Below are 144,179 nucleotides of genomic sequence, written 5' to 3' on the forward strand. Positions count from 1 at the left end.
AGAGGAGTTTGATCGTATCACAATTTGTACTTTTGTTTTTGTCTGGTTTGGGATGCTCACCTGGGGATGTTCAAGGCTTCCTCCTGACTGTGTACTCAGGATTCACCTCTGCTGGTGCTCAAGGACCACATAGAATGCCAAGAATAGAACCCATGTCCACTGTTTGCAAGACAATCACCATACCCACTGAACTGGCACTCTAGTCCCAGCACCACCTGGTATGTTATCAGCACACTTGAAGTGATGCCTGAGTGCAGTAAACCCAAAAGCTTAACAAATCCAAAAATGGACAAAGTTGGCCAAAGCCTCCAATTGTTTATAAAAGTAAACAGAAAAGGATCCAGACAGACAGCACAGCATGTGGGGCACTGGCCTTGCTCACACCCAACAGACGTTTGATTCCAATATTCCATTGGGTCCCTCAAAATAAGGTGTACTTATTTTTTTCTCTGATATTATTGAACTGATGGGTGGGATGCATGACTGTGACCAAACTTGCAAGTAATCACAGGTAAACAGAGCAGCCTTCTGGAATGTGGGGTGCTTGGGAAGTGCTGGGATGTGGGGAGCTTGGAGAACTAACCTATATTCACAACACTGTCAGACCTTTGATACAAGGGGTCCCTTCCATCCTTTCAAATGTCTATCTACGCACAATAAATTTCATTTAAACTGTTTCCAATAGGTGCCAACGAGATAGGACAGCAGGTAGGATATTTGTCTTCCACAAGGTTTAACAGGGCCTCAGAGCACCACCAGGAGTAATCTCTTAGCATGTCTTGGTGTGACCCAAAATGATGAAAAAAAGTTTAAAAATTAAAATAACTCTTCATTTCATGCCAATAAAGAACCTTGCCAGTGCCATTTTGCTAAGATGAGTCAAAAAATTACTTATCCTTTATACTTCCACAACGCTAATCAGTACGTGGAACATGGGAGGGAGAGATGACACAGGAGGGAAGGAGCTGCTCACACACGACAGACCTGGATTCTATAAGGTACCCCATAAGGATCCTGAGGTACAGATATCTAAACTCCTTAGAGCTAGGAGTGGGCTCAGCTGGTTGTGGTTCCCCAGACAGAACATGATTAAGGATGAATTAAAAAAGATGGTATGTCTGTTTCTGTGCCATAATCCCCCCAAAGCCCAGGGCCTCTAAGCCAAGCCACAGAGATAGTCCAGCAGGGATGGTTTTTGCCTTGTACGAGGTCTGGCCTGGGTTCAAACCCACCTTCTCGTATGGTCCCCAATGTAGGAGTAATTCCTGGGGAGGTGGGAGTAACACCTAAGCATGTCTGGGTGTGACCGAAAAGAAAAAAAAATGCTTGTTTCATATGTATTAGGACACCCATACACTGCCCAGGTAGACAGGTAAGATCCTAAGTCAAGTCCGAGTCAGCAAACAATGGGGCAGTGGACAGCCTTGACAGCTCTGAGCGAGCAGCATCTCTTTTGCCTTTTTATTTATACACATTATTCCTGGCTTTCACCAGAAGATCCAGAAACTACAAGTTAACATACGCGTAAAATTCAAATATCTGGACACTCACATAGACTTTCCCTTACTGACTGACATCACATGAACTTGTCACACACTACCAGGATCATTTCCTTCCTGACTGTACTTCTGAAGCACACCTAAAACTCTGGTACAAACAAAACAGGCTTTAAGGGTGGCCTGTATTGACATTGTAAAGTCTTATTAGGGAATCGAGTTATGTAGTATGAATGTTATGATATTTCCAAGGCTTAAGACTTGGGATATAACTAAGGTTGCAACAGTGGACAGGGGGCAGGTTGGAGGAGGGATCAGGGAGGAATCCGAGCGAAGAACAGGGGAGAATACGGGAGGAAGAATCAAGAGGAGGAGGCTGGAAGAGTGGGCGAGGGGAAAGAACCAAGGATAATGTTAGAAGGAGAATACAAGGGGAGAATAAGAGAGAATGGAGAAGAGTATCATGGAAAGTAGGGAACAAAGAATCCAGGAGGAATCCAGGAGAATCAGGAGAGGAGTATAAAGGAGAAAAGAGAGAGAAGAGTGGAAAATCAAAAGTGAATGGAGAGGGATTGGGATAAACTGTAACTGATACCAACCAGCCAGGCCCTTGTTTTCTCCTTTGTGAACCCATGGCCAGTGGCCATTCAGGGTGGAGAAAGCAGTGTGTGACCAGTGAACACAGGTGGCGAGAGGTGCCGTGGAATTCGTATTTATTTTTTGAATACATACTAAAGGTCCTCTAGCCCAAAGAATTGGAATCTGGATTTCTTACTGGCCATGGCCAGCCTGCACCTTAAAAATAATATGCTGTTCCACTGAACTTCTTCATTGGAACAATACTATTGATTTCAGGGGGCTGGAGAGATAGCACAGCGGATAGGGCATTTGCCTTGCACGCGGCCAACCCGGGTTCGATTCCCAGCATCCCATATTGTCCCCTGAGCACCGCCAGGAGTAACCCCCGAGTGCAGATCCAGGAGAAACCCCTGTGCATTGCCAGGCGTGAACCAAAAAGGAAAAAAAATAATAATATTGATTTCAAATTTGCAAATCTTACCAGCTCACTCATACTCAGTAACTGTGTCCCTAAAACAAATTGCTGAAAGGTCAAATCTTGAAGCCCTGTTGTGAGTTCTGAAACCAAACACAATACGTCCAATTGAACATCCTTGAATGAGGCAGTGTAGGTGGAGGACAACTCTACAGTTGTCATACCCCAAAGCATCCCAGAACAAAAGGAAATCCCTTGGGGGGATCACTGTGAGAAGCTTGGAAATTCTACAAAAGCTTTTTGGGTTTTGTTTTTTGAACAATCTCAGTGATGCTCGGGGACCAAGGAGCGTGAATGTCATGGACTGGCAAATGCAGAAAAATAATGTCAAACCAAGAAAGTAAAACACAGGATCATTCCAAGATGGAGAGTCCAGAGGTGTGAAGGGCAGTGTGAGTGCTGCAAAGACACCTAGATCCAGGAGCCCGAGGCCCCCACAATCACCAGCGTGTTTCATATGTATTAGGACACCCACACACTACCCAGGTAGACAGGTAGGGTCCTCAGACACTCACCTGCTTCCACGCCTTTAATCACTGGCCTCAGGGCTCCTCCTTCAAGCCAGGAGATGACTGGAGGCTTCAACTCAGAATGCCTTGAACCCTACAGAGACGGAGCATGGATTGGTCAGAAGGAAAAGGTGCCAAGTAAGCCCCGCGTGTCTCTACAAAAAAACAGAGTAAATTAGTGGGAAGGCATGAACAGAATCTGCACTTCTGAAATGCCACATATTTGTGGTTATCGAAGAGCTAAGATCTAGCTTTTAGTTTAAGAGTGTAATATGGGGCCTCAGAAAATACCAGCGATAGTATATTTCTGATCTTGCACACAGCCAAGAGGAGTTTGATCGTATCACAATTTGTACTTTTGTTTTTGTCTGGTTTGGGATGCTCACCTGGGGATGTTCAAGGCTTCCTCCTGACTGTGTACTCAGGATTCACCTCTGCTGGTGCTCAAGGACCACATAGAATGCCAAGAATAGAACCCATGTCCACTGTTTGCAAGACAATCACCATACCCACTGAACTGGCACTCTAGTCCCAGCACCACCTGGTATGTTATCAGCACACTTGAAGTGATGCCTGAGTGCAGTAAACCCAAAAGCTTAACAAATCCAAAAATGGACAAAGTTGGCCAAAGCCTCCAATTGTTTATAAAAGTAAACAGAAAAGGATCCAGACAGACAGCACAGCATGTGGGGCACTGGCCTTGCTCACACCCAACAGACGTTTGATTCCAATATTCCATTGGGTCCCTCAGCAGTCAGCTGTGATCCATCACTGCATAGTCCAGAGGAAAACCCTGAGATTTGATGAACCAAGAAACATTGATCCCGTGCACTCAAATAGAGCGGTGTCTGATGAGGTGAGACCCTAAGAAATAAATGAACAGTGGTAGGAGAGACATCACAGCGTTAGGACACAAACGGTGCACACACATACAGGTTCGATCCCCAGCAGCACACATGGTCCCAGATTACAGCATGAGTAACTTAATACACAGCCAGGAATAATCTGAGAACCGGAAGGTGAAACCCCAAAGCCAAATCAATGCAAAACAAAGAATTTGAACTTGACGGACAAATGCTACATTAGGAGGGGTAAGGCGGCAACCTTTTAAGCTGGCAAATGGGTCCAATACTCAGCACACCATAGGCCCCGAGCAATCCCAGGAGTGATCCATCAGCACAATTAGGAGCATTGCCGTTGTGCCTCCAAATAAAACCAAAATCAAAACCAAAACAAATACACAGAAGTAATATGTAGCATAAGAATTAAACTGAGAAGCGAACTCAGGAATGACACAAACTAATTAGAGGGACCTGAACGACAGTACTGCACAAAGGGAGCTTGCCATGCCTGGGGCCAACCTGGGTAGACCCCTAACGCTCCAGAGACTCCTGCAATCCCACAGAGAGTGATTCCTATGCACAAAACTGAGAGTAATCCCCAAACGTCAAAGGTGAGCACCAAAAACAAAACCAGGGAAGGAACTAGAGGAACAGCTACTGCACAATTGTCCAACATCCTGGCCCATCACAGTCCCAGCTACTGTTGGATACACAGCCATAGCCTGGGACAGGGAGCCCACGTGGTTCTCTCCAGACACGGTCGGCCCCACACTGCTCTCACCAACGGTTGACAGGTCCTGGTAGGTCTACAGAATCATGTGCCTGTAGCCCTTCCATTGAGAGGCACATCCACTCCTGTGGGGTGATGCTCACGGTCACATCCGGGAAGGTCACCAAGTCCTGAGCCAACACACTGGGCAGCAAGAGTCAGGGTCTATTTCTACTCTGTTCCCTGGGCTGCAAGGATAGAACACAGAGCCCTAGAGGGGCTCAGATTCTGTTCCCTTGGGAGCAGTCTCCATGTACACTCCTGGTTGACAGAACCCAACATCTCTCTAAGACAGCTGCATCTGATAAAATCTGAGTATGATCTACTACAAGGTTTCTAAAGGTGGTGGTCTTGCTCCTGACCCCAGGGCATCCCAATCACTGCTCCTACAAGCACTGCAGAGTAACAACTGCATGGAACCAGTGGGACCCAAATGAGTGACTCTGCTTTCAGCCCAATACACTAAACATACACCCCCTGCACCTCACAGCCCATGTTCGAAAGAGAAGGGGACACGCAATGTCTAGTCACTGACTATGCATGCAGATATGTGCCTGTAGGACTCTCGTCATGGTTCAGGGCCATCCCAATTGGCTTTCGAAGTGGAAAAAGTGTCTAGAGACCAAGAGCTCTGCTGCCTTAGGGCACCCACACCCTTCCCATGGCCTGAGACAGGTAGGGTCCTTAGACACTCCCCTGCATGCATGCCTTTGCTCACGGGTCTCAGGGCTCCTCCTTCCAGCTAGGCGATCACAGTAGGCTTTAACTCAGAATGCCCTGAACCCTAGAGAGATGGAGCATGGATTGGTCAGAAGGAAAAGGTGACAAGAAAACCTCGTGTGTCTACATAAAAGGTAAAGGCCCTCCCGTTGTTAATCGATTTGCGCGAGCAGGCCCAGTAACATCTCCATTAGAGACTTTGTTGTTACTGTGTCTGGCATATCGAATACGTCACGGGGAGCTTTCCAGGCTCTGCCGTGCTGGCGAGATACTCTCGGTAGCTTGCCGGTCTTTCCGAGAGGGATGGAGAAATAGTGGCCATGTGGGCCACTTCTAAGGCAAATGCCCTACCGCACAGAGTAAATTAGAGGGAAGGCATAAACAGAATCTGTACTTCTGAAAAGCCACAGATCTGTGGTTATACAAGAGCTAAGATCTAGCTTTTGGTTTAAGAGTGTAACATGGGTCCCATGAAAATACAAGAGACAGTATAGCCTCGATCATGCACACAGCCTAGAGGAGTTTGATGGCATCACATTTTGTACTTTTGTTTTTGTCTGTTTTGGGATCCTCATTTGGGATGCTCACAGGCTTACTCCTGACTCTCTACTCAGGAATCACCTCTGCTGGTGCTCAGGGACCACACAGGATGCCAGGAATAGAACCCATGTCCACTGCTTCCAAGACAATCACCCTACCCACTCTACTGGCACACTAGACCCAGCAGCACATGGTATATCATCAGCACACTTGAAGTGATACCTGACTGCAGTAAATGCAAAAATGAACAAAAATGGCCAAAGCCCACAATTGTTTTTAAAAGTAAACAAAAAAGGATCCAGACAGACAGCATAGCATGTGGGGCACTGGGCTTGCTCACAACCAATAAAGGTTTGACTCTGACATTCCATAGGGTCCCTCAAGCCGTCAGCTGTGATCCCTCACAGTCCACAGGCAATCTCTGAGACTTGATAAACCAAGAACCATTGGAAGTGATCCCGTGGACTAAAACAGAGCAGTGCCGGATGGGGTGAGACCCTAAGAAATAAATGAACTGTGGTGGGAGAGACATTACAGCAAAAGGACACTGACTCTGCACACACATCCGGGTTTGATCCCCAGTAGCACACATGGTCCCAGACTATAGCATGAATAACTGAATACACAGCCAGGGATAATCTGAGTATTTGCAAGGGTTATTTCCAAAGCCAAATCTATGTAAAACAAAGAATTTGAACTTGAGGCCAGATGCAGCAGTCGGAGGAATAAAGCATCCCAATCACTGCTCCTATGAGCACTGCAGAGTAACAACTGTGAACGGAGCCACTGGAACCCAAATGGGTGACCCTGCTTTCAGCCTAAAACACTAAACGTACGCCCCCTGCACCCCATATCCCACGTTCTAGGGAGAAAGGGTCACTCAATGTCCAGACATCTACATATGCACATATACGCCTGAAGGACTCTCATCACAGTTCAGGGCCATTCCAAGTGGCTCTCGAAGCGGCAAAAGTGTCTTGAACCCAACAGCTGTGCCCGACCCAGAGATCCATTTCTCTGGCTCTCCTAGACCAGCATATGCCCACAACTGCCAACAGAGTGGCGACTGAAAGCAGAATGTGTGACAGAGCAGGCGACTCTCTTCTGAGCGTGAAGGACAAAATAAGGAGTAATAAGCATGTCCTTGGACTTGAGTCACTGTAGCTGCCAGGGAGCAAATGACTCCAGCAGAGCCCAGGGGGCCCGTGATACACACCAGGTAGGAATCCAGAGAACAGAGTCAAGAGGAAGTCCTATGCATCTCCCCTGTGAGACAAAAGTAACTCTAAAAAGAAATAAAGCAGCAGGATTGTGTAACAGGACAGCAGGTTGCAGACAGCGAGTAGGGGTGGTGATCCTCGCCAACCCATAGGGTTCCCTAAGCACTACCAGGTACAATGCCGGAGTGCAGAGCCGAGAGTATAATCCCCAGAATCACAGAAAACAAAATACCCAGATACAAACCCACGACTCCCAGCAACCCAGGTGGTCCCTGAGATCTCTCAGGAGGGATCCTTGAGCACTGAGGTACAAGTACTCTTTGAGATGGGTGTGGTCCAAAAGCCAAATTCAACAAAACTGACACAAACATCACCTCCAACAGCAGAGATGGGCACTCCCACCAGGAGGCACATCACAGGATCCTTCCTGAAATAACTCAGACATATTTGGCCCAGGAAGCCTGAGCACTCCTGTCACTGCATCACCTTATATTGTTACTCCCCTCCTACCTGGGGTTGGTGTGACAGATGGCATGTCACCATCTTCTGCCGCCTTTTCGAGAGGTTTCTGTCTACTCATTTCTATTTTAGCGGATCGCATGGAGGGGAGGGAGTTTTTTATTTGGGAGGCGCGTGAGGAGGGGGCGTCGGTCCCGGGCAGGTGGGCTGACAAGTGAGGTGGAAGGTTCGAGAGCGAAGGTCGTTCGGAAAGTGTCAGGAACAACGGAAATCAGGACGACCAGAAGAGCAAGAGTTTCCTTCTCAGGTTTGTTTTTCATTGTGTGTCCTGCCCCAGTGATAGAGCCACATTCTGGGCTATGGTTGCCGAGGGCAGCCCTCCTGCCAGCCTGCAGGTGGTGCTGATGCCTGTGAGCTCCTGGCCTTGGAGTCACCCCATGGCTGGGCCTATGTGAACCTTCTCAGGGACCCAGGGAGGAGTCCCCAGTCCAAGGCTGGGCTGACTTCTCTCTTCTAGCCAAGCCCATACCTTCTGTTTGGAAAGGCAGCACAGATGCCAACCCATTTTGCTTCTCTTGGGGAGACGGAAGCATCAGGCATTGTCCCCAGGGCGGGTCTATCAGCTAGTGCCCAAGAGTGTGACTGGTCAGAGCTGGGGGCTTTTGTTCCTTCCAGTGCTCATAGCTCTGACTTGTCCTTCAGGTATCTGGACCTCGGGAAAAACAGAGGTGGGAGAAGATGGTGACATGCCAAATGACACACCATCCCCAGGTAGGAGGAGAGTAACAATATGAGGTGATGTAGTGACAGGAATGCTCACGCATCCTGGGCCAAAAGTCTCTGAGTCGTTTCAGGAAGGATCCTGTGATGTGCGTCCAGGTCGTAGTATCAGGCTCTCTGCTGTTTGAGATGATGTGTCAGTTTTGTTGTATTTGGTTTTTGGACCACACCCAGCTCAAAGAACACTTGTACCTCAGTGCTCAAGGAATCACTCCTGACAGATCTCAGGGACCATATGGGTTGCTGGGGTTCGTGGGCCTGTATCTGGGTATTTTGTTTCCTTTGGAGTGCTAAACCCAGTGATTCTGGTGATTATACTCTTAACTCTGCACTCCAGCATTGTACCACGCAGTGCTTAGGGGACCCTAGGGTTGGCGGGTATCACCAGCCCTACTTGCTATCTCCAACCTGTTGTCCTGTTACACAATTCTGCTGCTTTGTTTCTTTTCATATTTATTTCTGTGCCACAAGGGAGATGCACAGGTCTTCCTCTTGGCTCTGTGCAAGATCAGGGCTATACTATCCCTGGTAATTTCTGGGGCCGCATATTACACTCTTAAACTAAAAGCTAGATCATAACTCTTGGATAACCACAGATCTGTGGCATTTCAGAAGTTCAGATTCTGTTGATGCCTTCCGACTAATTCACTCTGTGAGTGGTCGTCACAGGCTGTTTGGTTTGCAAATGAAAATTTTCTGTGGGGGCTATTTTTTTGTGTGTTTTCGTGGTGGGGGAGGGGATTAGGAGGGCATCTGTGCCTTTAGATAATCAGGGCTTACTCCTGGCTCTGGTGTTATTCCTGGTGTTGCTCTGAGGGCGCCATAAGGGATGCCAAGGATCTGTGGAAGCAAGGCAAGCACCCTACCCATTTAGTGTCTGTCCAATTCCAGTGTTGGTGTTTTTGTACATCAGGAAATTCTGCTCTCTCACATCAAGTTGCAAAGTCCCCCAGACTTCTCTTTCTCATCTCTCCCTGATTAGGTGTCCTAGGCTATTAGGGTGAGTGCTGTGAGTAAATGTAGTTTTCTTTCTTTCTTTCTTTCTTTTTGAAGTATTTAAGTCCTTGGGTTTGTAGGTCCTGCCGAGTATGGAAGGTTTGGAGATCCTGACCCTCCCAACAAGGACATGCTGGTCCCTGTTCCTTTGACCTGGACATCACAAGGTTAGGGCTCCAAGCTCTGATGGGCAGGGCCCCACCGCTAAAACATGAGATTTAGTTGTCGCCTGTCCTTTCATTGGTTGTCATTTTGGGTTTGGCCACCTGGCAGGTTGGTGGGGTTTCAAAGCGAAACTCAATTTTATTATCTTATTTTCATTTCTGCACCACATTGAAAATGTTCAGCGTTCCTCCTAGCTGTGCACTCAGGAATTTCTGCGGGCTGACTTAGTGGACCCTAAAGGATGCCAGGGTTTGATCCGGGTTCACAGTGTGTAAGCAACTTCCTACCCGCTTTACTATCTCTTGCTCTATTTTTTTCCTTTTTCCAAGTCAAAAGACTCTCCTTCAGGGACCATAGTGATAGTACAGCAGGTAAGGCATTTTTCTTGCACATGGCCAACCCAGGCTCAATTGTTGGCACCCCATATGGTCACCTGAGCAACCTTAGGAGTAATTTCTGAGTGGAGAGCCAGGAGGAAACCCAGAGCATTGCCAGGTGTGGCTCAAAAAGGAAAAAAATAACATGTAGGAATACGTGTTTTTTAAAATCAAGGAGTAAAGCACCCTCCTCATTTAATCTCTCCCTTAGCAGGCTAGCCCCACTGTTGTTTTGAGTTGTGCTAGTAAAGTAAGATGCTTGAAGGAATATACTTGATTTGTAAGGGTGATTGGGGGTAAATAGGAGCTAGGGCTCACTCCTGGTGTGCTGGAACTGATTTATTTAGAAAGGGCCAGAGAACAGCAAGTAGGGTACTTGCCTTGCAAGCAGACAACCCAGGTTTTATGTGTGTCTGGCATCTCATATGCTCCCAAAACCCCACCAGGACTAATCTCTCATCCCAGAGCTAGGAATAATCCCTGAACACTGTTGATTATTGTCCCAAAACCAAACACACATATATAAACAAATACACATAAACAAACCGTATGTGAAAGCAGAGAAAAAATAAGTATTCAGGATAAATCATGGACTTCTTTAAAAAAAAAAACAAACTTAGAGGGTGGCCAGGGGATGACCCTAACAACTCTTCCCCTGGCCACCCAGGTTCTGGGTCTCGGGCCGCCCAACCCCAGTTGGGGTGGCCTGGGCCCTTGGACAGATGGCGGAGGAATCGGAGTTCCAAGCCAGTTTACTGATTAGATGCCGTTTATTCCATTCTCATCCCTGTTCACTTCTCTCTCTCTCTCGCTCTATTGCTCTCTCTCTCTATCGCTCTCTCTCTCTCTCTCTTTCTCCCCCTCTCTCTTCTCCCTCCTTCTCTCCCGAGTCGATCTGGAACCTCTTTCTCCTTCTGGCTCTGACTTGGATTTTGATCCTGATCATTTCCAACCCCCACCCCCACCCATTTTTACAGTCTAGTTAAATCCCCAAACCATGAGGGGCTGGGCTTACACATAGGTGGTCCCAATCAATAGGGTTAAAGTTCCTCCCCTCAGGGGATGCTGCTTCTAGGACAGATTCTATTTCAGGAGGACCACCCACCCAAGGGTGGAATCCCATGGGTGTGTTTCTGCTCTCCTTGACCAACAAACATATAAGCATTCATAATATTAATCATTTTGTATGGACCCAGTAAGAGATGCATTAAACTTATAGAATTGCTCTCCTGGGGTCATCTCGATCTCAGACTACAGTGCTCAGGCCAGATTGCTCTTTCCTATCCCTAGCAGGGTCCTAGTGTCGTCCTTACTTTTGGATCATGACAACATTTGTGGCATTTTGACCAGGCCCATCTCAATGCCAGGGTGGCACACAGCTTACCACTTGCCCTGGTTCCATCCCGTCCCTCGTTGAGACTGTACTTTTGGGGGCACTAGGAACTGAGGGCAACTGAGGCATAAGTTGAGAAAGCAGATGCCCGGGAATGAATACTATTTGAAGCCAATTAAATCCCAAGTTAAAAAAGCATAATATCGTCTTCTTGTGTCAATACAAAAGGGCATTGTTTTAAAGTAATAAAGAGTTTCGTGTCCCAGAAAGATCTCGGAGAGCCTGGCAAGCTACCGAGAGTATTCGATATGCCAAACACAGTAACAGAAAGATCTGTTCTTACAAATTAATAGAAACTGATATTAGGGAATAAACTGATTAACTGTTTGGGGAAGAGAGCATAGAGTAGTAGTTACAAATAAACAAAAGTATGGGGGTGACTCAGGAGCACTGGGATGGGTGTGACCCTATAAACCTAAGCTACCTGAGGAAGGACTAAACAGTGTTATCCTACAGACTTCTACAGCATAAAGTAAGTCCCAAAATGTGATTCAAGGGCCTTAAAAAAGGATTTCAATCCTTTAATTCTTTCACTGTAAAATATGTCTTTGCACATGAATTTAGTTTTGGTTTTGTTTTCTTCCTTAGTTGTCTTTTGTTGTTGCTGTATTTGGGGGACACGCCCTCCTATGTTTATGGCTGACTCCTGGCCTAGAGCTCAGGGATCATTTCTCGCAAGGGTCAGGATCCGATTTGCGGTGCTAAGATATTGAACCCGGGACAGCCAAGTTCAAGGATAGCACCTTTTCTACTAAATCAACACCTGGACCCCAAGGCATAATATTCATCTTTAAAAAGTAGAATCACTCCAGATGCTACAACTCTGAGACACAGTTCATATCCTGATGTATAGTAAACACACTGTACATTAGGATAATTTTTCTATACAGCAAAATTTTTGGACTGTTTTCAAATAGCACAGCGGTAGGGCGTTTGCCTTACACGCAGCCAACATGGCCACCCGAGTTCGATTCCTCCACCCCTCTCAGAGAGCCCGGAAATCTACCAAGAGTATCTCGCCAGCACGGCAGAGCCTGGCAAGCTCCCCGTGACGTATTTGATATGCCAGACACAGTAACAACAAAGTCTCTAATGGAGACGTTACTGGGCCCGCTCGAGCAAATCGATGATCAACGGGAAGGCCTTATAAATCTAAATAAATATAAATATATTTATAAATGACTTGGCTTAAGGCACCCGGCTGGGTCCACTGAACAAACGTCCTGGCTCAGCAACCAGCGATACAGCGAAGGGACCTCAGGGGGGCCCAGACGCGGACCAGCGGGTGCACCCACTGCCCCTCCGTTCCCGACACGCAGCCCGGACACTCCGCGCCACAGGGTCCCGGGGCACGGAACAAAGGTGCTGCCGGACACGCCTCTGCGGAGACACGGAGCCGGAGGGACGGTGAAACCAGCCCACGGGGAGGCCTCGCTGCACTGCCCCAAGCCGGGCACGACCTCGGGTTTGCAAACCGTGACCTACCCCACAGGCATCGGGCTAGCTCGGGCGGGTGATGGTGTCTGGGCTTCCGCGCCTGCTCCAGCTCGCACCCGAAGGCCGCGCTCGTGCCTTGGTCGGGCGCACGAGAAGCCAGAGGCCGCAGCGCGGGCCAACGGCAACCGGGCGCTGAACAGAAGCGGGTCGCGCGGCAGCAGTGCTCTTGCGTGAGCCCATGCCTCGGAAACTGCCCACGGGGCCGTGCAGGGAGCCGCATGCCCGGACTGCATTTCCCAGCAGGCACCGGGAAAGCCTGACCCAGGGGGCTGAGCACGAGCACCGAGGGGAAGGCGCTGGCCTTCGGCACAAGTTCCATCCCCGGCACCCCACAACGTCCCCTGAGTGCCACAGGAGTGATCCTTGCTTGCAGAGCCAAGGGTTGCAAGCCCTGAACACCAAACAAGAATGGACGGGCGAAAAAAGCCACCTAACATGTGAAGGAGAAATGAGAGCCTGGCAGGCAGCTGTCCCAATCCTGCAGGGCAGGGCGGAGAGGGGTCTAGGATGCACATGAAGAACTCAGTACACTGGTACACACGTACACACACACACATTCATTGCACCAGTGTTTTGGTGGGAGCTGCAGTACAAGGGCTGTGGGTTCTAGTCCAGAACACAATTGGGCAGAATCCTAGTCTACATTACAAAACCGGACATACACACACCAGGCCCACTGCAGAAATGCCACCTAGAGTGGACGTCTCTTATCTGTGTCACACACACATACACGGAGGCAGTGTCCCATCTCCTCGCCCCCAATCACAAGCATAGGGCCGATTTGAGAATCGTGGAGAACTAATCGTGAAATTCTGCCAATTCTCATGAGTCGGCAGCTGTCTTTGGAATCGTGTGCAGCACCATCCCAGCACCCACAGGCGGAGGCCCAGTCAGTACACAGCCCTTTGCTCTTTGTTTGTATTTGTTTTTATTCAGTTTTGTTGTTGTTTGTTTCTTTGGGGGCCATACTAGCAATGCTATTCCTGGCTCTTCATTTAGAAATTATACCTGGTGGTGTTCTGGGGAGCATACAGGATGCCAGGGATCAAACTCGGATTGGCCACCAGTATGGCAGGAACCTTACCCACTGCACTACCTCTCCAGCCCCAGAAACTATCATTTGAAGAGTCAGATAAATAGTACAGTAGTGGGTAGGATACCTTCCTTGCACAAAACTGACCCAGGTTGGATCCCTAGAACCCTGCATCCCATATGGTACCCCAAGCCCTGCCAGGAGCATCCCTGAGTGCAGTCAGGAATAAGTCCTGAGCACCACTAAGTGTGACAAAAACGAAAAAAAAATTCAAAATCCTTTTTGTAGAGGTGTATAAAATTAAAAAATTAGTATTATAAGTAACTGTGCTAGTACACTGCCAAGTTCTTTAGCGCATGTGAAACTCCTGGGTTTGATCCCCAGCACGGCCAAAAGACGAGAAACAAGGATCGCACCCAGCGTTTTTCAGGGTGTACTTCTGGTTCTCTACTTAGGAATCACTTCTGGCAGTGCTCAGAGGACTTATGGGGTGCCAGTGATCAAACCCTGATTGTGTGCAAGGCAAACACCCTATGAGCGGTATCACAGCTCCAGCTCCAAGACAAACATTTCTTTGGGAGTAAAATACGGTCTTCTGTATGAGATGGTATCATGAGACGGGGACTGGACAGACCCCAGACCTGAGACAGGCATAAAGACACACACACACACACACACACACACACACACACATACACACACATGTATTTCTGGCTCTGCACTCAGGAATTAGTCCTAGGGGTACTAAATGGGATACTGGGGCTCAAGCCGGGTCAGCCTATGGCTCAACCCCAGCAGCACGCACCTTTAAAAGCACCAACAGGGCCAAGCCTGTCTTCCCCGGGTGGGTTCTTGGGGGTTTCTGTCGTTCAACTGACTCCAAACTCCTATAACCTCCTCCCAGGCCCCTCTCATCAATGTCCCCAGGAGAGAAGTGTGGCACACAGTGTGGAAAACAGGGATGTAATCCTGCAGACTGGTTTGGGGACTGGTCCGGGGCCAGGGCCACCTATGTACTGCCCCCTGACTTCTGGAGAAGCCCCCTGGCAGTTGAGGGTTTTCTTTCAAACTCGTTGCTGGTGGGGGTGCAGGGGGGTTCTGATGACATCAGAGCTTCCGGCTGTGCTGATTGGAAGATCCCAGACCTCCAGAACCTGAAGCTCAAGTAGGCAACAGTAGCCTTTGGCTTGAGAGCCCAAAGCCTCGTCTGCTCAGCTCCTCGACGGCAGGCACTGCTGTTATTGAGGGAGAACCTGAGCTATCGGGGGAGACAGTGGACCTGGGATGGCCAGCCGTAGGCAGAGTCCTGGGTCTGAGCCCCAGAGCCCTGAGTCCAGCACCTCGGGATACCCCCTGGAGGTGGCGCCGGAGGAAATGATGCCGGGACCTTCAGGTAGGTGTTGGGGCCAGCGGGACTGGGAGCTGCGCAGACAGGAGTGTTGGAGAGACACTGAGAGGTCGGAAGGAGCGGCACAGAACAGGCTCTTGGGGTATGGACTGACAGCCAGGACAAGGAAGGGGAGCCGGGATGGGGGAAATAGGGAAATGGAGGTGCCCCTCTGTGTCCCCAGGGAGAAATTCTACCCTGAGGAAGAGACTGAAGGTCACAGGGGTGTGAACCATGATAAGATGTGTGGGAGGAGATGGATAAAGAGAAGCTTGGGGGCCTGGGAGTCCATGGGCAGGTGAGGAATTGCTGGGACTCAGTCTGGCCTCTCCGTCAGAGTCGGAGCAGGAGCCGGAGGATCCAGAGGCACTGGAGAAGGTGGAGGAGGAAGAGGAAGAAAAGGGGGACGCAGCCTCCCAGGCTCAGCACAATGGGCTTCAGGCCAGCCCGCGGCCTCAGAGTGCTGTTCTGAGGAAGAGGGATGAGTCGGAGGACGAGGAACAGCAGGAGGACGAGGAGCAGCCATGTGGGCTGCGCAGGAAGCGGCAGCGACAGGAGAGCCCCGTGCTCCCCGAGCACCACCAAGTCTTCCGCAAGCTGCTGGGTAGGAGCCCCGGGCCCAAGTCTCCCACCTGGACACAGGCGGTCGTTAGGGATTCAGTGTCCCATGGTGGGGAAGGTGGTGGCCCCTGCCCGGACAGGGGCTGCAGTGCCGGGCTGCCTGGGCTGAGCCACCCAAGGAAGGGGCTCCCGCACCCCTACTCCCACCTGGGGCTGTGAGGGGCCCAGTGTTGCCGTCCCGTCGGTAGGGAATATTGGGGGCGGACTGTGAATTTGAGGTTCACAACCCCGTCTTCCCACAGAGGACTTGCTGGGACTGAGTCTGGCCTCTCCGTCAGAGTCCTTCGGAGGCCCCTGGGCCATTGTTGGTTGCCGCAAGAGGAAGAGGGAGCAACTGCTCTATGAAGAGGAGTTGGAAGAGGAGGAGGAGGAGGAAGAGGAGGAGGAGGAGGAGGAGGAAGAAGAGGAGACCCCTGGAGTACTGGAGATGATGAGCCATGCTGCAGGTGTGCCTTCCGAGGCCGGAAGAGGAGGATGTGGTCATCGCTGGAGGTGGAGGAGGAGCAGGAGCCAGAGGAGCAAGGGGAGCCGGTGGAGGAACAGGAGGAGGCACGGGAGAAGGTGGAGGAGCCAGAGGATCCAGAGGCGCTGGAGAAGGTGGAGGAGGAAGAGGAAGAAAACGGGGACGCAGCCTCCCAGGCTCAGCACAATGGGCTTCAGGCCAGCCCGCGGCCTCAGAGTGCTGTTCTGAGGAAGAGGGATGAGTCGGAGGACGAGGAACAGCAGGAGGACGAGGAGCAGCCATGTGGGCTGCGCAGGAAGCGGCAGCGACAGGAGAGCCCCGTGCTCCCCGAGCACCACCAAGTCTTCCGCAAGCTGCTGGGTAGGAGCCCCGGGCCCAAGTCTCCCACCTGGACACAGGAGGTCGTTAGGGATGCAGTGTCCCGTGGTGGGGAAGAGGTGGCCCCTGCCCAGACAGGGGCTGCACTGCCGGGCTGCCTTGGCTGAGCCACCCAAGGAAGGGGCTCCCGCACCCCTACTCCCACCTGGGGCTGTGAGGGGCCCAGTGTTGCCGGCCCGACGGTGGGGAATATTGGGGGCGGGCTGTGACTTTGAGGTTCACAACCCCGTCTTCCCACAGAGGACTTGCTGGGACTGAGTCTGGCCTCTCCGTCAGAGTCCTACGGAGGCCCCTGGGCCATTGTTGGTTGCCGCAAGAGGAAGAGGGAGCAACTGCTCTATGAAGAGGAGTTGGAAGAGGAGGAGGAGGAAGAGGAGGAGGAGGAGGAGGAGGAGGAGGAGGAGGAGGAAGAGGAGACCCCTGGAGTACTGGAGATGATGAGCCATGCTGCAGGTGTGCCTTCCCGAGGCCGGAAAAGGAGGATGTGGTCATCGCCAGAGGTAGAGGAGGAGCAGGAGTCGGAGGATCCAGAGGCGCTGGAGAAGGTGGAGGAGGAAGAGGAAGAAAAGGGGGACGCAGCCTCCCAGGCTCAGCACAGTGGGCTTCAGGTCAGCCCCCGGCCTCAGGGTGCTGTTTGGAGGAAGAGGGATGAGTCGGCGGACGAGGAACAGCAGGAGGACGAGGAGCAGCCATGTGGGCTGAGGAGGAAGCGGCAGCGACAGGAGAGCCCCGTGCTCCCCGAGCACCACCAAGTCTTCCCCAAGCTGCTGGGTAGGAGCCTCGGGCCCGAGTCTCCCACCCGGACACAGGCGGTCGTTAGGGATGTAGTGTCCCATGGTGGGGAAGAGGTGGCCCCTGCCCGAACAGGGGCTGCAGTGCCGGGCTGCCTGGGCTGAGTCACCCAAGGAAGGGGCTCCCGCAACCCTACTCCCACCTGGGGCTGTGCGGGGCCCAGTGTGGCCGGCCCGACGGTGGGGAATATTGGGGGCGGGATGTGACTTTGAGGTTCACAACCCCGCCTTCCCACAGAGGACCCTGTGATCAAAAGATTCCTCGCCTGGGACCGGCACCTGTTGGTCTCTGATAAGGTACCTGCTGGGGGTCACTAAGCGACTGTCCCAGGGACCCACCAAGCTCAACCTGCCTGGGTACCTTTGCTCTTTTTGCTCTTTCGGGGGGGGGTGAGTGTAAAACTTGGGGGCCACTGGATAGGGGCGGTGCGGTCACTGATGCAGCTCTTCGCTGCCCACTCCTGGGGCACAGGCACCCCAGTCTCTCTGGGTCGTGTCTGTGGGGTCCCTCTCCTCTTGATTCAGCAAACACCCACAAAGTCCTCCCCTTCGTCCTGCTTCCCGAGTTCTTGGATCTCCTTCCCCTCCGCCCAGCCCTGGTGACCTGTCCCCGTGTCTCCCCAGTACCTGCTGGCCATGGTCATCGCCTACTTCAGCCGCTCTGGCCTCTTCAGCTGGCAGATCCGACGCATTCACTTCTTTCTGGCACTGTGAGTACTGATCCCAGGGAGCCCCAACACAGCCACGCTGTGATGCCATCAGCCTCCATCAATCCCTGGGGGCCCTCCGCCGCAGTTCCCTGAAGGAAGGAGGTAGGTGTGAACACAGGCGGTGTGCTGTCCACAGCTACCTGGCCAACGATATGGAGGAGGACTACCAGGCACCCAAGCAGAACATCTTCGCCTTCCTGTATGGCCACAGCCGCCTGCAGCGGCCCCTGTTCTACCGGCTCCGTCTCCAACTGCTGCGCTCCATGGGCTGGAGAGCCTGGGTGACCCGGGAGGAGTGCGAACAGGTAGGGCTGCTGGGGGGCATGGAGGGGGCTGTCCGCAGGCTGGAGAGGCCGAGCGAGTCAGCAACATGGGCCCCATCTGTCTTCGCAGATCCAGGCCTACGACCCTGAGCTGTGGGTGTGGGGCCGAGACCGTGCCAATCTGCTGTAGATCCAGGCCAGGAGGCGGGGCACGGAATGAGGGGGTAAGTGGTGCTCTGGGGTGCAGACCACAGCCAATCTGTCAGGGAAGCCCAAGGAAGTGCTCTGCCTAGACCTCATCTCCTGCCTTAGCCACCAGAGCCCAGTGCTGGCCCCCAGCACACTCACGTCTGCTTCCCTGGGGTGATGGAGAGTTGGAGGGGGGTTCCAGCCGGACCCCCAGAGGTCCTGTTCCTGGCACTGGGATCACCCTCGGGTCAAGGCCAAGAGGCTTTAGGAGCAGAGATGGGAGCTGGGTTCAGGGTGAGGGAAGTTCCACATGCCCTCAGACTGTCAATGATCCTTTCCATCCGTCCAGGGCCTGCCCGTGCCCAGAGCATCGCCACCAGGACTGTCATCGGATGCCCAAGACACCAGAAACTGGCCCAAGGGAGAGAGGAATTCACCTAGAAGCAGCCTACAGGCACTTGGGTTACAGGTGAAGACCCACACACCTGTCCCCCAACCCCTTCAGACCACCTGCTACAAGGTACCAAGGAGGAAAAAGTCCGGACTCTGCCCAATTTCAGCCTCCTATGTGGACAATCTAGAAAAATCCAGAATATCCTGGAATATTACGTTAAGACTTGGGCGCACTTCAGGAGTCTGGCAAAAGGCAACAAAAAAATCCACTTTCTTTTATGTTCCATGATCTGGAAAGTTTCCCCAATTTCAGATCAAATGCCTGAGTCCACTGTCCTGGAAGGTGAGAACCTTAGCCCCAGCTTGAAGAAAAGGGGCTGCGAGGGGCAGGAACAGTTAGGTCTGGCTAGACCTGCTGGGGGACACTGAGCCCTGTGTGCTGACCGGGCAGGACTGGGCAGCGGGGAAAGTGCTGCTTGCACCCACCCAGCTGACCTGAACTTGACTCCCAACACTACCCTTGGTTCCCAAAGGAGAGACTCTGAGCACAGACAGAGTCAGGATGTCAGCCCTAAGCACCACCAGAGGTGGCGCCCGAAAAACAAAACACAAAGGAAAAAAAGAACCACCTAATAGGAGGCCAGAGCAACAGTACAAGTAAGGCCAGGCAGAGACCCAAAACCAAGAAAAAATAAAAACAAAATATAAATGCAGCACAATCCACATAACCTATTCTGCATCACGGAACCAAGGGGCAGGTACACCGCTGGGTCTGGCAGAAATCCCAAATCCCCTACCCTTCCTACACACAAATAAAAGCAAAGAGGCAGTTACGTGGCAACAGCAAAGGTTAGGAATCCAGCAGTATATTCTCGAGAGTCAGTTCTTTACTTTGTCTTTGCTTGGGGGCCACACCAGGCAGGACTCAGAGCTTACAGGCAAGGCTTTAACAGACTATATGATTTTACGCCCTTGGTATGTGATTTTGTGTAAAGAAAAGGAGAAGAAATATTACACTTGGCCCAAAAGAAATCTCAATGGTGAAAAGTCTGTAATTTTTCTCAGAACCTCCAACTACTTCCCTACAGTCAGTGTTTTGCTGTGGAAGGGGAAAACTGACACCTGTTATGGCGGCAGAACTCAGCACAATCAGTGAGGCCCCAAGTTCCTGGAATTGAAACAGTCTCGGCTTCCTAGAAATGGAACAATGTGCAACTAGCTAACCTGAACCCACCTGGGAAAGTTCCTGTGCCCTGCCAGTGGGCTCAATCAATCATTATGCCCCTAGTCAAAATGTCCCAGAAATTGTCTTTTGTTAACCCTAAAAGAAAGAGCTTATGTAACCATGAATGATTATGGAAAACAAATTTTTAACTACTGCCTCACCACTGTTAGCCTAGACACATCCCAATACAACTTTGTTTGGTAACTAGCTAAGTTTTTTCTGAAACTATACAAAATGCACTGCTTATGTAATCAAACCCTATATAAACTGCTACCTGACGTCGGTGTCCCTATCAAGAGGCCAAGATAGTTGGCTCCAGTATACTGGATTACAACTCCTACTGCCTTCGCATTATCAAGTTCATGTCTCTTTCTATCTTGCTGCTTGGAAACCGATAGCTTCGGGCTTAATAGTTAAAATATTCCAGAATGTTCACAACCAAGAACTTACAATGAACATATCAACTGAGGGCAGGAGAAAGCACACCAGGCTGGGGTGGATTGTCAGCCAGCTGAAAGCCCAGGGGGGCCTTTCCTGGTACCCAATGTCCACCAGTACTATGAACAGAGAGCAGGCTGCAGCCCTCTTGGCACTGTCAGATGTGGCCCCAAATCCCACCTCATCTGCTCCACTTGTAGTGAGATAGACCCGGAAAGAGGAGCTCAAACGGTGTATCATGTGGTTTAAGGTGGGGTACATGGAATCTCAAGGACATCTGGACAGAGGGGCAGAGTCCCTGACCATCGTCAAGTTTGTAGCAAAAAGGGAGCTGGAGTGATAGCACAGCAGGTAGTGTTTGCCTTACAAGTGGACAATCCGGGTTCAATTCCCAGTATCCCATATGGTCACCGAGCACCAACAGGACTAATTTGTGAGTACAGAGTCAGGAGTAACCCCTGTGCATCGCTGGGTCTAATCAAAAAATCAAAAAGAAGCAAAAAAAAAAAGAGAACAGACAGGAGTGATATTCACAAAGCCCAAAAAGATGTTCAAAGAATGCTCCATTGTCATGACAAATTCTGGAGTGAGACTTTTTTCTGCGGGGGGCTTTGCGCCACACCTGGCTGTGTTCATTGGACCCTATGAAATGATGGGGATTGAAATCAGGCAAACTACGTGCAAGGCAAGTGCCCTACCCGCACCTTGTCTGGGAGAGATGGTCAATGGGTAGGGCTCTGCTAAGAAACTTGGCAGATAAAAAAATATTTTTTTCTGTAGAAAAATTAAATAGGGTAAGCAGAGACAGTACATAGGATGCTTTTCTTTCTAGCTGCTAAAACACATTCAGTTCTCCAAAGCAGTTAGGGTACCCAAGCAGTGCCAGCAACAATGTTGAGCTCAGATGCTAAACTTAGCACAGAGCACTGAGTGTTGTGAGTCAAAATTGACAATTCAAAAAGACAATAATAAATCAAATTTTTTCTGTGCAATGGGGCTGGAGACATAGTACAGCGGGAGAAGTGCTTGTCTTGCAAGCAGAAAAAACAGATTTGACTACTGGCATCCCATATCCCTGAGCACCATCACGTGTAACCAAGTATAGCAAGGTGTATCCCCCACTAAAAAAATAAATAAAACAACTAAAACGGAATTAACTGAAATAAATCGATCAAGTTGAGGGAGCCAATGGTTCAGTCTAAGGAATGAAAGGTGGCCAGCAACAAGCTATTCTGGAGATAATCCCCCCAAAATCCCCTGCCTCCACCTCTAAGCAGCCAAAATGGGAAAATCCTGCACTGTGTGCACTGTGACTGAAAACAGGGGTCGGGGGTGGGGGGGCATCTTATACTATGTCTATAAATAGTAACCAGGTCTTTGAGAAGCTAAGTTGGAACATTCTAGCTAAAATTTTCTTATGCCCATTGAAGTCATTGACATTAATAGCCCAGTATTTTCATCATTAAAAGAATGATTTACAGTGCGTATTCACTAACTCTCATTTAACACACGGTCGAGAATTCAAATTTGAGCCCACTATTTCCTTAATTCCTTCTTGCTAAGAAATAACAATGATTTTAAAAGAAATTACTTTCTCGTTTGTTCCATTGTTTCAGGAACTTTCCCAGCACACCTTTCCTCTTCAAGCTCATTTTCTTCCCTAACTCCATGCTTTTCTGACCACTCGGGGTTTCCTTTTCAGGTTCTGCGGTGATCACATCTGGCCGTGCTCCTGGTATCCTATGTGGTCATGACGTTCGAACCAAGGTTGGCTACATGCAAGGCCACTGTCCTCCTTACACAAAAAAAAAAGCTAACTTCAGAAAAATCTCCTCTGATCAATAGCACAGCGGGTAGGACATTTGACTTGTTTGCAGCCAACCCAGGTTCGATTCCTACACCATGCTTAGTGAACCCAGTAAGCTACTAAGAGTATCTCACCTGAAAATCAAAGCCCGGCAAGTTACCAGTGACATATTTCATATGCCAAACACAGTAACAAGTGTCACAATGGAGATGTTACTGGGCCCGCTCAAGCAAATCAATAACAATGGGAGGACAGTGACAGTGACAGTTTCCTAAAAATCAATTAATAAGTAAGATACAGCTTTCGTCAGGAGCACTCGGTGTGTCCCGGGTGAGGGGCCGCCATTCCTGTACACTATCATCGAGTTACCCCACCACTCACAATGCAGAGACCACAGCGGTTTAGGGCAGTCAGAGCGACCACAGGGTGGCTGGTGAAACAAAAGGGACGTTTCCCATGCATGCAACAGACTCAGCATACTTCTTTCTCTGCTGTCAGATATTTCGTGTGTGTGTGTTTGTGTGTGTGTGTGTCTGAGCCAAAACCAACAGTGTCAGGAGAACTCCTAGCTCTGCATTCAGGGATCTGTCCTGGAATATTTAAGGTTTACTGGGATGCTGCTGGTCAAATCTCTGTTAGCTGAATGCAAGGCAATCACCCTACTTGCTGTATGATACCTCTGGCCCTTTCAACGTAAATTTCTTCCCAGCAAGCCAGGAGTGACCCCTGAGCAAAGCTCCTCCCCCCCCCGCCGTCACAATAAGAACATATTCCTTCAAAAAAAAAAAAGAAAAATTAAACCCTTGACCTGCTGTACTCACCCCAAGAGCCAGTATCCAGAAATCGCCCAGTCAGGGAGAGATGAAGCATAGAGGAATTTACGTAACTGAACATGAGTCTAAATTCCTCATCTGGAAAAAACATCAATGTTGGGATAAGACCGACAGTAAAGCAGATAAGATGCTTACCCTCCTCACCCAAATCAAGCCTAAGCATCCCAGATCCCAGAGCACCACCAGGAATGATTCCTGAGCACTGAGCCAGGCGTGAACATCGTAGGGTGGGTCCTCTCTAACATTCCCCCCAAAAACATAAAAAACTAAAACAAACCCCCAAATTAAAATTCCATTGGCCGAAACTGCCCACCTGCGTGAACCACACTTCCAAAAAGGCCCCGCCCCATCACAACCGCCAATGAATAGGACGGTCTGCAACAGAGTCTCTTGCCTTTAGGGGGCTGCAGCCCCGACCCTGAACATGAATCTGCAGATTCTATAGCATCTACGTCAAGGCTAAAGGCTTCAGGATTTGTACCGGCAAGTCCCATGTTGGGAGTGTTGGCCACTCAAGCCCCTAGCCCTTGGTGGGTTCCGCAACCCCAAGGCCTATAGCCCCAGTGCTCAGCCCCATGCCAAAATGCCACAAGGACACACTCATTCCCACAAGCCCTGCACTGTGTACAGACCCCACTGCACCGCCCTAAGCTCCGCATCACTCTGAAGCCTCTACTGCACCCCAGGAACTGCCTGGATGTCAGGAACCCAGTGAGAGAGCAAGCACGAAAGCGCTTCCCAGGTCCGAATGGTCCCGCTACGAACAACGTGGAGACTGAGAGTTCTGGGATGCTAACGGGAGGATGCTTGTGTCCTGCCACAAAATTGGTCCTCAGAGTACCCCTTCTACGAGGGGCAGCCACTTTTTACTTTATCAACGAGACTAAAGGAGGCCTGAGCCACTGACCTTGTCCCTCGTAAATAATGCACTACAAAAGCCCCATATGTTCAGTGTTTTTTTTTAACTCAAACAGACACATGTGGAAATAACTCCCTTTGCAGAAGGCGGTAGAGAGAGAGAGAGCACAGCGGTAGGGCGTTTGCCTTGCACGCAGCCAACATGGCCGACCTGAGTTCGATTCTTCCTCCCCTCTCGGAGAGCCCGGCAAGATCCCGAGAGTATCTCGCCCGCACGGCAAAGTCTGGCAAGCTCCCCATGATGTATTCGACATGCCACACACAATAACAACCAAGTCTCCAATGGGGGACCTTACTGGGCCCGCTCGAGCAAATCGATGAACCATGGGAGGACAGCGACAGTGACAGCAGAAAGCTGACACACCATACCAAGAAAAAATAAAATAGATTCCAGTCAGGGTTCAGTTCAAACTCAGCGTGGAGCTCAGTGTTGAGCGCCTGATGCACGGAGTGAAGGCAACCCTGCATCCCTGGAGACACGACGAGCCACAGGGGCCATTGAAAACATCTCACCAAAATGGATGGCTCTCAGGATCAATCCGTTTTTTGGTCCTTTTATTTTGAAGTTCGTCTTCTTTAGAGACACACCAAGCAATCCTCAGGGATCACTCCTGGAGGGTCTGTAGGGGAGCAAATGGATGCAAACCTTTCTCCTTCTCACTGCGCTGACACTAGTGCCCTCAAACTGGTTTTCTTTTTCAGTTTTGGCTTTTTGGGTCACACCTGGTGAAGCACAGGGGTTACTGCTGTCTCTGCACTGAGGAATTACTCATGGTGGTCCCCAGGGGACCAAAACGGACGCCAGGAATAAAACCCGGGCCGGTCGCGTAAAAACCAAGTCTACACCAACTGATCTATGGCTCCCTCCCCCAAACCCCAAACTAGTTGTTTTGAAGCAATTACCAGTTTCGATCAAATGGAAGAAATAGAAATAAACATTTTGTTCAAAGGAAAAAATAGAAATTTCTTTCGGTTTTGAGCAGTGATTTCACCACCCAGGGAAGCGAAGCAAGGGCCTCTACGCCAAGCATTAGGCTCTAGATTTCCTCTCTGCAGTGCCCTGTCATCCACCATCAAAATCACATCCTTGATCCCCTCCAGCATAATATCTGTCCCCAATGTGTAAATTTTACCAGCTGACTCACATCCAGTGACTCCACTCTCAAATCAAATTGCTGCAATGCCAAAACCTGAATCTGCAGTTTCAGTTATGCAATGAAACGCAACAGAAGACTAAGAATTTGTGGAAAGAAATGAATGAGGCAGTGTGTTCTCAGGGCAGGACAACATCGCGATGGTTCTCACAATCCAAACAGGCCCAGAGCAAACAGAAGATCTGATTGGACCATGGGTGTGAGTACCATGGCAATGCACACAAGATGGTCAGGTTTTGCTTTCTGACCAGACTCGGTGACGTTTGGGACACGTGACTGAACCAGGTCGGCCGAGTGCACATTAAGAAAGTCCACACCATACTAGTAGTCAGGCCCCAACTAGCTTTGTTGTAGGTTCACTCATTCACTACTTACTGAAAAAGGCAAAAGCAATTTTGCAGGCACCGCCATACCACAGGCAGTGCAGCCAGGCTGGTAACACAGGCGTCAGGGCCAAGGGTATTCCTGGGGGCCTGAGTGAAGAGGCAGGAGGAGTAACCCATGAACTCTGCCAGCTGTACCTCCAAACTGCAGAATTCAATAAAATAAATAAAGGTGCGGTGGCCGATGGGGATCCTAGAATGCAGTATGAGGCCTTGGGACACAGCCTCCAAGTACCTCGGCTACTTCCTGCTAAGGCTGCACTTTTGTTTGAAGGACCCTCTCTGGCCCAGGCCTGATGCTCCCCCACCCCGCCTCCTGCCAGCCCTCAGCCCTGACTCCTCTGCAAACTCTACACACTGGGGTAGGAGAAATGGCACCAGAAGCGTCCGACATGCGGGCACACAACCTGGATTTATTGCCCAGCATCTCATAAGATGGGTCTCATTCTCCTAACCCTGAAAGATCCTTTAATCAATTTTTAAAAACATCTCAGGGCTAGGACGAAGGGGCCTGCTCGAGGCAATCGACGAACCACAGGATGGTCGTGATCGTGATCCTGATCTCATAGGGTCCCCTGGACAGCACCCAGAGTGGTCAGAGTGCAGAGCCAGAAATAACCCCATGAGCATCACAGGGCGTGGACCTAAAAGCAAACAAATTACAAAGGGGAAAAAAGAAATGAAAAGAAAAAGCCCTTCGAGCCTCATGACTGAACCAGCAACAAGTGACAAGCAAACGCTGGGCCCAATGTTCTTGAGCCCCAAGCCCAGGAGAAATGCACCCAGCGCCTTCGTCCCCCCACCAGGCAGCGGGGTGCTGCTGCTGCGCCTTCACGCTGCTCACCAGGGTACGGGGTACACCGAACACTGCCAGGGCCGATTCCTGAGGGAAGGTTCAGGAGACCCCCCTGAACACGCCAGGTGAGGCCCCAGCCCTCTCCCACAAAAGGCCAAAGAATGAGCCCCCGGGTCCCCTTGCCGAGGGAAACCCCTTATCTCTGACTCCTTTTCAACCCGCCTAGACACGAAAGTCGGCCTGGAAGGTGGGGGATGTGGGTAGGCAGCCGGGGGCCATTCTCGAGAAGTCCCCACGCCCCACCCCTGGTGAAGCCCCCAGGCTTTGAGGGTCCCTGTCGCAGAGCCAAAGCTGTGGTGGTCCCGCAAGGGCCATGAGACTTGCGGGCAAGCTGGGGCTCCCTGGGGCTCTGGCACGTTCCTCTCCGGTTGGGGGCCGGAGCGATGGGTTGGGGGGGAGGGCGAGGGTCTCGTGCCCCCGACCCCATGGGGCCGCCCAGGCCAGGGCGACCAGGACGCACAATGAAAAACAAACCTGAGAAGGAAACTCTTGCTCTTCTGGTCGTCCTGATTTCCGTTGTTCCTGACACTTTCCGAATGACTTTCGCTCTCGAACCTTCCACCTTACTTGGCAGCCCACCTGCCCGGGACCGACGCCCCCTCCTCCCTCCCCTCGATGCGATGCGCTAAAATAGAAATGAGTAGACAGACAAACCTTTCGAAAGGGCGGGCGCTGGGGGCGTCCAGCGGTGGGGAGATGGTGGAGGCTCCGGGCTGCTCCCAGATCGACCACTCTCTCTCAGTCTGAGGCCAGGGAGGAAAGTGGCCCTATCCGACGCCCCTGTGCCCTGGCCGCCCCCTTCCCGCCCCACCCCCGCTCCTCACCAGGCAACAAACAGGGTGGAGATTGCTCCGCCCACAAAGACCCCCGGGAAAGGCGGGGCTCTGTGACCTCACCTACACTTCAGGTCAGAGTCTTAAAGGGCCAGACACCACATAGGGTCGGGAAAGTTCATTGTTTCCCCATTTCTGATAATGTTGCCAGGAATCCCTCACAGGGAGCCAGATCTGCTACAACAGCATTATTTTAGAAAGTTCCTGCAGGTTCTGGTCGGGTTCGAGACAGGTTCTGGACTTGCATGCAGCCATTCCAGGGATAAATCCAATGAGCACGGCACAGGGTAACACCTGAGCAGGAACCCATCAGGACCACAAAAAGCAACACTGGGTTGGAACAAAACACCAGACGCCCCCTCTCCCCCAATGCCATATCCCACATTCCCTGTTCCATGTTCTACGGATGAGATGGAGACAATGTCAGCGAGTGACTCCAAGCTATGTGAGGGCATAAGTGCCTGTAGTTCCAGTATTGAAGCCTCCCCAAATTACCTCTGGGCAGGAAAAGTGACCCCAATGGCACTGACTGCCCCAGGCATCCTTTTCTCCCACGGACAGACACATGCTCTGAACCACACACACTGCAGTAACTGAACATGAAACTGTATTACTGAGCAGGCAACACTCTTCAGAGCGGGAAGGACAAAACAGGAGAAACACATGTCCTGGGGACAGAGTCACAGAGACATATGCCAGGGCCCATACAGAGTCTACATACCCTGGGTCCTGATGACCGTCAGGGGTGAATCTAGAGAACAGAGCCAAGAGGAAGCCATGAGCATCTACACTGTGGCAGAGAAACAAAAATGAAAAATAACAAAGTAGCAGGATGGAGTAACAGTACCATGGGTCCAGGAAACCGGGTAGGGCTGGCGATCCCTGCTGTCCATATGGTGCACCAAGAACTCTGAGGTGCAATGTTGGAGTGCAGAGCCAGGAATAATCCCAAGAATCATGGGGTGTGGCTACCTATCAGCTCCTAAAACAAAACAAAACAAAACCCAAGAGGTTATTCTTGAATCACCAGCATCGCATGCAATCTCCGAGATCCCCAAGTCGATCCCCAAGGTCAAACCGGTGTGACCCTGAGCACTGAGTTGGGAGTACTTCTTGAGCACCATCCAACGTAAATAGAACAAAAGAAACAGGGACGGAAGTGGCCTGAGCACAATCTCCCAACCTTGACCAGAAGTTTCAACACTGGAGCAGAAAATGCTCTGATCGGTGGAAATTATCCAGCACCAGAACCCTGACCCATCTGGGAAAGACACTGCCAGAAGATCCTTCCTCTCCTGCAGATGCAAAATGAGTTGGGATCTGGGCTGTCTGACCAGACTGGAGTAATGGGCTCGGGCTACAGGAGAGGAAACTGAGCCCTGGAACACTTCCCAACAGGAAGTTTCCTACAAGGCTGGCCAGGGACTGACCCTGAGCCCATGCGTGTAGGAGTATTAGTGCCCCCTGCAGGCCTCAACCAGGGCTGCCCCCACCACACCCAGTGAACAAACCCCTGTAAGTGGCTATGCCATGGGGGCAGAAAAAGGAACTCATCATGGACAAACCTTCAGCCACCCTCTCGCAGGGTGGATAGGGACACGAGCATGAGAGATATCTCCTGGAGACCAGGGTCACTTCTGGGTCAAGGGAAGCACAAGGCAGAGCCTCAGGTCTGTCGACCTAGCCCCCGACTCTTCTGTGTGCTCTTTTACTCAAATCCCCAGTCAGCACATCTGTATGAGCTTCATCCAGCACTCGATCTTGTCTTGCGTGTTGTATAGTATAATAATCCTATACCCACGCTGTTTACAGGACCACGATATGAACTGTTTCTATTTTTCAACTATAAATATTCTATTTGGGGGGACAGAGTGATAGTACAGCATGTTATTAGCTTACCCAAGGCATATCTTAATGTCCTCTGACCTTGGCAGCAGTGATTCCTGAATTCAGAGTCTGGAGTAAGGCCAGAGCACTGTAGGTTGTAGCCCAGGCAATCACAGGAAGTCCTGAAGAAACGTTTGCCTGATTTTGAATTTAAAATGATTCTCGGCAACTTTATGGTTTGTCTCTGCCATAAACCCCTTCAAAACAGGGCCACTGGACCAAGACAGAATCAGAGCAATGACTGTAACAATGGCGAAACTTGGCTGTCCAGAGGAATGGGTGGTTTTGTATGTATGCATTTAATTTAACAAAGAGAAAAATCCCCAACTGCTAATAAAATTCTAGGATTAAAATTGATGAGACGACAAACTTGCAATATCAATAGATGTAGATAATTTGAGTGATCACTGTTATATTTGATTGCAGGATTTTTAAAACTCTAAGAAATTTTGAAGCTTTTTGTTGCTTCAAGAACTTTTAACCTATTTATGTTTATTTATTTATTTATTTTTTTAAGTCACCTTCCTCCTGACTTCCATCACCAAGACCCATTATTTACAAGTTAACGTACAGGTGAAGTTCAAATGCTGAGACACTGCTAAAGCCTAAGCCCAGGTTATAAACAGGAAGTACTTTCCCTTATAGTACTGATGTCACTGGAAGCTTGTCCCATGCTACGTGGATTGCTTCCTTCTTGTCTGCACTTCTGCGGCCCCCAAAACTACTGGTGCAAAAAAAAAACACCTTGTTTTCCCGAGGGGCACTCCTCTGAACGTGGGGATACTTTGTAGGGATCAACTCATCTAGTGTGCATTTTAGGATGTCTAAAAGGCTTGAGAGGTATGCAAAGGACTTGCCACATTTACAAACATAAGATTCTCTCAAGTATGCATTTTCATATGGCTAATAAGGGTTATGGATTGAGTGAATGTCTTGCACACTATTTACATATATAAGATTTTTCTCCACTTTGACTTTTCAAATGCATAATAAGGCTACAGGGTAGAGTGAAGACCTTCCCGCATGTCAGACATCTACGTGGTATCTTTAGGGTATGATTTTTTTCTGTGGTTTGTAAAACACCAAGCTTGAGTGAAGGCCTTCCTACAGATCTTATATATGTAGTCTGTCTCTAAGATCAATGTTCCTGGGATTCTAAGGCTTGAGGCCATAATGTAGGGCTTCCTTCATTGCACACATATATGTTTTCCTTCCATTATGAATATTACTATGTGTAATAAGGAGGAGTAAGTGAACGCGTCCCCGCAGTCCTTACATTTATAAGGGACAGCCCAAATTCATCTCAAGGATGGTAAAAGTGATTCGATCCTAAGGTTCTCTTCTCCAACTCCCTGGAACAGGCTCATGCCCACAACTGGTCACACATCTTGTGAACATGTGACTATGTGACTGAGAAGGTGAGGCTCTCAGAGTGGGAAGGACAAAAAAGGAGAAACACAGGTCCTGGGGCCTGAGATATTTGTAGCCATCAGGGTACATACATAACCAGCACACCTGGGTTCCCCTGAAGTCTATCAGGGGTGAATCTGGAGCACAGAGCCAAGAGGAAGCCCAAGGCAACTCTGCTGTGGCACAAAAATAAACGTGAAAGAAAACAAAGCAGCAGGGTGGAGTAAGAGGACAGCGGGTCCGTACACAGCAGGTAGGTCTGGTGATCCCGCCGTCCATTATGGTTCCCCAAGCACCGCCAGATGCGTCCAGAGCCAGAAATAACCTGAGAATCACTGGGTATGTGCCCTCCCCTTCCACACCTTCAAAAAAATTCTAATCAGCATTGGACCCCTGGCACCCCATATGGTCCCCCAGTCCCGAGAGCAGTGATACTTCAATACCACTAATATGGCCCATTCAAATCAACAAAATAAACAAAACAGTGGCCTCAAACATAGAGTCATTTAATCAGCCCAGGAGTCACATCCCCTTCTCCCTCCTGAAACAATCAGAAACTATCTGCCTGGGAAGCTTGTGCTTCCTGTCACTGCACTTGAGTCATTTTTCACTCTCCTGCCTGAGGATGGTGTGTGGCAGAGGTCATGTCACTATCTCCTGCTTTTGTTTTTCTTGAAGATCTGCAGGCGGCTCCATGCAAAGGCCTGAGCCATGAGCACTGGAGAGGAGTACAACCAGCCCTAACCCCACCTCGCCAGAAGTCCCTGTATTAGAGGGACTTCTAATACAATCCCAGCTGTGACCCACTGGACCTGGACACATCCTGGTCATGATTTACTGTAACCCAAAATCAGCACATGAGTCTCATCCAGTACAGTACACTACAGTACAGTACAGTACAGTACAGTCAGAACAGTAGTTCCTGACTGCAAAGCCACGAGTAACTCCTGTGCATTGTGAGGTGTGACCCGAAAAGCCAAAAAACAAGAACAACAACACATGTAAACAATGTTGTATCACAAAATTATCCAAATATCCAGGGTGTTTACTATGAACCATATAATGTGTGTCTGACATCTGGAATTTCTAGAGTGAGTCTCCTTTTAAACCATGGATAATGAATAATATTGAGTTGGTAGGTCCCATGGTACATTGCGTTTGGTGCTCTGTCTCTCCAGAGAAACAAAGACATAGCGAACACAACAATTAATGGCCAATGGACAGTGAACTGTGGACCTTTAATTCAGAACTGATTAGCAAAATTATAGAACATCTGAGGGGGTTCGAGGTCCAGGGCTGAATGTATTCTGATTTATCATTTACAGAGGTCAAGCATTTCAACAGAGGCATTTCTTTTGGGGGAATTATCTCAAGGAGACGTACTGCCTGAGACTATACTGAGAAATTCTCTCAGGGCGAATTCGCACAAGCATCCATGTGGTTTGCTCTTTCCCTGCTTGCACATATAAACAAGAAAATTTACTTTTTATTAATATTTGCAGTTATTTCGACATACACAGTAAGAAATAATCATTCCAAAACTTAGTTCTCTGGGGTTCAGGAGCTAAGGTTAAAAGCTGGCTGGGATTTTATCAAAAATTCCACATGGAGTGCTCAGGCCAGTTTCGCTTCCCACACCCCACAGCGTCAGGTCATTTCGGTCCTGGTGGCTTGGAAAAAAGATGGTGCTTTATGACTTCTAGGCCGTCCCATCTTGAAACCAGGGTAGCTTTGCTTCTTGCCCCAGGTCCATCCAGAGATTCTCAATAGGATCCAGCTTTCTGGAGTTAGAAACTATGGCAACTGAAGCCTGAGTCAAATAATTATGATGAATGCCCAGCAGTAAATATATCTCAGAGTCAAATAACTCACAAAAATTAAGAGTTTACCATTAACTTTTTTGTTGTTTTGAACCAAATAACATTGCTCTATAATGATAGATTATAGATTATATAGGTTATAGGGGAAATAGAAATGCAAATAAATGACTACATAAAGTCCTGAATCACCAGAAGACTTGACTTTTTGAGTTAAATATAAACTCAGGGGATCGGAAGTGCTCATAAAACCACTTCTTGGGGCGGGGGTAGGGAGAGGAAAATTCGCAATTCATTGATCAAGCCTAAAACACTTAAGGTAAATATCCAACACTCATGTAAAGACATATTCTAGAGTGAAATATTTAACGAGGATCCTTAAGTCCCCTTTTCCTGTTTTTTTTTCTTGTTTGTATGCAGCAGAAATCCGTGTTTTCTCCTGAATACAATGACTCTTTCATTGCCCTCACATCCTCTATGTGTGTTTATGTCCATGTGTGTGTGTCTGTGTGCATGTGTTTCAATTTTGGACCACAACTGTCAGTGCTCAGTGAATATTGCAGCTCTGGTATCAGGGTTCAGTCCTAGGGGGGCTCAGAGACAATATGGAATAGCAGACGTAGATCGAACCTGGGTTGTCCGCTTGCAAGGCAAGCACCCGACTTGCTCTAGTATTGATCTGACCCTTTCTAAGTCAATTATTTCCTCCACATCAGCAAAGCTTCCCCAACACCATCACCCATCCCGGAAACCAACTATTCTCTTCAAAATAAAAACCCCAAAACTTTAGCCCCAGTACTCACCACAACAGCTGACGTTCGCCAAGTGAGGGTGGGATTCCATGTGTGGGGTGCTTTGCAGCTAGTCCTTAGGAAGCAGAAATACTTGATCTGGGAAAAAAACACAAAATTTGGGGCTAGAGACAGCAAAACAGGTAGGGAACTTTCCTTGCATGCAGCCAACCTATATCAATCCCCGGCATCCCATTTGGCCCCCGAGTACCACCAGCAGGAATCCCTGAGTGCAGGGCCAAAAGTAAACCCTGAGCATCTCCATACATGGTACACAGCCCAACCAAAACAATAATAATGAAAAAGTTTCATTTGTAAACCCCACCTACCCGCAGGTCCCAAGCCAATGGTGGACCCGCTCCATCAAAGAACAGAGGACAACTTGGTCTCCTCTGTAGGGAGGCTGGGAACTTCCCTTCGAAGTGAATCTGAAGGTCTACATAAGTGATGCCAGGGCCAAAGGCTCCCGGGTAGTGTGTAGTGACGTCTTTGCTGACAAGTTCTGGAGGGCTAAGCCCCACCCTCGACAGGTCCTGCAGTGCTTCAGAAACCAGCCTCTGACCCTTTCCGCCTCTGACCCTTTCCAGAGTTGGACGCGATCTTGGCCAAGGTAACTCACTCACACCTGTGACCCCAGCACCACCGCACAGCCCCCACTGCACCGCCCAAAGTCTCTGGGTCCCCCGATGGTCTTTGCTGCACCTCAGAAACGGCCTGGGTATGGGGAATGAGGAAAAAACTAGTGTGAAACCGACCGGAAAGATGGTGTGCCCCACTGCTCACAATGTGAATATATGGAGGTGCGAGGAGCTCCAGGGACGCAGCGCTTGTCATGTCACAAAATCAGCCTTCACAGCCCCTCTGTCATGCCGTCATGGAGGGGCTCCAATTCCTCCTCTAGGCACAAGACCAATGGCAACGGGCAACCACAACTAGAATAGAAAGGGTTTCTGAAGGGCCCATCTATGACATAACTTGTGCTTATGCCCGGAGACTTAAAGGGCCACGGTCTAGATGCGGAGAGACGCTTTTTGCCCACCCACGTGAATCCATGCTGCAAGGGGGATGGACTGATCAAGGACTAGAGAGGCAGCTGCTTGAGTGGTTGCTCAACAGTGGGGGGCTGGGGATAAAGAGAAGACCCCTGATCCTGTACTGGTCAGTCAAACATTGAACCGATGCCCTCACACAGTTCATCAGGCAAAGCACATGTGGGTAAATTCAAGGTAAATCAGGCAGGTTGGTTCAGAGCACCTGACCTTACGATTCCCAGCGAATTAATCAAGATGGGGCAAAAGCAGTGACTCCAAAGCCAGCCCTGGAAATGCAGAGTGGAAATGTCCTAGCAGAAGCTCAGAGAGCTGGACAGACACTGGAAAAGAGAAAAGTCTGGTTAGAACATCAGAGAGCACTGTCCAATAATACTGTCCAACCAGCCGACACACTACCTCCTGAAAACGCACGACCAGTGTAAACTTGCCTACTAGGAAAACCACAGAAGGCAGTTTCAGAAACACAATTCCAAAGCCAGAGTATGGAACAAGAGCAGGTGGATGCTTGCCTTGCATATGGTATATCTGGGTTCAATCCTCAGAATTCCAAATATACCCCTGAGCACCAAAGAAGTGAAAATCCATGAGTAAGCCCTCAGAAGTGCAGGTGTGCACCAACAACAAAGATATATAGAGTATTTGTGTGTTATACATAATATATAATATATCATATAAATTACACATATATAAAATTTACTTACATTTATGTACATTTACTTATATTTATTATCTTATTCTTACTTTGGACAAACTGGAAGGCTACCATATATAACCTGCCCACACGGAAGAGTACGGCAAACTCCCCGTGGTGTACCCAATATGCCAAATACCAGTAACAATGATGGGTCTCATTCTCCTAACACTGAAAGAGCCTTGAATGTGGCACTTTTTAAAAAAATTATCTGGGCTAAGACGAAGGAGACGTTACTGGGGCTAGCTCGAGGCAATCGATGAACAACAGGATGGTTGTGATCATGATGTACACGGACATACATATAAAAATCTAGAGTATATTCCAACACTAAGCATGGAGATTAATGGGCAACAAAGCATTCCGGTCACCATGAAGCATTTTTTGGCCTTCAAAAGACCTGAATCCTATTCATCATTCTAGTGAAAACTAGATTAATTGGACTTGGCTAATTCCAATTATAATACTTATTTTTTCCTCTGATATTATTGAACTGATGGGTGGGATGCATGACTGTGACCAAACTTGCAAGTAATCACAGGTAAACAGAGCAGCCTGCTGGAATGTGGGGAGCTTGAGGAACTAACCTATATTCCCAACACTGTCAGACCTTTGATACAAGGGGTCCATTCCATCCTTTCAAATGTCTTTCTACGCACAATAAATTTCATTTAAACTGTTTCCAATAGGTGTCAAAGAGATAGGACAGCAGGTAGGATATTTGTTTTCCACAAGGTTTAACAGGGCCTCAGAGCACCACCAGGAGTAATCTCTTAGCATGTCTTAGTGTGACCCAAAATGATGAAAAAAAGTTTAAAAATTAAAATAACTCTTCATTTCACGCCAATAAAGAACCTTGCCAGTGCGATTTTGCTAAGATGAGTCAAAAAATTACTTATTCTTTATACTTCCACAACGCTAATCAGTACTGAAACAAGGGAGGCAGAGATGACACAGGAGGGAAGGAGCTGGTCACACACGACAGACCTGGATTCTATAAGGTACCCCATAAGGATCCTGAGGTATAGATATCTAAACTCCTTAGAGCTAGGAGTGGGCTCAGCAGGTTGTGGTTCCCCAGACAGAACATGATTCAGGGTGAATTAAAAAAGATGGTATGTCTGTTTCTGTGCCATAATCCCCCAAAGCCCAGGGCCTCTAAGCCAAGCCACAGGGGCTGGAGAGATAGTCCAGCAAGGACGGTTTTTGCCTTGTACGAGGTCTGGTCTGGGTTCAATCCCACCTTCTCCTATGGTCCCCAAGGTAGGAGTAATTCCTGAGGAGGTGAGAGTAACACCTAAGCATGTCTGGGTGTGACCGAAAAGAAAAAAAAAATGCTTGTTGCATATGTATTAGGACACCCACACACTGCCCAGGTAGACAGGTAGGATCCTCAGTCAAGTCCGAGTCAGAGCAAACAATGGGACAGTGGAGAGCCTTGACAGCCTTGAGCGAGCAGCATCTCTTTTGCCTTTTTATTTATACACATTCTTCCTGGCTTTCACCAGAAGATCCAGAAACTACAAGTTAACATACGCGTAAAATCCAAATATCTGGACACTCACATAGACTTTCCCTTACTGACTGACATCACATGAACTTGTCACACACTACCAGGATCATTTCCTTCCTGACAGTACATCTGAAGCACACCTAACACTCTGGTACAAACAAAACAAGCTTTAAGGGGGGCCTGTTTTGACACTGTAAAGTCTTATTAGGGAATCGAGTTATGTAGTATGAAAGTTATGATGTTTCCAAGGTTTATGACTTGGGATATAACTAAGGCTGCAACAGTGGGCAGGGGGCAGGTTGGAGGAGGGATCAGGGAGGAATCCGAGTGAAGAACAGGGGAGAATACAGGAGGAAGAATCAAGAGGAGGAGGCTGGAAGAGTGGGCGAGGGGAAAGAACCAAGGATAATGTTAGAAGGAGAATACAAGGGGAGAATAAGAGAGAATGGAGAAGAGTATCATGGAAAGTAGGGAAGAAAGAATCCAGGAGGAATCCAGGAGAATCAGGAGAGGAGTAAAAAGGAGAAAAGAGAGAGAAGAGTGGAAAATCAAAAGTGAATGGAGAGAGATTGGGATAAACTGTAACTGATACCAACCAGCCAGGCCCTTGTTTTCTCCTTTGTGAACCCATGGCCAGTGGCCATTCAGGGTGGAAAAAGCAGTGTGTGACCAGTGAACACAGGTGGCGAGAGGTTCCGTGGTATTCGTATTTATTTTTTGAATACATAATAAAGGTCCTCTACCCCCAAGAATTGGATTCTGGATTTCTTACTGGCCATGGCTAGCCTGCACCTTAAAAATAACATGCTGTTCCACTGAACTTCTTCATTGGAACAATACTATTGATTTCAGGGGGCTGGAGAGATAGCACAGCGGATAGGGCATTTGCCTTGCACGCGGCCAACCCGGGTTCGTTTCCCAGCATCCCATATGGTCCCCTGAGCACCAACAGGAGTAACTCCTGAGTGCAAAGCCAGGAGAAAACTCTGTGCATTGCCAGGCGTAAACCAAAAAGGAAAAAAAAATAATAATATTGATATCAAATTTGCAAATCTTACCAGCTCACTCATACTCAGTAACTGTGTCCCTAAAACAAATTGTTGAAAGGTCAAACCTTGAAGCCCTGTTGTGAGTTCTGAAACCAAACACAATACGTCCAATTGAACATCCTTGAATGAGGCAGTGCAGGTGGAGGACAACTCTACAGTTGTCATACCCCAAAGCATCCCAGAACAAAAGGAAATCCCTTGGGGGGATCACTGTGAGAAGCTTGGAAATCCTACAAAAGCTTTTTGGGTTTTGTTTTTTGAACAATCTCAGTGATGCTCTGGGACCAAGGAGGGTGAATGTCATGGACTGGCAAATGCAGAAAAATAATGTCAAACCAAGAAAGTAAAACACAGGATCATTCCAAGATGGAGAGTCCAGAGGAGTGAAGGGCAATGTGAGAGTTGCACAGACACCTAGATCCAGGAGCCCGAGGCCCCCACAGTCACCAGCGTGTTTCATATGTATTAGGACACCCACACACTATCCAGGTAGACAGGTAGGGTCCTCAGACATTCACCTGCTTCCACGCCTTTAATCACTGGCCTCAGGGCTCCTCCTTCAAGCCAGGAGATGACTGGAGGCTTCAACTCAGAATGCCTTGAACCCTACAGAGACGGAGCATGGATTGGTCAGAAGGAAAAGGTGCCAAGTAAGCCCCACGTGTCCCTACAAAAACAGAGTAAATTAGTGGGAAGGCATGAACAGAATCTGCACTTCTGAAATGCCACATATTTGTGGTTATCGAAGAGCTAAGATCTAGCTTTTAGTTTAAGAGTGTAATATGGGGCCTCAGAAAATACCAGCGATAGTATAGTTCTGATCTTGCACACAGCCAAGAGGAGTTTGATCGTATCACAATTTGTACTTTTGTTTCTGTCTGGTTTGGGATCCTCACCTGGGGATGGTCAAGGCTTCCTCCTGAATTTGTACTCAGGATTCACCTCTGCTGGTGCTCAGGGACCACATAGAATGCCAAGAATAGAACCCATGTCCACTGTTTGCAAGACAATCACCGTACCCACTGAACTGGCACTCTAGTCCCAGCACCACCTGGTATGTTATCAGCACACTTGAAGTGATGCCTGAGTGCAGTAAACCCAAAAGCATCACAAATCCAAAAATGGACAAAGTTGGCCAATGTCTGCAATTTGTTTATAAAAGTAAACAGAAAAGGATCCAGGCAGACAGCACAGCATGTGGGGCACTGGCCTTGCTCACACCCAACAGAGGTTTGATTCCAACATTCCATCGGTCTCTCAGCAGTCAGCTGTGATCCCTCACTACACAGACCAGAGGAAAACCCTGAGACTTGATGAACCAAGAACCATTGATCCCGTGCACTCAAACAGAACGGTGTCTGATGAAGTGAGACCCTAAGAAATAAATGAACAGTGGTAGGAGAGACATCACAGCGTTAGGACACAGACGGTGCACACACATACAGGTTCGATCCCCAGCAGCACACATGGTCCCAGACTACAGCATGAGTAACTTAATACACAACCAGGAATAATCTGCGAACCGGCAGGTGAAGCCCCAAAGCGAAATCAATGCCAAAGAAAGAATTTGAACTTGACGGACAAATGCAACAGTAGGAGGGGTAAGGCGGCAACCTTTTAAGCTGGCAAATGGGTCCAATACTCAGCACACCATAGGCCTCAGGCAATCCCAGGAGTGATCCTTCAGCACAATTAGTGCATTGCCGTTGTGCCCCCAAATAAAACCAAAATCAAAACCAAAACAAATACACAAAAGTAATATGTACCATAAGAATTAAACTGAGAAGCGAACTCAGGAATGACACAAAGTAATTAGCGGGACCTGAACGACAGTACAGCACAAAGGGAGCTTGCCATGCCTGGGGCCATCCTGGGTAGACCCCTAACGCTCCAGAGACTCCTGCAATCCCACAGAGAGTGATTCCTATGCACAAAACTGAGAGTAATCCCCAAACATCAAAGGTGAGCACCAAAAACAAAACCAGGGAAGGAACTAGAGGAACAGCTACTGCACAACTGTCCGACATCCTGGCCCATCACAGTCCCCGCTACTCTTGGATACACAGCCATAGCCTGGGACAGGGAGCCCACGTGGTTCTCTCCAGACACGGTCGGCCCCACACTGCTCTCACCAACGGTTGACAGGTCCTCGTAGGTCTACAGAATCATGTGCCTGTAGTCCTTCCATTGAGAGGCACATCCACTCCTGTGGGGTGAAGCTCACGGTCACATCGGGGAAGGTCACCAAGTCCTGAGCCAACACACAGGGCGGCAAGAGTCAGGGTCTATTTCTACTCTGTTCCCTGGGCTGCAAGGCTAGAACACAGAGCCCTTGAGGGGCTCAGATTCTGTTCCCTTGGAACAGTCTCCATGTACACTCCTGGTTGACAGAACCCAACATCTCTCTAAGACAGCTGCATCTGATAAAATCTGAGTATGCTCTACTACAAGGTTTCTAAAGGTGGCGGTCTTGCTCCTGACCGAGGGCTCCTACAAGCACTGCAGATTAACAACTGCATGGAACCAGTGGGAACCAAATGAGTGACTCTGCTTTCAGCCCAATACACTAAACATACACCCCCTGCACCTCACAGCCCATGTTCGAAAGAGAAGGGGACACGCAATGTCTAGTCACCGACTATGCATGCAGATATGTGCCTGTAGGACTCTCGTCATGGTTCAGGGCCATCCCAATTGGCTTTCGAAGTGGAAAAAGTGTCTAGAGACCAAGAGCTCTGCTGCCTTAGGGCACCCACACCCTGCCCATGGCCTGAGACAGGTAGGGTCATTAGACACTCCCCTGCATGCATGTCTTTGCTCACGGGTCTCAGGGCTCCTCCTTTCAGCTAGGAGATCACAGTAGGCTTTAACTCAGAATGCCCTGAACCCTAGAGAGATGGGGCATGGATTGGTCAGAAGGAAAAGGTGACAAGAAAACCTCGTGTGTCTATATAAAAGGTAAAGGCCCTCCCGTTGTTCATCGATTTGCTCGAGCAGGCCCAGTAACGTCTCCATTAGAGACTTTGTTGTTACTGTGTCTGGCATACTGAATACGTCACGGGGAGCTTGCCAGGCTCTGCCGTGCTGGTGAGATACTCTCGGTAGCTTGCCGGTCTTTCCGAGAGGGATGGAGAAATAGTGGCCATGTGGGCCACTTCTAAGGCAAATGCCCTACCGCACAGAGTAAATTAGAGGGAAGGCATAAACAGAATCTGTACTTCTGAAAAGCCACAGATCTGTGGTTATACAAGAGCTAAGATCTAGCTTTTGGTTTAAGAGTGTAATATGGGTCCCAAGAAAATACAAGAGACAGTATAGCCTCGATCATGCACACAGCCTAGAGGAGTTTGATGGCATCACATTTTGTACTTTTGTTTTTGTCTGTTTTGGGATCCTCATTTGGGATGCTCACAGGCTTACTCCTGACTCTCTACTCAGGAATCACCTCTGCTGGTGCTCAGGGACCACACAGGATGCCAGGAATAGAACCCATGTCCACTGCTTCCAAGACAATCACCCTACCCACTCTACTGGCACACTAGACCCAGCAGCACATGGTATATCATCAGCACACTTGAAGTGATACCTGACTGCAGTAAATGCAAAAATGAACAAAAATGGCCAAAGCCCACAATTGTTTTTAAAAGTAAACAAAAAAGGATCCAGACAGACAGCATAGCATGTGGGGCACTGGGCTTGCTCACAACCAATAAAGGTTTGACTCTGACATTCCATAGGGTCCCTCAAGCCGTCAGCTGTGATCCCTCACAGTCCACAGGCAATCTCTGAGACTTGATAAACCAAGAACCATTGAAAGTGATCCCGTGGACTAAAACAGAGCAGTGCCGGATGGGGTGAGACCCGAAGAAATAAATCAACTCTGGTGGGAGAGACATTACAGCAAAAGGACACTGACTCTGCACACACATCCGGGTTTGATCCCCAGTAGCACACATGGTCCCAGAATATAGCATGAATAACTGAATACACAGCCAGGGATAATCTGAGTATTTGCAAGGGTTATTTCCAAAGCCAAATCTATGTAAAACAAAGAATTTGAACTTGAGGCCAGATGCAGCAGTCGGAGGAATAAAGCATCCCAATCACTGCTCCTATGAGCACTGCAGAGTAACAACTGTGAACGGAGCCACTGGAACCCAAATGGGTGACCCTACTTTCAGCCTAAAACACTATACGTACACCCCCTGCACCCCATATCCCCCGTTCTAGGGAGAAAGGGTCAATCAATGTCCAGACATCTACATATGCACATATACGACTGCAGGACTCTCATCACAGTTCAGGGCCATTCCAAGTGGCTCTCGAAGCGGCAAAAGTGTCTTGAGCCCAACAGCTGTGCCCGACCCAGAGATCCATTTCTCTGGCTCTCCTAGACCAGCACATGCCCAGAACTGCAAACAGAGCAGCGAGTAAAAGCAGAATGTGTTCCAGAGCAGCGACTCTCTCCTGAGCGTGAAGGACAAAATAAGGAGTAATAAGCATGTCCTTGGACTTGAGTCACTGTAGCTGCCAGGGAGCAAATGACTCCAGCAGACCCCAGGGGGCCCGTGATACACACCAGGTAGGAATCCAGAGAACAGAGTCAAGAGGAAGTCCTATGCATCTCCCCTGTGAGACAAAAGTAACTCTAAAAAGAAATAAAGGAGCAGGATTGTGTAACAGGACAGCAGGTTGCAGACAGCGAGTAGGGCTGGTGATCCTCGCCAACCCATAGGGTTCCCTAAGCACTGCCAGTTACAATGCCGGAGTGCAGAGCCGAGAGTATAATCCCCAGAATCACAGAAAACAAAATACCCAGATACAAACCCAGGACTCCCAGCAACCCACGTGGTCCCTGAGATCTGTCAGGAGTGATCCTTGAGCACTGAGGTACAAGTACTCTTTGAGCTGGGTGTGATCCAAAAGCCAAATACAACAAAACTGACACAAACATCACCTCCAACAGCAGCGACTGGCACTCCCACCAGGAGGCACATCACAGGATCCTTCCTGAAATAACTCAGACATATTTGTCCCAGGAAGCCTGAGCACTCCTGTCACTGCAGCACCTCATATTGTTACTCCCCTCCTACCTGGGGTTGGTGTGACAGATGGCATGTCACCATCTTCTGCCGCCTCTGTTTCTTCCGAGGACCAGAAACCTGGAGAAGTCAGAGCTGAGAACATTGGAGAGCAGCACAACTCCCCATCTCTGACCAGCCACACCCTTGGGCACTGGCTCATGGAACCACCTTGGGAACAATGCCAGATGCTTCTGTTTCCCCAGGAGAAGAAAATGAGTGCTGACGTTCCCAACAGAAGGTCTGGGCTTGGCTATGAGAGAGAAAACTCAGCGCTGCCTTGGCCTGGGGTCTCCCCCATGGGTCCCATAGAAGGTGCTCACAGGCCCAGCCAGGAGCTGACTCCAAGGCCAGCTCACACGCATCAGCGCCACCTGCAGGCCGGCAGGAGGACTGCCCCCCGCAACCATAGCGCAGAATGTGGCTCTATAACTGGGGCCGACCCTCTCCTCTATAAAGAAAACCAAACTTTGAACACACATACACACACACACATGCACAGAACCTTTTCTCAGTGTGCTTACCTTGATAGACAGGGGTCTAGACAGAGCTCTGCAACTTGATATGAAAGCAGAAATTGCTGTACGGACAGACTGTAAACTGCTACGATGCTTGTCTTGCTGACACCAATCACTTCTCTACATTCCGGTCGCCGCCACAGCACTCCAGGAATAATACCTAAATCTAGAGCCAGATTAAACACTCGGGGTATCTCCAGGGATTTAGAGCCCCCATTCTCCACACCAAAAACTATCCGCAAAAGAAAACTAACATGAACAAACTCCAGCAGGATGCAGTCCTCAAGCACTGGCAGGTGTGGCCCCAAATCCCATCTCACCTGCTCCCCTAGTAGTGAATAGACCCCGGGAGAGTAGCTCAAAGGGTTGAGCACGTGCTTTAAGGTGGGGGACATGGACTCTCAGAGACACATAGACAGAGGGGCAGAGTCCCTGACCATCTCCAAGTTTGTAGCAAAAAGAAGCCAGAAAATAAAAGACAGACTTCCTCCTGCTCTAGGACTGCACCAGCCTCCAGAGTGAGGCATGTACGACTTAGTGTACCTGGTCCCTGGAAACCCCCTTTCCGAATGAAGTTCATTCCAACAGCAGGGCACACACCTGGTCTGGGAGAGAGGGTCAGTGGGTAGAGCGAGGCTGAAAACTTGACAGGTGAACCAAAAAATCTTTTTCTGTGGAAAACAATTACATAGGATTAGCAGAGATAGTACAGTCGATAGGGTGTGTTTCTTTCCAGCAGCTAAGCCAGATTCAATTCTCCACAGCAGTTAGGGCCCCCCTGAGCACTGCCAATCACGATACTGAGCTCAGATCCTCGACTAAGTCCTGAGCTCTGAATGCTTTGAACCAAAATCTACAATTCAAAAATAACAAATCAAAATTTTTCTGTGCAAAGAGGCTGCAGACATAGTACAGCTGCAGAGGTGCTCGTCTTACTGGAGAAAAACGATATTTCTCTACTGCCATCCCATATGGTTCCTTGAGCACCACTTGGAGCAACCCGAGTATAGTCAGGTCTGCCCCCCAAAAACCTACTAAAAGTTAATTAAAACAAACCGATAAAGGCAAGGGAGCCATGGTGATCATTTATCCTTCGTGAGAGCGCTCAGGGCATGCACTGAAAGAGCAGAGGTGACTTCCTGCTAACACTGCACACTCCATTGCAGGACCCCTGTGGCCCCAAACAGCCCTTAGGCACCACCTCCTCTGTCACCAGGCTCTGCATTCTCTCAAAGCTTCCTATGGGACCCCCAGAACCGACTGGAGTTGGGGGGATGTGAAAGTCAAAAGCTCTACCGCATACTATTGGACCCAAGCGAGTGAGGAATCGCCCCCCAACCCCACCCCACCGGGCAGGAGGCACGTACATGGAGGGGACACTTGCCTTGTATGCTGCTGACCAGGATCGAGCCAGCATCCCCGTGGGTCCCCCAGCACCGCCAGGAGAGATCCCTGAGGGCAGAGCCAGGAGTCAGCCCTGAACGAAAATTGTTTCGAAAACAAGAACGAAACAAACGCCTCCCACGGCTTACCTGGGGGAGGAGGCTGCGTGGGAGGCCAGGGACCCCTGCAAGACTAGCCCCCAGGCGTCTTCCTCAACCACTTTTCTTCAGCGCCTCCCGGACCGCCCCTTCACAGCTGCCCAGGGAGACGCCTCCAGCCCAGCCCCCTGTTCCATAAAATGCAGAATAAACGGGACAAACCTCTGGGCGGGGGCTGGGCGTCCAGGGGAGGGGCCACCGCCCGCTCGGCACAGAGCGACCCCCGCTCACAAGGCGGAGACCGCGGAGGCTCAGGGTGCCCAGAGCGAGCCTGCGGAGGAGGAGGCTCTGAGGAGCGGCTCTCTCAGGCAGCTGAGGAGGAACTGGGCGGGACCCCCTAGTCCGCCTGGTCGCCCCTTCCCGCCCCTCCCCGACTGCTCACGCTCCGACGACTCCGGTGCCTGGCGGGAGATCCTGCCGCCCCAAAGACCCCAGGGAAAGGCGGGGCTCCGTGACGTCACCGACACTTCCGGTCAGAGTCTTAAAGGGCCAGGCTCCAAATACTCCTGACTCGTCCTTTCTTTTTTTTTTATGTTAAATGTTCAGTTTATATTGACCATTTGATGCATTAAAGGAAAAATCTGAATAGAAAAGCATGGAATAGTTAATATATTAATCATTAATTTAGCACTCTGAAAATTCTTTCACTATCAAACCTGTTACCAAGAAACCATTATATCTTCCGACAGATCATTTGAGCTTCTCTGTAAATGAGAGCATGGGTTTAAATTTCATAAATGCATTGTACAAAAGAGTTATATATCAACTTAATACTGTAAAATAAAGATAAAGGATATCAAGCTAACAATTTGTTTATTTTATTTTTTAATCACTGAGTTGCCTAAACATAGCTTTCATTGAAAAATATCATTACTGCTCTTCTCAGTTCGTAAAATTAAGAATTTATGTAGTGTCTCATAACAAGTCTCAAAATGGAGACGTTACTGGGCCCACTGGAGCAAATTGATGAACAATGGCAGGACAGTGTTACGGTGTTACAATAGTATCTCATAGACACAGGCACACACATTAATGGCATTATGTCATTGTCCAAGATACAGAATAATTTAGCATGCTTCAAACCAAAGCAAGTTACCCACACTGCTGAAGTGTTTGCTATGTTTTATGGAAAAGCCTCTCCATTGACCAGAAAGAGTAGAATTCTTTTTGCTGTCATTGAATGGAATATGTCACTCGTAATAACCAGGAGACAGAAGGCAAAGGAAAGGAAAGGGAGAGGAAAAGAGGCTGGGGGTGGGGAGAGAGAGAGAGAGAGAGATAGAGAGAGAGAGAGAGAGACTGAAGGAGAAGTCAGAAAAAGGGAAAGGGAAAGAAAGATTGATTCCTAATGAATGTATAAGTGTGCTCTGTAATTTATTTTTTCCTCCAGAAATATTTTCCCTTTGAGAAACATACTTCCAGTTGAATGTTACTGATAGTACCTTTATAAACATGATTTTACTAATAAGACTTCTGTGTTTTATTTCGCCTATTTTCTTCATTTGATAAACTCCCTTTCATCCCCAAAGAATCATCTTTTTATTGACGCCTACCTTTTCTAGTCTTTTCGGTCACATGAGGGCTCCTTTTCTTTATTGTTGAGGCTCTTTGCATCTCTCTCATCTCTTTGCATCTCCCCCACTTAAATAAATGGTACTAAGACAATATCAACATCTATATCAATCTATGTATACGTATATATATATATATATGTATATATACACATATAATCAGTTCCAGATAGAGGAAGAAATTAAAAATGAAACATATAAACATAGAATTTTTTTAAAAAATGAGAAGCATTAACATTTTACATATACATAGTCATCACTTCATAAAATGAATTGGGAGTGGCTCTTTTTTTATATTCAATGAATAATTCATGTAAGATTGGAATCATCTGTTTTTGAACATTTGGTAAAACTCACCTGAAAATCCTCTAGAGCCTATTATTATTTTTTGTATGAAAAATGTATGGGCACTAATTCAACTTTATATAGGATCATTTGGATATCCTCTTTCTCTTTTAAAAAATTACAATAAATGCATTCTCTAAAAATTTTCATGTTTTACGTAAATTTTCAAAAATATTTACATTTGTGCATTATATCCCTTAGTAGATTTTAATCTCTGTTGACCATTGACCATTTCAATATGTCTCATTTATATTCTTGTTTTATTTGTACCTTTGGGGGAACCGGTGGAGCTTTCTTTTTTCAAATTTTTTTTTAGTAGTTGGAAGAAATAGCTAAGAGGACGAAGAACCTCCGGCTCCGGGCACATCTCTTTGATTCCACTGTTCTTCCTGCATTAACATATGCCTCAGAGACCTGGGCCCTACGCAAACAAGATGAGGACGCCATTCAGGTCTCCCAAAGAATAATAGAAAGAATAGAAAGAGCTATGCTTGGAATATCACGTTCCACTCAAATGAGAGAACGAATCCGGAGTTCTGACATCCGTCGACGATCAAGGATCAGGGACGCTGTCTCATTTGCCAAGGTGTCGAAAATCAGATGGGCTGGTCACGTAATGAGATTTAAAGACGACCGTTGGACTAGAGCTGTTACTGATTGGATTCCACGGGATGTCAAGAGACCGCGTGGCCGCCCACCTACCAGATGGTCAGACTTCTTCCTGAAGATCATGAACGATCGGTTTGAGGCCCTTCATGTTCCCAGAGCGAACAGATGCCATTGGGCTACACTAGCACGCAACAGGGACAAATGGAGACGTTACTGGCGCCCGCTCGAGCAAATCGACGACTAACGGGAAGTTAAGTGATTAAGTGATTTTTTAGTAGTCGGAAATGTATTACTCATGTTAAACAATTTTTTTATTTGGTTTATCCCAATTATTTGTTTTCTATATCATTAATTTATGCTTTTGCATTTATTATCACCTTTTGAAAAATTTTACTTTAGTTTATTTTACTTCTTTTCCTGATTACTTTCTTTAATTACATAAATTACTTGCTGAATTTTCAGACATTAGAAAAACAAATGTATGTACTCAAAATTATAGATTTCCCTCAAGCAGCTTATAAACTTTATCTTACCAATGTTGAAATTCAGTATTTTAAAAACTAACTTTCAGAGTCAGAGAGGTGTTTTAGGAAGTTAGGCCTTGCATGTGTTTCTAGTTTTCCCCCGGCATCAGATAGGCCCAATAACCTTCTTCCCAAATCCTAGCACACTAGAAGTGATTTCTGAGCATAAAGCCAGGAATAAGATCTGAGCATAGCTGGGTGTGGCCCAAACCACAATTCCTGGTAAAAGTGAATAAATAGAAACTAAGTACTCTCAAATTTCCATTTTAGTTTCTTTTACTCATGAGTAAATAGAAATTTATTTTTTACTTTCAGGAATTTGTGTTATCTCTATAACAATTATGTTCTATGTTTAATCAGGCTATATGATACCAGCTTTTATTTTAATTTGTTGGTACTAATATTAGTTCTGGCCAGTCATTGTAAGTATTCTCTGTGAGCTTGAGAGAATGTGCATTCTACACTGTTGGCGGACAGTGTATTGTATGTACAACTGAACTTATTTTACGAATCAAGGATATGTCTCAGTGATAAAGCATGTGTAAGGACTCAGATTTGATTCCTGGCGCTTCTAAAAATAAAATAAATAAACGAACAAGTTTATTGCTTTTTAAAATATTTTGTATCACAACTCGTTTCGTTTGGGGGGTGAGTGTGGGCTTTCCAGTAGCAACCAGAAAAACTGCTAGACAAATTCTAAAAGAGCTGTAACACTTTTAACTAATTTCTTGATTTACCTATTAGTGATGATAGAATTGCCCACAAAGACGATGGTGTTAAGTTCTTCACATAAAAAAAGTGTCTGTCTGTGGCAGAGGCAGACTTGGGGTGGGGTTGGAAAGAGGAAAATTGAGGACATTGGTGTTGAGAAGTGTACACGGGTCAAAGGACAGGTGTTTGAGCATTGTAATACTGAAACTCAATCATGGACAACTTTGTTTTTCTCACGGTGATTTAATAAAAGAATTTTAAATACTTGAAATATTTTGAAACTACTTTATTAGGTGCATTTAAGTTGGAATTGTTAAATCTTTCTGGTAAGTCTGAATTTTAAATAATATATAGCAATCATACTAATTTCATTTTGTATTTATTATCTTCACAGGGCAAAGCCTGGCAAGCCACCAGTGAGGTATTCAATATGCAAAAAACAGTAACAACAAGTCTCACAATGGAGCTGTTACTGGTGACTGCTCGAACTATTTGTTGAACAGCGGAGGACAGTGCTACAGAGCTATTTATTATCTTAAATTCTGTTTTGTGTTGTATTAATAAACTTTCATTGACGTTCTTGTGGGCTGGAGCGATACCACAGTGTGTAGGGCGTTTGCCTTGCACACAGCCAACATGGACCCGAGTTGGATTCCTCCGCCCCTCTCAGAGAGCCCGGCAAACTACCGAGAGTATCTCTCCCACATGGTAAAGCCTGGTAAGCTACCCGTGACGTATTCAATATGCCAAACACAGTGACAAGTCTCACAGTGTTACTGGGCCCTCTTGAGCAAATCGATGAACAACGGGAGGACAGTGACAGTGACAGTGACCGTTCTTGTGGATATTACTATATATCTTTAGATTTATTGCTAACATTTCCCCCTTATTGTTTTATGTGTTTTTGTACTTAAAAAACACATGCAGCTTAAATTTGTATGTTTTTATCTGCTCTGACAATTTCACATTAAATTCAAGACATATCTATCATGATTCCTCATATATTTGAATTTATTTTGCCACCCAATTTTGCTATTTGTTTTTTCTTACTCTAATTTCTTTGTTTGGTTTTGGGGCCACACCTAGCAATGTTCAGGGGTTACTCCTGGCTTTTCACTTAGGAAGTACTCCTGGTGATACTTGGGGGACCACACGGGATGCCTGGGATTGAACTCTGGTTGGCTGTGTGCAAGGCAAGCACCTTACCCACTGTACTATCTCTCAGGTCCTCTCTAATTTTAAAATAAATTCTGGCATCTTCCCCACTCCTATTCTTTTAGACAGAGATTTTCCTCCCTCATATACATTTTTTCTCCATTGATTTAGAGACTATAAGACATTTTTAAACTTTTAGTCATTACCTAAAAGTTTCCTAGAGCTTAAATACCTTACGAATTATAATTCGGATCAGTAGTTTGGTATTTGTCCCAAATAAATATAAAATTTAGGATTTTTTAATTTTCAGTCAATTCCATCCCCCATCAATACACTAATGTTGACTCAAATATTGTTTATCATTGATTTTTGCTTCTTTAATCTCTTAGAAATTATTATAGCTTTTTATATGTATTGTTAACCTATTAAATGTTCGCACAATCTCTTCTTTTTTAAAAATTTTATTAAAACACCATGAATTACAAGGTTGTTTTTTTCTTTTTGGGTCATGCCTGGCGATGCTCTCAGGTTACTCCTAGCTCTGCACTCAGGAATCACTCCTGGCCGTGTTCAGGGGACCATATGGGATACTAGGAATTGAACCTCAGTTGGAGAGTGCAAGGCAAATGCCCTACCCACTGTGCTATCGCTCCAGCCCCTACAAAGTTATTCTTAGTTGAGTCTTAGACATACAATTTTGCAGCATGCATCCAACCACCAGTGTCAATCTCTCTCCACATATCCTCTTTGCTATCCAGACTTTCTTTTTTTTTTTTTTTTTGGTAGAGAAAGTTCAATTTTTGTTTCCGTTTCTGGTCTTGGATTTCTAGCAGGACATCTGCTTGGTTGCTAGCAGGACATTGGGGGCTCACCACGTACCAGATAGATTGAGAGGGAGGGGCTGAACACATAGCCTATGGAGGCAAAATGTTTACATTTTCACTAAGGGAATAAAATTCACAAGGATTTCCATGTAAACACCCACCAGTACAGTACTCCAACCCTGACCCCCAACCAAGACCACCAAAAAATAACGCTCAGAAATTACTGCGCGTTAATATTCAGATATCATGTTTTGTGTTTATTTATTTTTGGGGGGACATATTCTGTAATGTTCTAGACTTTTGCCTGACTGCTCAGGGGAACAGGGCTCGGGGAACCCTCTGGGGTTCTAACCATGGATCCTGGGGCAGCTACTCCCAGTTCGACTAATTTTTTTTATTTTATATTTTTTATTTTTTATGTTAAGTATTTTTATTTTTTAAATTTATTTATTTATTTATTTTGAATACCCATCTCTCCACCAGTGACCGGTTCCCACCACCGTGGATCCCAGTATGCCTCCCACCCCCCACCCCCCACCCCAGACTGATATTTTTTAATTGCACAAAACTTCCAATTGCTGGAGTAGCTCCAACTGTTCATGTATTCTGTTACAACAGTTGAGCATGAAACTAAGTCAATCAAAAGCCCAGAATGGGCCTTGGGGTAACCCAGAATGATGCTCAGGAATTGAGGAATGGAAAGCATTCTATGTGTAGTCAATATTCCTGTCTATGTGTTTGTATATCTTCATATCCAGTGGTGTTCTCAAGCTACTCTTAGCTCTGTGCTCATCAACTCTTCAAACAGTGCTCAAGTCGACAATGCACTGAATTCAACTGGGATCTAAAATAGATCAGCCACATGAATTGAAAGTCCCTTCTTCGCTCTGTAGCTGAGTGGTCATTGATTAGTTTAGTAGTGGATGAATTATGCAGCAAAAATTAAATTCTTTCAAAATTTGAACCAGTGCTCAAGAAGAATTATAGAGTGGGTGTGCAGGAGAAAGTCACTTTTTCAGTTGTGTTGACCTATTGTTCAGCTATGAGTTTTAGTTTATTAGAGGAAAATATGAATAAAATGTATAGTAAAATGGAGGGCTGGAGCAATAGCACAGTGGGTAGGGCATTTGCCTTGCACGCAGCCCACCCGGGTGTGATTCCTCCATCCCTCTCAGAGAGACTAGCAAGCTACCAAGAGTATCCCACCCACATGGCAGAGCCTGGCAAGCTCCCTGGGGCGCATTCGATATGCCAAACACAGCAACAACAAGTCTCACAATGGAGACGTTACTGGTGCCTGCTGGAGCAAATCAATGAACAGTGGGACAATGGGACGACAGTGCTAAAGTAGTACAGTGTTTAATAGTAAAACACAAAACTTAGTTATTTTAGAAGTTTACTTTTTAGTTTGAAGAGTTGATATCTGTATTTATAGACTTAATTTCTTGCAATCCCTCACAAGGGCACCTGCCAATCATGGAGTGAAATAGGAACAATGGCTTAGGGTGCACAAGAATGGTGTGGTTTATGATCAATACTTGATTGCTTTGTATAATCAGTTTTATTATTTTCTATGTCAAGGCTTGCTTCACTTTATGTCGACGTAAATTTACTGGGTGTTGAAAGATAGCCCCATGACAAGTGGGCCCTAGCAAAGCAAGTCCCAGCCCATATCCCCCCTGCAGCTGCGGCAGGTTGACAACACCAGGTACCCCCATCTCCTCCTTGCCCCTGGAATTCGCCAGGTAAGGCCACAAGGCTGGAAAAGGCCTAATGAGGCATCTCCTTGCCATGGAATCCGCCTAATAAGGCCACAAGTTCAGAGAAGGCCTAATGAGGTATTTTCTTGCCCTGGAATTCACCTAATAGGGCCATAAAACCCGAAAAGGCGTAATTGACTGCCCGGTGGGATGGCCTGGTGACAGGTACAGAAGAGAGTGGCTGGTGCTGATGGCTTGTTGCAAAATGACTGGCTGCCTGCGTGCAGTATCTAATGTGATAATTCAAATGTATTGGGTGATTTGTGCGTGGGCATTTCTGAAATGCGCGGGAAGATGGCCTATAAAAAGCCCCCTTTGAAGAGGCTCGGGGCTCTCTGTCACTGATGGTTTGCGGTCATGCTGTGAGCCCAAGCATGCTCAAATAAACCTCTTGCTTTTGCATGGACTTGGTCTCTCAGAGTTCTCCTTGACAGGTGAGGCTGTCATGATCTCGGACCCTAACAGGTGTCAGGATATGGGACATATGAGTTAACTAATTTTGTGGGTGCTTATGAAAATGACACGTGTGTAGGATGTGTTTTTTCCTCGCCTGTGCTTGTGGTGGGAGGCTGATGCTCTTGCCTAGCAGGACTGCCCTCCAGATGCTGTGAATACACTCCTCCAAAATTTATTTGTTGACGTCTCCTTGTCTCCTTGGTTCATGACCTCAAAAACTTTGAGGCTCATGTGATATTTGATGTGGACTGAAGCACAACAGTACCTGTGGACAGCTGCAGAGATTTTTTGGCAAGTAAAACAGATTATATTTGGAGGGGCTTTTGAAGGTGTTGAGGGGAAGTGAGTGAGGAAGAGAAGAAAATCAGAGAGAGGGAGTAACGCGTTCAAGAAAGAACACAGGCCTCTCCGCCCTTGGGGAGAACCCCTACACACATCCCAGTATTAGACATGGAAGTATGAAAGTACACATCTCAAGAGGGCGACACATGTGCTGGGGCACTCCACGTGCTTGTGCCCCTGGGCATAAGGAGCACATAAGACCGGGCAGCATATAAGTCGCTACAGAGATTTTTTTCAAAGAACCACTTTGTATATGCTTTGTTCAAACCTTTACTCAGTTGCCCAGGGTGTCTGAAGAACTGATGTCCCCAAATCTCTCAGATTTGGGTATTAGGAGTCCTTTGTTCCTCCCAGGAAGTCACTAACGATCTTCTCTCTGGGCCTTTAAATCACTGTTCGGGACTTTGTGGAAGAATGGACGCAGTGCTAGTGACCCGAGCAGGCCTGCACACGACATGCCGAGATGGACCACAAGGGTCATGTGAAAGATCTCAGAACAAGCACATCATTTTCAGGATCAGTGAGTTTTTTATTGTTTTTGTTTTCTTCTTTGTATCAATTTGGGAAGGGGCACACGAAGAAGTGCTCTGCGATGATTCGTAGTGGGGCGCCAGGAACCACATGGGTGATGGGGATGGAACCCAGATTTCCACTTCATACAAAGCAAGTGCCCTTCCACTGCACTATCACTAGGGCCCACAAACCAGTTCTCTGACACCATTAAGACTTGTGCTAACTTTCTAGAGAAGGCACACTCACAGTATTCCACTATTATGAAAAATACTAGAATTTTTTAAGTTTTCATTTGACTCATTTCAGTGTCTAGGGAGATTAAGTTCCTGCATTCCCAGCATCAGGCTCTGGACTTCCTCCTAAGTTGTCGAGAGACCATAGATGTGGTGGTTGGGATGGAGCCTGGACCTCCACCGTTGAAGTCATATGCTTGCTCCACTGAGCTATCCCAACAGCCTAAAAATATGTCTATTCTATTATGAATCTTGCCAGCTACCTCATATTGATGACCTCATTCTCAATGAAACTGCAGCAATGCCAAATCCTGAAGCTGTGGTTTGAGTTCTGAAATTGATCACAGCAAGCCAGATAATAATTAATCCTATAGACCCTGGATGAATAGGCCAGCAGGCGGATCTCTGTGGTTCTCTCAGTAAAAACAGGCCCACAGAAAAGAGAAGATCCTCTGGGAGGAACACCGTGAGGAGCTTGACAGCCCTCATAGTAATTTGTGGGCTTTTGTATTTGTCTAGAACCAGTGATATCTGGGGGAGCATGGAGTGCTGGGGATCAAACCATGATCAGTCATGGGTAAGAACAACACCATCCCCTCTGTACTGTTGCTCCACCAAAACCAGCTTTGTCAATGGCTCAATAATTCACGTTTAAGGATTAAGGCTGAAGAAAATCTCTTAGTGAGTCAGAGTGAGAACAGCAGGTAGGCACACAGGGTGACAGGGAGAGATCGCTGAGCACCACCCAAAGGAACCCCTGATGACCATCAGGAAAAAACCCTCTGCAACACCAGGCCCCACAACAAAATAAAAGTACTTTTTCCAGTTTGCTCAAAAACCAAGCTAATGATCCGAGGCAAAGACAAGTGTAGGGACAGAGATTGGGGGGGGGGGAGGTGGTTCTGCTGCTCCTGAAAAGGGCACCCCGACGTTGCGGGCTGTGCAGCCAGGCTGGTAAGTGACAGAGGGAGATGGGACATGGAGGGTTCCGAGTCTCATGGGCACATGACAGATGAAGAAGAATGGAGCAAAGTGAAGAAACAAAGCAAGTTTTCAAGATGCACAGTTTCAGAGAAGGAAGGTCAGCGTAAGCCCGACACACTCACCTGGATCCAGGAGCCCAAGGCAGCCGGGGTCGGCAGCACAATTCACACAAGTTCAGGGCACCACACACTGCGCAGTATCCATGCCAGGGAGGGACCGGAGACACTCACCTGTGTTGGGATCGGAGATCACCCCTGAGGATTCAGACAAAGAGTCCGGCGGGAATGCAAACCACACATCGAGATTTTATTATCCAGCTAGCTGGGGCTGAAGCATCCTAACACATAGGTCAGAGCTCAACCCTGAGTGCTTATAGTCAAGGGTTTATATAGCCATCCTGGGCTCTCAGGCCCCAGAAGCAAGCTCAAAGAAAAGAAAAAAAAAACTTCCAAAAGTAGATATAACTTCAAGCATTCCAAATACAAACATGGGAGAAAAAAAAATCAATGTCATACTTCAAGAAAACATATTGTCAGTCAGATCCAGGATACATGAGACTTGTATATCAAGAAAATATTCCCATAATAAAAAAAATAAATCTTGGGGCTGGAGCGATGGCACAGTGGGTAGGGCGTTTACTTTGCACTCAGCCAACATGGCCGACACAGGTTCGATTCCCAGCATCCCATATGGTCTTCCAAGCACCGCCAGGAGCAATTACTGAGTGTATGAGCCAGGAGTAACCTCTGAGCATCGCCAGGTGTGACCCAAAATGTAAAAAGACTATCAATGTCATACTTCAAGAAAACATATTTTCAGTCAGATCCAGAATACATGAGACTTAAATATCAAGGAAATATTCTCATACATCAAGACAGCAAGAATTCCTATAGGTCAAGGCATGTTATCAGTCAGACATAGGACACAAGATACAGGTGTGTTGACTCCTAACTCTCCAGTCCTGTGTCTGTGTAAACATCAGGGGCTATTTCACGCCAATTTGCTCCGTTAAGTCATATCCTCAGGGCCAGAGTTGCTTCCCACCAAATTGTACTTTCATCCAATTAACTCGTTTATGTCATATACCCTTCATGGCCGATCGACCAGGGTGAGAAATGTTTGGCTAGGTGCTCTTTACAACCAGGGTGACAAATGAGAAATGGTGGGCAAGCTGCTTCTCACAATTCATTGTACCTACGAGGACTGTCCTCCCATTGTTCATTGATTTGCTCAAGCAGGCCGAGTAATGTCTCAATCGTGAGACTTGTTACTGTGTTTGGCATATCAAATACATCACGGGTAGCTTGCCAGGCATTGCCGTGTGGGCGAGATACACTCGGCAGCTTGTGGGGCTCTCTGAGAGGGGCTGAGGAATCAAACTTAGATCGGCCTTGTGGGTCTCATGCAAGCCAAATGGCCCCCTCTGTGTTATGGCTCCAGTCCCTCTTTGATACATTTTACGGGTTCAAGCCACATGCAAGGCACTGGACTAATACCCATTGGATTATCGTTTTTTACTTTTCTCTTTATTGTGAGGATTTTCCTTTACTGAATCACCATGAGCTATTTACAAAGCTTTCATGGCTAAGTTTCAGTCATTCAATGATTGAACATCCAGCCCTCCACCAGTGTATTTTTCCACCACCGAAGTCCCCAGTATCCCTCTCGCACCCCCACCCAACCCCACATGCTGCCTGTATGGAAGGCACTTTCTTTTTCATTCTTTCTCTACTTTGGGGCATTATGGTTTTCAATACAAATACGAAGAGGTTATCATGTTTGGTTCTTTGTCTACTTTCAGCACACATCTCCCAACTCTTGGGCAGTGCTCAGTGCTCAGTGCTCAGGGATACCATCCCTAGCAATCCCTCCAACCATCATTGATCTAGTCACTGGACTCTTTCTTAAGCTCCTTATTTCTCACTTTTCTAGAAATAAATAACAGTTTGAATTCAAACAAGTTAAAGGCTTTGTTTACCAAATCAGTTGGGGGTGTGCAAAGCAGGAAAAAGTCAGTTCATTTGTACTTGAGAATTGTAACATAAAGAATGACTAGGAGTGTTCATTATTAAGAGATTAAAGTGTTAGATCTGCAGTATTTACAATAGGGTTCCCCAACCACCACTTGGAATAATTCTTGAGTGAGTAGACCAGAATAACCCCTCAGCCTCAAAGGGGTGGGATCCAGAAATGGAAAAAAATGGCCAAAGGGCAAGCTGTGAGGATCTCAGAGATGATGGAGGCATTGTTCATCCCAAAGGCTGCCGGAGATTGAATGAATCATTCAAGGTAAATTGAAATTCCGATTTTAGGGACTGGAGGGCATTTGCCTTGCACAGGATGACTGGGATACGATCCCAGCTTCCCCTCCCAAGTCCACCCGGAGTGATCCTGCCTTCAGAGCCACTGGGCATTTCTGGCTGTACCCTTACCCTCAACTCCCCAAAAAACAAGTCTGTTTTGTGAATTGAACAGAAAGGTCGATGTCAGGGTGAGCAGGTTTATGAATGACAGATGTGTCAATTCAATCTCTGTGATCAAGGCTTTCTATGCCTGTAGATGATTTTCTGAGCTCACCTCCAGTATCACATGGTTCCTTGCTACCACCGGCAGTAATCAGCTACCTGGGCAGCACTGGGTGCTTAGTATTTCCATCTTTGGAGTGGGTGCCAAAGCCAGCAGTACTCAGGGCTTATTCCTGCCTTTGCACTCCGGAATCAATCCTGCTGGGGCCAGGCTCAGAGGGCATACACGGCAGTGCTTTGGGGACCATATGGGGTTCTGGGTCTCCAACCCATGTCAGCTGTGTCAAAGCAAATGCCTTACTTATGCTACCATCTCTCTGGCCCCCACCATTTTTTTAGCTTTTTGGGTCGCATCCAGCGATGCTCAGGAGTTATTTCTGCCTCTGCATTCAGGAATCACTCCTGGCGATGCGTGGGAGATCATGGGATGCTGAGGTTCGAACCCAGGATTGACTGGGTGCAAAGCAAGTGCTTATCTGCTGTACTATCTCTACTACCCTGATTTAAAAGACTTTTCTCAAAGTAATTGTGTCATCTTTTTCCAATGTCCAGAAAAAAATCCCATGCTTACTAAATACAATGTTATTTCTGTGGTTTTGGAGAGTGGCTGGGCCACATCCAGCGGTGCTCAGGAATTGCTACAGAAGGTGCTCAGAGCACTGTATGTAGTTATGGGGATATGAACCAGTGCCCACCATATGCCAGGCAATATCCATACTAGCTCTTCATTTAAAAATGTGATTGCAAAGAAGCTGTGTAACAGTACTCCCGGGGCTGAATTATCTGCCCTTCTCCCCTTCAACACTTCCTATGTTGAAGTCCTAACATCCAGGACCTCCTAATGGTTTGGAAGGAATTTATGTAGGCAGGCAGACAGATAGGGAAGGTTCTCTACCAAGGTAATGCCAGTAAATTTCCCGGGAATAGCTGTAAGTTTGTGAAGGCCAACCCTGCAGAAAACGGAAACTAAGGCCTGATCAGACCCTCACTTATGGCCAGAGAAGCTCCTGCAGAAATAAAAGGCCAGGGAAAAAATTTCAAAGAAGACCATCACCTCTCCCAACGTCCCTAGGCAACCTCCTTACCAACAACGGACTTTTACCTAGCTTAAAACCCCACATGAGTGCAGGCTGGAGAAACCCTATAAAGGCCACCTTGAACAAAGGAATGGCGCGCAAATGCTGCCTGAGCCCATGTGCTGCTTGTACCCACATGGGTGAGCACATGTGTCGCCCACATATCCCCTCTAGAGATGTGGACATTCATGCTTTCCTGTCTGATACTGGGGTGTCTGTAGTGCTCTCTCTGCCCTTGGAGAAGCCCAGGATGCCTCCTGATTGTGTTACTCTCCACTCTCCAACTTTCTCTCCCTCCTTCCCTTCAAAACCTCCAATTAAAATCTGTTCAACTTCACTGCTTGTCTTCATTAAACAATGAATACGACTCCTGAAATTCTTTTTTGAGAGTCGAGACAAGACCCCAGTAATCTGTAGGTGAAAACGGATGTTGGAGCTATAGGTAATAGGCTGGATATTTATTTTATTTATTTATTTATTTAAAGATTTTATTATTGAAACCCTGTGAGATAGACCCTTACAAAGATGTCCACGTTAAGATTTTCAGTCATACAGTGTTCCAACGCCCATCCCTCCACCAGTGTACATTTCCCAGCACCAGTGTGCCAGGTTACCTCCCGTCATCCCCCACCCAGCCTGCCTCTACAGAAGACACTTTTCTTCCCTCTCCCTCCCTTCTTTCCTCCCCACAGTCAGCAGATTTCTTGAAGTTTTGAGGAGACACATCCACTGGTGCTCAGGGCATCAGAACCCTCGCCTGTGTGTCCTGCACACTGACCACACACCCAGTCCATCTTTTTACTTCTCTGTCCAACAGTGCTCACTGACCACATTGAGGCATTTCTGTTCTGAAATGTAAGTAGTTCACTTGGATTTTATGGGGGTTTTGATGTCCCTTCGGAACATCTGAGTACATGTCCCCATATCTGGCCTAACCACAAGGTCATAACAGGGTGCAGGTGGGAGTTACATTATCTATTCTGAGCCAGCTTTTGCAACTCTAGCTTTTACAGCTTTTAGTGTTTTCTGGTTAACTCTTTCCTACCACTTAACTCTTTCATGACTATTAGCCTGGGTGGCCCTTACAGATCCTCTCAGAATGGGAGAAGCATGCTGAAAATAGACTATAGACCAAATATGATTGCTACTCAATGCCTCTTTTGCAAACCACAACACCCAAAAGGAGAGAGAGAAAACAAAATGGAATGCCCTGCCACAGAGGCAGGGTGGGATGGGGGGGATAGGGGGTGGGAGGGATACTGGGACCCGTAGTGGTGCAAAATGGGCACTGGTGGAGGGATGGGTACTTGATCATTGTATAACTGAAACCCAAGCACAAAAATTTTGTATGTCTACAACTGTACCTCATGGTGTTAAACTAATAAAAATTTTAAAAAAAGAAAATTCAGGATTAGCTGGTAACAGGTGTAAAGGTATAAAGTGGTGGGAGTTGAGGATGAAGAGGAGATGGGAGGATTAAAGTCACAGGAATTGGGCCGGAGTGATAGTGCAGTGAGTTGGCGATTGGCCTTGCGTGTGGCTGTCCTGGATTGGAACCCCAGCATCCCAGATGGTCTCCCAAGCATTTCTGAATGCAGAGGCTGGAGTTACCCCTGAGTATCTTTGCGCGCGGTCTAAAAGCAAATCAAAAATATTGAAAAAATAATAAAATCACAAGAATTCCTGAAACATGGACTGGGCTCAAATCAGCTTTGCCCAAAAGGTGAGAGAGAGAGAGAGAGAGAGAGAGAGACAGAGACAGAGAAACAGAAATCGACAGAAACAGAGAAGAAAAGTGCCTGCCATAGATGGGGGTGGGCAATGGGAAACTAGGGAACCGGTGGTCGAAAATGTACACTGGGGAAAGAAAGATGGCGGCTGCACGGGAGCCTTGTGGACAGCAGTTTTGAGCCGGGGGTGGGAGCGGCAGGGACCTCATGGGAAGGGGGGCGTAATGGGCCGTCCTTCACGCCTGACCGAGGTCGCCAGCTGCCCCCCACGAGCGGCTCTCCGGCACGGCCACGACTCCAGAGCACAGAAACCAATCTCTTAACTATCTAACTTTTAATAGAAATTCTTCCAGGGTTAATAAGTAAAATAGCAGAAATCAATAGCAGCCGCGCGACATCATTTTATTCTTAAACCAAGTTGTAGAAAGCAAATCATTTCACAACGCTGATTCAGGATGTCTGATTGGGGGAGGGGTCGTAAACTCTATACAATAACTGTGCATCTTCTATCAAAGCAATGTATCTAGTCAAAGTAGATAGAGTATTAACTAGAACTCATCTGCCTCACAGGAATTGGGAGGGGTGGGAGGTGGGGTTCTATTGGGGTTCGCGGTTAAAAATAAGTATTGGTAAAGGGAAATGTGTTTGATATTTACATGACTGAGACCTAAACCCGAAAGCTCTGTAACTTTTCCCACAGTGATTCAATAAAGAAAGAAATTATAAAAAAAAAAGAAAATGTACACTGGTGAAGGGGCAGGTGTTGGGACATTTTATGACCGAAATCCAATCATAAACAACTTTGTCACTGTATTTCACTGGGATTCAATTAAAACAAATTTTTAAAAATAATAACCATAAAAGGGGTTGGTCCAATTTTTTAATCCTTTCTTGTTCTCTGGTTGCACTCAGAGGCTACTTCCAGCCCTGTGCTCTAGGAGAGTCACTCCTGACAGTTAGTGGGGGACCAGGCATTGCAGGGATCCAACCTGGGTCTCTGGCATGCAGAGCACTCACTCGGCTCTTATCTAATTTCTTAACATGCAAACTGGTGGGCCTGCTCAGAGGGAAGCACGGGAGCATGTGGGTGCTGGAGGACTCTTCCGGCTGCTGGAATATCTCCAGGAATGGGGTGGTGGAGCCCCGCAGCCGCTTCCCATAGAGAGTAAACAATCTCTCAGAAACAAAGAGTGGCAAATGCACGTTCACATTTGCATGGAGGAATCTAGGAAAGAGACCCAACGTGATGAACACTAGCAGAAGCACAGAACAAGGGAGAACAAAGGACAGGAGACTACCCCAGTCTGTGTTGTCCCACTTCTACAGAGGAGGAACTTTCTGGTGAGGTCTGTACCTTAGGGAGTCCCGTTACCTCCACAGTGGACGCGTTCCTGATTCTGTAGGATTTTGACAAATGAATGAACCACTTCCACACAAAATTCTAAGGCTTAAGAAGTGAGTTTACTGTACATTCAAGTCAGTCAAGGAAAACAAAACTGTACATCGCCCACCCCAAAGTCCAAGCATCTCCTCCTGCCCATTTATGACGTCACTCGTCCTGTCCCACGATGGCGAGTCCTGAGTACAATGGCCTGGTCCTGTCCCTCGCCGTCTGCTCACCTCCAGTGTACGATGGTCTGGTCCTGTCCCTCGCCGTCTCCTCGCCTCCAGTGCATGATGACCTTGTCTTGTCTCTGCACCGTTCACTCTCCTGGGTCTGGAACCTGTGCTGGCCTGGAAGCTGTCACCTATTTCCTCCCTGTTGGACCCTGCTGCTTATCTTATTGGGCTTGTCTGGGACTGTCCCCGACAAGCTCCTGAGCTTTCCTCATCTTTATTAACAGTCGCGTGCACATGGGCATGGAACTTTGCTACCCTGTTCTCTCTGTGGCCAGGGGTGAGGAGCAAATAGAGTGTTGCCCAGCTCGAGAGATCGGGGGTGTTCCTGTTATTTGCTGCTTTGCCCCCTCCCCTCCCAGCTCTCCATGACCTGTTGTGACAGGAAGCAAGACTGAGAACAACCCATTAAAGCAATCAGTTGTCCTGGTCTCTTCAAACTTCTCCCACGGCAGCATTCCTTCCACACACACACACACACACACACACACACACACACACACACTCCCCACCCCTGTCAGCTGGTACCCACAATTCCCTTCAGGATCAAGAGCAAAGTTCTATCTTCTGTATGGACTTCCTGCTGAAAAAGGGGGCTGCTGAGTTTTCCTGGGGCCCCTGCGTTCTCTGACTAGGGCAGGACTAAGAAGTTGACCCTCAGAAGCTGAGCAAGTTTATCTGGCAGCCAATCAGATGCTCTCTGGAGTTGCAGAACTCAGGGCGACAGGCATGAAGAGGAAATCTGAGGTCACGGTCACGGTCACGATCCTCCGTTGTTCATCGATTTGCTCGAGCGGGCCCAGTAACGTCTCCATCATGAGACTCGTTACTGTGTTTGACATATCGAATATGTCATGGGTAGCTTGTCAGGCTCTGCCGTGCGGGTGAGATACTCTCGGTAGCTTGCCGGGCTCTCCGAGAGGGGCGGAGGAATCGAACTCTGGTCGGCCATTGTTAGCCATTTGTAAGGCAAATGCCCTACCACTGTGCTATCGCTCCATAATTTATGACTGGCAGGAGCACACTGGGAAACCGGAAACTAGTGTGTGGGGGAACGTAGCCAAGTTCCAGGGGTCTGGAGCAAGTGTTTCTGGACCTCTAATGAGCCAGGAGCCGGGGTGTCCTGGGGTTTTTTCGAGAGCACAGGTTTCTCAACTCTGACATGCACCCCCAACCTTAGTTCCTGGGGCCACAGTGACAGTACAGTGGATAAGGCAGTTGCCTGGCACACAGCCAACCTGAGTTGGATTCCACTCGAGCACTAAGAGACTAAGGGAAGCACTGGACATTTAAAACTTACATCTTATTAGAGAAGAACCCAAAAAGCCAATGCTTTTTGTTCAGGCACAGATCTGACACTTCGTGCTTTTCTTAAGAGAAAAAAAAAACCGTTAGCACTGGATCAGAAAAGTAAGCACTCTATCTCCTAGGGCAGAGACCCATATTAAAGTTTCCTGTGTATAGATGTAGGCAACATTCAGGATTAAAGTTTCCTGTGTATAGACGTAGGCAATATTCAGGGTTTTCTTTGAAAAAGCAAAGCCATAAGTTACTATCTTATGTATTCCTCAGTTAACGGAAAGGTAAGAATCTAAGACATTCATGAAAACAGCAAAACCCACATCAACCACTTTTTCTGTTAGAACCGAGACCCAAAGGACCACCTTTGCACTCATGCAGGAATACTGTCACTCCTTTTGAAAAGGTTAGAAACAAAGTAGCCAGTGTTCTTGTCAGAGAGATAAAACAGAAGTAACCATCTTTAAAACCTCATCTCCCATTCCTTCAACTTCTTGTTCGTGAGGTCTAGAGCTCCTCACATGTTTCAAATATTTTCTAGATACATCCCCTCAGGCCCACAGCTTGGTTGTCAATACTCCCTTCCTTGAACAAGGCCCCTTTTCACATCCTGAATCCAGTGCAGTTCTTCCCCACTCCAAGGATTTCATGAAGCCACAGAGAGATGCTAAGGCACTTGCCTGGAACATTGCTGACCCGGGTTCCATCCCCAGCACCCATAGAGGACCCTGAGCCAGCCAGGAGTGATCCCTAAGTGCAGACCCAAGTCAGCCTTGAGCATCACTGGCTGTATAGTGCAGAAACCAAACCTTGAAAAACCACAGAACTAAACAGAAAAAATCGTGATCCTTGTCCCAGTGAACTTTCCCCCATGATCCTGCAGTGGTCACTGAAGTGGGTTATTTCCCATGAGGACATTCATTCTGAGTTGTGGGTAAGAAAGATCCGATGACTCATTTTCCCATCTGTCTAGAGAGCTCAACTTTGTGTTGTTACATCGTTCAAGGTTTGACACTGGGCCTTCTGATGTGGGAACGAGATCTGAGATGGGGCTGAGGCTGGGATCAGGGCACCTGACTGAAGAGGAGAAGGTCACACCCGGCGATGCTCAGGGGTTACTCCTGGCTCATACAATCAGGAATTGGTCCTGGCAGTGCTCGGGGGGCCATATGGGATGCTGGGAATCGAACCTGTGTTGGCCATGTTTGCTGCATGCAAAGCAAACGCCCTACACACTGAGCTATCTCTCCAGCCCCGAGATTGATTTTTTTTATTATGGGAATAATTTCTTGATATACAAGTCTCATGTATCCTGGATCTGACGGACAATATATTTTCTTGAAGTATGACGTTGATTATTTTTTTTTCTCCCATGTTTGCATTTTGAATGCTTGAAGTTATATCTACTTTTGGAAGTTTTTTTTTCTTTTCTCTGAGCTTGCTTCTGGGGCCTGAGAGCCCAGGATGGCTATATAAACCCTTGACTATAAGCACTCAGTGTTGAGCTCTGACCTATGTGTTATGATGCTTCAGCCCCAGCTAGGTGGATAATAAAATCTCGATCTGTGGTTTGCATTTCCGCTGGACTCATTGTCTCTCTGAATCTTCAGGGGTGATCCCGGATCCCAACAAAGGTGAGTGTCTGCAGTCCCTCACTGGCAGGGATACTGCGCAGTGTGTGGTGCCCTGAACTTGTGTGAATTGTGCTGCCGACACCGTCTGCCTTGGGCTCCTGGATCCAGTTCAGTGTGTCAGGCTCACGCTGACTGTCATTGTCCTAAACTGTCCATCGTGAAAACTTGCTTTGTTTCTTCATTTTGCTCCATTCTTCTTCATCTGTCATGTGTCCATGAGACTCAGAACCCTCCATGTTCCATCTCCCTCTGTCGCTGGCTGCACAGCCGGCAACGTCAGGGTGCCCTTTTCAGGAGCAGCAGAACCACCTCCCACCCCACCATCTCTGTCCTACACTTGTCTTTGCCTCGGATCATTAGCTTGGTTTTTGAGCAAACTGAAAAAAAGTACTTTTATTTTGTTGTGGGGCCTGGTGTTGCTGAGGTTTTTTCCTGACGGTCATCAGGGGTTCCTTTGTGCGGTGCTCAGTGATCACTCCCTGTCACCCTGTGTACCTACCTGCTGTTCTCACCCTGACTCACTAAGAGATTTACTTCAGCCTTCATACTTAAACATGAATGAGTGAGCCATTGTCAAAGCTGGTTTGGGTGGACCAACAGTACAGCGGCGATGGTGTTGATCTTACCCATGACCGACCATGGTTTGATCCCCAGCACTCCATGCTCCCCCAGATATCACTGGTTCTAGACAAATACAAAGGCCCAAAAATTACTTTGAGGACTCTCAGGTTCCTCATGGTGTTCCTTCAAGAGGATCTTCCCCTTTCTGTGGGCCTGTTTTTACTGTGAGAACCACAGAGATCCACCTGCTGGCCTATTCATCCAGGGTCTATAGGATTAATTCTTATCTGGCTTGCTGTGTTCAATTTCAGAACTCAAACCACAGCTTCAGGAGTTGTCATTGCTGCAATTTCATTTGAGAATGAAGTCATGAAATATGTGTTAGCTGGCAAGATTCAGAATAGAAAAGGCATATTTTTAGGCTCAGTGTAGCAAGCATATGACTTCAACGGTGGAGATCCAGGCTCCATCCCAATCACCACATCTATGTCTCTCGACAACTCAGGAGGAAATCCAGAGCCTGATGCTGGAAGTGGAGGAAATTAGTCTCCCTGGGCACTGAAATGAGTCCATTTGAAACTTAAAAAAATTCTAGTATTGTTGATACTAGTGGAATACTGTGAGTTTGCCCTCTCTAGAATGATAGTACAAGCCTTCATGGTGTCAAAGTACTGGTTTTTGGGCCCTAGTGATAGTGCAGTGGAAAGTACATTTGTTTTGTATGAAGTGTTCACCTGAACTCCATCCCCATCACCCATATGGTCCCTGGTGCCCCACTACGACTCATCGCAGAACACTTCTTCGTGTGCCCCTTCCCAAATTGATACACACAAGAAAACAAAAAGAAGAAAAAACTCACTGATCCTGAAAATAATGTGCTTGTTCTGAAACGTTTCACATTGTCCTTGTGGTCCATCTCGGCATGTCGTGTCCGGGCCTGCTCAGGACACATGCACTGCATCCTTTCTTCCACAGAGTCCCGGACAGTGATTTACAGGCACAGAGAGAAGATTGTTAGCAACTTCCTGAGAGGAACAAAGGATTCCTGATACTCAAATCTGAGAGATTTGGGGACATCGGTTTTGCAGACACCCTGGGCAACTGAGTAAAGGTTTGAACAAAGAATATGCAAAGTGGTTCTTTGAAAAAAATCTCTGCAGCGATGTATATGCTGCCTGATCCCACTTGCTCCTTATCCCCAGGGGGCCAAGCACATGGAGTGCCCCAGCACATGTGTCGCCCTCTTGAGATGTGTACTTTCATACTTCCATGTCTAATACTGGGATGTGTGTAGGGGCTCTCCCCAAGGGCGGAGAGGCCTGTGTTCTTTCTTGAACGCGTTACTCCCTCTCTCTGATTTTCTTCTCTTCCTCACTCACTTCCCCTCCACACCTTCAAAAAGCTCTCCAAGTATAATCTGTTTTACTTCCAAAAAAAATATCTGCAGCTCTCCACAGGTACTGTTGTGCTTCAGTCCACATCAAATACCACATGAGCCTCAAAGGTTTTGAGGTCATGACCAAAGGAGACAAGGAGACGTCAACAAATAAATTTTGGAGGAGTGTATTCACAGCATCTGGAAGGCAGTCCTGCTAGGCAAGAGCATCAGCCTCCCACCACAAGCACAGGTGAGGAGAAAACACATCCTACACACATGTCATTTTCATAAGCACCCACAAAATTAGTTAACTCATATGTCCCATATCCTGACACCTGTTAGGGTCCGAGATCAGGACAGCTTCACCTGTCAAGGAAAATTCTGAGAGACCAAGTCCATGCAAAAGCAAGAGGTTTATTTGAGCATGCTTGGGCTCACAGCATGACCGCAAACCATCAGTGACAGAGAGCCCCGAGCCTCTTCAAAGGGGGCATATCCTTGATTCGTAAAATAAATTCAGTTGTACATACAATACATATCCTTGATTCGTAAAATAAATTCAGTTGTACATACAATACACTGTCCTCCAACAGTGTAGAATGCACATTCTCTCAAGCTCACAGAGAATACTTACAATGACTGGCCAGAACTAATATTAATACCAACAAATTACAATAAAAGCTGGTATCATATAGCCTGATTAAACATAGAACGTAATTGTTATAGAGACAACACAAATTCCTGAAAGTTAAATAATAAATTTCTATTTACTCATGAGTAAAAGAAACTAAAATGGAAATTTGAGAGTACTTAGTTTCTATTTATTCACTTTTACCAGGAATTGTGGTTTGGGCCACACACAGCTATGCTCAGATCTTATTCCTGGCTTTATGCTCAGAAATCACTTCTAGTGTGCTAGGATTTGGGAAGAAGGTTATTGGGCTTATCTGATGCCGGGGGAAAACTAGAAACACATGCAAGGCCTAACTTCCTAAAACACCTCTCTGACTCTGAAAGTTAGTTTTTTAAAATACTGCATTTCAACATTAGTAAGATAAAGTTTATAAGCTACTTGAGGGAAATCTATAATTTTGAGTACATACATTTGTTTTTCTAATGTCTGAAAATTCAGCAAGTAAATTTATGTAATTAAAGAAAGTGATCAGGAAAAGAAGTAAAATAAAGTAAAGTAAAATTTTTCAAAAGGTGATAATAAATGCAAAAGCATAAATTCATGATATAGAAAACAAATAAATAATTGGGATAAACCAAATAAAAAATTGTTTAACATGAGTAATACATTTTCAACTACTAAAAAAATTTGAACAAAGAAAGCTCCACCGGTCCCCCCAAAGGTACAAATAAAACAAGAATATAAATGAGACATGTTGGAATGGTCAATGGTCAACAGAGATTAAAATCTACTAAGGGATATAATGCACAAATGTAAATATATTTGAAAATTTAGGTAAAACATGTAAATTCTTAGAGAATGCATTTATTGTAATTTTTTAAAAGAGAAAGAGGATATCCAAATGATCCTATATAAAATTGAATTAGTGCCCATACATTTTTCATACAAAAAATAATAATAAGCTCTAGAGGATTTTCAGGTGAGTTTTACCAAATGTTCAAAAACAGATGATTCCAATCTTACATGAATTATTCATTGAATATTAAGAAAGAGCCACTCCCAATTCATTTTATGAAGTGATGACTATGTATATGTAAAATGTTAATGCTTCTCATTTTTTAAAAAAATTATGTTTATATCTTTCATTTTTAATTTCTTCCTCTATCTGGAACTGATTATATGTGTACATATACATATATACGTATACATAGATTGATATAGATGTTGATATTGTCTTAGTACCATTTATTTAAGTGGGGGAGATGCAAAGAGATGAGAGAGATGCAAAGAGCCTCAACAATAAAGAAAAGGATCCCTCATGTGCCCGAAAAGACTAGAAAAGGTAGGCTTCAATAAAAAGATGATTCTTTGGGGATGAAAGGGAGTTTATCAAATGAAGAAAGTAGGAGAAATAAAACACAGAAGTCGTATTTGTAAAATCATTTTTATAAAGGTATTATCAGTAAAATTCAACTGGAAGTATGTTTCTCAAAGGGAAAATATTGCTGGAGGAAAAAATAAATGACAGAGCACATTTATGCATTCATTAGGAATCAATCTTTCTTTCCTTTTCCCTTTCTCTGTCTTCTCCTTCAGTCTCTCTCTCTCTCTCTCTCTTTCTCTCTCTCTCTATCTCTCTACCCACCCCCAGCCTCTTTTCCTCTCCCTTTCCTTTCCTTTGCCTTCTGTCTCCTGGTTATTACGAGTGACATATTCCATTCAATGACAGCAAAATGAACTCTACTCTTTCTGGTCAATGGAGAGGCTTTTCCATAAAACATAGCAAATACTTCAGTAGTGTGGGTAACCTGCTTTGGTTTGAAGCATGCTAAATTATTCTGTATCTTAGACAATGACATAATGCCATTAATGTGTGTGCCTGTGTCTACGAGATATTATTGTAACACCGTAACACTGTCCTGCCATTGTTCATCAATTTGCTCCAGTGGGCCCAGTAACGTCTCCATTTTGAGACTTGTTATGAGACACTATATAAATTCTTAATTTTACGAACTGAGAAGAGCAGTAATGATATTTTTCAATGAAAGCTATGTTTAGGCAACTCAGTGATTAAAAAATAAAATAAACAAATTGTTAGCTTGATATCCTTTATCTTTATTTTACAGTATTAAGTTGATATATAACTCTTTTGTACAATGCATTTATGAAATTTAAACCCATGCTCTCATTTACAGAGAAGCTCAAATGATCTGTCGGAAGATATAATGGTTTCTTGGTAACAGGTTTGATAGTGAAAGAATTTTCAGAGTGCTAAATTAATGATTAATATATTAACTATTCCAAGCTTTTCTATTCAGATTTTTCCTTTAATGCATCAAATGGTCAATATAAACTGAACATTTAACATAAAAAAAAAAAGAAAGGACGAGTCAGGAGTATTTGGAGCCTGGACCTTTAAGACTCTGACCGGAAGTGTTGGTGACGTCACGGAGCCCCGCCTTTCCCTGGGGTCTTTGGGGCGGCAGGATCTCCCGCCAGGCACCGGAGTCCTCGGAGCGTGAGCAGTCGGGGAGGGGCGGGAAGGGGCGACCAGGCGGACTAGGGGGTCCCGCCCAGTTCCTCCTCAGCCGCCTGAGAGAGCCGCTCCTCAGAGCCTCCTCCTCCGCAGGCTCGCTCTGGGCACCCTGAGCCTCCGCGGTCTCCGCCTTGTGAGCGGGGTCGCTCTGTGCCAGGCGGGCGGCGGCCCCTCCCCCGGACGCCCAGCCCCCGCCCAGAGGTTTGTCCCGTTTATTCTGGATTTTATGGAACAGGGGGCTGGGCTGGAGGCGTCTCCCTGGGCAGCTGTGAAGGGGCGGTCCGGGAGGCGCTGAAGAAAAGTGGTTGAGGAAGACGCCTGGGGGCTAGTCTTGCAGGGGTCACTGGCCTCCCACGCAGCCTCCTCCCCCAGGTAAGCCGTGGGAGGCGTTTGTTTCGTTCTTGTTTTCGAAACAATTTTCGTTCAGGGCTGACTCCTGGCTCTGCCCTCAGGGATCTCTCCTGGCGGTGCTGGGGGACCCACAGGGATGCTGGCTCGATCCTGGTCAGCAGCATACAAGGCAAGTGTCCCCTCCATGTCCGTGCCTCCTGCCCGGTGGGGTGGGGGTGGGGGGGCGATTCCTCACTCGCTTGGGTCCAATAGTATGCGGTAGAGCTTTTGACTTTCACATCCCCCCAACTCCAGTCGGTTCTGGGGTCCCACAGGAAGCTGTGAGAGAATGCAGAGCCTGGTGACAGAGGAGGTGGTGCATAAGGGATGTTTGGGGCCACAGGGGTCCTGCAATGGAGTGTGCAGTGTTAGCATGAAGTCACCTCTGCTCTTTCAGTGCATGCCCTGAGCGCTCTCACGAAGGATAAATGATCACCATGGCTCCCTTGCCTTTATCGGTTTGTTTTAATTAACTTTTAGTAGGTTTTTGGGCGAATTAGCTCAAGAGTTTTCGAAGATAGGCGACTTTTTGTGGCTATCTCTCTCTTGGCGTTCCTGGCACATTCATGGAGGTGCTGAACCAGTCGATCGTATTCCTCGTCAATGTTGTCAACAATGGCATCTTCCCATGTTGCTGCAATAGTACCAAAGAGTTCCCAGTTGGTGGTCGTTCTGGGAGTTCTCTTTTTGAACTTTGCAGCCCTTTCTCCCCGCTCTGTGAAGTAGAATTTTGCACGAAGGAGACGGTGGTCTGATCCCGTTCGAAATTTTGGGACAACAGCGACATCAGTCAGGCAAAACCGTCGATTGAATATGATGTGGTCTATTTCGTTGTGCAATCGTCCACCGGGAGACTCCCATGTCCATCGTTTAGATTCTGCCTTCTGGAACTGTGAGTTACCATGAATGGTCTTGGTCGACATGATGAACTCAGACAGTCTCTCACCCTGTTCGTTCCATTCTAGGCCATGGGTTCCGATGTGAAGTTCTTCAGCTGATCTTCTCGGTCCTATCTTGGCATTAAAATCACCCACAATGATCTTGTAGAAGGTGTGGTCTTCTTTATAGAACTTCTCTAGCTCCATGTAGAACTTCTCGATTTCTCTTTCATCATAATGAGATGTTGGTGCGTAGAGCTAATTCGCCAGCGTGGTTTGGCACATGCCTCAGGCAACTGCAAGCTAACGTCTGAGCTCGCAAAGCAGTGCAGAGATGCGATCAAGGAAGACCTCAAAGAGAGAAGAGCAGAAGTACTGGTAGATGCGGCAGAAGCCGGGAAAAGTATTCGTAAGGCCCGCCTGTCCTTCGCCAACTATAAGACCAAGATGACTGCCCTCCGACGTCCTGATGGATCCATCACATCCTCCAGAACGGCAATGGAGAAGATTATCCATGACTTCTACTCAAATCTCTTCGATAGCCATGTCCACTTGCCGACATACCAAATTCCACAGGATGGGTATGTCGTTCCCAACGTTCTCCCTTCCGAAATCCGACACGCCATTTCGTCAGTAAAGAAGCAAACAGCACCCGGCCCAGACAAGGTCAGACCTGAACACCTGAAGAACCTGCCGTCAGTACTCATCAATACACTGGCTCGGCTCTTCACTCGCTACCTGTCTGAATGCAAGGTTCCATCTCAATGGAAAACCAGCAGGACCGTACTACTGTTCAAGAAGGGAGACATCCATGACATTGGCAACTATCGCCCGATCTGCCTATTGTCTGTCATCTACAAGTTGTTCACTCGAGTCATCCTGAATAGGATTGGCAGAACACTAGATGAAGGACAACCATGTGAGCAAGCAGGGTCCCGCAAAGGATTCAGCACCATCGACCATATCCACACGATAACCAAGCTCATTGAGGTTTCTCGGGAGTTCAAGATGCCGCTCTGCTTAACGTTCATTGATTTAAAGAAGGCCTTTGATTCTGTTGAGATGGAAGCGGTCATTGAAGCCCTAGCCAATCAGGGCATTCACGCCCAATACATCAGGATCCTCCGTGAGCTGTATTGCGGATTCACTACCAGGATCTCACCATTCTACAAAGAAGTGATCGTTGATGTCAAGAGAGGGGTGCGGCAGGGTGATACCATTTCACCAAAACTCTTCAGTGCCACCCTCGAGAACGTCATGCGACGACTGGAATGGGAAGGAATGGGAGTGAAGATAGATGGTCGGCAACTACACCACCTCCGCTTTGCTGATGACATTGTTTTAATAACACCAAACATCAGCCAAGCGGCACAAATGCTGGCCGACTTTGACCGTGAGTGTGGAAAGGTAGGACTACAGCTGAATCTTACGAAGACAATGTTTATGAGAAACAGCCTTGTTCCTGACGCCCCATTCGCTCTCAATGGAACGACCATCTCCGAATGCAACAGCTATGTGTACCTAGGTCGAGAGGTCAACATGACAAATGACCTGGCACCCGAGCTGCGCAGGATGAAGAGAGCGGCTTGGAACGCCTTCAAGAACGTCGAAGAAATAGCTAAGAGGACGAAGAACCTCCGGCTCCGGGCACATCTCTTTGATTCTACTGTTCTTCCTGCATTAACATATGCCTCAGAGACTGGGCCCTACGCAAACAAGATGAGAACGCCATTCAGGTCTCCCAAAGAAGAATAGAAAGAGCTATGCTTGGAATATCACGTTTCACTCAAATGAGAGAACGAATCCGGAGTTCTGACATCCGTCAACAATCAAGGATCAGGGAAGCTGTCTCGTTTGCCAAGGTGTCGAAAATCAGATGGGCTGGTCACATAATGAGATTTAAAGACGACCGTTGGACTAGAGCTGTTACTGATTGGATTCCACGGGATGTCAAAAGACCACGTGGCCACCCACCTACCAGATGGTCAGACTTCTTGGTGAAGATCATGAACGATCGGTTTGAGGCCCTTCATGTTCCCGGAGCAAACAGATGCCATTGGGCTACACTAGCACGCGACAGGGACAAATGGAGACGTTACTGGCGCCCGCTCGAGCAAATCGACGACTAACGGGAAGTTAAGTGATTTTTTTTAAGGTTTTTGGGGGGCAGACCTGACTATACTCGGGTTGCTCCAAGTGGTGCTCAAGGAACCACATGGGATGGCAGTAGTGAAATATCGTTTTTCTCCAGTAAGACGAGCACCTCTGCAGCTGTACTATGTCTGCAGCCTCTTTGCACAGAAAAATTTTGATTTGTTATTTTTGAATTGTAGATTTTGGTTCAAAGCATTCAGAGCTCAGGACTTAGTCGAGGATCTGAGCTCAGTATCGTGATTGGCAGTGCTCAGGGGGGCCCTATCTGCTGTGGAGAATTGAATCTGGCTTAGCTGCTGGAAAGAAACACACCCTATCGACTGTACTATCTCTGCTAATCCTATGTAATTGTTTTCCACAGAAAAAGATTTTTTGGTTCACCTGTCAAGTTTTCAGCCTCGCTCTACCCACTGACCCTCTCTCCCAGACCAGGTGTGTGCCCTGCTGTTGGAATGAACTTCATTCGGAAAGGGGGTTTCCAGGGACCAGGTACACTAGGTCATACATGCCTCACTCTGGAGGCTGGTGCAGTCCAAGAGCAGGAGGAAGTCTGCCTTTTATTTTCTGGCTTCTTTTTGCTACAAACTTGGAGATGGTCAGGGACTCTGCCCCTCTGTCTATGTGTCTCTGAGAGTCCATGTCCCCCACCTTAAAGCATGTGCTCAGCCCTTTGAGCTACTCTCCCGGGGTCTATTCACTACTAGGGGAGCAGGTGAGATGGGATTTGGGGCCACACCTGCCAGTGAAATCAATAGTATTGTTCCAATGAAGAAGTTCAGTGGAACAGCATGTTATTTTTAAGGTGCAGGCTGGCCATGGCCAGTAAGAAATCCAGAATCCAATTCTTGGGGGTAGAGGACCTTTATTATGTATTCAAAAAATAAATACGAATACCACGGAACCTCTCGCCACCTGTGTTCACTGGTCACACACTGCTTTTTCCACCCTGAATGGCCACTGGCCATGGGTTCATAAAGGAGAAAACAAGGGCCTGGCTGGTTGGTATCAGTTACAGTTTATCCCAATCCCTCTCCATTCACTTTTGATTTTCCACTCTTCTCTCTCTTTTCTCCTTTTTACTCCTCTCCTGATTCTCCTGGATTCCTCCTGGATTCTTTCTTCCCTACTTTCCATGATACTCTTCTCCATTCTCTCTTATTCTCCCCTTGTATTCTCCTTCTAACATTCTCCTTGGTTCTTTCCCCTCGCCCACTCTTCCAGCCTCCTCCTCTTGATTCTTCCTCCTGTATTCTCCCCTGTTCTTTGCTCGGATTCCTCCCTGATCCCTCCTCCAACCTGCCCCCTGCCCACTGTTGCAGCCTTAGTTATATCCCAAGTCATAAACCTTGGAGACATCATAACATTCATACTACATAACTCGATTCCCTAATAAGACTTTACAGTGTCAAAACAGGCCCCCCTTAAAGCCTGTTTTGTTTGTACCAGAGTGTTAGGTGTGCTTCAGAAGTACAGTCAGGAAGGAAATGATCCTGGTAGTGTGTGACAAGTTCATGTGATGTCAGTCAGTAAGGGAAAGTCTATGTGAGTGTCCAGATATTTGGATTTTACGCGTATGTTAACTTGTAGTTTCTGGATCTTCTGGTGAAAGCCAGGAAGAATGTGTATAAATAAAAAGGCAAAAGAGATGCTGCTCGCTCAGGGCTGTCAAGGCTCTCCACTGTCCCATTGTTTGCTCTGACTCGGACTTGACTGAGGATCCTACCTGTCTACCTGGGCAGTGTGTGGGTGTCCTAATACATATGAAACAATCATTTTTTTTTCGGTCACACCCAGACATGCTTAGGTGTTACTCTCACCTCCTCAGGAATTACTCCTACCTTGGGGACCATAGGAGAAGGTGGGATTGAACCCAGACCAGACCTCGTACAAGGCAAAAACCGTCCCTGCTGGACTATCTCTCCAGCCCCTGTGGCTTGGCTTAGAGGCCCTGGGCTTTGGGGGATTATGGCACAGAAACAGACATACCATCTTTTTTAATTCATCCTGAACCATGTTCTGTCTGGGGAACCACAACCAGCTGAGCCCATTCCTAGCTCTAAGGAGTTTAGATATCTGTACCTCAGGATCCTTATGGGGTACCTTATAGAATCCAGGTCTGTTGTGTGTGGCCAGCTCCTTCCCTCCTGTGTCATCTCTGCCTCCCTTGTTTCCGTACTGATTAGTGTTGTGGAAGTATAAAGGATAAGTAATTTTTTGACTCATCTTAGCAAAATGGCACTGGCAAGGTTCTTTATTGGTGTGAAATGAAGAGTTATTTTAATTTTTAAACTTTTTTTTCATCATTTTGGGTCACACTAAGACATGCTAAGAGATTACTCCTGGTGGTGCTCTGAGGCCCTGTTAAACCTTGTGGAAGACAAATATCCTACCTGCTGTCCTATCTCTTTGGCACCGATTGGAAACAGTTTAAATGAAATTTATTGTGTGTAGAAAGACATTTGAATGGATGGAATGGACCCCTTGTATCAAAGGTCTGACAGTGTTGGGAATATAGGTTAGTTCCTCAAGCTCCCCACATTCCAGCAGGCTGCTCTGTTTACCTGTGATTACTTGCAAGTTTGGTCACAGTCATGCATCCCACCCATCAGTTCAATAATATCAGAGGAAAAAAATAAGTATTATAATTGGAATTAGCCAAGTCCAATTAATCTAGTTTTCACTAGAATGATGAATAGGATTCAGGTCTTTTGAAGGCCAAAAAATGCTTCATGGTGACCGGAATGCTTTGTTGCCCATTAATCTCCATGCTTAGTATTGGAATATACTCTAGATTTTTATATGTATGTCCGTGTACATCATGATCACAGTCATCCTGTTGTTCATCGATTGCCTCGAGCTAACCCCAGTAACGTCTCCTTCGTCTTAGCCCAGATAATTTTTTTTAAAAAGTGCCATATTCAAGGCTCTTTCAGTGTTAGGAGAATGAGACCCATCATTGTTACTGGTATTTGGCATATTGGGTACACCACGGGGAGTTTGCCGTACTCTTCCGTGTGGGCAGGTTACCTTCCAGGTAACCTTCCAGTTTGTCCAAAGTAAGAATAAGATAATAAATATAAGTAAATGTACATAAATATAAGTAAATTTTATATATGTGTAATTTATATGATATATTATATATTATGTATAACACACAAATACTCTATATATCTTTGTTGTTGGTGCACACCCGCACTGCTGTGGGCTTACTCATGGATTTTCACGTCTTTGGTGCTCAGGGGTATATTTGGAATTCTGAGGATTGAACCCAGATATACCATATGCAAGGCAAGCGTCCACCTGCTCTTGTTCCATACTCTGGCTTTGGAATTGTGTTTCTGAAACTGCCTTCTGTGGTTTTCCTAGTAGGCAAGTTTACACTGGTCGTGCGTTTTCAGGAGGTAGTGTGTTGGCTGGTTGGACAGTATTATTGGACCGTGCTCTCTGATGTTCTAACCAGTCTTTTCTCTTTTCCAGTGTCTGTCCAGCTCTCTGAGCTTCGGCTAGGACATTTCCACTCTGCATTTCCAGGGCTGGCTTTGGAGTCACTGCTTTTGCCCCATCTTGATTAATTTGCCGGGAATCGTAAGGTCAGGTGCTCTGAACCAACCTGCCTGATTTACCTTGAATATACCCACATGTGCTTTGCCTGATGAAGTGTGTGAGTGCATCGGTTCAATGTTTGACTGACCAGTACAGGATCAGGGGTCTTCTCTTTATCCCCAGCCCCCCACTGTTGAGCAACCACTCCAGCAGCTGCCTCTCCAGTCCTTGATCAGTCCATCCCCCTTGCAGCATGGATTCACGTGGGTGGGCAAAAAGCGTCTCTCCGCATCTAGACCGTGGCCCTTTAAGGCTCCGGGCATAAGCACAAGTTATGTCATAGATGGGCCCTTCAGAAACCCTTTCTATTCTAGTTGTGGTTGCCCGTTGCCATTGGTCTTGTGCCTAGAGGAGGAATTGGAGCCCCTCCATGACGGCATGACAGAGGGGCTGTGAAGGCTGATTTTGTGACATGACAAGAGCTGCGTCCCTGGAGCTCCTCGCACCTCCGTATATTCACATTGTGAGCAGTGGGGCCACACCATCTTTCTGGTCGGTTTCACACTAGTTTTTTCCTCATTCCCCATACCCAGGCCGTTTCTGAGGTGCAGCAAAGACCTTCGGGGGACCCAGAGACTTTGGGCGGTGCAGTGGGGGCTGTGCGGTGGTGCTGGGGTCACAGGTGTGAGTGAGTTACCTTGGCCAAGATCGCGTCCAACTCTGGAAAGGGTCAGAGGCGGAAAGGGTCAGAGGCTGGTTTCTGAAGCACTGCAGGACCTGCCGAGGGTGGGGCTTAGCCCTCCAGAACTTGTCAGCAAAGACTTCACTACACCCTACCCGGGAGCCTTTGGCCCTGGCATCACTTATGTAGACCTTCAGATTCACTTCGAAGGGTAGTTCCCAGACTCCCTACAGAGGAGACCAAGTTGTCCTCTGTCCTTTGATGGAGCGGGTCCACCATTGGCTTGGGACCTGCGGGTAGGTGGGGTTTACAAATGAAACTTTTTCATTATTATTGTTTTGGTTGGGCTGTGTACCATGTATGGAGATGCTCAGGGTTTACTTTTGGCCCTGCACTCAGGGATTCCTGCTGGTGGTACTCGGGGGCCAAATGGGATGCCGGGGATTGATATAGGTTGGCTGCATGCAAGGAAAGTTCCCTACCTGTTTTGCTGTCTCTAGCCCCAAATTTTGTGTTTTTTTCCCAGATCAAGTATTTCTGCTTCCTAAGGACTAGCTGCAAAGCACCCCACACATGGAATCCCACCCTCACTTGCCGAACGTCAGCTGTTGTGGTGAGTACTGGGGTTAAAGTTTTGGGGTTTTTATTTTGAAGAGAATAGTTGGTTTCCGGGATGGGTGATGGTGTTGGGCAAGCTTTGCTGATGTGGAGGAAATAATTGACTTAGAAAGGGTCAGATCAATACTAGAGCAAGTCGGGTGCTTGCCTTGCAAGCGGACAACCCAGGTTCGATCTACGTCTGCTATTCCATATTGTCTCTGAGCCCACCTAGGACTGAACCCTGATACCAGAGCTGCAATATTCACTGAGCACTGACAGTTGTGGTCCAAAATTGAAACACATACACACAGACACACACACATGGACATAAACACACATAGCGGATGTGAGGGCAATGAAAGAGTCATTGTATTCAGGAGAAAACACGGATTTCTGCAGCATACAAACAAGAAAAAAACAGGAAAAGGGGACTTAAGGATCCTCGTTAAATATTTGGCTCTAGAATATGTCTTTACATGAGTGTTGGATATTTACCTTAAGTGTTTTAGGCTTGATCAATGAATTGCGAATTTTCCTCCCCCCCTCCCGCCCCAAGAAGTGGTTTTATGAGCACTTCCGATCCCTTGAGTTTATATTTAACTCAAAAAGTCAAGTCTTCTGGTGATTCAGGACTTTATGTAGTCATTTATTTGCATTTCTATTTCCCCTATAAACTATATAATCTATAATCTATCATTATAGAGCAATGTTCTTTGGTTCAAAACAACAAAAAAGTTAATGGTAAACTCTTAATTTTTGTGAGTTATTTGACTCTGAAATATATTTACTGCTGGGCATTCATCATAATTACTTGACTCAGGCTTCAGTTGCCATAGTTTCTAACTCCAGAAAGCTGGATCCTATTGAGAATCTCTGGATGGACCTGGGGCAAGGAGCAAAGCTACCCTGGTTTCAAGATGGGACGGCCTAAAAGTCATAAAGCACCATCTTTTTTCCAAGCCACCAGGACCGAAATGACCTGACGCTGTGGGGTGTGGGAAGCGAAACTGGCCTGAGCACTCCATGTGGAATTTTTGATAAAATCCCAGCCAGCTTTTAACCTTAGCTCCTGAACCCCAAAGAAGTAAGTTTTGGAATGTTTATTTCTTACTGTGTATGTCGAAATAACTGCAAATATTAATAAAAAGTAAATTTTCTTGTTTATATGTGCAAGCAGGGAAAGAGCAAACCACAAGGATGCTTGTGCGAATTCGCCCTGAGAGAATTTCTCAGTATAGTCTCAGGCAGTACGTCTCCTTGAGATAATTCCCCCAAAAGAAATGCCTCTGTTGAAATGCTTGACCTCTGTAAATGATAAATCAGAATACATTCAGTCCTGGACCTCGAATCCCCTCAGATGTTCTATAATTTTGCTAATCAGTTCTGAATTAAAGGTCCACAGTTCACTGTCCATTGGCCATTAATTGTTGTGTTCGCTATGTCTTTGTTTCTCTGGAGAGACAGAGCACCAAACACAATGTACCATGGGACCTACCAACTCAATATTATTCATTATCCATGGTTTAAAAGGAGACTCACTCTAGAAATTCCAGATGTCAGACACACATTATATGGTTCATAGTAAACACCCTGGATATTTGGATAATTTTGTGCTACAACATTGTTTACATGTGTTGTTGTTCTTGTTTTTTGGCTTTTCGGGTCACACCTCACAATGCACGGGAGTTACTCGTGGTTTTGCAGTCAGGAACTACTGTTGGCATTGCTCAGGGTACCATATGGGATGCCGGAGGATCGAACCTGGTCAGCCACATGCAAGGCACATGCCTTAGCCGCTGTGCTATTGCTCCAGCCCTTTCGATGGTTTTCAGAGCTATTCCTGCACAACAGGAAAGAGTGCTGGATGAGACTCATGTGCTGATTTGGGGTTACAGTAAATCATGACCAGGATGTGTCCAGGTCCAGTGGGTCACAGCTGGGATTGTATTAGAAGTCCCTCTAATACAGGGACTTCTGGCGAGGTGGGGTTAGGGCTGGTTGTACTCCTCTCCAGTGCTCATGGCTCAGGCCTTTGCATGGAGCCGCCTGCAGATCTTCAAGAAAAAAAAAAGCAGGAGATAGTGATATGACCTCTGCCACACACCATCCTCAGGCAGGAGAGTGAAAAATGATGCAAGTGCAGTGACAGGAAGCACAAGCTTCCCAGGCAGATAGTTTCTGATTGTTTCAGGAAGGAGAAGGGGATGTGACTCCTGGCCTGATTAAATGACTCTATGTTTGAGGCCACTGTTTTGTTTATTTTGTTGATTTGAATGGGCCATATTAGTGGTATTGAAGTATCACTGCTCTCGGGACTGGGGGACCATATGGGGTGCCAGGGGTCCAATGCTGATTAGAATTTTTTGAAGGTGTGGAAGGGGAGGGCACATACCCAGTGATTCTCAGGTTATTTCTGGCTCTGGACGCATCTGGCGGTGCTTGGGGAACCATAATGGACGGCGGGATCACCAGACCTACCTGCTGTGTACGGACCCGCTGTCCTCTTACTCCACCCTGCTGCTTTGTTTTCTTTCACGTTTATTTTTGTGCCACAGCAGAGTTGCCTTGGGCTTCCTCTTGGCTCTGTGCTCCAGATTCACCCCTGATAGACTTCAGGGGAACCCAGGTGTGCTGGTTATGTATGTACCCTGATGGCTACAAATATCTCAGGCCCCAGGACCTGTGTTTCTTTTTTTTGTCCTTCCCACTCTGAGAGCCTCACCTTCTCAGTCACATAGTCACATGTTCACAAGATGTGTGACCAGTTGTGGGCATGAGCCTGTTCCAGGGAGTTGGAGAAGAGAACCTTAGGATCGAATCACTTTTACCATCCTTGAGATGAATTTGGGCTGTCCCTTATAAATGTAAGGACTGCGGGGACGCGTTCACTTACTCCTCCTTATTACACATAGTAATATTCATAATGGAAGGAAAACATATATGTGTGCAATGAAGGAAGCCCTACATTATGGCCTCAAGCCTTAGAATCCCAGGAACATTGATCTTAGAGACAGACTACATATATAAGGTCTGTAGGAAGGCCTTCACTCAAGCTTGGTGTTTTACAAACCACAGAAAAAAATCATACCCTAAAGATACCACGTAGATGTCTGACATGCGGGAAGGTCTTCACTCTACCCTGTAGCCTTATTATGCATTTGAAAAGTCAAAGTGGAGAAAAATCTTATATCTGTAAATAGTGTGCAAGACATTCACTCAATCCATAACCCTTATTAGCCATATGAAAATGCATACTTGAGAGAATCTTATGTTTGTAAATGTGGCAGGGCCTTTGCATACCTCTCAAGACTTTTAGACATCCTAAAATGCACACTAGATGAGTTGATCCCTACAAAGTATCCCCACGTTCAGAGGAGTGCCCCTCGGGAAAACAAGGTGTTTTTTTTTTTGCACCAGTAGTTTTGGGGGCCGCAGAAGTGCAGCCAAGAAGGAAGCAATCCACGTAGCATGGGACAAGCTTCCAGTGACATCAGTACTATAAGGGAAAGTACTTCCTGTTTATAACCTGGGCTTAGGCTTTAGCAGTGTCTCAGCATTTGAACTTCACCTGTACGTTAACTTGTAAATAATGGGTCTTGGTGATGGAAGTCAGGAGGTAGGTGACTAAAAAATAAATAAATAAATAAACATAAATAGGTTAAAAGTTCTTGAAGCAACAAAAAGCTTCAAAATTTCTTAGAGTTTTAAAAATCCTACAATCAAATATAACAATGTTCCCTCAAATTATCTACATCTATTGATATTGCAAGTTTGTCGTCTCATCAATTTTAATCCTAGAATTTTATTAGCAGTTGGGGATTTTTCTCTTTGTTAAATTAAATGCATACATACAAAACCACCCATTCCTCTGGACAGCCAAGTTTCGCCATTGTTACAGTCATTGCTCTGATTCTGTCTTGGTCCAGTGGCCCTGTTTTGAAGGGGTTTATGGCAGAGACAAACCATAAAGTTGCCGAGAATCATTTTAAATTCAAAATCAGGCAAACGTTTCTTCAGGACTTCCTGTGATTGCCTGGGCTACAACCTACAGTGCTCTGGCCTTACTCCAGACTCTGAATTCAGGAATCACTGCTGCCAAGGTCAGAGGACATTAAGATATGCCTCGGGTAAGCTGATAACATCCTGTACTATCACTCTGTCCCCCCCAAATAGAATATTTATAGTTGAAAAATAGAAACAGTTCATATCGTGGTCCTGTAAACAGCGTGGGTATAGGATTATTATACTATACAACACGCAAGACAAGATCGAGTGCTGGATGAAGCTCATACAGATGTGCTGACTGGGGATTTGAGTAAAAGAGCACGCAGAAGAGTCGGGGGCTAGGTCGACAGACCTGAGGCTCTGCCTTGTGCTTCCCTTGACCCAGAAGTGACCCTGGTCTCCAGGAGATATCTCTCATGCTCGTGTCCCTATCCACCCTGCGAGAGGGTGGCTGAAGGTTTGTCCATGATGAGTTCCTTTTTCTGCCCCCATGGCATAGCCACTTACAGGGGTTTGTTCACTGGGTGTGGTGGGGGCAGCCCTGGTTGAGGCCTGCAGGGGGCACTAATACTCCTACACGCATGGGCTCAGGGTCAGTCCCTGGCCAGCCTTGTAGGAAACTTCCTGTTGGGAAGTGTTCCAGGGCTCAGTTTCCTCTCCTGTAGCCCGAGCCCATTACTCCAGTCTGGTCAGACAGCCCAGATCCCAACTCATTTTGCGTCTGCAGGAGAGGAAGGATCTTCTGGCAGTGTCTTTCCCAGATGGGTCAGGGTTCTGGTGCTGGATAATTTCCACCGATCAGAGCATTTTCTGCTCCAGTGTTGAAACTTCTGGTCAAGGTTGGGAGATTGTGCTCCTCACTGGTGGTCACGGCTCTGACTTCTTTAGGTTTTGCATGGAGCTTATTTCAGATGCTCAGGAATTAGAGACAGGGGAAGATAGTGACACGCTGTCTGACTCACTGTCCCCATGTCAGAGGAGAGTGACAGGATGGCATGATGCAGTGACAGGAACAGACAGGCTTCCAGGTCCATCTGTTCCCAGCTATGTTAGGAGGGAGTCCTGCGATAGGGTTCCTGGCAGGGGTAACTGAATCCTGTTTCAGGCCACTTCCGTCCCTGTTTCTTTTGTTCTATTTACGTTGGATGGTGCTCAAGAAGTACTCCCAACTCAGTGCTCAGGGTCACACCGGTTTGACCTTGGGGATCGACTTGGGGATCTCGGAGATTGCATGCGATGCTGGTGATTCAAGAATAACCTCTTGGGTTTTGTTTTGTTTTGTTTTAGGAGCTGATAGGTAGCCACACCCCATGATTCTTGGGATTATTCCTGGCTCTGCACTCCAACATTGCACCTCAGAGTTCTTGGTGCACCATATGGACAGCAGGGATCGCCAGCCCTACCCGGTTTCCTGGACCCATGGTACTGTTACTCCATCCTGCTACTTTGTTATTTTTCATTTTTGTTTCTCTGCCACAGTGTAGATGCTCATGGCTTCCTCTTGGCTCTGTTCTCTAGATTCACCCCTGACGGTCATCAGGACCCAGGGTATGTAGGCTCTGTATGGGCCCTGGCATATGTCTCTGTGACTCTGTCCCCAGGACATGTGTTTCTCCTGTTTTGTCCTTCCCGCTCTGAAGAGTGTTGCCTGCTCAGTAACACAGTTTCATGTTCAGTTACTGCAGTGTGTGTGGTTCAGAGCATGTGTCTGTCCGTGGGAGAAAAGGATGCCTGGGGCCGTCAGTGCCATTGGGGTCACTTTTCCTGCCCAGAGGTAATTTGGGGAGGCTTCAATACTGGAACTACAGGCACTTATGCCCTCACATAGCTTGGAGTCACTCACTGACATTGTTTGTCTCTGTCTCATCCCTGGAACATGAAACAGGGAATGTGGGATACGGCCTTGTGGGAGAGGGGGCGTCTAGTGTTTGGTTCCAACCCAGTGTTGCTTTGTGTGGTCCTGTCGGGTTTCTGCTCAGGTGTTACCCTGTGCAGTGTTCATTGTATTTATCCCTGGAAGGTCTACATGCAAGTCCAGAACCTGTCTCGAACCTGTCCAGAACCTGCAGGAACTTTCTAGAATAATGTTGTTGTAGCAGATCTGGCTCCCTGGGAGGGATTCCTGGGATCATTAGCAGAAATGGGGAAACAATTAACTTTCCCGACCTGAAAGTACCTGGTGAGAACTATGTGGTGTCTGGCCCTTTAAAACTCTGACCTGAAGTGTAGGTGAGGTCACAGAGCCCTGCCTTTCCCTGGGGACTTGCTGGTACAAATCCTGAAGCCTTTAGCCTTGACACAGATGCTGTAGAATCTGCAGATTCATGATCAGGCTCAGGGCTGCAGCACCCTAAGGGCAAGAGACTCTGTTCCAGACCATCCTATTCATTGGCGGTTGTGATGGGACGGGGCCTTTTTGGAAGCATGGTTCACGCAGGTGGGCGATTTAGGCCCATGAAATTTTAATTTTGGGGTTTGTTTTAGTTGTTTTTATGTTTTGCGGGGGAATGTGAGAGAGGACACACCCTAAGATGCTCACTCCTGGCTCTGTGCTCACAAATCATTCCTGGTGGTGCTCTGGGATTTGGGATGCTGAGGCTTGATTGGGGTGAGGATGGCAAGCATCTTACCTGCTTTACTGTCTGTCTGATCCCAACATTGATGTTTTTTTCCAGATGAGGAATTTAGACTCATCTTCAGTTACGAAAAATCCTCTATGCTTCATCTCTCCCTGACTGGGCGATCCCTGGATACTGGCTCTTGGGGTGAGTACAGCAGGTCAAGGGTTTAATTTTTCTCTTTCTTGAAGGAAGATGCTCTTTTTGTGGGGAGAGGGAGCTTTGCTCAGGGGTCACTCCTGGCTTGCTGGGAAGAAATTTACTTCGAGAGGGCCAGAGGTATGGTACAGAAGTAGGGTGCTTGCCTTGCATGCAGCTAACACAGATTTGATCAGCAGCATCCCAATAAACCACAAACATTCCAGGACAGATCCCTGGATGCAGAGCTAGGAGTACTCCTGACACTGTTGGTTCTGGCTCAGACAGACACACACACACAGACACACACACACACACACACACACACACACACAGGAAATATCTGAAAGCAGAGAAAGAAGTGTGCTGCAGCACACAAAGCTGGGAACCAAGGTTTTAAGGACCCACTGTTTGACTCTTGAAATATTTTGTGCTACAATTTGTCATCATACGTGGATTTTTTCCCTCTGTTTGGATAGAGTTTACTGTTTGTCGTTGCTGTACTTTGGGGGCACACCCTACAGCACTCAGGCCTTTCTTCTGCTCTGACCTCAGGGATCACAGCTGTTAGGGTCCCTCGACAGTCGGGTGCCTGAGTAGAGGACTTGGTCAGCCCATTGCAAGCTGATCATCCATACCTGCTGTGTCATCACCCAGTCCTCCAAGGTAGGATATTTATTATAGTTCAAAGGTAGACACACATCACGGTCTTTAGTCAACGGCCTGCATAGTAAGATGATTTTGCTGTAAAACATGCTGTGTGTGTGGTTTTCAAGTATATTGCTGCACAGCAGGAGCGAGTGCTGGATGAGGTTCATGCCAGTGTGCTGATTCAGGGTAGCTGTATTTCAGCACCAGACGAACAAGGGTCCTGCGGGATGTGCTGGAGCCTTGAATTTAGCTGCCCAGGGTCCAGGAATGACCCTGGTCCTCAGGAGAGAGCACCCAGTCGCATGGCCCTGTCCTGCCCTGCGGGGGAGAGAATGAAGTTTTGTCCATGCAGAGAGCCTGTGGCTACTCCCATGGCAAAGCCACTTTCAGGCGTTTGGTCAGCTTGATGTCGGCCTACAGGTGGTGCTGATGCCCTGTGCAACTGGGCTCAGAGTCAGCTCCTGGATGAGGCTGTGGCGACCTTCCTATGGGGTCTAGCAAAGAGTCCCAGGGCTGAGTCAGACACTGAGCCCAGGGCTCCTCTCTCCACAGGCATCCCGGATCCCGAGCTGCTTTTCCTAAGTAGTAGAGGAAGGAGCATCGGGCAGTGTTTTCCCCAGGTGGGGGCTGGTAGGTGTGTATCCAGCTCCAGTGCAGGGATTTGCAGTCAGAACCCTGGGGGCTGGGACCCGCTTTGGTGCTGACGGCTTTGACCTTTCCCCCAGGTCTTTGTCCTGAGCCTCCTGCTAACAGATGCTGGAGACATGGTGACGCACCGTCTGCAGGTATGGGAGAATGACACGATGACATACTGTAGTGACAGGAGCACATTTTCAGAAGGGAGCCCTCAATGTGGCTGCTGACAGGGGTGCCCAACACTCTCCTGTTTGAGGCCACGTTTGTGTCTGTTTGTTCTGTTCTGTCTTTGGCGCCATGCCCAGAGGGTGCTCCATGAGTACCCCCAGCTCACTGCTCAAGGATGCCTGGGGCCGTCAGTGTCATTGGGGTCACTTTTCCTGCCCAGAGATAATTGGGGGCGGCTTCAATACAGGAACTACAGGCACTTTATGCCCTCACATAGCTCTGAGTCAGTCACTTGCTGACATTGTCTGTCTCCGTCTCATCCGTAGAACATGGAACGGGGAATGTGGGATATGGCATTGGGGGAGAGGGGGCGTCTGGAGTTTTGTTCCAACCCAGTGTTGCTTTTTGTGGTCCTGTTGGGTTCCTGCTCAGGTGTTACCCTGTGCCGTGCTCATTGGATTTATCCCTGGAATGGCTGCATGCAAGTCGAGAACCTGTCTCGAACCCGACCAGAACCTGCAGGAACTTTCTAGAATAATGCTGTTGTAGCAGATCTGGCTCCCTGTGAGGGACTCCTGGGATCATTATTAGAAATGGGGAAACAATGAACTTTCCCGACCCTATGTGGTGTCTGGCCCTTTAAGACTCTGACCAGAAGTGTTGGTGAGGTCACAGAGCCCCGCCTTTCCCTGGGGTCTTTGTGGGCGGAGCAATCTCCACCCTGTTTGTTGCCTCGTGAGGAGCGGGGGTGGGGCGGGAAGGGGGCGGCCAGGGCGCAGGGGCTTCGGATAGGGCCAGTTTCCTCGCTGGCCTTGGACTGAGAGTGAGTGGTCGATCTGGGAGCAGCCCTGAGCCTCCGCCGTCTCCCCACCGCGGGACGCCCCCAGCGCCCGCCTTTTGGAGAGGTTTGTCTGTCTACTCATTTCTATTGTAGCGCATCGCATAGAGGGGAGGGAGTTTTTTATTTCGGAGGCGCGTGAGGAGGGGGCGTAGGTCCCAGGCAGGTGGGCTGCCAAGTAAGGTGGAAGGTTGGAGAGAGAAAGTCGTTCGGTCGGAAAGTGTCAGGAACAACGGAAATCAGGACCACCAGAAGAGCAAGAGTTTCCTTCTCAGGTTTGTTTCACATTGTGCGTCCTGGTGGCCCTGGCCAGGGCAGCCCCATGGGGTCGGGGGCACGAGACCCTCGCCCTCCCCCCCAACCCATCGCTCTGGCCCCCAACCGGAGAGGAACGTGCTGGAGCCCGAGGGAGCCCCAGCTTGCCCGCAAGTCTCATGGCCCTTGCGGGACCACCACAGCTTTGGCTCTGCGCCAGGGACCCTCGAAGCCCGGGGGCCTCACCAGGGGTGGGGCGTGGGGACATCTCGAGAATGGCCCCCAGCTGCCTACCCACATCCCCCACGTTCCAGGCCGACTTTCGTGTCTAGGCGGGTTGAAAAGGAGTCAGAGATAAGCGGTTTCCCTCGGCAAGGGAACCCGGGGGGCTCATTCTTTGGCCTTTGGTGCGAGAGGGCTGGGGCCTCACCTGGCGTGTTCAGGGGGGTCTCCTGAACCTTCCCTCAGGAATCGGCCCTGGCAGTGTTCGGTGTACCTCGTACCCTGGTGAGCAGCGTGAAGGCGCAGCAGCAGCACCCCGCTGCCTGGTGGGGGGAGGAAGGCGCTGGGTGCATTTCTCCTGTGCTTGGGGCTCAAGAACATTGGGCCCAGCGTTTGCTTGTCACTTGTTGCTGGTTCAGTCATGAGGCTCGAAGGGCTTTTTCTTTTCATTTCTTTTTTCCCCTTTGTATTTTGTTTGCTTTTAGGTCCACGCCCTGTGATGCTCATGGGGTTATTTCTGGCTCTGCACTCTGACCGCTCTGGGTGCTGTCCAGGGGACCCTATGAGATCAGGATCACGATCACGACCATCCTGTAGTTCGTCGATTGCCTCGAGCAGGCCCCTTCGTCCTAGCCCTGAGATGTTCTTAAAAATTGATTAAAGGATCTTTCAGGATTAGGAGAATGAGACCCATCTTATGAGATGCTGGGGAATAAATCCAGGTTGTCCGCCTGCAAGTCGGACGCATCTGGCGCCATTTCTCCTACCCCAGTGTGCTGAGTTTGAAGAGGAGTCAGGGCTGAGGGCTGGCAGGAGGGGGGATGGGGGAGCATCAGGGCTGGGCCAGAGAGCGTCCTTCAAACAAAAGTGCAGTCTTAGCAGGAAGTAGCCGAGGCACTTCGAGGCTGTGTCCCAAGGCCTCATGCTGCATTCTAGGATCACCACTGGCCACCGCACCTTTATTTGTTTTATTGAATTATGTAGTTTGTGGGTACAGCTGGCAGTGTTGATGAGTTACTCCTCCTGCCTCTTCACTCAGGCCCCCAGGAAAACTCCTGGCCCTGACGCCTGTGTTTCCAGCCTGGCTGCACAACCTGTGGTATGGCGGTGCCTGCAAAATAGCTTTTGCCTTTTACAGTAAGTAGTGAATGAGTGAACCTACAACAAAGCTAGTTGGGGCCTGACTGCTAGTACGGTGGGGACTTTCTTAATGTGCACTCGGCCGACCTGGTTCAGTCACGTGTCCCAAACGTCACCGAGTCTGGTCAGAAAGCAAAACCTGACCATCTTGTGTGCATTGCCATGGAACTCACACCCATGGTCAAATCAGATCTTCTGTTTGCTCTGGGCCTGTTTGGATTGTGAGAACCATCGCGATGTTGTCCTGCCCTGAGAACACACTGCCTCATTCATTTCTTTCCACAAATTCTTAGTCTTCTGTTGCGTTTCATTGCATAACTGAAACTGCAGATTCAGGTTTTGACATTGCAGCAATTTGATTTGAGAGTGGAGTCACTGGGTATGAGTCAGCTGGTAAAATTTACACACTGGGGACAGATATTATGCTGGAGGGGATCAAGGATGTGATTTTGATGGTGGATGACAGGGCACTGCAGAGAAGAAATCTAGAGCCTAATGCTTGGCGTAGAGGCCCTTGCTTCGCTTCCCTGGGTGGTGAAATCACTGCTCAAAACAGAAAGAAATTTCTACTTTTTCCTTTGAACAAAATGTTTATTTCTATTTCTTCCATTTGATCGAAACTGGTAATCGCTTCAAAACAACTAGTTTGGGGTTTGGGGGGGGTGGAGCGATAGTTCACTTGGTGTAGACTTGGTTTTTACGCGACCGGCCCGGGTTTTATTCCTGGCGTCCCTTTTGGTCCCCTGAGGACCACCATGAGTAATTCCTAAGTGCAGAGACAGGAGTAACCCCTGTGCTTCACAAGGTGTGACCCAAAAAGCCAAAACTGAAAAAGAAAACCAGTTTGAGGGCACTAGTGTCAGCGCACTGAGAAGGAGAAAGGTTTGCATCCATTTGCTCCCCTACAGACCCTCCAGGAGTGATCCCTGAGCACTGCTTGGTGTGTCTCTAAAGAAGACAAACTTCAAAATAAAAGGACCAAAAAAAGGATCGATCCTGAGAGCCATCCATTTTGGTGAGATGTTTTCAATGGCCCCCGTGGCTCGTCGTGTCTGCAGGGATGCAGGGTTGCCTTCACTCCATGCATCAGGCGCTCCACACTGAGCTCCACGCTGAGCTTGAACTGAACCCTGACTGGAATCTATTTTATTTTCTCTTGGAATGGTGTGTCAGCTTTCTGCTGTCACTGTCGCTGTCCTCCCATGGTTCATCGATTTGCTCGAGCGGGCCCAGTAAGGTCCCCCGTTGGAGACTTGGTTGTTATTGTGTGTGGCATGTCGAATACATCACGGGGAGCTTGCCAGGCTTTGCCGTGCGGGCGAGATACTCTCGGGAGCTTGCCGGGCTCTCCGAGAGGGGCGGAAGAATCGAACTCAGGTCGGCCATGTTGGCTGCGTGCAAGGCAAACGCCCTACCGCTGTGCTCTCTCTCTCTCTACCGCCTTCTGCAAAGGGAGTTATTTCCACGTGTGTCTGTTTGAGTTAAAAAAAACACTGAACATATGGGGCTTTTGTAGTGCATTATTAACGAGGGACAAGGTCAGTGGCTCAGGCCTCCGTTAGTCTCGTGGATAAAGTAAAAAGTGGCGGCCCCTCATAGAAGGGGTACTCTGAGGGCCAATTTTGTGGCAGGACACAAGCATCCTCCCGTTAGCATCCCAGAACTCTCAGTCTCCACGTTGTTAGTAGCGGGACCATTCGTACCTGGGAGGTGCTTTCGTGCTTGCTCTCTCACTGGGTTCCTGACATCCAGGCAGTTCCTGGGGTGCAGTAGAGGCTTCAGAGTGATGCGGAGCTTAGGGCGGTGCAGTGGGGTCTGTACACAGTACAGGGGTTGTGGGATTGAGTGTGTCCTTGTTGCATTTTGGCATGGGGCTGAGCACTGGGGCTACAGGCCTTGGGGTTGCGGAACCCACCAAGGGCTAGGGGCTTGAGTGGCCAACACTCTCAACATGGGACTTGCCGGTACAAATCCTGAAGCCTTTAGCCTTGACGTAGATGCTATAGAATCTGCAGATTCATGTTCAGGGTCGGGGCTGCAGCCCCCTAAAGGCAAGAGACTCTGTTGCAGACCGTCCTATTCATTGGCGGTTGTGATGGGGCGGGGCCTTTTTGGAAGTGTGGTTCACGCAGGTGGGCAGTTTCGGCCAATGGAATTTTAATTTGGGGGTTTGTTTTAGTTTTTTATGTTTTTTGGGGGAATGTTAGAGAGGACCCACCCTACGATGTTCACGCCTGGCTCAGTGCTCAGGAATCATTCCTGGTGGTGCTCTGGGATCTGGGATGCTTAGGCTTTATTTGGGTGAGGAGGGTAAGCATCTTATCTGCTTTACTGTCGGTCTTATCCCAACATTGATGTTTTTTTCCAGATGAGGAATTTAGACTCATGTTCAGTTACGAAAAATCCTCTATGCTTCATCTCTCCCTGACTGGGCGATTTCAGGATACTGGCTCTTGGGGTGAGTACAGCAGGTCAAGGGTTTAATTTTTCTTTTTTTTTTTTTGAAGGAATATGTTCTTATTGTGACGGCGGGGGGGGGGGCGGAGGAGCTTTGCTCAGGGGTCACTCCTGGCTTGCTGGGAAGAAATTTACGTTGAAAGGTCCAGAGGTATCATACAGCAAGTAGGTTGATTGCCTTGCATGCAGCTAACAGAGATTTGACCAGCAGCATCCCAGTAAACCTTAAATATTCCAGGATAGATCCCTGAATGCAGAACTAGGAGTTCTCCTGACACTGTTGGTTTTGGCTCAGACACACACACACAAACACACACACGAAATATCTGACAGCAGAGAAAGAAGTATGCTGAGTCTGTTGCATGCATGGGAAACGTCTCTTTTGTTTCACCAGCCACCCTGTGGTCGCTCTGACTGCCCTAAACCGCTGTGGTCTCTGCATTGTGAGTGGTGGGGTCACTCGATGATAGTGTACAGGAATGGCGGCCCCTCACCCGGGACACACCGAGTGCTCCTGACGAAAGCTGTGTCTTACTTATTAATTGATTTTTAGGAAACAGTCACTCTCACTGTCCTCCCATTGTTATTGATTTGCTTGAGCGGGCCCAGTAACATCTCCATTGTGACACTTGTTACTGTGTTTGGCATATGAAATATGTCACTGGTAACTTGCCGGGCTTTGATTTTCAGGTGAGATACTCTTAGTAGCTTACTGGGTTCTCTAAGCATGGTGTAGGAATCGAACCTGGGTTGGCTGCATACAAGTCAAATGTCCTACCCGCTGTGCTATTGATCAGAGGAGATTTTTCTGAAGATAGCTTTTTTTTTTGTGTAAGGAGGACAGTGGCCTTGCATGTAGCCAACCTTGGTTCGAACGTCATGACCACATAGGATACTGGGAGCACGGCCAGATGTGATCACCGCAGAACTTGAAAAGGAAACCCCAAGTGGTCAGAAAAGCATGGAGTTAGGGAAGAAAATGAGCTTGAAGAGGAAAGGTGTGCTGAGAAAGTTTCTGAAACAATGGAACAAACGAGAAAGTAATTTCTTTTAAAATTATTGTTATTTCTTAGCAAGAAGGAATTAAGGAAATAGTGAGCTCAAATTTGAATTCTCGACCGTGTGTTAAATGAGAGTTAGTGAATACGCTCTGTAAATTATTCTTTTAATGATGAAAATACTGGGCTATTAATGTCAGTGACTTCAATGGGCATAAGAAAATTTTAGCTAGAATGTTCCAACTTAGCTTCTCAAAGACCTGGTTACTATTTATAGACATAGTATAAGATGCCCCCCCCCCACCCCGACCCCTGTTTTCAGTCACAGTGCACACAGTGCAGGATTTTCCCATTTTGGCTGCTTAGAGGTGGAGGCAGGGGATCTTTTGGGGATTATCTCCAGAATAGCTTGTTGCTGGCCACCTTTCATTCCTTAGACTGAACCATTGGCTCCCTCAACTTGATCGATTTATTTCAGTTAATTCCGTTTTAGTTGTTTTATTTATTTTTTTAGTGGGGGATACACCTTGCTATACTTGGTTACACGTGATGGTGCTCAGGGAACCATATGGGATGCCAGTAGTCAAATCTGTTTTTTCTGCTTGCAAGACAAGCACTTCTCCCGCTGTACTATGTCACCATCCCCATTGCACAGAAAAATTTTGATTTATTATTGTCTTTTTATATTGTCAATTTTGACTCACAGCACTCAGTGCTCTGTGCTAAGTTTAGCATCTGAGCTCAACATTGTTGCTGGCACTGCTTGGGTACCCTAACTGCTTTGGAGAACTGAATGTGTTTTAGCAGCTAGAAAGAAAAGCATCTTATGTACTGTCTCTGCTTACCCTATTTAATTTTTCTACAGAAAAAAATATTTTTTTATCTGCCAAGTTTCTTAGCAGAGCCCTACCCATTGACCATCTCTCCCAGACAAGGTGCGGGTACACCTAGTAGGGCGCTTGCCTTGCACGTAGTTTGCCTGATTTCAATCCCCATCATTTCATAGGGTCCAATGAACACAGCCAGGTGTGGCGCAAAGCCCCCCACAGAAAAAAGTCTCACTCCAGAATTTGTCATGACAGTGGAGCATTCTTTGAACATCTTTTTGGGCTTTGTGAATATCACTCCTGTCTGTTCTCTTTTTGTTTTTTGCTTCTTTTTGATTTTTTTGATTAGACCCAGCGATGCACAGGGGTTACTCCTGACTCTGTACTCACAAATTAGTCCTGTTGGTGCTCGGTGACCATATGGGATACTGGGAATTGAACCCGGATTGTCCACTTGTAAGGCAAACACTACCTGCTGTGCTATCACTCCAGCTCCCTTTTGGCTACAAACTTGACGATGGTCAGGGACTCTGCCCCTCTGTCCAGATGTCCTTGAGATTCCATGTACCCCACCTTAAACCACATGATACACCATTTGAGCTCCTCTTTCTGGGTCTATCTCACCATAAGTGGAGCAGATGAGGTGGGATTTGGGGCCACATCTGACAGTGCCAAGAGGGCTGCAGCCTGCTCTCTGTTCATAGTACTGGTGGACATTGGGTACCAGGAAAGGCCCCCCTGGGCTTTCAGCTGGCTGACAATCCACCCCAGCCTGGTGTGCTTTCTCCTGCCCTCAGTTGATATGTTCATTGTAAGTTCTTGGTTGTGAACATTCTGGAATATTTTAACTATTAAGCCCGAAGCTATCGGTTTCCAAGCAGCAAGATAGAAAGAGACATGAACTTGATAATGCGAAGGCAGTAGGAGTTGTAATCCAGTATACTGGAGCCAACTATCTTGGCCTCTTGATAGGGACACCGACGTCAGGTAGCAGTTTATATAGGGTTTGATTACATAAGCAGTGCATTTTGTATAGTTTCAGAAAAAACTTAGCTAGTCAGTTGTATTGGGATGTGTCTAGGCTAACAGTGGTGAGGCAGTAGTTAAAAATTTGTTTTCCATAATCATTCATGGATACATAAGCTCTTTCTTTTAGGGTTAATAAAAGACAATTTCTGGGACATTTTGACTAGGGCCATAATGATTGATTGAGCCCACTGGCAGGGCACAGGAACTTTCCCAGGTGGGTTCACGTTGGCTAGTTGCACATTGTTCCATTTCTGGGAAGCCGAGACTGTTTCAATTCCAGGAACTTGGGGCCTCACTGATTTTGCTGAGTTCTGCCGCCATAACAGGTGTCAGTTTTCCCCTTCCACAGCAAAACACTGACTGCAGGGAAGTAGTTGGAGGTTCTGAGAAAAATTACAGACTTTTCACCATTGAGATTTCTTTTAGGCCAAGTGTAATATTTCTTCTCCTTTTCTTTACACAAAATCACATACCAAGGGCGTAAAATCATATAGTCTGTTAAAGCCTTGCTTGTGAGCTCTGAGTCCTGCCTGGTGTGGCCCCCAAGCAAAGACAAAGTAAAGAACTGACTCTCGAGAATATACTGCTGGATTCCTAACCTTTGCTGTAGCCACGTAACTGCCTCTTTGCTTTTATTTGTGTGTAGGAAGGGTAGGGGATTTGGGATTTCTGCCAGACCCAGCGGTGTACCTGCCCCTTGGTTCTGTGATGCAGAATAGGTTATGTGGATTGTGCTGCATTTATATTTTGTTTTTATTTTTTCTTGGTTTTGGGTCTCTGCCTGGCCTTACTTGTACTGTTGCTCTGGCCTCCTTTTAGGTGGTTCTTTTTTTCCTTTGTGTTTTGTTTTTCGGGCGCCACCTCTGGTGGTGCTTAGGGCTGACATCCTGACTCTGTCTGTGCTCAGAGTCTCTCCTTTGGGAACCAAGGGTAGTGTTGGGAGTCAAGTTCAGGTCAGCTGGGTGGGTGCAAGCAGCACTTTCCCCACTGCCCAGTCCTGCCCGTGGAGTGGGGGTGCTGTTGGTGAAGGAGGGAGTGGGCATGGGAAAGCCATTGTGAGGGCAGCTCAGCCCAAGTGTCTCCGTCACGGGTGTTTCCACATTCAGGGCTCATGCTGGCATCCGGGTGTCACTTGGAGGCTGGTTTTTTATTGCAGTAAGAAGAAATGGGAACTGCCCCCTGGAAAAAAATGCCTGTTGTCAATAAGAGCTACCTGTGGGTTTTGGCATCTTTGGATTTGGGAGATTTCTTGGGGCTCAGAACCTTAAAAATTGATAGACCTGGGCTGACTTCTCTGAGAATTGTTGGACCGTCTGGTCGGTACACAGAGCAGCCCAGGCCTGTGGTGTTACTAGAACTAAGGTGTGTTTTCCTGGTACCCAGACAATCATTTAGACAGATGGACACGTTTCCAGATTCACTCTGGTAATGAAAATCCAGTCCTATGTACAAGAGTACAGGATGTTTGGAGGCCCTGTGATAATTTGCATTACATTTGTCCCCATTTTTTAGCATTTTTTCACAGATCCCCCAACACATCAAGTGGTTCTCTGCAGGAGGTGGGAGGTGGCTATTCCCAGTGCCCAAGCCTTGCAGCTTGAAACTGGCCCCAGATGTGCCAGGGGCTACCGTGGTTCCCCCTTCGGTGCTCAGGCATCCGTGCAGTGATGGTGTTGAGGGTCATACTCAGGCCTTCCGCGTGTTCAGCAACTGCTCTATCACTTAAGGTACCTCGTCGGCCCCTGTTAGCATCTTTTTCAACATATTATTTTGAAAACACGACAGATTTTCAGGAAAGTTGCAAGGATTTGAGGGGGAAATATTCTCTTCCCCCCCCCCTCCTTTTGGTCTTGGGGCCACACCGGATAGTGCTCAGAGTCCTCACTCTGGGCTCAAGAGTGACCCCTGGTGGTCCTCGGAGGACCATATTCAGTCAGGTGATTGATTGATTTTGCTCTTTGGGTCACACCTGATGATGCACAGGGGGTACTCCTCGCTCTGCACTCAGAAATGACTCCTGGCGGTGCTCAGGGGACCACCTGGGATGCTGGGTATCGAACTCGGGTGGGCCACGTGCAAGGCAAACGCCCTACCCGCTTTGCTGTCGCCCCAGCCCCTGCGGTCAGGTGATTTCAGTCGGGCTGGGATGGATGCAGGTTAACTCCTCCACTGCCTCTCCAGTCCCCTTTGCTTTCTCTCATCCCACACTTGCTTGATCATGGTCAGTCTGTGAGTATTTTTTGCTTTCTCCTTCAGTTATTTCAGAGCCGATGTGGTGAGTCAGGTCCTTTTAGACCGGAGTGTTTCAGATCAGATCAGATCAGAGTGTTTCCTGAGAGTAAGGATTCCGGTTCGTATTCATGGTACAGCTTCTTACGTTGTTGCAGTAGTTGAATCTGCAATTCATCTTCAAGGTTGCTTGCGGTCTTGGTAATTCTCTTTCTGTTTCTCTTGTGGGTTTGGAGTAAGGATGCATACAGTGCTTCTTGAGTCCTGCAGTGCTGGGCATTCCCTGGGGTACCCTGATAGTGGGGTCGAAGGGGCCTTTTTGGCTGCCCCTGTTGTGTGGGGGTCATGCAGTTGCAGGGATTGAGCTGAGTTGACCATAAGCAAGGCAGACTCTTTGACCCCATTTACATCTTTTCTCTGGCCATGAGTGCTGTCTCTGGCCTCAGAATAAAAAAGTACGTCTAGGGGGCCTCCCTTGCAGTGTTTTTGCTGTTGGTTTTGGTTCGTATTTTTCCTTTTTAGGCCCCACCATGGCTTGGGGGGGGAATCCAATGGGGTGCCAGGGGTTGAATTGGGGTCAGCACGTGCAAGGCAAGTGTTGTACCGCTGGCCTGGTGCCTTCCTCTTGTGGGGCTTTAGTTAGTGCCTAGGGCTCTGACGGTTTGATGCTCAGGTTGGTGGGATGGTTCTCCTTGGTCCAGCAGTTCCGGGGCCTTCCGTCCTCGATTGCATTCTACCCTCTCGGCTCTCTCTGGGACTAACTGTGTTTAGTCCTGTTGAAGGATCTTTCCTGACAAATGGGCAATTCTCTTGCAAACTTTCAGTTGGTAAAAGGCAGAATCCTTTCTCAGTGTCCTCACAGGCATTTCACAGACTGTTCAGGAGAACACAGGCCAGTTATTCACAGGAGCCTGTGGATCACGGCCTCTCGGGGTTCTTTGTGACTCGTGCACAGCAGATGGACAAATCAAGAGCCCCTCAACTGTGGCTGGGAGTATCCTCTCTGGGGGAAAGGGGGGTGCACGGGGAGTACCACCTGCTCTGCTGGCGTGTTCTAGAAATGTGCATCGGGGAGTGTGGTTGAGGGCTGCTCTAGCCTTCCCATTTTCTCCTGCGTGGGCACTTGTCTCAACTGTTGTAAGAGCAGGTCAGGCAGATTGGAATCTTCTGCAGTTGTGGTTTTGTCTGTGTTTTGAAGCTCACGCCACTTTTTTCTTCACACCTCTGTGGTCCTTGCCTGTGGCCAGAGCAGTGGGCAGAAAAGCCTTTTGGTGACAGAGGTGAACTCTGGTGCCTCCTGAGCTCTCCTGCAGTCCCCACTGTTCTCTCTTCCTGTTCTCTCTGTCAGTGTTTTGGGGTCACACCCACCTCAGTGCTTCTGGTCATTCCTGGCAGTGCTGGAGGACCATGAGATGCCTGAGATCATGAGAGCATGGGCGTGTCGTGGCGAATATGTAATGGCAAGGCAGATGCCTCACAGGCAGGGCATGGCCAAGGCTATGTGGGACAGGAGCAGCCCGGGGCTCCATCTCCTCCTGTCTGTCCCCAGACCTCCAAGTGCCCAAGTCTGTCGCCGGGAGGCAGGGACAGATTCTGCCTTCGGAGGCACAGGCTGTGTGTGTGTGTGTGTGTGAGAGAGAGAGAGAGAGAGAGAGAGAGAGAGAGAGAGAGAGAGAGAGAGACTGGGGGGATGAGGGGCGGGGCGTTCCTAGCAAGGAAGGTGAAGTCCCTTGGGAAGGGAAACGATTTGCTCCCTGGCTCCCTGCCTGTCCAGACCAGTTGGGAATAGCCTGCTGAGGCTGGAGAAAGGGGTTCTGTCCGGGGAATCACCCCACAGCACTCCCACGGGGCCTGCGTGCCCAGACCTTCCAACTGGTGGTCACAGATCATCTGGGGACAGGACTTGGGGGTGTATCCTGAGACTCTCCCGCTTGTCTCGGAGCTTCTGGGATCCTGGGATTCCATGACCACACACTGCAGCGATGGGGTGCGGGTCTTCAGCTCCCTTGAGCCCTCTCCCTTCCCATCTCTCTTCTTCTGCTGCATCTCCGAAGTGTTCGGGGCCCCATTTCTCCCCACCCTGTCACATGAGGGCTGGACAGCCACATCTGGGTCTACAGGAGCCTGCCCTGTGGCCTACTGCCAGCCCTGCTGTCCCCCCTACCCTGGCTCCTCTTGGGGTTCAGTCCGTGTCCATGCTGCTTGGCTGCTAGCTCTGTTCCCCGAGTCCCTCTGTCGCTACTCCGGGCTTTGCAAGAACCAGAGCCACATCCAGAGGTGCTCAGGGACCCAGGTGGCAGGGACCAAACTCGGGGCCTCTCACGTGTTACGTCCAGGCTCAGCCCACTTGGGGCTGCTTCTGTGACTCCTCAACACCCCATTAAGTGCCGGGATTGCTGCGCACAGGCAGCCACACCACCTGGTCACGGGGTCTGTGTCAGAAGCACGACTTTCCCACAGTTCACAGGAGGCTCCCTGGCCTCCGCTCTCCTCCCAGGTGACCCAAAACGCTTGGGGATGGGGTCATCAGCTGTCAAGGTGGGATGGAGCTCTGATTCTGCCCATGTCTGCCCCTGACCACTTTTCCCCTAGGAAGAGCCTCAGACGTTAAGGAAAAGATTTATTTTAAATATCCCAGTTAAAACTCAAAAGACTTGAACATAAAACCAAAATTATCTTTATTGAAGAAACGAGACATAAACAAGAATAAGCATCACAAAACGAAAGCAACAGCATGTGAGCTGGCGATGTCAATTTAGGATGCCTTAAATATAAACTATGAGAACTATTTCTATGGCAAAGATTGTGAGACCGCCATTAACCAGCGGTCAGCACACAGGGCTCAGTGTCCCCCAGCAGGTCTAGCCAGACCCAACTGTTCCTGCCCCTCGCAGCCCCTTTTCTTCAAGCTGGGGCTAAGGTTCTCACCTTCCAGGACAGTGGACTCAAGCATTTGATCTGAAATTGGGGAAACTTTCCAGATCATGGAACATAAAAGAAAGTGGATTTTTTTGTTGCCTTTTGCCAGACTCCTGAAGTGCGCCCAAGTCTTAACATAATATTCTAGGATATTCTGGATTTTTCTAGATTGTCCACATAGGAGGCTGAAATTGGGCAGAGTCCGGACTTTTTCCTCCTTGGTACCTTGTAGCAGGTGGTCTGAAGGGGTTGGGGGACAGGTGTGTGGGTCTTCACCTGTAACCCAAGTGCCTGTAGGCTGCTTCTAGGTGAATTCCTCTCTCCCTTGGGCCAGTTTTCTGGTGTGTTGGGCATCCGATGACAGTCCTGGTGGCGATGCTCTGGGCACGGGCAGGCCCTGGACGGATGGAAAGGATCATTGACAGTCTGAGGGCATGTGGAACTTCCCTCACCCTGAACCCAGCTCCCATCTCTGCTCCTAAAGCCTCTTGGCCTTGACCCGAGGGTGATCCCAGTGCCAGGAACAGGACCTCTGGGGGTCCGGCTGGAACCCCCCTCCAACTCTCCATCACTCCAGGGAAGCAGACGTGAGTGTGCTGGGGGCCAGCACTGGGCTCTGGTGGCTAAGACAGGAGATGAGGTCTAGGCAGAGCACTCCCTTGGGCTTCCCTGACAGATTGGCTGTGGTCTGCACCCCAGGGCCCCACTTACCCCCTCATTCCGTGCCCCGCCTCCTGGCCCGGATCTACAGCAGATTGGCGCGGTCTCGGCCCCACACCCACAGCTCAGGGTCGTAGGCCTGGATCTGCGAAGACAGATGGGGCCCATGTTGCTGACTCGCTCGGCCTCTCCAGCCTGCGGACAGCCCCCTCCATGCCCCCCAGCAGCCCTACCTGTTCGCACTCCTCCCGGGTCACCCAGGCTCTCCAGCTCATGGAGCGCAGCAGTTGGAGACGGAGCCGGTAGAACAGGGGCCGCTGCAGGCGGCTGTGGCCATACAGGAAGGCGAAGATGTTCTGCTTGGGTGCCTGGTAGTCCTCCTCCATATCGTTGGCCAGGTAGCTGTGGACAGCACACCGCCTGTGTTCACACCTACCTCCTTCCTTCAGGGAACTGCGGCGGAGGGCCCCCAGGGATTGATGGAGGCTGTGTTGGGGCTCCCTGGGATCAGTACTCACAGTGCCAGAAAGAAGTGAATGCGTCGGATCTGCCAGCTGAAGAGGCCAGAGCGGCTGAAGTAGGCGATGACCATGGCCAGCAGGTACTGGGGAGACACGGGGATAGGTCACCAGGGCTGGGCGGAGGGGAAGGAGATCCAAGAACTCGGGAAGCAGGACGAAGGGGAGGACTTTGTGGGTGTTTGCTGAATCAAGAGGAGAGGGACCCCACAGACACGACCCAGAGAGACTGGGGTGCCTGTGCCCCAGGAGTGGGCAGCGAAGAGCTGCATCAGTGACCGCACCTCCCCTATCCAGTGGCCCCCAAGTTTTACACTCACCCCCCCCCCCCGAAAGAGCAAAAAGAGCAAAGGTACCCAGGCAGGTTGAGCTTGGTGGGTCCCCGGGACAGTCGCTTAGTGACCCCCAGCAGGTACCTTATCAGAGACCAACAGGTGCCGGTCCCAGGCCAGGAATCTTTTGATCACAGGGTCCTCTGTGGGAAGGCGGGGTTGTGAACCTCAAAGTCACAGCCCGCCCCCAATATTCCCCACCGTTGGGCCGGCCACACTGGGCCCCGCACAGCCCCAGGTTGGAATAGGGGTGCGGGAGCCCCTTCCTTGGGTGACTCAGCCCAGGCAGCCCGGCACTGCAGCCCCTGTTCGGGCAGGGGCCACCTCTTCCCCACCATGGGACACTGCATCCCTAACGACCGCCTGTGTCCGGGTGGGAGACTCGGGCCCGAGGCTCCTACCCAGCAGCTTGCGGAAGACTTGGTGGTGCTCGGGGAGCACGGGGCTCTCCTGTCGCTGCCGCTTCCTGTGCAGCCCACATGGCTGCTCCTCGTCCTCCTGCTGTTCCTCGTCCTCCGACTCATCCCTCTTCCTCCGAACAGCACCCTGAGGCCGGGGGCTGACGTGAAGCCCACTGTGCTGAGCCTGGGAGGCTGCGTCCCCCTTTTCTTCCTCTTCCTCCTCCACCTTCTCCAGCGCCTCTGGATCCTCCGACTCCTGCTCCTCCTCTACCTCTGGCGATGACCACATCCTCCTTTTCCGGCCTCGGGAAGGCACACCTGCAGCATGGCTCATCATCTCCAGTACTCCAGGGGTCTCCTCTTCCTCCTCCTCCTCCTCCTCTTCCTCCTCCTCCTCCTCTTCCAACTCCTCTTCATAGAGCAGTTGCTCCCTCTTCCTCTTGCGGCAACCAACAATGGCCCAGGGGCCTCCGTAGGACTCTGACGGAGAGGCCAGACCCAGTCCCAGCAAGTCCTCTGTGGGAAGACGGGGTTGTGAACCTCAAAATCACAGCCCGCCCCCAATATTCCCCACCGTCGGGATGGCAACACTGGGCCCCTCACAGCCCCAGGTGGGAGTAGGGGTGCAGGAGCCCCTTCCTTGGGTGGCTCAGCCAAGGCAGCCCGGCAGTGCAGCCCCTGTCTGGGCAGTGGCCACCTCTTCCCCACCACGGGACACTGCATCCCTAACGACCTCCTGTGTCCAGGTGGGAGACTCGGGCCCGGGGCTCCTACCCAGCAGCTTGCGGAAGACTTGGTGGTGCTCGGGGAGCACGGGGCTCTCCTGTCGCTGCCGCTTCCTGTGCAGCCCACATGGCTGCTCCTCGTCCTCCTGCTGTTCCTCGTCCTCCGACTCATCCCTCTTCCTCAGAACAGCACTCTGAGGCCGCGGGCTGGCCTGAAGCCCATTGTGCTGAGCCTGGGAGGCTGCGTCCCCCTTTTCTTCCTCTTCCTCCTCCACCTTCTCCAGCGACTCTGGATCCTCCGGCTCCTGCTCCGACTCTGACGGAGAGGCCAGAGTGAGTCCCAGCAATTCCTCACCTGCCCATGGACTCCCAGGCCCCCAAGCTTCTCTTTCTCCATCTCCTCCCACACATCTTATCATGGTTCACACCCCTGTGACCTTCAGTCTCTTCCTCAGGGTAGAATTTCTCCCTGGGGACACAGAGGGGCACCTCCATTTCCCTATTTCCCCCATCCCGGCTCCCCTTCCTTGTCCTGGCTGTCAGTCCATACCCCAAGAGCCTGTTCTGTGCCGCTCCTTCCGACCTCTCAGTGTCTCCCCAACACTCCTGTCTGCGCAGCTCCCAGTCCCGCTGGCCCCAACACCTACCTGAAGGTCCCGGCATCATTTCCTCTGGCGCCACCTCCAGGGGGTATCCCGAGGTGCTGGACTCAGGGCTCTGGGGCTCAGAACCAGGACTCTGCCTACGGCTGGCCATCCCAGGTCCACTGTCTCCCCCGATAGCTCAGGTTCTCCCTCAATAACAGCAGTGCCTGCCGTCGAGGAGCTGAGCAGACGAGGCTTTGGGCTCTCAAGCCAAAGGCTACTGTTGCCTACTTGAGCTTCAGGTTCTGGAGGTCTGGGATCTTCCAATCAGCACAGCCGGAAGCTCTGATGTCATCAGAACCCCCCTGCACCCCCACCAGCAACGAGTTTGAAAGAAAACCCTCAACTGCCAGGGGGCTTCTCCAGAAGTCAGGGGGCAGTACATAGGTGGCCCTGGCCCCGGGCCAGTCCCCAAACCAGTCTGCAGGATTACATCCCTGTTTTCCACACTGTGTGCCACACTTCTCTCCTGGGGACATTGATGAGAGGGGCCTGGGAGGAGGTTATAGGAGTTTGGAGTCAGTTGAACGACAGAAACCCCCAAGAACCCACCCGGGGAAGACAGGCTTGGCCCTGTTGGTGCTTTTAAAGGTGCGTGCTGCTGGGGTTGAGCCATAGGCTGACCCGGCTTGAGCCCCAGTATCCCATTTGGTACCCCTAGGACTAATTCCTGAGTGCAGAGCCAGAAATACATGTGTGTGTATGTGTGTGTGTGTGTGTGTGTGTGTCTTTATGCCTGTCTCAGGTCTGGGGTCTGTCCAGTCCCCGTCTCATGATACCATCTCATACAGAAGACCGTATTTTACTCCCAAAGAAATGTTTGTCTTGGAGCTGGAGCTGTGATACCGCTCATAGGGTGTTTGCCTTGCACACAATCAGGGTTTGATCACTGGCACCCCATAAGTCCTCTGAGCACTGCCAGAAGTGATTCCTAAGTAGAGAACCAGAAGTACACCCTGAAAAACGCTGGGTGTGATCCTTGTTTCTCGTCTTTTGGCCGTGCTGGGGATCAAACCCAGGAGTTTCACACGCGCTAAATAACTTGGCAGTGTACTAGCACAGTTACTTATAATACTAATTTTTTAATTTTATACACCTCTACAAAAAGGATTTTGAAATTTTTTTTCGTTTTTGTCACACTTAGTGGTGCTCAGGACTTATTCCTGACTGCACTCAGGGATGCTCCTGGCAGGGCTTGGGGTACCATATGGGATGCAGGGTTCTAGGGATCCAAGCTGGGTCAGTTTTGTGCAAGGAAGGTATCCTACCCACTACTGTACTATTTATCTGACTCTTCAAATGATAGTTTCTGGGGCTGGAGAGGTAGTGCAGTGGGTAAGGTTCCTGCCATACTGGTGGCCAATCCGAGTTTGATCCCTGGCATCCTGTATGCTCCCCAGAACACCACCAGGTATAATTTCTAAATGAAGAGCCAGGAATAGCATTGCTAGTATGGCCCCCAAAGAAACAAACAACAACAAAACTGAATAAAAACAAATACAAACAAAGAGCAAAGGGCTGTGTACTGACTGGGCCTCCGCCTGTGGGTGCTGGGATGGTGCTGCACACGATTCCAAAGACAGCTGCCGACTCATGAGAATTGGCAGAATTTCACGATTAGTTCTCCACGATTCTCAAATCGGCCCTATGCTTGTGATTGGGGGCGAGGAGATGGGACACTGCCTCCGTGTATGTGTGTGTGACACAGATAAGAGACGTCCACTCTAGGTGGCATTTCTGCAGTGGGCCTGGTGTGTGTATGTCCGGTTTTGAAATGTAGACTAGGATTCTGCCCAATTGTGTTCTGGACTAGAACCCACAGCCCTTGTACTGCAGCTCCCACCAAAACACTGGTGCAATGAATGTGTGTGTGTGTACGTGTGTACCAGTGTACTGAGTTCTTCATGTGCATCCTAGACCCCTCTCCGCCCTGCCCTGCAGGATTGGGACAGCTGCCTGCCAGGCTCTCATTTCTCCTTCACATGTTAGGTGGCTTTTTTCGCCCGTCCATTCTTATTTGGTGTTCAGGGCTTGCAACCCTTGGCTCTGCAAGCAAGGATCACTCCTGTGGCACTCAGGGGACGTTGTGGGGTGCCGGGGATGGAACCTGTGCCGAAGGCCAGCGCCTTCCCCTCGGTGGTCGTGCTCAGCCCCCTGGGTCAGGCTTTCCCGGTGCCTGCTGGGAAATGCAGTCCGGGCATGCGGCTCCCTGCACGGCCCCGTGGGCAGTTTCCGAGGCATGGGCTCACGCAAGAGCACTGCTGCCGCGCGACCCGCTTCTGTTCAGCGCCCGGTTGCCGTTGGCCCGCGCTGCGGCCTCTGGCTTCTCGTGCGCCCGACCAAGGCACTAGCGCGGCCATCGGGTGCGAGCTGGAGCAGGCGCGGAGGCCCAGACACCATCACCCGCCCGAGCTAGCCCGATGCCTGTGGGGTAGGTCACGGTTTGCAACCCCGAGGTCGCGCCCGGCATGGGGCAGTGCAGCGAGGCCTCCCCGTGGGCTGGTTTCACCGTCCCTCCGGCTCCGTGTCTCCGCAGAGGCGTGTCCAGCAGCACCTTTGTTCCGTGCCCCGGGACCCCGTGGCACGGAGTGTCCGGGCTCCGTGTCGGGAACGGAGGGGCAGTGGGTGCACCCGCTGGTCCGCGTCTGGGCCCCCCTGAGGTCCCTTCGCTGTATCGCTGGTTGCTGAGCCAGGACGTTTGTTCAGTGGACCCAGCCGGGTGCCTTAAGCCAAGTCATTTATAAATATATTTATATTTATTTAGATTTATAAGGCCTTCCCGTTGATCATCGATTTGCTCGAGCGGGCCCAGTAAGGTCTCCATTGGAGACTTTGTTCTTACTGTGTCTGGCATATCAAATACGTCACGGGGAGATTGCCAGGCTCTGCCGTGCTGGCGAGATACTCTTGGTAGCTTTCCGGGCTCTCTGAGAGGGGCGGAGGAATCGAACTCGGGTGGCCATGTTGGCTGCGTGTAAGGCAAACGCCCTACCGCTGTGCTATTTGAAAACAGTCCAAAAATTTTGCTGTATAGAAAAATTATCCTAATGTACAGTGTGTTTACTATACATCAGGATATGAACTGTGTCTCAGAGTTGTAGCATCTGGAGTGATTCTACTTTTTAAAGATGAATATTATGCCTTGGGGTCCAGGTGTTGATTTAGTAGAAAAGGTGCTATCCTTGAACTTGGCTGTCCCGGGTTCAATATCTTAGCACCCCAAATCGGATCCTGACCCTTGCGAGAAATGATCCCTGAGCTCTAGGCCAGGAGTCAGCCATAAACATAGGAGGGCGTGTCCCCCAAATACAGCAACAACAAAAGACAACTAAGGAAGAAAACAAAACCAAAACTAAATTCATGTGCAAAGACATATTTTACAGTGAAAGAATTAAAGGATTGAAATCCTTTTTTAAGGCCCTTGAATCACATTTTGGGACTTACTTTATGCTGTAGAAGTCTGTAGGATAACACTGTTTAGTCCTTCCTCAGGTAGCTTAGGTTTATAGGGTCACACCCATCCCAGTGCTCCTGAGTCACCCCCATACTTTTGTTTATTTGTAACTACTACTCTATGCTCTCTTCCCCAAACAGTTAATCAGTTTATTCCCTAATATCAGTTTCTATTAATTTGTAAGAACAGATCTTTCTGGGACACGAAACTCTTTATTACTTTAAAACAATGCCCTTTTGTATTGACACAAGAAGACGATATTATGCTTTTTTAACTTGGGATTTAATTGGCTTCAAATAGTATTCATTCCCGGGCATCTGCTTTCTCAACTTATGCCTCAGTTGCCCTCAGTTCCTAGTGCCCCCAAAAGTACAGTCTCAACGAGGGACGGGATGGAACCAGGGCAAGTGGTAAGCTGTTTGCCACCCTGGCATTGAGATGGGCCTGGCCAAAATGCCACAAATGTTGTCATGATCCAAAAGTAAGGACGAGACTAGGACCCTGCTAGTGATAGGAAAGAGCAATCTGGCCTGAGCACTGTAGTCTGAGATCGAGATGACCCCAGGAGAGCAATTCTATAAGTTTAATGCATCTCTTACTGGGTCCATACAAAATGATTAATATTATGAATGCTTATATGTTTGTTGGTCAAGGAGAGCAGAAACACACCCATGGGATTCCACCCTTGGGTGGGTGGTCCTCCTGAAATAGAATCTGTCCTAGAAGCAGCATCCCCTGAGGGGAGGAACTTTAACCCTATTGATTGGGACCACCTATGTGTAAGCCCAGCCCCTAATGGTTTGGGGATTTAACTAGACTGTAAAAATGGGTGGGGGTGGGGGTTGGAAATGATCAGGATCAAAATCCAAGTCAGAGCCAGAAGGAGAAAGAGGTTCCAGATCGACTCGGGAGAGAAGGAGGGAGAAGAGAGAGGGGGATAAAGAGAGAGAGAGAGAGCGATAGAGAGAGAGCAATAGAGCGAGAGAGAGAGAGAGAAGTGAACAGGGATGAGAATGGAATAAACGGCATCTAATCAGTAAACTGGCTTGGAACTCCGATTCCTCCGCCATCTGTCCAAGGGCCCAGGCCACCCCAACTGGGGTGGGGCGGCCCGAGACCCAGAACCTGGGTGGCCAGGGGAAGAGTTGTTAGGGTCATCCCCTGGCCACCCTCTAAGTTTGTATTTTTTTTTTAAAGAAGTCCATGATTTATCCTGAATACTTATTTTTTCTCTGCTTTCACATACGGTTTGTTTATGTGTATTTGTTTATATATGTGTGTTTGGTTTTGGGACAATAATCAACAGTGTTCAGGGATTATTCCTAGCTCTGGGATGAGAGATTAGTTCTGGTGGGGTTTTGGGAGCATATGAGATGCCAGACACACATAAAACCTGGGTTGTCTGCTTGCAAGGCAAGTACCCTACTTGCTGTTCTCTGGCCCTTTCTAAATAAATCAGTTCCAGCACACCAGGAGTGAGCCCTAGCTCCTATTTACCCCCAATCACCCTTACAAATCAAGTATATTCCTTCAAGCATCTTACTTTACTAGCACAACTCAAAACAACAGTGGGGCTAGCCTGCTAAGGGAGAGATTAAATGAGGAGGGTGCTTTACTCCTTGATTTTAAAAAACACGTATTCCTACATGTTATTTTTTTCCTTTTTGAGCCACACCTGGCAATGCTCTGGGTTTCCTCCTGGCTCTCCACTCAGAAATTACTCCTAAGGTTGCTCAGGTGACCATATGGGGTGCCAACAATTGAGCCTGGGTTGGCCATGTGCAAGAAAAATGCCTTACCTGCTGTACTATCACTATGGTCCCTGAAGGAGAGTCTTTTGACTTGGAAAAAGGAAAAAAATAGAGCAAGAGATAGTAAAGCGGGTAGGAAGTTACTTACACACTGTGAACCCGGATCAAACCCTGGCATCCCTTAGGGTCCACTAAGTCAGCCCGCAGAAATTCCTGAGTGCACAGCTAGGAGGAACGCTGAACATTTTCAATGTGGTGCAGAAATGAAAATAAGATAATAAAATTGAGTTTCGCTTTGAAACCCCACCAACCTGCCAGGTGGCCAAACCCAAAATGACAACCAATGAAAGGACAGGCGACAACTAAATCTCATGTTTTAGCGGTGGGGCCCTGCCCATCAGAGCTTGGAGCCCTAACCTTGTGATGTCCAGGTCAAAGGAACAGGGACCAGCATGTCCTTGTTGGGAGGGTCAGGATCTCCAAACCTTCCATACTCGGCAGGACCTACAAACCCAAGGACTTAAATACTTCAAAAAGAAAGAAAGAAAGAAAGAAAACTACATTTACTCACAGCACTCACCCTAATAGCCTAGGACACCTAATCAGGGAGAGATGAGAAAGAGAAGTCTGGGGGACTTTGCAACTTGATGTGAGAGAGCAGAATTTCCTGATGTACAAAAACACCAACACTGGAATTGGACAGACACTAAATGGGTAGGGTGCTTGCCTTGCTTCCACAGATCCTTGGCATCCCTTATGGCGCCCTCAGAGCAACACCAGGAATAACACCAGAGCCAGGAGTAAGCCCTGATTATCTAAAGGCACAGATGCCCTCCTAATCCCCTCCCCCACCACGAAAACACACAAAAAAATAGCCCCCACAGAAAATTTTCATTTGCAAACCAAACAGCCTGTGACGACCACTCACAGAGTGAATTAGTGGGAAGGCATCAGCAGAATCTGAACTTCTGAAATGCCACAGATCTGTGGTTATCCAAGAGTTATGATCTAGCTTTTAGTTTAAGAGTGTAATATGCGGCCCCAGAAATTACCAGGGATAGTATAGCCCTGATCTTGCACAGAGCCAAGAGGAAGACCTGTGCATCTCCCTTGTGGCACAGAAATAAATATGAAAAGAAACAAAGGAGCAGAATTGTGTAACAGGACAACAGGTTGGAGATAGCGAGTAGGGCTGGTGATACCCGCCAACCCTAGGGTCCCCTAAGCACTGCGTGGTACAATGCTGGAGTGCAGAGTTAAGAGTATAATCACCAGAATCACTGGGTTTAGCACTCCAAAGGAAACAAAATACCCAGATACAGGCCCACGAACCCCAGCAACCCATATGGTCCCTGAGATCTGTCAGGAGTGATTCCTTGAGCACTGAGGTACAAGTGTTCTTTGAGCTGAGTGTGGTCCAAAAACCAAATACAACAAAACTGACACATCATCTCAAACAGCAGAGAGCCTGATACTACGACCTGGACGCACATCACAGGATCCTTCCTGAAACGACTCAGAGACTTTTGGCCCAGGATGCGTGAGCATTCCTGTCACTACATCACCTCATATTGTTACTCTCCTCCTACCTGGGGATGGTGTGTCATTTGGCATGTCACCATCTTCTCCCGCCTCTGTTTTTCCCGAGGTCCAGATACCTGAAGGACAAGTCAGAGCTATGAGCACTGGAGAGGAACAAAAGCCCCCAGCTCTGACCAGTCACACTCTTGGGCACTGGCTGATAGACCCGCCCTGGGGACAATGCCTGATGCTTCCGTCTCCCCAAGAGAAGCAAAATGGGTTGGCATCTGTGCTGCCGTTCCAAACAGAAGGTATGGGCTTGGCTAGAAGAGAGAAGTCAGCCCAGCCTTGGACTGGGGACTCCTCCCTGGGTCCCTGAGAAGGTTCACATAGGCCCAGCCATGGGGTGACTCCAAGGCCAGGAGCTCACAGGCATCAGCACCACCTGCAGGCTGGCAGGAGGGCTGCCCTCGGCAACCATAGCCCAGAATGTGGCTCTATCACTGGGGCAGGACACACAATGAAAAACAAACCTGAGAAGGAAACTCTTGCTCTTCTGGTCGTCCTGATTTCCGTTGTTCCTGACACTTTCCGAACGACCTTCGCTCTCAAACCTTCCACCTCACTTGTCAGCCCACCTGCCCGGGACCGACGCCCCCTCCTCACGCGCCTCCCAAATAAAAAACTCCCTCCCCTCCATGCGATCCGCTAAAATAGAAATGAGTAGACAGAAACCTCTCGAAAAGGCGGCAGAAGATGGTGACATGCCATCTGTCACACCAACCCCAGGTAGGAGGGGAGTAACAATATAAGGTGATGCAGTGACAGGAGTGCTCAGGCTTCCTGGGCCAAATATGTCTGAGTTATTTCAGGAAGGATCCTGTGATGTGCCTCCTGGTGGGAGTGCCCATCTCTGCTGTTGGAGGTGATGTTTGTGTCAGTTTTGTTGAATTTGGCTTTTGGACCACACCCATCTCAAAGAGTACTTGTACCTCAGTGCTCAAGGATCCCTCCTGAGAGATCTCAGGGACCACCTGGGTTGCTGGGAGTCGTGGGTTTGTATCTGGGTATTTTGTTTTCTGTGATTCTGGGGATTATACTCTCGGCTCTGCACTCCGGCATTGTACCTGGTAGTGCTTAGGGAACCCTATGGGTTGGCGAGGATCACCACCCCTACTCGCTGTCTGCAACCTGCTGTCCTGTTACACAATCCTGCTGCTTTATTTCTTTTTAGAGTTACTTTTGTCTCACAGGGGAGATGCATAGGACTTCCTCTTGACTCTGTTCTCTGGATTCCTACCTGGTGTGTATCACGGGCCCCCTGGGCTCTGCTGGAGTCATTTGCTCCCTGGCAGCTACAGTGACTCAAGTCCAAGGACATGCTTATTACTCCTTATTTTGTCCTTCACGCTCAGAAGAGAGTCGCCTGCTCTGTCACACATTCTGCTTTCAGTCGCCACTCTGTTGGCAGTTGTGGGCATATGCTGGTCTAGGAGAGCCAGAGAAATGGATCTCTGGGTCGGGCACAGCTGTTGGGTTCAAGACACTTTTGCCGCTTCGAGAGCCACTTGGAATGGCCCTGAACTGTGATGAGAGTCCTTCAGGCGTATATGTGCATATGTAGATGTCTGGACATTGAGTGACCCTTTCTCCCTAGAACGTGGGATATGGGGTGCAGGGGGCGTACGTTTAGTGTTTTAGGCTGAAAGCAGGGTCACCCATTTGGGTTCCAGTGGCTCCGTTCACAGTTGTTACTCTGCAGTGCTCATAGGAGCAGTGATTGGGATGCTTTATTCCTCCGACTGCTGCATCTGGCCTCAAGTTCAAATTCTTTGTTTTACATAGATTTGGCTTTGGAAATAACCCTTGCAAATACTCAGATTATCCCTGGCTGTGTATTCAGTTATTCATGCTATAGTCTGGGACCATGTGTGCTACTGGGGATCAAACCCGGATGTGTGTGCAGAGTCAGTGTCCTTTTGCTGTAATGTCTCTCCCACCACAGTTCATTTATTTCTTTGGGTCTCACCCCATCCGGCACTGCTCTGTTTTAGTCCATGGGATCACTTCCAATGGTTCTTGGTTTATCAGATCTCAGAGATTGCCTGTGGACTGTGAGGGATCACAGCTGACGGCTTGAGGGACCCTATGGAATGTCAGAATCAAACCTTTATTGGTTGTGAGCAAGCCAAGTGCCCCACATGCTATGCTGTCTGTCTGGATCCTTTTTTGTTTACTTTTAAAAACAATTGTGGGCTTTGGCATTTTTGTTCATTTTTGCATTTACTGCAGTCAGGCATCACTTCAAGTGTGCTGATGATATACCATGTGCTGCTGGGTCTAGTGTGCCAGTAGAGTGGGTAGGGTGATTGTCTTGGAAGCAGTGGACATGGGTTCTATTCCTGGCATCCTGTGTGGTCCCTGAGCACCAGCAGAGGTGATTCCTGAGTAGAGAGTCAGGAGTAAGCCTGTGAGCATCCCCAAATGAGGATCCCAAAACAGACAAAAACAAAAGTACAAAATGTGACACCATCAAACTCCTCTAGGCTGTGTGCATGATCGAGGCTATACTGTCTCTTGTATTTTCTTGGGACCCATATTACACTCTTAAACCAAAAGCTAGATCTTAGCTCTTGGATAACCACAGATCTGTGGCATTTCAGAAGTTCAGATTCTGTTTATGCCTTCCCTCTAATTTACTCTGTGCGGTAGGGCATTTGCCTTAAAAGTGGCCAACATGGCCGACCCGAGTTCTATTTCTCCACCCCTCTCGGAAAGCCCGGCAAGCTACCGAGAGTATCTCGCCAGCACGGCAGAGCCTGGCAAGCTCCCCGTGACATATTCGATATGCCAGACACAGTAACAACAAAGACTCTAATGGAGATGTTACTGGGCCTGCTCGCGCAAATCGATGAACAACGGGAGGGCCTTTACCTTTTATATAGACACACGAGGTTTTCTTGTCACCTTTTCCTTCTGACCAATCCATGCTCCGTCTCTCTAGGGTTCAGGGCATTCTGAGTTAAAGCCTACTGTGATCGCCTAGCTGGAAGGAGGAGCCCTGAGACCCGTGAGCAAAGGCATGCATGCAGGGGAGTGTCTAAGGACCCTACCTGTCTCAGGCCATGGGCAGGGTGTGGGTGCCCTAAGGCAGCAGAGCTCTTGGTCTCTAGACACTTTTTCCACTTCGAAAGCCAATTGGGATGGCCCTGAACCATGACGAGAGTCCTACAGGCACATATCTGCATGCATAGTCAGTGACTAGACATTGCGTGTCCCCTTCTCTTTTGAACATGGGCTGTGAGGTGCAGGGGGTGTATGTTTAGTGTATTGGGCTGAAAGCAGAGTCACTCATTTGGGTCCCACTGGTTCCATGCAGTTGTTACTCTGCAGTGCTTGTAGGAGCAGTGATTGGGATGCCCTGGGGTCAGGAGCAAGACCACCACCTTTAGAAACCTTGTAGTAGATCATACTCAGATTTTATCAGATGCAGCTGTCTTAGAGAGATGTTGGGTTCTGTCAACCAGGAGTGTACATGGAGACTGCTCCCAAGGGAACAGAATCTGAGCCCCTCTAGGGCTCTGTGTTCTATCCTTGCAGCCCAGGGAACAGAGTAGAAATAGACCCTGACTCTTGCTGCCCAGTGTGTTGGCTCAGGACTTGGTGACCTTCCCGGATGTGACCGTGAGCATCACCCCACAGGAGTGGATGTGCCTCTCAATGGAAGGGCTACAGGCACATGATTCTGTAGACCTACCAGGACCTGTCAACCGTTGGTGAGAGCAGTGTGGGGCCGACCGTGTCTGGAGAGAACCACGTGGGCTCCCTGTCCCAGGCTATGGCTGTGTATCCAACAGTAGCTGGGACTGTGATGGGCCAGGATGTTGGACAATTGTGCAGTAGCTGTTCCTCTAGTTCCTTCCCTGGTTTTGTTTTTGGTGCTCACCTTTGACGTTTGGGGATTACTCTCAGTTTTGTGCATAGGAATCACTCTCTGTGGGATTGCAGGAGTCTCTGGAGCGTTAGGGGTCTACCCAGGTTGGCCCCAGGCATGGCAAGCTCCCTTTGTGCTGTACTGTCGTTCAGGTCCCTCTAATTAGTTTGTGTCATTCCTGAGTTCGCTTCTCAGTTTAATTCTTATGCTACATATTACTTCTGTGTATTTGTTTTGGTTTTGATTTTGGGTTTATTTGGGGGCACAACGGCAATGCTCCTAATTGTGCTGATGGATCACTCCTGGGATTGCTCGGGGCCTATGGTGTGCTGAGTATTGGACCCATTTGCCAGCTTAAAAGGTTGCCGCCTTACCCCTCCTAATGTTGCATTTGTCCGTCAAGTTCAAATTCTTTGTTTTGCATTGATTTGGCTTTGGGGTTTCACCTTCCGGTTCTCAGATTATTCCTGGCTGTGTATTAAGTTACTCATGCTGTAATCTGGGACCATGTGTGCTGCTGGGGATCGAACCTGTATGTGTGTGCACCGTTTGTGTCCTAACGCTGTGATGTCTCTCCTACCACTGTTCATTTATTTCTTAGGGTCTCACCTCATCAGACACCGCTCTATTTGAGTGCACGGGATCAATGTTTCTTGGTTCATCAAATGTCAGGGTTTTCCTCTGGACTATGCAGTGATGGATCACAGCTGACTGCTGAGGGACCCAATGGAATATTGGAATCAAACCTCTGTTGGGTGTGAGCAAGGCCAGTGCCCCACATGCTGTGCTGTCTGTCTGGATCCTTTTCTGTTTACTTTTATAAACAATTAGAGGCTTTGGCCAACTTTGTCCATTTTTGGATTTGTTAAGCTTTTGGGTTTACTGCACTCAGGCATCACTTCAAGTGTGCTGATAACATACCAGGTGGTGCTGGGACTAGAGTGCCAGTTCAGTGGGTATGGTGATTGTCTTGCAAACAGTGGACATGGGTTCTATTCTTGGCATTCTGTGTGGTCCTTGAGCACCAGCAGAGGTGAATCCTGAGTACACAGTCAGGAGGAAGCCTTGAACATCCCCAGGTGAGCATCCCAAACCAGACAAAAACAAAAGTACAAATTGTGATACGATCAAACTCCTCTTGGCTGTGTGCAAGATCAGAAATATACTATTGCTGGTATTTTCTGAGGCCCCATATTACACTCTTAAACTAAAAGCTAGATCTTAGCTCTTCGATAACCACAAATATGTGGCATTTCAGAAGTGCAGATTCTGTTCATGCCTTCCCACTAATTTACTCTGTTTTTTTGTAGAGACACGCGGGGCTTACTTGGCACCTTTTCCTTCTGACCAATCCATGCTCCGTCTCTGTAGGGTTCAAGGCATTCTGAGTTGAAGCCTCCAGTCATCTCCTGGCTTGAAGGAGGAGCCCTGAGGCCAGTGATTAAAGGCGTGGAAGCAGGTGAGTGTCTGAGGACCCTACCTGTCTTCCTGGGTAGTGTGTGGGTGTCCTAATACATATGAAACACGCTGGTGACTGTGGGGGCCTCGGGCTCCTGGATCTAGGTGTCTTTGCAGCACTCACACTGCCCTTCACACCTCTGGACTCTCCATCTTGGAATGATCCTGTGTTTTACTTTCTTGGTTTGACATTATTTTTCTGCATTTGCCAGTCCATGACATTCACGCTCCTTGGTCCCCGAGCATCACTGAGATTGTTCAAAAAACAAAACCCAAAAAGCTTTTGTAGAATTTCCAAGCTTCTCACAGTGATCCCCCCAAGGGATTTCCTTTTGTTCTGGGATGCTTTGGGGTATGACAACTGTAGAGTTGTCCTCCACCTACACTGCCTCATTCAAGGATGTTCAATTGGACGTATTGTGTTTGGTTTCAGAACTCACAACAGGGCTTCAAGATTTGACCTTTCAGCAATTTGTTTTAGGGACACAGTTACTGAGTATGAGTGAGCTGGTAAGATTTGCAAATTTGAAATCAATATTATTATTTTTTTTCCTTTTTGGTTCACGCCTGGCAATGCACAGGGGTTTCTCCTGGATCTGCACTCGGGGGTTACTCCTGGCGGTGCTCAGGGGACAATATGGGATGCTGGGAATCGAACCCGGGTTGGCCGCGTGCAAGGCAAATGCCCTATCCGCTGTGCTATCTCTCCAGCCCCCTGAAATCAATAGTATTGTTCCAATGAAGAAGTTCAGTGGAACAGCATATTATTTTTAAGGTGCAGGCTGGCCATGGCCAGTAAGAAATCCAGATTCCAATTCTTTGGGCTAGAGGACCTTTAGTATGTATTCAAAAAATAAATACGAATTCCACGGCACCTCTCGCCACCTGTGTTCACTGGTCACACACTGCTTTCTCCACCCTGAATGGCCACTGGCCATGGGTTCACAAAGGAGAAAACAAGGGCCTGGCTGGTTGGTATCAGTTACAGTTTATCCCAATCCCTCTCCATTCACTTTTGATTTTCCACTCTTCTCTCTCTTTTCTCCTTTATACTCCTCTCCTGATTCTCCTGGATTCCTCCTGGATTCTTTGTTCCCTACTTTCCATGATACTCTTCTCCATTCTCTCTTATTCTCCCCTTGTATTCTCCTTCTAACATTCTCCTTGGTTCTTTCCCCTCGCCCACTCTTCCAGCCTCCTCCTCTTGATTCTTCCTCCCGTATTCTCCCCTGTTCTTCGCTCGGATTCCTCCCTGATCCCTCCTCCAACCTGCCCCCTGTCCACTGTTGCAACCTTAGTTATATCCCAAGTCTTAAGCCTTGGAAACATCATAACATTCATACTACATAACTCGATTCCCTAATAAGACTTTACAATGTCAAAACAGGCCACCCTTAAAGCCTGTTTTGTTTGTACCAGAGTTTTAGGTGTGCTTCAGAAGTACAGTCAGGAAGGAAATGATCCTGGTAGTGTGTGACAAGTTCATGTGATGTCAGTCAGTAAGGGAAAGTCTATGTGAGTGTCCAGATATTTGAATTTTACGCGTATGTTAACTTGTAGTTTCTGGATCTTCTGGTGAAAGCCAGGAATAATGTGTATAAATAAAAAGGCAAAAGAGATGCTGCTCGCTCAGAGCTGTCAAGGCTGTCCACTGCCCCATTGTTTGCTGACTCGGACTTGACTTAGGATCATACCTGTCTACCTGGGCAGTGTGTGGGTGTCCTAATACATATGAAACAAGCATTTTTTTTCTTTTCGGTCACACCCAGACATGCTTAGGTGTTACTCCCACCTCCCCAGGAATTACTCCTACCTTGGGGACCATAGGAGAAGGTGGGTTTGAACCCAGGCCAGACCTCGTACAAGGCAAAAACCATCCCTGCTGGACTATCTCTGTGGCTTGGCTTAGAGGCCCTGGGCTTTGGTTGATTATGGCACAGAAACAGACATACCATCTTTTTTAATTCATCCTGAATCATGTTCTGTCTGGGGAACCACAACCAACTGAGCCCACTCCTAGCTCTAAGGAGTTTTGATATCTGTACCTCAGGATCCTTATGGGGTACCTTATAGAATCCAGGTCTGTCGTGTGTGACCAGCTCCTTCCCTCCTGTGTCATCTCTCCCTCCCATGTTTCACGTACTGATTAGCGTTGTGGAAGTATAAAGGATAAGTAATTTTTTGACTCATCTTAGCAAAATGGCACTGGCAAGGTTCTTTATTGGCGTGAAATGAAGAGTTATTTTAATTTTTAAACTTTTTTTCATCATTTTGGGTCACACCAAGACATGCTAAGAGATAACTCCTAGTGGTGCTCTGAGGCCCTGTTAAACCTTGTGGAAGACAAATATCCTACCTGCTGTCCTATCTCTTTGGCACCTATTGGAAACAGTTTAAATGAAATTTATTGTGCGTAGATAGACATTTGAAAGGATGGAAGGGACCCCTTGTATCAAAGGTCTGACAGTGTTGTGAATATAGGTTAGTTCTCCAAGCTCCCCACATCCCAGCACTTCCCAAGCACCCCACATTCCAGAAGGCTGCTCTGTTTACCTGTGATTACTTGCATGTTTGGTCACAGTCATGCATCCCACCCATCAGTTCAATAATATCAGAGAAAAAAAATAAGTATTATAATTGGAGTTAGCCAAGTCCAATTAATCTAGTTTTCACTAGAATGATGAATAGGATTCAGGTCTTTTGAAGGCCAAAAAATGCTTCATGGTGACCGGAATGCTTTGTTGCCCATTAATCTCCATGCTTAGTGTTGGAATATACTCTAGATTTTTATATGTATGTCCGTGTACATCATGATCACAACCATCCTGTTGTTCATCGATTGCCTCGAGCTAGCCCGAGGAACGTCTCCTTCGTCTTAACCCAGAAAATTTTTTTAAAAAGTGCCACATTCAAGGCTCTTTCAGGGTTAGGAGAATGAGACCCATCATTGTTACTGGTATTTGGCGTATTGGGTACACCACGGGGAGTTTGCTATACTCTGCCTTGTGGGCAGGTTACATTTGGTAGCCTGCCAGTTTGTCCAAAGTAAGAATGAGATAATAAATATAAGTAAATGTACATAAATATAAGTAAATTTTATATATGTGTAATTTATATGATATATTATATATTATGTATAACACACAAATACTCTATATATCTTTGTTGTTGGTGCACACCCGCTCTGCTGAGGGCTTACTCATGGATTTTCACGTCTTTGGTGCTCAGGGGTATATTTGGAATTCTGAGGATTGAACCCAGATATACCATATGCAAGGCAAGCGTCCACCTGCTCTTGTTCCATACTCTGGCTTTGGAATTGTGTTTCTGAAACTGCCTTCTGTGGTTTTCCTAGTAGGCAAGTTTACACTGGTCGTGCGTTTTCAAGAGGTAGTGTGTTGGCTGGTTGGACAGTATTATTGGACCGTGCGCTCTGATGTTCTAACCAGTCTTTTCTCTTTTCCAGTGTCTGTCCAGCTCTCTGAGCTTCCGCTAGGGCATTTCCATTCTGCATTTCCAGGGCTGGCTTTGGAGTCACTGCTTTTGCCCCATCTTAATTAATTCGCCGGGAATCGTAAGGTCAGGTGCTCTGAACCAACCTGCCTGATTTACCTTGAATTTACCCACATGTGCTTTTCCTGATGAACTGTGTGAGGGCATCGGTTCAATGTTTGACTGACCAGTACAGGATCAGGGGTCTTCTCTTTATCCCCAGCCTCCCAATGGTGAGCAACCACTCCAGCAGCTACCTCTCCAGTCCTTGATCAGTCCATCCCCCTTGCAGCATGGATTCACGTGGGTGGGCAAAAAGCGTCTCTCTGCATCTAGACCGTGGCCCTTTAAGTCTTCGGGCATAAGCACAAGTTATGTCATAGATGGGCCCTTCAGAAACCCTTTCTATTCTAGTTGTGGTTGCCCGTTGCCATTGGTCTCGTGGCTAGAGGAGGAATTGGAGCCCCTCCATGACGGCATGACAGAGGGACTGTGAAGGCTGATTTTGTGACATGACAAGAGCTGCGTCCATGGAGCTCCTCGCACCTCCGTATATTCACACTGTGAGCAGTGGGGCCACACCATCTTTCCGGTCGGTTTCACGCTAGTTTTTTCCTCATTACCCATACCCAGGCCATTTCTGAGGTGCAGCAAAGACTTTCGGGGGACCCAGAGACTTTGGGCGGTGCAGTGGGTGCTGTGCGGTGGTGCTGGGGTCACAGGTGTGAGTGAGTTACCTTGGCCAAGATCGCGTCCAACTCTGGAAAGGGTCAGAGGTGGAAAGGGGCAGAGGCTGGTTTGTGAAGCACTGCAGGACCTGCCGAAGGTGGTGCTTAGCCCTCCAGAACTTGTCAGCAAAGACTTCACTACACCCTACCCGGGAGCCTTTGGCCCTGGCATCACTTATGTAGACCTTCAGATTCACTTCGAAGGGTAGTTCCCAGCCTCCCTACAGAGGAGACCTAGTTGTCCTCTGTCCTTTGATGGAGCGGGTCCACCGTTGGCTTGGGACCTGCGGGTAGGTGGGGTTTACAAATGAAACTTTTTCATTATTATTGTTTTGGTTGGGCTGTGTACCATGTATGGAGATGCTCAGGGTTTACTTTTGGCCCTGCACTCAGGGATTCCTGCTGGTGGTAATTGAGGGCCAAATGGCATGCCGGGGATTGATATGGGTTGGCTGCATGCAAGGAAAGTTCCGTACCTGTTTTGCTGTCTCTAGCCCCAAATTTTCTGTTTTTTCCTAGATCAAGTATTTCTGCTTCCTAAGGACTAGCTGCAAAGCACCCCACACATGAAATCCCACCCTCACTAGACGACCGTCAGCTGTTGTGGTGAGTACTGGGGCTAAAGTTTTGGGGTTTTTATTTTGAAGAGAATAATTGGTTTCCAGGATGGGTGATGGTGTTGGGGAAGCTTTGCTGATGTGGAGGAAATAATTGACTTAGAAAGGGTCAGATCAATACTAGATCAAGTCGGGTGCTTGCCTTGCAAGCGGACAACCCAGGTTTGATCTACGTCTGCTATTCCATATTGTCTCTGTGACCCCCTAGGACTGAACCCTGGTACCAGAGCTGCAATATTCCCTGAGCACTGACAGTTGTGGTCCAAAAGTGAAACACATGCACACAGACACACACACATGGACATAAACACACATATAGGATGTGAGGGCAATGAAAGAGTCATTTTATTCAGGAGAAAACACGGATTTCTGCAGCATACAAACAAGAAAAAAACAGGAAAAGGGGACTTAAGGATCCTCGTTAAATATTTCGCTCTAGAATATGTCTTTACATGAGTGTTGGATATTTACCTTAAGTGTTTTAGGCTTGATCAATGAATTGCGAATTTCCCCCCCCCCCCCGCCCCAAGAAGTGGTTTTATGAGCACTTCCGATCCCCTGAGTTTATATTTAACTCAAAAAGTCAAGTCTTCTGGTGATTCAGGACTTTATATAGTCATTTATTTGCATTTCTATTTCCCCTATAACCTATATAATCTATAATCTATCATTATAGAGCAATGTTCTTTAGTTCAAAATAACAAAAAGTTAATGGTAAACTCTTAATTTTTGTGAGTTATTTGACTCTGAAATATATTTACTGCTGGGCATTCATCATAATTACTTGACTCAGGCTTCAGTTGCCATAGTTTCTAACTCCAGAAAGCTGGATCCTATCGAGAATCTCTGGATGGACCTGGGGCAAGAAGCAAAGCTACCCTGGTTTCAAGATGGGACGGCCTAGAAGTCATAAAGCACCATCTTTTTTCCAAGCCATCAGGACCAAATGACCTGACGCTGTGGGGTGAGGGAAGCGAAACTGGCCTGAGCACTCCATGTGGAATTTTTGATAAAATCCCAGCCAGCTTTTAACCTTAGCTCCTGAACCTGAGAGAAGTAAGTTTTGGAATGTTTATTTCTTACTGTGTATGTCGAAATAACTGCAAATATTACTAAAAAGTAAATTTTATTCTTTATATGTGCAAGCAGGGAAATAGCAAAGCACACGGATGCTTGTGCGAATTCACCTTGAGAGAATTTCTCAGTATAGTCTTGGGTAGTCGGTCTCCTTGAGATTATTTCCCCAAAAGAAATGCCTCTGTTGAAATGCTTGACCTCTGTAAATGATAAATCAGAATACATTCAGTCCTGGACCTCAAACCCCCTCAGATGTTCTATAATTTTGCTAATCAGTTCTGAATTAAAGGTCCACAGTTCACTGTCCATTGGCCATTAATTGTTGTGTTCGCTATGTCTTTGTTTCTCTGGAGAGACAGTGTACCAGACGCAATGTACCATGGGACCTACCAACTCAATATTATTCATTATCCATGGTTTAAAAGGAGACTCACTCTAGAAATTCCAGATGTCAGACACACATTATATGGTTCATAGTAAACACCCTGGATATTTGGATAATTTTGTGCTACAACATTGTTTACATGTGTTGTTGTTCTTGTTTTTTGGCTTTTTGGGTCACACCTCACAATGCACAGGAGTTACTCGTGGCTTTGCAGTCAGGAACTACTGTTGGCATTGCTCAGGGTACCATATGGGATGCCGGAGGATCGAACCTGGTCAGCCACATGCAAGGCACATGCCTTAGCCACTGTGCTATTGCTCCAGCCCTTTCCATGGTTTACAGAGCTATTCCTGCACAACAGGAAAGAGTGCTGGATGAGACTCATGTGCTGATTTGGGGTTACAGTAAATCATGACCAGGATGTATCCAGGTCCAGTGGGTCACAGCTGGGATTGTATTAGAAGTCCCTCTAATACAGGGACTTCTGACGAGGTGGGGTGAGGGCTGGTTGTACTCCTCTCCAGTGCTCATGGCTCAGGCCTTTGCATGGAGCCGCCTGCAGATCTTCAAGAAAAACAAAAGCAGGAGATAGTGACATGACCTCTGCCACACACCATCCTCAGGTAGGAGAGTGAAAAATGACTCAAGTGCAGTGACAGGAAGCACAAGCTTCCCAGGCAGATAGTTTCTGATTGTTTCAGGAAGGAGAAGGGAATGTGACTCCTGGCCTGATTAAATGACTCTCTGTTTGAGGCCACTGTTTTGTTTATTTTGTTGATTTGAATGGGCCATATTAGTGGTGTTGAAGTATCACTGCTCTCGGGACTGGGGGACCATATGAGGTGCCAGGGGTCCAATGCTGATTAGAATTTTTTTGAAGGTGTTGAAGGGGAGGGCCCATACCCAGTGATTCTCAGGTTATTTCTGGCTCTGGACGCATCTGGACTTGGTCAGCCCATTGCAAGCTGATCATACCTGCTGTGTCATCACCCAGTCCTCCAAGATAGGATATTTATTACAGTTCAACGGTAGACACACATCATGTACTTTAGTCAACGGCCTGCATAGTAAGATGATTTTGCTGTAAAACATGCTGAGTGTGTGGTTTTCAAATATATTCCTGCACATCAGGAGCGAGTGCTTGATGAGGTTCATGCCAGTGTGCTGATTCAGGGTAGCTGTATTTGAGCACCAGATGAACAAGGGTCCTGCGGGATGTGCCGGAGCCTTGATTTTAGCTGCGCAGGGTCCAGGAATGACCCTGGTCCTCAGGAGAGAGCACCCAGTCGCATGTCCCTGTCCTGCCCTGCGGGAGAGAGAATGAAGTTTTGTCCATGCTGAGAGCCTGTGGCTACTCCCATGGCAAGGCCACTTTCAGGCGTTTGGTCACCTTGATATCGGCCTACACGGGGTGCTGATGCCCTGCAGAACTGGGCTCAGAGTCAGCTCCTGGATGAGGCTGTGGCGACCTTCCTATGGGGTCTAGTGAGGAGTCCTAGGGCTGAGTCAGACACTGAGCCCAGGGCTCCTCTCTCCACAGGCATCCCGGATCCCGAACTGCTTTTCCTAAGTAGGAGAGGAAGGAGCATCGGGCAGTGTTTTCCCCAGGTGGGGGCTGGTAGTTGTGTATCCAGGTCCAGTGCAGGGATTTGCAGTCAGAACCCTGGGGGCTGGGACCCTCTTTGGTGCTGACGGCTTTGACTTTTCCCCCAGGTCTTTGTAATGAGCCTCCTGCTAACAGATGCTGGAGACATGGTGACGCACCGTCTGCAGGTGTGGGAGAAGGACACGATGACATACTGTAGTGACAGGAGCACATTTTCAGAAGGGAGCCCTCAATGTGGCTGCTGACAGGGGTGCCCAACACTCTCCTGTTTGAGGCCACGTTTGTGTCTATTTGTTCTGTTCTGTCTTTGGCGCCATGCCCAGATGGTGCTCCATGAGTACCCCCAGCTCACTGCTCAAGGATGCCTGGGGCCGTCAGTGTCATTGGGGTCACTTTTCCTGCCAAGAGATAATTGGGTGCGGCTTCAATACAGGAACAACAGGCACTTATGCCCTCACATAGCTCTGAGTCAGTCACTTGCTGACATTGTCTGTCTCCGTCTCATTCCTAGAACATGGAACAGGGAATGTGGGATATGGCATTGGGGGAGAGGGGGCGTCTGGTGTTTTTTACCAACCCAGTGTTGCTTTGTGTGGTTCTGTTGTGTTTCTGCTCAGGTTTTCCCCTCTGTAGTGCTCATTGGATTTATCCCTGGAATGGCTACATGCAAGTCCAGAACCTGCCTCGAACCTGTCCAGAACCTGCTGGGACTTTCTAGAATAATGTTGTTGTAGCAGATCTGGCTCCCTGTGAGGGATTCCTGGGATCGTTAGGCCACAAGATGGTTGGAAGCTGGTTCCTCCAGACTGGAATGGGGAGGACGAGAGGCTCTGAGCTCCTCGAGGGTGACGAGTATCTCATCCTAACACCCCATAGTATGCTGTACGATGGCCTCGCTCCTGTCCCTTGTGTATGTTGGCTCAGGACACAGTGACCTTCCTTGAGGTGGCTTTGAGCTTCACCCGGAGGAATGGATAGAGGTCATACTGCTAAGTGCGTGCCGTGTACAGGCAAGTCCCAACCTGTTCGAGTATCTCTGGAGTCCCTGGCTTTATTTCTTATGAGTTCAACTCATTTTTTTTTTGCTCTGATTGTTTCATTTTGTGGCCCAGCTTGTGATGGTCATGGGTGACTCAGGAATCACTTCTGATTCAGTCCCTGGCTTACAGTATGGTCCTCAGGCACAGCCAGGAGTGTTTCCTCAGCTCAGAGCTAATAAAAAATCCTATACATTGCTGTGTGTGACCCAAAACAAATCAAATAAATTTACTTCTCTTTGTACACTTGAGTGTTTTGCTTCTTCTCTTGGTATTGTTTCAAGGTTACACTCGGCATTTTCATTACCTTTTATTTGTAATTTTTAAATTTTGGGCCAGAGTGATAGCATAGAGTTTAGGGCGTGTGCCTTGCATGCAGCCGACCTGGGTTCGATTCCTCTGCCCATCTGGGAAAGCCCGGCAAGCCACCAAGAGTATACCACCCGCCTGTAAACCCCTGGCAATCTACCAGTGATGTAGTCAGTATGCCAAAAACAGTAATAAGAAATCTTACAATGGAGATGTTACTAGTGCCCGGTCGAGAAAATCAATGAACAATGGGAGGACAGTGCTACAGTGCTTTTAAATTGTGTTCCTTCAGGTTTTTGGCTTTTGGGTCACACTCAGTGGTGTTCAGGGGTTACTCCTGGCTCTGCACGTAGGAATTACTTCTGGCAGTGCTCGAGGACCATATTGAATGCTGGGATTCAAACCCCATTGGTTTGCCTGCAAGGCAAATGCCGTGTCCACTGTGCTGTCATTCAAGTCTCTAAGATCATTTCTTTCTTAGAGTTTTACAGCTCAGCCGCTGTTGTGCTCAGTGCTTGGGTCACTGCAAGTGATCTTGGGAGGCCAGGTGGTGTCCAGCATCAGGTCAGAGGTTCTGCGTGCTACGCATGTTCCCCAATCCTGTGCATTATTGCCCAGCCTGCATTGGATTCTATAAAGTTATTTTTTTAATTTGTCTTGGGCCAAACCAGCAGTACTCAGGGTTTCTTCCTGGGCTCTGCACTCCGGAATCATGCCTGGCTGATGGGGGGCATATGGGGTTGTCAGAGATCGAACCTGGATTGACCATGGGCAGGAAGAGAGCCCCACCCTGTGTACGGCCTGCAACCCTCCATCTTCCCTTTTGTTTTTACCTCAATGTAAACTTGTGGGGCTTGACATCCTTGCCCTTGGTTGAGAGCTTGGGTTTACTCCAAACTCTGCACTCAGAGTGAACTCAGGATCTCTAGTTGCTGGTATCCTCGACAAGGGTTCCAGCAGTCATTGATCACATGGGTAAAGGACAAAGTAGGCTCTCTTGTGGAAAGCTGACTGTGAAGGCCAGTTTTGTGAGGACATGAGGCCTCCCGTGAGCGCCCCACGCGTCCCCATCTCAGTACTGTAAGTGGTAGGGCCGCGCCAGCTTGAGGGCCACTTTTCTGCTTGTTTTTCACTTGTTCCCCAATATCCAGGCAGTTCCTGAGGAGCAGCGGAGGCTTTAGGAGGACCCGGACTTTGTGGAGTATGGTGGGTGTTGTTCTGGGGTGCATGGGTCCTGGGGGTCCGTGTGATCCTGGTGGGGGACTCTGCAGCCACAATCACCGCCAGGTCCGAAATGGGCCCCAGCCGGTGGGAGCAGAGCTGATCGAGGGGGCTGCTGGCCTTGGGGTGAGGGACATATATATCAAAGCACTTTGAGCCTTGTCTATCGACGTTGCAACCCAGATTCCATCCTGTGAGCACCACGAAGACTGATTCCTAAGTGCAGTGGCAGGAATAACCGATTCGCCTAAGCTGTGTGGCCTCCAACCAAAAAATAGAAGGCAGATTTATTTTGAGAGGCAGGGGGGCAGCTCCCCAAGGACAAGGGATCTTGTTGCTTTCGGTCCTGTATTTCTCAGTTACCATGATGTCCAGGGACATCCTGAGAGTGTGGTCATGAGAGGTGGTTTGGGTTTACAAATGAAAATTTACTTTCTGGGTTAGTTTTTGTTGTTTTTTATTTGGGGGGGGCGAGTAGCCCATCCGTGCATCTGGGTCATCAGGGTTTACTCATGGCTCTGGCTCAGGTATTATTCCTGGCGGTGCTCTTGGCTCCATTCTGGATATCAAGGGTTGATCGTGGAAGCAAGGCAACACCCTACCCCTTTACTGTCTGTCAGATTCCAGTGTTGGGATTTTTGTACATCATGAAATTCTGTTCTCACATCAAGTTGCAAAGTCCCCCAGACTTCTCATCTCTCCCTGAGTAGGTGTCCCAGGATTTTACGGTGCGTTCTGTTGGTAAAGGTGTTTTTATTTATTTTTTTTTGAAGTATTTAAGGCCTTGGGTTTGTGGGTTCTGCTGAGGATGTTCGGATAGTCCAGCTCGGAAGTACCTGAGCCAGGTTCCTTGATTAGATCCCTGGAGGGTTCCCCTTGCCCACTGTGGATGATCCCTGAGCAGTCAGGCAAAAGTGCTGAGCACTACAGAATGTGCCCCCGAACAATGGATAAATCAACACCAAAAATTATGAGATCTGAATAGTAACGTCCAGTGATTTCTCAGCATTGTTTTTATTTTGGTGGTGAAGTTTAGGGATCAGGTGCGGGGCGCTTACTGGTGGGTGTTTGCCAGGAAATCTTTGTGACTTTCATTGCCCTAGTGAAAACAGAAAATCTTTGGCTCCATAGACCATGTGTTCACTCCATCCATCTGGTACCTGGTGACACCACCCCCCTCCACGTCCTACTATCTGATCCAAGACCTGAAATAGGGAAACAATTAGCCTTCCCTAGTTGAGAGCACCTGGTCAGGACTCTGTGGTGTCTGGCCCTTTAAAACTCTGACCGGAAGTGTAGGTGAGGTCACAGAGCCCCGCCTTTCCATGGGGTCTTTGTGGGCAGAGGAATCTCAACACTGTTTGTTGGCTTGTGAGGAACAGGGGTGGGGCTGGAAGGGGCCGCCCCGCCCAGGGCGCGGGGGCATTCCATAGGGACAGTTTTCTCCTGGGCCGGCCTAGAGTGGTCCATCTGGGAGCTCTGAGCCTCCGCCGGCTCCCCAGCCCGGGATGCCGCCAGCGCCCGCATTTTCGAGAGGTTTGTCTGTCTACACATTTCTATTTTAGTGCATGAGGGGAGTGGGGTTTTTTATTTTGGAGGCGCGTGGGGGGGGGGGGGCGGTGGTCCCGGGCAGGTGGGCTGATAAGTGTCGTGGAAGGTTTGAGTGCGAAAGTCTTTCGGAAAGGGTCAGGAAGAAAGGAAATAAGGACGAACAGAAGAGCAAGAGTTTCCTTCTCAGGTTTGCTTTTGATTGTGTGTCCTGGTCGCCCTGGCCCGGGAGGCCCCATGGGTTGGGGGCACGAGAACCTCGCCCTCCCCCACAACCCATCGCTCTGGCCCCCAACCGGAGAGGAACGTGTCGGAGCCCGAGGGAGCCCCAGCTTGCCCGCAAGTCTGAACACACTGCCTCATTCATTTCTTTCCACAAATTCTTAGTCATCTGTTGCGTTTCATTGCATAACTCAAACTGCAGATTCAGGTTTTGGCATTGCAGCCATTTGATTTGAGAGTGGAGTCACTGGGTGTGAGTCAGCTGGTAAAATTTACACGTTGGGGACAGATATTCTGCTGGCAGGCGATCAAGGATGTGATTTTGATGGTGGATGACAGGGCACTGCAGAGAGGAAATCTAGAGCCTAATGCTTGGTGTAGAGGCCCTTCCTGAGCTTCACTGGGTGGTGAAATCACTGCTCAAAACCGAAAGAAATTTCTATTTTTTCCTTTGAACAAAATGTTTATTTCTATTTCTTCCATTTGATCGAAACTGGTAATTGTTTGAAAACAACTAGTTTGGGCTTTGGGGGGGGAGCGATAGATCAGTGGGTGTAGACTTGGTTTTTACGCGACCGGCCCGGGTTTTATTCCTGGCGTCCCTTTTGGTCCCCTGAGGACCACCATGAGGAATTCCTCAATGCAGAGACAGCAGTAACCCCTGTGCTTCACCAGGTGTGACCCAAAAAGCCAAAACTGAAAAAGAAAACCAGTTTGAGGGCACTAGTGTCAGCGCAGTGAGAAGGAGAAAGGTTTGCATCCATTTGCTCCCCTACAGACCCTCCAGGAGTGATCCCTGAGCACTGCCTGGTGTGTCTCTAAAGAAGACAAACTTCAAAATAAAAGGACCAAAAAAAGGATCGATCCTGAGAGCCATCCATTTTGGTGAGATGTTTTCAATGGCCCCCGTGGCTCGTCGTGTCTGCAGGGATGCAGGGTTGCCTTCACTCCATGCATCGGGCGCTCCACACTGAGCTCCACACTGAGCTTGAACTGAACCCTGACTGGAATCTATTTTCTTTTCTCTTGGAATGGTGTGCCAGCTTTCTGCTATCACTGTCGCTGTCCTCCCATGGTTCATCGATTTGCTCGAGCTGGCCTAGTAAGGTCCCCCGTTGGAGACTTGGTTGTTATTGTGTGTGGCATGTCGAATACATCACGGGGAGCTTGCCAGGCTTTGCCGTGCGGGCGAGATACTCTCCGTAGCTTGCCGGGCTCTCCGAGAGGGGTGGAGGAATCGAACTCAGGTCGGCCATGTTGGCTGCGTGCAAGGCAAACGCCCTACCTCGGTGCTCTCTCTCTAACACTTTCTGCAAAGGGAGATATTTCCACTCGTGTCTGTTTATTGAGTTTACAAAAAAATAAAACACCGAACATATGGGGCTTTCCTAGTGCATTATTTATGAGGGATAAGATCAGTAAAAAGTGGCGGCCCCTGGTAGAAGGGGTACTCTGAAGGCCAGTTTTGTGGCAGGACACAAGCATCCTCCCGTTAGCATCCCAGAACTCTCAGTCTCCACATTGTTAGTAGCGGGACCATTCGGACCTGGGAGGTGCTTTCGTGCTTTCTTTCTCACTGAATTCCTGACATCCAGGCAGTTCCTGGGGTGCAGTAGTGGCTTCAGAGTGATGCGGAGCTTAGGGCGGTGCAGTGGGGTCTGTACACAGTACAGGGGTTGTGGGATTGAGTGTGCCCTTGTTGCATTTTGGCATGGGGCTGAGCACTGGGGCTACAGGCCTTGGGGTTGCGGAACCCACCCAAGGGCTAGGGGCTTGAGTGGCCAACACTCCCAACATGGGACTTGTCGGTACAAATCCTGAAGCCTTTAGCCTTGACGTAGATGCTATAGAATCTGCAGATTCATGTTCAGGGTCGGGGCTGCAGCCCCCTAAAGGCAAGAGACTCTGTTGCAGACCGTCCTATTCATTGGCGGTTGTGATGGGGAGGGGCCTTTTTGGAAGCGTGGTTCACGCAGGTGGGAGGTTTAGGCCAATGAAATTTTAATTTGGGGGTTTGTTTTAGTTGTTTTTTTATGTTTTGTGGGGGGAGTGAGAGAGGACATACCCTAAGATGCTCACTCCTGGCTCAGTGCTCAGGAATCATTCCTGGCGGTGCTCTGGGATCTGGGATGCTGAAGCTTGATTGGGGCGAGGAGGGCAAGCATCTTGCCTGCTTTACTGTCTGTCTAATTCCAACGCTGATGTTTTTTCCAGATGAGGAATTTAGACTCATCTTCAGTTATGAAAAATCCTCTATGCTTCATCTCTTCCTGACTGGGCGATCCCTGGATACTGGCTCTTGGGGTGAGTATAGCAGGTCAAGGATTTAATTTTTCTTGCTCTTGCAGGAAGATGTTCTTATTGTCGCATTGGGGGGGGGAACTTTGCTCAGGGGTCACTCCTGGCTTGCTGGCAAGAAATTTACTTTCAAAGGGCCAGAGGTATGGTGCAGCAAGTAGGGTGCTTGCCTTGCATGCAGCTAACACAGATTTGATCAGCTGCATCCCAGCAAACCTCAGACATTCCAGGACAGATCCCTGAATGCAGAGCTAGGAGTACTCCTGAGACTGTTGTTTCTGGCTCAGACACACACACACGGAATATCTGAGAGCAGAGATAGAAGTGTGCTCCTGCAGCATACAAAGCTGGGAAACAGGGTTTTAAGGACCCACTGTTTGACTCTTGAACTATTTTATGCTACAATTTGTCAGGGTACGTGGATTTATTTCCCTCTATTTGGATAGAGTTTACTGTTTGTCACTGCTGTATTTTGGGGTCACACACTACAGTACTCAGGCCTTACTCCTGCTCTGACCTCAGGGATCACAGCTGTCGGGGTCCCTCGACAATTGGGTGCCTGGCTAGAGGACTTGGTCAGGCAATTGCAAGCTGCTCATACCTGCTGTGTCATCACACAGTCCTCCAAGATAGGATATTTATTATAGGTAAAAGGTAGGCACAGCCAGGAGTGTTTCCTCAGCCCAGAGGTAGTAAAAAGCCCTATAGGTTGCTGTGTGGGGACTATGTGGTGTCTGGCCCTTTAAAACCCTGACCGGAAGTGTAGGTGAGGTCACAGAGCCCCGCCTTTCCCTGGGGTCTTTGTGGGCGGAGCAATCTCCACCCTGTTTGTTGCCTGGTGAGGAGCGGGGGTGGGGCGGGAAGGGGGCGGCCAGGGCGTGGGGGCGTCCCATAGGGCCAGTTTCCTCGCTGGCCTGGCCGCTGAGTGGTCCATCTGGGAGCTCTGAGCCTCCGCCGCCTGCCCAGCCCGGGATGCCCCCAGCGCCCGCCTTTTCGAGAGGTTTGTCTCTCCCTTCCGTCTATCTTAGCGCATCGCATTGAGGGAGGTTTTTATTTAGGAGGCGCGTGGGGGGGGTGAGGGAATGGGGGTGTCGGTGGTGCCTGGCAGGTGGGCTGACAAGTGAAGTGGAAGGTTCGGGAGCAAAAGTCGTTCGGAAAGGGTCGGGAACAACGGAAATCAGGACGACCAGAAGAGAGAGAGTTTTCTTTTCAGGTTTGTTTTTCATTGTGCGTCCTGGTAGCCCTGGCCGGGGCGGCCCCATGGGGTCGGGGGCACGAGACCCTCGCCCTCCCCTCCAACCCATCGCTCTGGCCCCCAACCGGAGAGGAACGTGTCGGAGCCCGAGGGAGCCCCAGCTTGCCCGCAAGTCTGAACACACTGCCTCATTCCTTCCTTTCCACAAATTCGTAGTCATCTGTTGCGTTTCATTGCATGACTCAAACTGCAGATTCAGGTTTTGGCATTGCAGCCATTTGATTTGAGAGTGGAGTCACTGGGTGTGAGTCGGCTGGTAAAATTTGCACGTTGGGGACAGATATTCTGCTGGCAGGGGATCAAGGATGTGATTTTGATGGTGGATGACAGGGCACTGCAGAGAGGAAATCGAGAGCCTAATGCTTGGCGTAGAGGCCCTTCCTGAGCTTCACTGGGTGGTGAAATCACTGCTCAAAACCGAAAGAAATTTCTATTTTTTCCTTTGAACAAAATGTTTATTTCTATTTCTTCCATTTGATCGAAACTGGTAATTGTTTGAAAACAACTAGTTTGGGCTTTGGGGGGGGAGCGATAGATCAGTGGGTGTAGACTTGGTTTTTACGCGACTGGCCCGGGTTTTATTCCTGGCGTCCCTTTTGGTCCCCTGAGGACCACCATGAGGAATTCCTCAGTGCAGAGACAGCAGTAACCCCTGTGCTTCACCAGGTGTGACCCAAAAAGCCAAAACTGAAAAAGAAAACCAGTTTGAGGGCACTAGTGTCAGCGCAGTGAGGAGGAGAAAGGTTTGCATCCATTTGCTCCCCTACAGACCCTCCAGGAGTGATCCCTGAGCACTGCCTGGTGTGTCTCTAAAGAAGACAAACTTCAAAATAAAAGGACCAAAAAAAGGATCGATCCTGAGAGCCATCCATTTTGGTGAGATGTTTTCAATGGCCCCCGTGGCTCGTCGTGTCTGCAGGGATGCAGGGTTGCCTTCACTCCATGCATCGGGCGCTCCACACTGAGCTCCACACTGAGCTTGAACTGAACCCTGACTGGAATCTATTTTCTTTTCTCTTGGAATGGTGTGTCAGCTTTCTGCTATCACTGTCGCTGTCCTCCCATGGTTCATCGATTTGCTCGAGCTGGCCTAGTAAGGTCCCCCGTTGGAGACTTGGTTGTTATTGTGTGTGGCATGTCGAATACATCACGGGGAGCTTGCCAGGCTTCGCCGTGCGGGCGAGATACTCTCCGTAGCTTGCCGGGCTCTCCGAGAGGGGTGGAGGAATCGAACTCAGGTCGGCCATGTTGGCTGCATGCAAGGCAAACGCCCTACCGCGGTGCTCTCTCTCTAACGCTTTCTGCAAAGGGAGATATTTCCACTCGTGTCTGTTTATTGAGTTTACAAAAAAATAAAACACCGAACATATGGGGCTTTCCTAGTGCATTATTTATGAGGGACAAGATCAGTAAAAAGTGGCGGCCCCTGGTAGAAGGGGTACTCTGAAGGCCAGTTTTGTGGCAGGACACAAGCATCCTCCCGTTAGCATCCCAGAACTCTCAGTCTCCACATTGTTAGTAGCGGGACCATTCGGACCTGGGAGGTGCTTTCGTGCTTTCTTTCTCACTGAATTCCTGACATCCAGGCAGTTCCTGGGGTGCAGTAGAGGCTTCAGAGTGATGCGGAGCTTAGGGCGGTGCAGTGGGGTCTGTACACAGTACAGGGGTTGTGGGATTGAGTGTGCCTTTGTTGCATTTTGGCATGGGGCTGAGCACTGGGGCTACAGGCCTTGGGGTTGCGGAACCCACCCAAGGGCTAGGGGCTTGAGTGGCCAACACTCCCAACATGGGACTTGTCGGTACAAATCCTGAAGCCTTTAGCCTTGACGTAGATGCTATAGAATCTGCAGATTCATGTTCAGGGTCGGGGTTGCAGCCCCCTAAAGGCAAGAGACTCTGTTGCAGACCGTCCTATTCATTGGCGGTTGTGATGGGGAGGGGCCTTTTTGGAAGCGTGGTTCACGCAGGTGGGAGGTTTAGGCCAATGAAATTTTAATTTGGGGGTTTGTTTTAGTTGGTTTTTTTATGTTTTGTGGGGGGAGTGAGAGAGGACATACCCTAAGATGCTCACTCCTGGCTCAGTGCTCAGGAATCATTCCTGGCGGTGCTCTGGGATCTGGGATGCTGAAGCTTGATTGGGGCGAGGAGGGCAAGCATCTTGCCTGCTTTACTGTCTGTCTAATTCCAACGCTGATGTTTTTTTCCAGATGAGGAATTTAGACTCATCTTCAGTTATGAAAAATCCTCTATGCTTCATCTCTTCCTGACTGGGCGATCCCTGGATACTGGCTCTTGGGGTGAGTATAGCAGGTCAAGGATTTAATTTTCCTTGCTCAGGAAGGAAGATGTTCTTATTGTCGCATTGGGGGGGGGGAACTTTGCTCAGGGGTCACTCCTGGCTTGCTGGCAAGAAATTTACTTTGAAAGGGCCAGAGGTATGGTGCAGCAAGTAGGGTGCTTGCCTTGCATGCAGCTAACACAGATTTGATCAGCTGCATCCCAGCAAACCTCAGACATTCCAGGACAGATCCCTGAATGCAGAGCTAGGAGTACTCCTGACACTGTTGGTTCTGGCTCAGACACACACACACGGAATATCTGACAGCAGAGATAGAAGTGTGCTCCTGCAGCATAGGTTTTAAGGACCCACTGTTTGACTCTTGAACTATTTTATGCTACAGTTTGTCAGGGTACGTGGATTTATTTCCCTCTATTTGGATAGAGTTTACTGTTTGTCATTGCTGTATTTTGGGGTCACACACTACAGTACTCAGGCCTTACTCCTGCTCTGACCTCAGGGATCACAGCTGTCGGGGTCCCTCGACAATCGGGTGCCTGGCTAGAGGACTTGGTCAGGCAATTGCAAGCTGCTCATACCTGCTGTGTCATCACACAGTCCTCCAAGATAGGATATTTATTATAGGTAAAAGGTAGGCACAGCCAGGAGTGTTTCCTCAGCCCAGAGGTAGTAAAAAGCCCTATAGGTTGCTGTGTGGGGACTATGTGGTGTCTGGCCCTTTAAAACCCTGACCGGAAGTGTAGGTGAGGTCACAGAGCCCCGCCTTTCCCTGGGGTCTTTGTGGGCGGAGCAATCTCCACCCTGTTTGTTGCCTGGTGAGGAGCGGGGGTGGGGCGGGAAGGGGGCGGCCAGGGCGTGGGGGCGTCCCATAGGGCCAGTTTCCTCGCTGGCCTGGCCGCTGAGTGGTCCATCTGGGAGCTCTGAGCCTCCGCCGCCTGCCCAGCCCGGGATGCCCCCAGCGCCCGCCTTTTCGAGAGGTTTGTCTCTCCCTTCCGTCTATCTTAGCGCATCGCATCCAGGGAGGTTTTTATTTAGGAGGCGCGTGCGGGGAGGGGGGGGGGTGAGGGAATGGGGGGGGTCGGTGGTGCCTGGCAGGTGGACTGACAAGTGAAGTGCAAGGAAGGTTCAGGAGCAAAAGTCGTTCGGAAAGGGTCAGGAACAACGGAAATCAGGACGACCAGAAGAGAGAGAGTTTTCTTTTCAGGTTTGTTTTTCATTGTGCGTCCTGGTAGCCCTGGCCGGGGCGGCCCCATGGGGTCGGGGGCACGAGACCCTCGCCCTCCCCTCCAAGCCATCGCTCCGGCCCCCAACCGGAGAGGAACGTGTCGGAGCCCGAGGGAGCCCCAGCTTGCCCGCAAGTCTGAACACACTGCCTCATTCCTTCCTTTCCACAAATTCGTAGTCATCTGTTGCGTTTCATTGCATAACTCAAACTGCAGATTCAGGTTTTGGCATTGCAGCCATTTGATTTGAGAGTGGAGTCACTGGGTGTGAGTCGGCTGGTAAAATTTGCACGTTGGGGACAGATATTCTGCTGGCAGGGGATCAAGGATGTGATTTTGATGGTGGATGACAGGGCACTGCAGAGAGGAAATTGAGAGCCTAATTCTTGGCGTAGAGGCCCTTCCTGAGCTTCACTGGGTGGTGAAATCCCTGCTCAAAACCGAAAGAAATTTCTATTTTTTCCTTTGAACAAAATGTTTATTTCTATTTCTTCCATTTGATCGAAAGTGGTAATTGTTTGAAAACAACTAGTTTGGGCTTTGGGGGGGGAGCGATAGATCAGTGGGTGTAGACTTGGTTTTTACGCGACTGGCCCGGGTTTTATTCCTGGCGTCCCTTTTGGTCCCCTGAGGACCACCATGAGGAATTCCTCAGTGCAGAGACAGCAGTAACCCCTGTGCTTCACCAGGTGTGACCCAAAAAGCCAAAACTGAAAAAGAAAACCAGTTTGAGGGCACTAGTGTCAGCGCAGTGAGGAGGAGAAAGGTTTGCATCCATTTGCTCCCCTACAGACCCTCCAGGAGTGATCCCTGAGCACTGCCTGGTGTGTCTCTAAAGAAGACAAACTTCAAAATAAAAGGACCAAAAAAAGGATCGATCCTGAGAGCCATCCATTTTGGTGAGATGTTTTCAATGGCCCCCGTGGCTCGTCGTGTCTGCAGGGATGCAGGGTTGCCTTCACTCCATGCATCGGGCGCTCCACACTGAGCTCCACACTGAGCTTGAACTGAACCCTGACTGGAATCTATTTTCTTTTCTCTTGGAATGGTGTGTCAGCTTTCTGCTATCACTGTCGCTGTCCTCCCATGGTTCATCGATTTGCTCGAGCTGGCCTAGTAAGGTCCCCCGTTGGAGACTTGGTTGTTATTGTGTGTGGCATGTCGAATACATCACGGGGAGCTTGCCAGGCTTCGCCGTGCGGGCGAGATACTCTCCGTAGCTTGCCGGGCTCTCCGAGAGGGGTGGAGGAATCGAACTCAGGTCGGCCATGTTGGCTGCATGCAAGGCAAACGCCCTACCGCGGTGCTCTCTCTCTAACGCTTTCTGCAAAGGGAGATATTTCCACTCGTGTCTGTTTATTGAGTTTACAAAAAAATAAAACACCGAACATATGGGGCTTTCCTAGTGCATTATTTATGAGGGACAAGATCAGTAAAAAGTGGCGGCCCCTGGTAGAAGGGGTACTCTGAAGGCCAGTTTTGTGGCAGGACACAAGCATCCTCCCGTTAGCATCCCAGAACTCTCAGTCTCCACATTGTTAGTAGCGGGACCATTCGGACCTGGGAGGTGCTTTCGTGCTTTCTTTCTCACTGAATTCCTGACATCCAGGCAGTTCCTGGGGTGCAGTAGAGGCTTCAGAGTGATGCGGAGCTTAGGGCGGTGCAGTGGGGTCTGTACACAGTACAGGGGTTGTGGGATTGAGTGTGCCTTTGTTGCATTTTGGCATGGGGCTGAGCACTGGGGCTACAGGCCTTGGGGTTGCGGAACCCACCCAAGGGCTAGGGGCTTGAGTGGCCAACACTCCCAACATGGGACTTGTCGGTACAAATCCTGAAGCCTTTAGCCTTGACGTAGATGCTATAGAATCTGCAGATTCATGTTCAGGGTCGGGGTTGCAGCCCCCTAAAGGCAAGAGACTCTGTTGCAGACCGTCCTATTCATTGGCGGTTGTGATGGGGAGGGGCCTTTTTGGAAGCGTGGTTCACGCAGGTGGGAGGTTTAGGCCAATGAAATTTTAATTTGGGGGTTTGTTTTAGTTGGTTTTTTTATGTTTTGTGGGGGGAGTGAGAGAGGACATACCCTAAGATGCTCACTCCTGGCTCAGTGCTCAGGAATCATTCCTGGCGGTGCTCTGGGATCTGGGATGCTGAAGCTTGATTGGGGCGAGGAGGGCAAGCATCTTGCCTGCTTTACTGTCTGTCTAATTCCAACGCTGATGTTTTTTTCCAGATGAGGAATTTAGACTCATCTTCAGTTATGAAAAATCCTCTATGCTTCATCTCTTCCTGACTGGGCGATCCCTGGATACTGGCTCTTGGGGTGAGTATAGCAGGTCAAGGATTTAATTTTCCTTGCTCAGGAAGGAAGATGTTCTTATTGTCGCATTGGGGGGGGGGAACTTTGCTCAGGGGTCACTCCTGGCTTGCTGGCAAGAAATTTACTTTGAAAGGGCCAGAGGTATGGTGCAGCAAGTAGGGTGCTTGCCTTGCATGCAGCTAACACAGATTTGATCAGCTGCATCCCAGCAAACCTCAGACATTCCAGGACAGATCCCTGAATGCAGAGCTAGGAGTACTCCTGACACTGTTGGTTCTGGCTCAGACACACACACACGGAATATCTGACAGCAGAGATAGAAGTGTGCTCCTGCAGCATAGGTTTTAAGGACCCACTGTTTGACTCTTGAACTATTTTATGCTACAGTTTGTCAGGGTACGTGGATTTATTTCCCTCTATTTGGATAGAGTTTACTGTTTGTCATTGCTGTATTTTGGGGTCACACACTACAGTACTCAGGCCTTACTCCTGCTCTGACCTCAGGGATCACAGCTGTCGGGGTCCCTCGACAATCGGGTGCCTGGCTAGAGGACTTGGTCAGGCAATTGCAAGCTGCTCATACCTGCTGTGTCATCACACAGTCCTCCAAGATAGGATATTTATTATAGGTAAAAGGTAGGCACAGCCAGGAGTGTTTCCTCAGCCCAGAGGTAGTAAAAAGCCCTATAGGTTGCTGTGTGGGGACTATGTGGTGTCTGGCCCTTTAAAACCCTGACCGGAAGTGTAGGTGAGGTCACAGAGCCCCGCCTTTCCCTGGGGTCTTTGTGGGCGGAGCAATCTCCACCCTGTTTGTTGCCTGGTGAGGAGCGGGGGTGGGGCGGGAAGGGGGCGGCCAGGGCGTGGGGGCGTCCCATAGGGCCAGTTTCCTCGCTGGCCTGGCCGCTGAGTGGTCCATCTGGGAGCTCTGAGCCTCCGCCGCCTGCCCAGCCCGGGATGCCCCCAGCGCCCGCCTTTTCGAGAGGTTTGTCTCTCCCTTCCGTCTATCTTAGCGCATCGCATCCAGGGAGGTTTTTATTTAGGAGGCGCGTGCGGGGAGGGGGGGGGGTGAGGGAATGGGGGGGGTCGGTGGTGCCTGGCAGGTGGACTGACAAGTGAAGTGCAAGGAAGGTTCAGGAGCAAAAGTCGTTCGGAAAGGGTCAGGAACAACGGAAATCAGGACGACCAGAAGAGAGAGAGTTTTCTTTTCAGGTTTGTTTTTCATTGTGCGTCCTGGTAGCCCTGGCCGGGGCGGCCCCATGGGGTCGGGGGCACGAGACCCTCGCCCTCCCCTCCAAGCCATCGCTCCGGCCCCCAACCGGAGAGGAACGTGTCGGAGCCCGAGGGAGCCCCAGCTTGCCCGCAAGTCTGAACACACTGCCTCATTCCTTCCTTTCCACAAATTCGTAGTCATCTGTTGCGTTTCATTGCATAACTCAAACTGCAGATTCAGGTTTTGGCATTGCAGCCATTTGATTTGAGAGTGGAGTCACTGGGTGTGAGTCGGCTGGTAAAATTTGCACGTTGGGGACAGATATTCTGCTGGCAGGGGATCAAGGATGTGATTTTGATGGTGGATGACAGGGCACTGCAGAGAGGAAATTGAGAGCCTAATTCTTGGCGTAGAGGCCCTTCCTGAGCTTCACTGGGTGGTGAAATCCCTGCTCAAAACCGAAAGAAATTTCTATTTTTTCCTTTGAACAAAATGTTTATTTCTATTTCTTCCATTTGATCGAAAGTGGTAATTGTTTGAAAACAACTAGTTTGGGCTTTGGGGGGGGAGCGATAGATCAGTGGGTGTAGACTTGGTTTTTACGCGACTGGCCCGGGTTTTATTCCTGGCGTCCCTTTTGGTCCCCTGAGGACCACCATGAGGAATTCCTCAGTGCAGAGACAGCAGTAACCCCTGTGCTTCACCAGGTGTGACCCAAAAAGCCAAAACTGAAAAAGAAAACCAGTTTGAGGGCACTAGTGTCAGCGCAGTGAGGAGGAGAAAGGTTTGCATCCATTTGCTCCCCTACAGACCCTCCAGGAGTGATCCCTGAGCACTGCCTGGTGTGTCTCTAAAGAAGACAAACTTCAAAATAAAAGGACCAAAAAAAGGATCGATCCTGAGAGCCATCCATTTTGGTGAGATGTTTTCAATGGCCCCCGTGGCTCGTCGTGTCTGCAGGGATGCAGGGTTGCCTTCACTCCATGCATCGGGCGCTCCACACTGAGCTCCACACTGAGCTTGAACTGAACCCTGACTGGAATCTATTTTCTTTTCTCTTGGAATGGTGTGTCAGCTTTCTGCTATCACTGTCGCTGTCCTCCCATGGTTCATCGATTTGCTCGAGCTGGCCTAGTAAGGTCCCCCGTTGGAGACTTGGTTGTTATTGTGTGTGGCATGTCGAATACATCACGGGGAGCTTGCCAGGCTTCGCCGTGCGGGCGAGATACTCTCCGTAGCTTGCCGGGCTCTCCGAGAGGGGTGGAGGAATCGAACTCAGGTCGGCCATGTTGGCTGCATGCAAGGCAAACGCCCTACCGCGGTGCTCTCTCTCTAACGCTTTCTGCAAAGGGAGATATTTCCACTCGTGTCTGTTTATTGAGTTTACAAAAAAATAAAACACCGAACATATGGGGCTTTCCTAGTGCATTATTTATGAGGGACAAGATCAGTAAAAAGTGGCGGCCCCTGGTAGAAGGGGTACTCTGAAGGCCAGTTTTGTGGCAGGACACAAGCATCCTCCCGTTAGCATCCCAGAACTCTCAGTCTCCACATTGTTAGTAGCGGGACCATTCGGACCTGGGAGGTGCTTTCGTGCTTTCTTTCTCACTGAATTCCTGACATCCAGGCAGTTCCTGGGGTGCAGTAGAGGCTTCAGAGTGATGCGGAGCTTAGGGCGGTGCAGTGGGGTCTGTACACAGTACAGGGGTTGTGGGATTGAGTGTGCATTTGTTGCATTTTGGCATGGGGCTGAGCACTGGGGCTACAGGCCTTGGGGTTGCGGAACCCACCCAAGGGCTAGGGGCTTGAGTGGCCAACACTCCCAACATGGGACTTGTCGGTACAAATCCTGAAGCCTTTAGCCTTGACGTAGATGCTATAGAATCTGCAGATTCATGTTCAGGGTCGGGGCTGCAGCCCCCTAAAGGCAAGAGACTCTGTTGCAGACCGTCCTATTCATTGGCGGTTGGGATGGGGAGGGGCCTTTTTGGAAGCGTGGTTCACGCAGGTGGGAGGTTTAGGCCAATGAAATTTTAATTTGGGGGTTTGTTTTAGTTGTTTTTTTATGTTTTGTGGGGGGAGTGAGAGAGGACATACCCTAAGATGCTCACTCCTGGCTCAGTGCTCAGGAATCATTCCTGGCGGTGCTCTGGGATCTGGGATGCTGAAGCTTGATTGGGGCGAGGAGGGCAAGCATCTTGCCTGCTTTACTGTCTGTCTAATTCCAACGCTGATGTTTTTTTCCAGATGAGGAATTTAGACTCATCTTCAGTTATGAAAAATCCTCTATGCTTCATCTCTTCCTGACTGGGCGATCCCTGGATACTGGCTCTTGGGGTGAGTATAGCAGGTCAAGGATTTAATTTTCCTTGCTCTTGAAGGAAGATGTTCTTATTGTCGCATTGGGGGGGGGGGGGGGGAAACTTTGCTCAGGGGTCACTCCTGGCTTACTGGCAAGAAATTTACTTTGAAAGGGCCAGAGGTATGGTGCAGCAAGTAGGGTGCTTGCCTTGCATGCAGCTAACACAGATTTGATCAGCTGCATCCCAGCAAACCTCAGACATTCCAGGACAGATCCCTGAATGCAGAGCTAGGAGTACTCCTGACACTGTTGGTTCTGGCTCAGACACACACACACGGAATATCTGACAGCAGAGATAGAAGTGTGCTCCTGCAGCATAGGTTTTAAGGACCCACTGTTTGACTCTTGAACTATTTTATGCTACAATTTGTCAGGGTACGTGGATTTATTTCCCTCTATTTGGATAGAGTTTACTGTTTGTCATTGCTGTATTTTGGGGTCACACACTACAGTACTCAGGCCTTACTCCTGCTCTGACCTCAGGGATCACAGCTGTCGGGGTCCCTCGACAATCGGGTGCCTGGCTAGAGGACTTGGTCAGGCAATTGCAAGCTGCTCATACCTGCTGTGTCATCACACAGTCCTCCAAGATAGGATATTTATTATAGGTAAAAGGTAGGCACAGCCAGGAGTGTTTCCTCAGCCCAGAGGTAGTAAAAAGCCCTATAGGTTGCTGTGTGGGGACTATGTGGTGTCTGGCCCTTTAAAACCCTGACCGGAAGTGTAGGTGAGGTCACAGAGCCCCGCCTTTCCCTGGGGTCTTTGTGGGCGGAGCAATCTCCACCCTGTTTGTTGCCTGGTGAGGAGCGGGGGTGGGGCGGGAAGGGGGCGGCCAGGGCGTGGGGGCGTCCCATAGGGCCAGTTTCCTCGCTGGCCTGGCCGCTGAGTGGTCCATCTGGGAGCTCTGAGCCTCCGCCGCCTGCCCAGCCCGGGATGCCCCCAGCGCCCGCCTTTTCGAGAGGTTTGTCTCTCCCTTCCGTCTATCTTAGCGCATCGCATCCAGGGAGGTTTTTATTTAGGGGGGGGGTGAGGGAATGGGGGGGTCGGTGGTGCCTGGCAGGTGGGCTGACAAGTGAAGTGGAAGGTTCGGGAGCAAAAGTCGTTCGGAAAGGGTCAGGAACAACGGAAATCAGGACGACCAGAAGAGAGAGAGTTTTCTTTTCAGGTTTGTTTTTCATTGTGCGTCCTGGTAGCCCTGGCCGGGGCGGCCCCATGGGGTCGGGGGCACGAGACCCTCGCCCTCCCCTCCAACCCATCGCTCCGGCCCCCAACCGGAGAGGAACGTGTCGGAGCCCGAGGGAGCCCCAGCTTGCCCGCAAGTCTGAACACACTGCCTCATTCCTTCCTTTCCACAAATTCGTAGTCATCTGTTGCGTTTCATTGCATAACTCAAACTGCAGATTCAGGTTTTGGCATTGCAGCCATTTGATTTGAGAGTGGAGTCACTGGGTGTGAGTCGGCTGGTAAAATTTGCACGTTGGGGACAGATATTCTGCTGGCAGGGGATCAAGGATGTGATTTTGATGGTGGATGACAGGGCACTGCAGAGAGGAAATCGAGAGCCTAATGCTTGGCGTAGAGGCCCTTCCTGAGCTTCACTGGGTGGTGAAATCACTGCTCAAAACCGAAAGAAATTTCTATTTTTTCCTTTGAACAAAATGTTTATTTCTATTTCTTCCATTTGATCGAAACTGGTAATTGTTTGAAAACAACTAGTTTGGGCTTTGGGGGGGGAGCGATAGATCAGTGGGTGTAGACTTGGTTTTTACGCGACCGGCCCGGGTTTCATTCCTGGCGTCCCTTTTGGTCCCCTGAGGACCACCATGAGGAATTCCTCAGTGCAGAGACAGCAGTAACCCCTGTGCTTCACCAGGTGTGACCCAAAAAGCCAAAACTGAAAAAGAAAACCAGTTTGAGGGCACTAGTGTCAGCGCAGTGAGAAGGAGAAAGGTTTGCATCCATTTGCTCCCCTACAGACCCTCCAGGAGTGATCCCTGAGCACTGCCTGGTGTGTCTCTAAAGAAGACAAACTTCAAAATAAAAGGACCAAAAAAAGGATCGATCCTGAGAGCCATCCATTTTGGTGAGATGTTTTCAATGGCCCCCGTGGCTCGTCGTGTCTGCAGGGATGCAGGGTTGCCTTCACTCCATGCATCAGGCGCTCCACACTGAGCTCCACACTGAGCTTGAACTGAACCCTGGCTGGAATCTATTTTCTTTTCTCTTGGAATGGTGTGTCAGCTTTCTGCTATCACTGTCGCTGTCCTCCCATGGTTCATCGATTTGCTCGAGCTGGCCTAGTAAGGTCCCCCGTTGGAGACTTGGTTGTTATTGTGTGTGGCATGTCGAATACATCACGGGGAGCTTGCCAGGCTTCGCCGTGCGGGCGAGATACTCTCCGTAGCTTGCCGGGCTCTCCGAGAGGGGTGGAGGAATCGAACTCAGGTCGGCCATGTTGGCTGCGTGCAAGGCAAACGCCCTACCGCGGTGCTCTCTCTCTAACGCTTTCTGCAAAGGGAGATATTTCCACTCGTGTCTGTTTATTGAGTTTACAAAAAAATAAAACACCGAACATATGGGGCTTTCCTAGTGCATTATTTATGAGGGACAAGATCAGTAAAAAGTGGCGGCCCCTGGTAGAAGGGGTACTCTGAAGGCCAGTTTTGTGGCAGGACACAAGTATCCTCCCGTTAGCATCCCAGAACTCTCAGTCTCCACATTGTTAGTAGCGGGACCATTCGGACCTGGGAGGTGCTTTCGTGCTTTCTTTCTCACTGAATTCCTGACATCCAGGCAGTTCCTGGGGTGCAGTAGAGGCTTCAGAGTGATGCGGAGCTTAGGGCGGTGCAGTGGGGTCTGTACACAGTACAGGGGTTGTGGGATTGAGTGTGCCCTTGTTGCATTTTGGCATGGGGCTGAGCACTGGGGCTACAGGCCTTGGGGTTGCGGAACCCACCCAAGGGCTAGGGGCTTGAGTGGCCAACACTCCCAACATGGGACTTGTCGGTACAAATCCTGAAGCCTTTAGCCTTGACGTAGATGCTATAGAATCTGCAGATTCATGTTCAGGGTCGGGGCTGCAGCCCCCTAAAGGCAAGAGACTCTGTTGCAGACCGTCCTATTCATTGGCGGTTGGGATGGGGAGGGGCCTTTTTGGAAGCGTGGTTCACGCAGGTGGGAGGTTTAGGCCAATGAAATTTTAATTTGGGGGTTTGTTTTAGTTGTTTTTTTATGTTTTGTGGGGGGAGTGAGAGAGGACATACCCTAAGATGCTCACTCCTGGCTCAGTGCTCAGGAATCATTCCTGGCGGTGCTCTGGGATCTGGGATGCTGAAGCTTGATTGGGGCGAGGAGGGCAAGCATCTTGCCTGCTTTACTGTCTGTCTAATTCCAACGCTGATGTTTTTTTCCAGATGAGGAATTTAGACTCATCTTCAGTTATGAAAAATCCTCTATGCTTCATCTCTTCCTGACTGGGCGATCCCTGGATACTGGCTCTTGGGGTGAGTATAGCAGGTCAAGGATTTAATTTTCCTTGCTCAGGAAGGAAGATGTTCTTATTGTCGCATTGGGGGGGGGGAACTTTGCTCAGGGGTCACTCCTGGCTTGCTGGCAAGAAATTTACTTTGAAAGGGCCAGAGGTATGGTGCAGCAAGTAGGGTGCTTGCCTTGCATGCAGCTAACACAGATTTGATCAGCTGCATCCCAGCAAACCTCAGACATTCCAGGACAGATCCCTGAATGCAGAGCTAGGAGTACTCCTGACACTGTTGGTTCTGGCTCAGACACACACACACGGAATATCTGACAGCAGAGATAGAAGTGTGCTCCTGCAGCATAGGTTTTAAGGACCCACTGTTTGACTCTTGAACTATTTTATGCTACAATTTGTCAGGGTACGTGGATTTATTTCCCTCTATTTGGATAGAGTTTACTGTTTGTCATTGCTGTATTTTGGGGTCACACACTACAGTACTCAGGCCTTACTCCTGCTCTGACCTCAGGGATCACAGCTGTCGGGGTCCCTCGACAATCGGGTGCCTGGCTAGAGGACTTGGTCAGGCAATTGCAAGCTGCTCATACCTGCTGTGTCATCACACAGTCCTCCAAGATAGGATATTTATTATAGGTAAAAGGTAGGCACAGCCAGGAATGTTTCCTCAGCCCAGAGGTAGTAAAAAGCCCTATAGGTTGCTGTGTGGGGACTATGTGGTGTCTGGCCCTTTAAAACCCTGACCGGAAGTGTAGGTGAGGTCACAGAGCCCCGCCTTTCCCTGGGGTCTTTGTGGGCGGAGCAATCTCCACCCTGTTTGTTGCCTGGTGAGGAGCGGGGGTGGGG

The 144,179-nt window shown here is 48.6% G+C and overlaps 1 non-coding gene across 1 annotated transcript; it reads right to left on the reverse strand.

The window, feature by feature from the left end:
* Nucleotides 1–48,545: 48,545 nt before the first annotated feature.
* LOC130017260 (U7 small nuclear RNA) lies at nt 48,546–48,607 on the reverse strand. Its single transcript, XR_008791363.1, has one exon. It is a non-coding gene; the product is annotated as a U7 small nuclear RNA (small nuclear RNA).
* Between the last annotated feature and the right edge of the window lie 95,572 nt (nt 48,608–144,179).

The sequence above is a fragment of the Sorex fumeus genome, unplaced genomic scaffold, assembly GCF_029834395.1.
Source record: "Sorex fumeus unplaced genomic scaffold, SorFum_2.1 ptg000183l, whole genome shotgun sequence".
NCBI classification, from domain to species: Eukaryota; Metazoa; Chordata; class Mammalia; order Eulipotyphla; family Soricidae; genus Sorex; species Sorex fumeus.